The sequence below is a fragment of the Diospyros lotus genome, chromosome 5 (assembly GCF_014633365.1).
Source record: "Diospyros lotus cultivar Yz01 chromosome 5, ASM1463336v1, whole genome shotgun sequence".
In the NCBI taxonomy this organism is placed as follows: domain Eukaryota; kingdom Viridiplantae; phylum Streptophyta; class Magnoliopsida; order Ericales; family Ebenaceae; genus Diospyros; species Diospyros lotus.
The window spans coordinates 32,437,204-32,581,382 of record NC_068342.1 but is presented as its reverse complement, the minus strand read 5'-3'; the positions used below and the strand labels follow the sequence as shown (position 1 = coordinate 32,581,382).

The 144,179-nt window shown below is 37.0% G+C and overlaps 1 protein-coding gene and 12 non-coding genes across 13 annotated transcripts; 5 read left to right on the top strand and 8 right to left on the bottom strand.

Annotated features, from left to right (window-relative positions):
- The first annotated feature begins 10,875 nt into the window (after positions 1 to 10,875).
- On the top strand, positions 10,876 to 11,035 carry LOC127802944 (U1 spliceosomal RNA). The gene has a single exon (XR_008023393.1). It is a non-coding gene; the product is annotated as a U1 spliceosomal RNA (small nuclear RNA).
- A 948-nt stretch (positions 11,036 to 11,983) lies between these two features.
- LOC127802958 (U5 spliceosomal RNA) lies at positions 11,984 to 12,100 on the bottom strand. Its single transcript, XR_008023405.1, has one exon. It is a non-coding gene; the product is annotated as a U5 spliceosomal RNA (small nuclear RNA).
- Positions 12,101 to 18,478: 6,378 nt separating this feature from the next.
- Positions 18,479 to 18,638, top strand: LOC127802943 (U1 spliceosomal RNA). Its single transcript, XR_008023392.1, has one exon. It is a non-coding gene; the product is annotated as a U1 spliceosomal RNA (small nuclear RNA).
- A 1,222-nt stretch (positions 18,639 to 19,860) lies between these two features.
- On the bottom strand, positions 19,861 to 19,977 carry LOC127802957 (U5 spliceosomal RNA). Its single transcript, XR_008023404.1, has one exon. It is a non-coding gene; the product is annotated as a U5 spliceosomal RNA (small nuclear RNA).
- A 15,544-nt stretch (positions 19,978 to 35,521) lies between these two features.
- On the bottom strand, positions 35,522 to 35,680 carry LOC127802949 (U4 spliceosomal RNA). Its single transcript, XR_008023398.1, has one exon. It is a non-coding gene; the product is annotated as a U4 spliceosomal RNA (small nuclear RNA).
- A 517-nt stretch (positions 35,681 to 36,197) lies between these two features.
- Positions 36,198 to 36,313, bottom strand: LOC127802954 (U5 spliceosomal RNA). Its single transcript, XR_008023401.1, has one exon. It is a non-coding gene; the product is annotated as a U5 spliceosomal RNA (small nuclear RNA).
- A 7,843-nt stretch (positions 36,314 to 44,156) lies between these two features.
- On the bottom strand, positions 44,157 to 117,206 carry LOC127801298 (transcriptional elongation regulator MINIYO-like). The gene is made up of 3 exons (XM_052336271.1): positions 116,822 to 117,206; positions 45,322 to 46,284; positions 44,157 to 44,498 (listed from the first exon to the last, which is right to left on the bottom strand). The coding sequence occupies exons 2-3, from the start codon at positions 45,673 to 45,675 to the stop codon at positions 44,295 to 44,297; spliced, it is 558 nt and encodes a 185-aa protein (XP_052192231.1). The 5' UTR covers positions 45,676 to 46,284; positions 116,822 to 117,206; the 3' UTR covers positions 44,157 to 44,294.
- Positions 47,704 to 47,864, top strand: LOC127802933 (U1 spliceosomal RNA). Its single transcript, XR_008023383.1, has one exon. It is a non-coding gene; the product is annotated as a U1 spliceosomal RNA (small nuclear RNA).
- Positions 116,814 to 116,974, top strand: LOC127802936 (U1 spliceosomal RNA). The gene has a single exon (XR_008023386.1). It is a non-coding gene; the product is annotated as a U1 spliceosomal RNA (small nuclear RNA).
- Positions 117,207 to 137,430: 20,224 nt separating the features above from the next.
- LOC127802935 (U1 spliceosomal RNA) lies at positions 137,431 to 137,591 on the top strand. The gene has a single exon (XR_008023385.1). It is a non-coding gene; the product is annotated as a U1 spliceosomal RNA (small nuclear RNA).
- A 3,297-nt stretch (positions 137,592 to 140,888) lies between these two features.
- LOC127802948 (U4 spliceosomal RNA) lies at positions 140,889 to 141,047 on the bottom strand. Its single transcript, XR_008023397.1, has one exon. It is a non-coding gene; the product is annotated as a U4 spliceosomal RNA (small nuclear RNA).
- A 139-nt stretch (positions 141,048 to 141,186) lies between these two features.
- On the bottom strand, positions 141,187 to 141,343 carry LOC127802946 (U4 spliceosomal RNA). Its single transcript, XR_008023395.1, has one exon. It is a non-coding gene; the product is annotated as a U4 spliceosomal RNA (small nuclear RNA).
- Positions 141,344 to 143,213: 1,870 nt separating this feature from the next.
- Positions 143,214 to 143,329, bottom strand: LOC127802956 (U5 spliceosomal RNA). The gene has a single exon (XR_008023403.1). It is a non-coding gene; the product is annotated as a U5 spliceosomal RNA (small nuclear RNA).
- Between the last annotated feature and the right edge of the window lie 850 nt (positions 143,330 to 144,179).

The following is a 144,179-nucleotide window of genomic DNA, read 5'->3' as shown; positions in this document are numbered from 1 at the left end:
AACTATCAAAAGCTATGTTGACAGGTTGTTAAGCATTGTAAACAAGATATGACTTCTTGGTAAGGATTTTCCAGATGAAAGAATAGTGTAAAAAATGCTAGTCACTATACTTGAAAAATATGATATAAGATATCATCATTAGAGAAGTCAAAAGACCTGTCAAGTATGTCATTGGGAGAATTAGTAAATGCTTTATAGGCACAAGAGCATAACAGAATGATGAGATAAGAGGAGGCTGTATGTAATACCCCATGTTCGTATAAGGATGCCACGTAATTTTGATGAGTTTAGAATACCAAAAAATTGGCTTGATAGCAATTATAAGTACCGAATCGACTGTAGGGAATGCCTCAGAATGAAATTGTCTAAGGAAAATTATATAGTTTTGATGAGCATTTCGAGATAGAATTTATGGTATCAAAAGAAATCGGATCGGGAACAGTTTTTGGTACAGCAAAAATACAACTGCCATTTAGGTTGTAAAATCGAATTGTCGTGGGGGACTCCCGAAAAATGAACGAAAACCTAGGGGGGCTCTGGTTTTGCGTAACGAGCAACCCTTCAGTGGTTTCGAAATGAAATAATAGCCCGGTGAGGACATTGGGGTGAAATCGATATTATCGAGTAACTTTAAAATTATTAATTTTGCGTTTTCTGTATCGAAATGCAAATTAATTCAGTGTTGAAGGGTATAATTGAAATTAAGGAGTTGCCCAAGTGATATTAGAAGAAAATTGGAGCTTATGTGTAATTTCCTTTAGTCTAAATATTAATGTAATATATACTTATATATATAATTATGTATGCGTATGGGCGCCTCTGCAAATTCAATCAGCCATGCCCTGCAATTTCCATATCCTGCAATCTGATGGCTAGCGGAAGGATTGATTTGCACACAATGAGGTATGGCCTCAGTGAGGTGAGGAAGCAATCGAGCGCCTATAAATAGAGAGGATGGTTGAGAAGCAAAGGGCAAGCCAATGGCTGAGTGAAGCTTGGAGCAAGGAGTAATGGCAGAATCGGCTGAGGCAACGAGCAACCAACCAGAGGTCGAGGGAGAGCCGGGAAGTGAGCAAGAGGTGGCCGGAAACGGCCGAAGCTAGTCGAAGGGGCAGGAAGCAACCATGGCCGCAAGTCGCGGCCATGGCAGTTCGAGCGCGAGCTCTAGTAGTTGGGCGACGCGAGCAGGGAAGGGCCGAGGAGGCGAGGGGTGGCTTGCTGATGGTGGCGTGGCAGTCGGAGGAGGCTGCGAAGGCTTGAGAGGCAGTCGGAGGGAGCTGGTGTGGCCATGGCAGCCATGGCCGCAGGCAGCCGCGCCGAACCAGTAACCAGCTGCGGCCGCAAGCGGCGGCCAGCGGTAGGGGTGTGCGGCGCCGAGGTCCGATGAGTTTGAGGCGGCCGGCGGAGGGCCGGGTGGAGGCCGATGAAGGGCCATGTGGCGGTTGGAGCAAGGTGCAGGTGCGCAGGAGTTGCAGGCACGGGAGGAAAAAGAAGAGGAAGAAAGAAGAAAGGAAAAGAAAAGAAAAGAAAAGAAAAAGAAAAAAAAAAGGAAAATAGAGAAAAATCTCAAAAAAATCTCAAAAATTAGGATTTTAATATTTACTAATATTCCAGAGATTTTGAGCAAGGAAAATGGCTCGGGTATGCGTTTCAAAGAGGTGACACGCATATCGAGGAAGCCGAAGAAGCTAAGTTAACGTGAGTAAAATTTCTTAGAAAATTCCAAAAATTTAGGAATATTATTTTATGAATTTTCGTAGTGAAATATTTGAGAAAATATTTTAGAAATATTTAGTTTGGATTTATTGAGGAAAAAATAGGAAGAAATAGAGAGAAAATTAAAGAAAATGCAAGAAATTATGGAAAATAGGTTTTAATGTTTATTTAAATAAATGTGGTGATTAGGATACTTTGAGGCTTAAAGTTGAAGTGACTAGTGCGAATTTTAAGATTGACATGCAAATCGAGGCGATGTAGAGGTAAGGCATGGATATCGAGGTAGCCTGATAAGTTTGAGAAGTAAGTAGTACTTCCCAATTAAAGTTAGTTTTATGGAAAATGCTTTCATCATATTGACATACTCTAATATGTACCCATCATGTATACTGTATACATGACATGACTATGAAATGCATAAATACACGTTGATATCATTGATCACTCGCATTGAGGCTATAGGGAGTACAAACTGGCATCGCTGCTTTACCAAGGGTACACCCATACACCCCGGCTTCGAAAGAGGTGGCCGCAAAAATGATAGGCAGCATGAGGGGTGCAGTTGACACCTACGAGGTAAGACATTGCATACACACATGATATAACATTATGTACCCTTACTTAGATGGTTTATCATCTAATTTGGGTTTTTGCCCCTGGAATATTCAAACGTTCCAGATGAAGGTTGTAGCAGATTCGAGGATAAATGAGGCATGATAAGGCACTTAGCAGAGTGCATGAAGAATGAAATGTATGTTATGTAGCCCATGTATTTAAGATTTGCTACTTTAAATTCTGAACGTTTTGAGGAATGTTGAAGATGTAAGAATTTATTTATGATTAATGTTAAGATATCAGGTTTCGATATTTGCTTTCGCATTTGATGTGTATAATGATTCTCTTTCGAGATTAATGTATGAGAATTTTGGGACGGATTCGAGGAATGATATGGTTTAGCTTTAGTCTTTGAAAGAAAAAAAATTATTATCCTGGAATTATCCCAATTTATAACGCGCTCGGGAAAGCGGGGCGTTACACTGTACAAGGTGCTTTACACATAAAAGCACAAAACGCAGGATGAGGCAAAGATAAGAAGAACAAGAAAAGAAGGCAGTACAAGAAACTCGAAGGCTCCAACAAGCAGTATGATGAGATTTTTTCGCCCTGTCCACACTGCAAAAAAACAAATCACCCCCAAATAAAATGTTAGTGGAGGCCTGATATCAAGTGCAGGAAGTGTGGCAACATGGGGTATGTGGAGCGGATATGCAAATCTCAACAGCCTAAAGATGCAAAGGTGTCCACAGAGCAACATCAAGAGAAGCAACTCTTTGTTGCAATGTGCTTTGTTACAAGCAACAACTACAGTGATTCTTGGTTGATCGACAACAGCTACACAAATCACATGACCAATGACCAAAATCTTTTTAAAGAGCTTGACAAGACCATTGTTTCCAAAGTAAAAATTGGAAATGGTGATTTCATACCAGTAAAGGGAAAAGGAACAGTGGCTATAGAAAGTTTGACAGGTTTGAAGCATATCACAAATGTTTTATATGTACCTAATATTGACGAAAATCTGCTTAGTGTTGCGTAGTTGGTTGAAAAAGGTTTTAAAGTCATATTTGAAGACAAATGGTGCTTGATCAAAGATACGAAAGACAAAGATGCATTTAAGGTAAAAATGAGAGCTAAAAGCTATGCTCTAAATCTAATGGAGAAGGAGCAAATGGTTTTTTCAAGCACTGTAAGCAATGATGAAGTATGGCACAAAAGGCTCAGCCACTTCCATCAAGTAGACTTCTATACATGCAAAAACATGCTTTGGTAAGAGGTGTGACATTGTTGGAAGACAAGCTAACTCATTGCGTGGCTTGTCAATATGGCAAGCAAGTTAGAAGACCATTCCCTCAAACAGCATAGAGAGCAACACACAAGTTGCAGCTGGTACACACGGATGTTGGAAGACCTCAGAAAACATCATCTTTAAATGATAATAAATACTATATTACATTTATTGATGATTGTACCAGGTTTTGCTGGATTTATTTCTTCAAATCCAAATCTGAGGTTGCTAATATATTTTGGAAATATAAAGCATTGGTGGAGAATCAAAGTGGTTGTAGGTTACATACAATAAGATCAGATAATGGGAAAGAATACACAAATGACATTTTTGACAGATTTTGTGAAGAAGTTGGCATTGAGCACCAACTTACTGCACCTTATACCCCACAACAGATTGGCGTAAGTAAGAGAAAAAATCGAAGTGTTATGGAAATGACAAGGTGCATGCTTCATGAAAAAGAGATGCCAAAGAAGTAGTGGGTAGAGGCTGCAAACATTGCAATATTCTTGCTAAATAGGCTGTCAACCAGAGCTTAACAGAAAAAAAACTCCATTTTAAGCTTGGTTTGGTCACAAACCAGATTTACAAAATCTAAAGGTTTTTGGCTATGTTTGTTTTTCTCGTGTGCCACAGGTTAAGAGAGACAAACTTGATAAAAAGGAAGAACTAAGAATTTTCATTAGATATAGTAGCACTTCCAAAGCTTATAGAATTTTCCAACCACAAAATGGAAAAATTCTTGTAAGTAGAGATATCAAGTTCATGGAGGACAAACAATGGAGCTAGGAGGAGTCAATAAAGAGGTAGTTGCCAGAGATTCCACAACACGCTGATGATGACATAGATTATGTTCAAGTCAGAGGTACAAGACCTTTATCTGAAATTTATGAAAGAAGCAATGTAGCTATCTTAGAACCTGCATAATTTAAAGAAGTTGAGAATGATGACAAGTGAATTGAAGCAATGAAAGAAGAGCTCAAAATGATAAAAAAGAAAAATGACACGTGGGAGTTGGTGGACAGACCATAACAAAAACAGCCCATAGGAGTCAAATGGGTTTATAAAACCAAACTTAATGCATATGGTTTTGTAAACAAATACAAAGCCAGATTGGTGGTGAAGGGATATGCTGAGGTGTTTGGAGTAGATTTATTAGAAATGTTTGCTCTAGTTGCACACCTTGATACAATCAGAATGTTGCTTGCATTATTTGCGCATAAGGGATGGAAAGTTTACCATTTAGATGTAAAGTCTGTTTTCTTAAATGGTTATTTGTAGGAGGAGATTTTTGTAGAGCAACTTGAGGGGTTTCAAGTCAAGGGACAGGAGGAAAAAATTTACAAGTTAAAAAAGGCCTTGTATGGACTTAAACAGGCCCCTAGGGCCTGGTAAAGTAGGATTGATGATCAACTTCAAAACCTTGGATTCATCAAAAGTCCAAGTGAAGCTACATTATATGTGATGCAGACAGATACTAAATTAATCATAGTTTTTGTCCATGTTTGATGATTTGCCTGTAACGGGAAATGATGAAAAGTTTGTAAAGGAGTTTAAAGCTAAAATGCTCCAAGTATTTGAGATGACAGACCTCGGCTTGATGACCTTTTTTTCTAGGAATGGAAGTGAAGCAAGATCTTGATGGAGTCTTCATATGCCAAAATAAGTATGCAAGGGAAATTCTAAAAGAATTTCGCATGGAGGATTGTAAAAGCACTACTACTCCAATGAACTAGAAGGAGAAATTTAGCAAAGATGATGGAGCTGATAAAGTTGAGGAACATCATTATAGAAGCCTAATTGGTTGCTTAATGTATATTACTACAACTAGACCTGATACTATGTTTGCAATAAGCATGCTTTCAAGATTCTTGCACTGTACTAGTGAAGTGCATCTTCAAGTTGCTAAACAGATTGTGAGATATGTTAAGGGCATCGTAGATTATGGTATTAAGTACTCTCACTCTCAGATTTTTAAATTTCATGGATATTCTGATAGTGATTGGGGAGGTTCAGTTGATGATATGAGAAGCAGTACAGGTTATTGTTTCAGCTTTGGATCATGAGTGTTTTCGTGGTGTTCAAAGAAGTAAGATGTTCTGGCTCAAAGCATTGCTAAGGCTGAATATGTGGCAGCCACTGCTGTTGTAAATCAAGCGATTTGGCTCAGAAACATACTTATAGATTTACATATGGAGCAAAATGAGCCAACATAGATTTTTGTTGACAATCAAATTGCAATTTCAATCTCAAACAATCCTGTTTTTCATAGTAGGACTAAGCATTTTAAGATCAAATTGTTTTTCTTAAGAGAAGTACAGAGAGAAGGTGAAGTCAGTCTACTCTATTGTAGGACTGAAGATCAAAGTGGAGATGTTTTAACAAAGGCCCTTCCAAAAGCCAGATTTGAAGTCTTGAGAATCAAACTGGGTGTCAGCAGCAATTAAGACAAGGAGGAGTGTTGAAACGTGTCTAAATAGCTACAACTTGGAATGGATGACTTAGTCTTTAGGAGTTTGTTATGACCTAATCTTTAGGATGTTGTTAGTCATGCCTAAGAATAAGGAATGTATTTGATTTTCTGTTAGACTCTAACTCTATTTATGGAGCCTTGCAATGAAGCTTTAAATTATCCTCCGCATAACACTTTGGATCTCCTTTTCTCTAGCCTTTTGCTGTTAAAAAATAACTACAAACTGAACGAGAGTTGTGCATCACCTTTGCTCGAGACTAGCTAAAACTGAGGTCTGACAAAAGATTCTTATGGTTGTTTATTGGTGGACTAACTTGGGCCCCCACGCTTGTGGGGGTGGCTTGGTGAGCCAAGTTACAAACCGGAGTTTGAAGTATGGCCGAAGCATTCGGGCTAGAAGCATAATAGAAGCATCAACTAGCAGTAACATCCTCAGAGGAGGTAACAATTACTATTTTGTATTTCCATTTGATGTTTTTGCGCATGCATATGACTGTATTCATTCATGTTTAGCGAGAATTGATCTGTTTCCGTTGCATTTTGTTTTTGGTTTTTGAAAATGTTTTGAAAATTGATTTATGTTCTTGTTTATACTGGTAAGTGTTACTGTATTCTTTCAAGGTCCACCCAATATCGTTTTGGCAATGGTGTGAAAGACCATCCATTGGTAATAAAAGTGTAAAAAGTATTAAATAATCAACAAGATTTAGTGGCCAAAAGAAAAGAATTTCCATTATTGATTTCTCGTAGAGAAAAGCTTCCATCGTTGGATATGATGACAATTGTAGGTAGATTGAAGAACAATTTATTTGTTTGGTTGAAGTGAAACCCGATCAGTGAGTTAAGAGATTTATGAAGTTTTTGATCAGTGAGTTAGAGGTTCAAAAAAATACTATGTCATTTTGCCTAGTCTTTTAACACCACATGTCCTATAGACTAATAGATGGACCATTTCAGCGAATTCAAGAAAAGGTAGAGGTAAATGAAAAACACATACACACACAAAAGGGTATGCAGTCAATTTATCAGAAAGTAAATTGGTAGTGGTTGGTTGTTGGTCACCACCAATGATTGAAAACATTGTTGTTAAAATTGCAATCCTACGTGTATGATTTTATGTGTCAAAAACCTCTAAACGATTCAATGTGGTTGTAAAGTCAAAATTGAGGTAATATTGGCGTGAATCACGATTTAAATTGTTAAAATCGTTGAAATCACGATTTCAATGATAACTCGCGATTTCAATGATTTTGTTTTTTGCTCGTTGGAAGCTTAGAGACAGAAATCGATTCCATTTCTAAGCTTCATATAGATTCCCATCTGCAAAGTCCTCTGCTAACCCTAACTCCCTCATGTTAAATCGCCTTCTATCGCCATTCTCCCTTGTCGCACAGTCGCTCGGTGCTCAATGCCACCATTGATTAATTTGATTCACCTTTCGCTGTCGTCAATTGACTTTATTCACTTTCCACTGTCGTTGATTGATTCAATTCACACATGAATCAATGTCGTGTCACTATGAGTCCAAGACGTCGTGTCGCCATCGGTCCTCAGTATCGCCGTTCCCTGCCATTCCTTTCAACGGTGTCGTTGTTATTGTAAGTTGGTAATAACTCCAAATTTCTAATTACTTGGTGTCGTAGGTTCTGCTGTCAAAATTAATAATAAAGAATATTAATAATAAGGAATATTAATAACTAATAAGGTTATTAAATGATATTAATTTATTTTTAAAAAAATTATATTATTATAAACATATATTTACATAAATTAAAAAGTATTTTTAATTATTTCTAAAATCTTACGATTTTATGAACCCTCGTTCAATCCCACTTAAAATCTCAATTTTAATCACCTTAGCTAAAAATGAAATCTTAGCAATGTTGGAGTTCAATTTGATGTACGCTAGAAATGTTGGGATTCAACAATTTCAATCAAATAAGAGAGTATGGTTGATGGTCAATAAGTTATATCTAACCATTCCTATGTTTTTAAAAATAACACCACTTCCATTGTCAATAATTAACCAATCAAAATGATTATTTTTTTTTATATTTAAGATTTTTTTTTCTCTCAATTCTACCATTTATTTGTCTCTACTCTCATTTTCTCTCTATATCCTTACTTTCTCAACTATTTCTCACATTGTTGATGGTAAATAATGGTTAACAATCGACAATCATCTCTTTTATTTTCTCATCTTCTCCCTTTCACATTGTCAGTAGTTAATGTAATTTGGGTTTGATCGAGACTCAATATCTTAGTTCGTCTTCAAAAAATTCTAAGGACAATATAGGTTCATCTTTGTCTTTGATCAAAGATTCTAGGTTTGTCTTTGAATGAACCCATATTCAAATCAAAAAATTCATGGCAGTGATAAGTGAAGACAAGAAAGTGTTGTGGTGTTGGAGACGAGATGGTAGTAGAGACAACACCGCAATAGCAGAAGTGTTGTCTCCATTATAAATGTTTGTCTTTCTTTCTCTCTCTTTAAAACTTTAAATCTAGATGTCTAGGTTTGAAGGCTTTTTTTGAAGCCTATTTAAAATTCAGGTTAAAAGAAATGTTTTGAACATACCAGATATGGCTTTTTGGAACCTAAAGCTAGGTTTTAAGGCCTTAAACCTAGAAATTTGGGTTTATTAATTTAGATCTTCTAGGTTTGAAGATTTCTTGTTGCCAATGATCCATCGTCAGGATGTTGTCGTTCGCAATAAATTATCAAGATATTGTCACAAGCCAATTGTGTATTTTATTTATTTATTTTTTCAAAATTACATTGGAGAAAGGAGCATTTTTATAATTAAGAAAAAATTAACCATTGTTTTTAGCAAGGGTAATATGTTTATAAAACTAAAATGAGGCGTGTCACATTTTTGAAAATATAAGAGTGGTTGATGCAATTTAGACAAACCTTAAGGTGTTGTTGTGAAATTTACCCAATATATAATATGTGAGTCGATTTGAAAGGAAAAAATCAAATAAAAATATGAAATAACAAGTAAAAAAAATATTGAATTGTTATATTATATTTTAAAATATTCAAGAAAAAATGGGTGTCTTTGTAATTTCAAAAAATGCAACAAAATTAAAACTACCTCAACTTCTACCAGAGGACATTATTGACTTACTGTTGTAGTGAAAATAGTTGGGAATGAGATGCATGAATATGGGTTGTTGAGGAGCAAACTTGTGCAGGCATGAAGGTCTACCAAGAATCCAACATGAGGCATCATTTTTCAACATACTTGTCATTTTGTAAAGACAAGGTTTGCTCATATTATCTATCTCTAATCCCTATCTCATCTCTTATCCCACTTCATCTCTTGGTTAAAAATAAATCCCAAATCCACTATACCTCCAAATTCATCTCAGTAATAATAAAATTCATTCAAATTAATGATGGGTGATCCTTATTAATATTACTTTATTACACTTGATCTAACAATAGACAATAAAATATAAAATCTAATAAAATATGAAATGGCGGCCAACTATTTCTTCTTTGTTTTGGCTTGTCTTTTCTTTTTGGGATTATAGTCCTTACGGTATTCTCCGTCGTTCGTGCTCTCGATTTTGATAAATGAGATAAATCGCAAGTGGAGACTTTATCTAGTAAGACAAGGAATCAAACACATGATCTACTGGTGCGAATTCCACACTTATCGTGGTTCAATTACTTGATCTGTGCCCTAAGAACAACTTTTCTTTTCTTCTTCTTCTTCTTCTATATGATATACGAACTACAAATATGCAACTATTACGTCTACGGCTGTCTTTGTCCTTGTCCAAACATGAGAAAACTCCTCCATCCTTCCTCTTTACGACAAACCCATTACTATCATGGGTGCTTTGAATCAAGCCCTTCTTCTCTCTATGTGAATGAAATCAGGCCTTTGTTTCTGGGATTTCGGTTTCGCACAGTTTTGCAGCTTACAACCTTTAGTTTGGTCTTGAATAGTGGCGTTTTTGAGACGTCCATCTACTTGGAACTGTGAGTTGGAATCTTTCAATGAAATATCCAATGCAAAGCACACCAGCTCAACGTAACATTAATGTACATACCAAAGAAAACCATAACATCAACGCCCAGTTTTCTATTGTAATTTATATGCCAGGGTAGGGCCTGTTTGGCATTGGCACTCAAACAACACATCGCCCTGTACTCTCAAGAGCACCGATAGTACCAATTTTTTGAGAAATTATTACTGGTAATAAGTTATTTTAAAGAGAACTAACCAAATACAAATCTTTAGAAGAAAAGCCCTGTCTCGCTTAACTAACATTCTCCTACCTTAAGAAAATCCCTCTTGAACTGCACCCTTTTACCTTTAAACGATTTTCTCATATCCTAAAATGTTTGAACTGAAGACTTGTAGGGCTTTAACCCTGGATTAGTTCAGAACACTTTAAAAACAGGGAGATCTATGAATAAATCTTACTTGAGTGCCTCAAAGGTAAAACACAGACCTTCCACCACACAGAATTCAAGAATTCAAAAAATAGTGTCACATTCAGGCCAAAGTGTCAAAGACAAAGCATAGCCTTGAAAACGCAGCAACGTATTTTGAACCTCCTCTGATTTAACGCATCGCAGCCAAACATAATCTTTGGTTTTCATCTCTACTTGTAATTATATAAACGATTTTTGGCTTTTATCTACTCGTAATTATTTGTTAAGATTAGTTCAGTTCAAAAGGTTAATGTAGTTTCTGTTCTACTCCGAAGGGGAGATGGAATTCACAGACACTGTTAGTTGAGTTCATCCCACATCGGAATCATAGGGAGAAGTGGCTGGTGTGGAACGTCAATATAAGACAAGGAAACCCAATGGTACAACATACTTACCTGGACGGGGTCGATGGGCGATCCATTAGGTCCATGGCCTAGGTTGACGACCTCCATTGCACTGAGGAGGGGCGTCCGCCTAAGGTCGGCCCAAGTGGTCGAGCCTACGTCATAATTTGTGATAGAGGGGGCCTGCGTTCGCGCGGCCCCTGCCCAATCCAATTATAAAGGTTTTCATGAAGCCCAAGAGAACTTGGTTTCCACGGCCCCGCCCCTCCCCACCCCTACCCGTTAGTTGTGAGAATCTGCTTCTAGTTTAGGTCACTAGCCTTCATGTAGTGCCGGGGCCCATGTTTAATTTGATCTGAGCCGTTGATTCGCAAGATAAACTATAGCTGTTTTTTTTATAATTATAATTTGCTGAATGCTGGTGTGGTGGCTGAAATTCCGCTTTCCTTTTGTTCTAAGGCTCTGCGAGGGTGAGATACGGTGAGAATTGCTGCGTCCAATTTCAGTTTGAATTCAAGTTTGTATCATTTTGATGACATGCCAATGAATTATTTAGTGCGGTCGTTATTTTCAATTTTAATTTTCAAATTTTAAAAATACATTTTATATTTTATGTTGTGTGAAGGGTTTGATTATGGTGTTTTCATTTCATTTTATATATTTTTATATTATATTTACTAGAGAGGTGACTTGTGTAACTTATGGGATGTATTGTCATTGTTTAATTTTTTTTTTTAAAAAAATATTTTAGAAGAAATTGAATGATTTTAACACCCTCAGATAATACAATCAACGACATGGTTATTTTAATAAGTAAAAAGGTTACGAAAAACAAACCTGTGCTTCCGTCTTCTTGGAACTGTCTAGAAACCTTTCCATAAAATACCAAATGGAAGCACAGCGGGTGATCGGTTTTATATTTCCTCTAAACGGAACATTAGTTGGTCAGTTCTGTGTAATTTCTATCTAGGGACGCCTATTTAGCAATTGGCATCCTTTTAACAAAATAGACTCTTGATCTCTCAATAAAACAAGGACGAAATACTCTTTTCTTCAAACAAACGCACGAGTAACCACTCTGGCGAACGCAACCATAGTTAAATAAAAACTAACAGATTATGGAAAGTTAAAACTGAGATTGTTGGGAGCTTAGCCCAGAAATGGGAAAGCTCCTACAAAAATAAGCGTATGCCGCAATATGCAGCGAACGCACGGTATTCTTTAGTAAAAGGCGAAAGAATAGTTCGCTCTGCGCTCTCTGCACGGCTGCGTGATACTCTACTTCTCGTTTGGTTTGTTTTCTAACGGCACTTAGTGATTGCTTGTTTCAAAATTATGCGATGTGGGACAAAACTAAATATGTTAGACTGGCCTACATGCTTGCAGAACAACCTCTGTTCTGTGGGTTGCCTTTTGTTTTTTCCGTGTTTGCGTGAGGTAACAAGGAAATGCAAAGCTTATTTGAGCCCAGCTTATGCCTAATTTGAAAGAAATTAAAAAATATTATGCTTTTTTATGCGTTTGATTTGATTAGATTACTCTCATTCCTTGCTAAGACCATGTCAGAGTTAATATAACTATACAAATATATGCATTTTTAATTAACTGGCTAAAAAAATTAATGACACTTATTGTGTGATAATTGTGATCCAAAATTCAAATTCTTTTGAAATTGGGATTGCTAATATGATCGTAATTAAGACTTTAAATTTGAATTTGATTAGCATGTCAAATTCGATTGTGATTAAGATTTATCTCATTTAAAAACTTATCTTCTCGACTCATTTTATGATCAGAATAAAAAGTTTTATATACATATACATATGAGTTTTAGATTTATAAATGTGTCTAATATCTTAAAATTATTGTAACAAAATATTACTTTTGTTATACTAATATCTTCATGTGATATTTTGTTCTTTTTACTTGTAAATTTTTCAAATTTAAGTTTTTCACATTAAATTCTATATTCATTTATGTGGTTGATTATTTATTTACAGTTTATTTTCTATCCAAAATCATAAGCCCTCACGTAGCATCAAAAGGTGATTGACTGCAAGGAAAAATAAAATAAAACATTCTCAATTCTTCTATGTTTTCGAGCCGAATATGAAAGAGTATAAAGCTTGGGCCTTGGGTCCACCATTGTTGGGTTTTTTGGGTCCCTTCTCACGTGGAGAAGCCCAAAACTTATTTGGCCCATAAGCATGAAGCTCAAGGCCCTTAGGGGTTTCAAATTTTTCAATATAAAAGGAGAAGGTGTGTGTGTGGGCAGTTATTTTTAACGAGAGAAGAGATGAGAGTTGGGGAAGATGTGTGAAAGAGTGTGTAGGTTTTATCAAGTGATCGATTAAAGCATCATCTGTGGTTTGATCTTCCTGATTTTTGGTTAGTTTGTAGAAGACATCTAGTTTTTCATTCTAAACTGTCAAATTAATGTTTTGAGATTTTCAGCTCCGATCATTGATCTCTAAAGAGAGGTTTGGTGTCTAGATTTTATAGGTTGAAGAGCAACAGATAATCTTTGATCATTTGTAGATTGGAGAGCATCCACAGTCCATTTCTGACTGATTTTTGGTCAATAAATAGAGGACATCTAGCACTTTAATTTGGATGGTCAGATCGTTTATTTGAGCTCTACAACTCTAGTTTTGTACTCTATAATAACAACTTAAATTTTGATGATGTCTCTCTAGCCTCTCCTTTGTATTATGCTTTGAAATTGTTCATAACAACTAAATGATTTAAGTTTGTGTACCTGTTATGTTAGTTCCTTCCTTTCACCTCCCTTTTGTTGTAGATTATGCGAACGCGTGAGATTCATTTATTTGGGTAGCCATGATCTCTTTTAAAAGTGACTAAAAATGTTGCAAATTTTAGTTAAATTGTGTATGAATAGATAGATTTTATGTCAATGTCATTTTAAATTATGGAATTTGAAATAATGTCTTATTTCAATTTTTTAGTCCAAATTTAAGATGAAATTGAAATTAAATTTTAATGCTTCAAATAATTATAATTAATTAATAATTTTAAATTCCATAATTTTTTTTTTTTATAATCCGACGAGGGAATCTTATTGAGGGAGAAATTATTCTATTGTTCTTATGGCCCATCAATCACCATGTGCCATGTATATTCAAAACTCATTAAGTGTTTGTATCAAAGAATGTCTAAATGCCTCTTAGATTTTCAAAACTTGTCTTAGGAGAGACCCATGATCCTATTTGACTTGGATCTGTAGTCGACATGGAAGATCTAGGTTGACTTAGTTTGCTCTTGTAGATTCAATCAATTGAGAATCTCTTTAATATTTTAAAAATATCAACTATTCGAGAATATCGACCCAGTGATCAAACTATAGTTTGCGTGCCACTCCACATAATCTATAAATAAGAATAAACTTCTAAAAGTATAAAACATTAATAGAAGCTTGCTTTATATTAGCCTATCTCCTCATTGATTTAGGTAATGTTTGTTAAAATAAATAAAATAAGATTCTATTAGGATAATTTATCTGTAAAGTTTAAGATAAATTATCCGAATGGGGGGTGTAACGCCCCGCTCTTCTAGGCGCGTTATATCTTGGGACAATTTCGGAACAATAAATTTTTTCTTTCAAGCATTAAATCTAAATCACATCATTCCTCGAATCCGTTTCAGAATTCCCATACATTAATCTCGAAAGACAATCACTTACACATCAAATACGGAAGCAATGATCGAAACTTGATATCTTAACATTAATCATAAATATATTCTTACATCTTCAACATTCCTCAAAACGTTCAAAATTTAAAGTAGCAGAACTTAAATACAGGGGCTACGTTATATACATTTCATTTCTCATACACTCTGCTAAGTGCCATTTCATGCCTTATTTATCCTCGTATCTGCTACAATCTCCACCTGGAATGTTTGAATATTCCAGGAGCAAAGCCCAAATTAGATGATGAATCATCTAAGTAAGGGTACAAAAAACATATTTCGTGTATGAATGTAATGTCTTTCATCGTAGGTGTCAGCTGCACCCCTAATGCTATTTACCATTTTTGCGGCCCTCTCTTTCGAAACCGAGGTGTATGGGTGCACCCTTGGTAAAGCAGCGGTGCCAGTTCGTACTCTCTATGGCCTCAAATGCGAGTGATCAATGATATCAACGTGTATTTATGCATTTCATGGTCATGTCATGTATGCAGTTTACGTGATGGATTCATAGCAGAACATATCAATATGATGAAAACATTTTCAAGGAACATAAACCACTTACTAACGAAGCATTTTTCATAAAACTAACTTTAATCGGGGAGTATCACTTACCTTCTCAAGCTTATCGGCCTATCTCGATATCCGTGCCTTGCCTCGTGCATTGCCTCGATTTGCGTACCAACCTCAAAATTTGCACCAGTCACTTCAACTTAAACCTCAAAGCATCCTAATCACCATAGGTATTTAAATAAATATTAAAACCTATTTTTTCATAATTTCTGACATTTTCTTTAATTTTCTTTCTATTTCTTCCTAATTTTCCTCAATAAATCCAAACTAAATATTTCTCAAATATTTCACTAAGAAAATTCATGAAATAATATTCTTGAATTTCTGAAATTTTCTAGAAGTTTTTACTTTAACTTAATAACTCCGACTTCCTCGGTATGTGTGCCATATTCCTGAAACGCGGACCCGGGCAATTTTTCTTGCCAAAATCTCCGGAATATTATCGAAACATAATTTCCTATTTTTCAAAATTTTTTCCATCATTTTCCTATTTTCTTTTCCTTTCTTTCTTTTTCTTTTCTTTTTTTTTTCTTTTTCTTTCTTTTCTCTTTTTCTTTCTCTTCTTCCTCCCTCTTCCTTCTTCTTCCCTCCCCGCGAACGTTTGCAACTCACCAGCTACTGCCGCCGCCACGAGCCGCTGCCAGCGTTGTCGCCGCCTGCGCCATGCCTTCTGCCCGTGCGACCATCGCCATCGCGGCCAGCCGCAGCCGCTGCCCACGGCCATAGCCGCACCTACTTTGCGACCGGCAGCTTTGCGTCGGCCATGGCTGACTGGTGTTGCTTCTTGCCTCAGCCCTCGCCGGACGCCGCACCCATAGTTGCTGCCTCGACCTGCTACCAGTGCGTCCGATCGCTCCAGCTGCCTCGCTCGAGCTTGCTTCGCAAACAACCATGGCCGACTTCGGCCCATCTCCCTTCTAGCTCGCTCTCTCTCTCTCTCGGATCGCCCAGCCCGAGCTCGATCCCTCCATCTCTCTCGCATTACTCGGCCCTCCTCTATCTGAAGCTCTTGGCCGAAGCTCCCGTGCTTTTTCTTCTCCAATTGCTCCCTATTTATAGGCCAATGCCACAGCCTCGCGTCTGCCTCAACCATCCCTCTTGGCGTGTAAATCACATCATTTCTTCAGCAATCAAATTTGCAGGGCATGGCTTGGATATTTGCAGAAGCGTTGCAGGGCATAGCAAGTTGCAGGGGACGGCTGCCATACACGCACACACACACGCAATTTATATATATATATATAACTACATTAATATATATAGAAAATTACATAATTAATTTAAAAATTATACATTAAACCCTAAATTTCATCCTTATTACATTAGTGCATATTTCTAATTGAAGCTACGGTCTTAAATCTCAAATTAATTTGCGTTATAATACTGAAAATTCACAATTAATAATCCAAATCTTAGCTGAAAATGACGATTTCGCCCCAGTGTCCTCACCGGGCTATCGGTTAATCCCAAAACCACTGAAGGGTTGCTTATTACACAAAACCGGAGCCCCCTAGAGTTCCGTTGATTTTTCGGGAGTCTTCTATGATGATTCGGTTTTACAGCCTAATTAGTAGCTATATTTTAGCTGTATCGAAGATTATTCCCGATTCGATTTCTTTCGATACCATAAATCTTATCTCGGAACGCTCGTCAAGACTATATAATTTTTCTTAGATAATTTTTACCTCGAGGCATTCCTTGGAGTCGATTCGATATTTATAACTGCTATCAAACCAATTTTTCGGTATTCTAAACTCATCGAAATTGCGTGGCATTCTTATACGAACATGGGGTATTACAGGAGGAATGACTAAATTTATCTTTAAAGTTCAAGATAGGAAGTCATGTATATTTTTGTTCAGAATATTTTTCATATCTCACATTTTTTGATTTATATCTTAATTAACAAACGTTACCTTAAGCGTAAAAATTCTTCTGAGGGGAAAAAATCCTTACAATCTCCTCATTATGATCGGTTCAGCATCATCATAGACTAAATCTCATAGATCATATTTCATATAATAAATAAAAAATGACGATATTAAATTCCGAGCAAAGAAAGGAGAAACGACTAAATGAGTCTTCTATCTAAACGTAACTATATACTGATTTTGTGTCGAGATTTAAAGCATCTTGAAAGTAAGATTTTACAAATATTTTTTATTTATTTGTATGATATGCATTATTTGTGAATTATTATACATAATATATATATATATATATATATAAACCAGTGAGCAAGGAGAAGTGAGATGCATGAAGATGGGTGGCTGAGGAGCAAAGTTGTGCTGATATACACATTGAAGAAGTGATATGTAACGCAATTTTCCGATCCTTTGTAATTAAGAGTTGTAAGTGTCCCCTTGGGAATAGCTGCCTCCAATTCCATCCCATTTTGACACCACACGACCATGAATTATTTAGGGTGGCTTGATTTTGTGTTTAATTTTTATATTAAAACAAAAAAAAAATTGAAAAAGCCTTTGATTTTAATTGTCTAAATTCGAGATGAATCTCTAATCTAATTGACATATTTTTTAATAAATATTTGTATCTTTTTATTTTTCAATAAAAATATGTCAATTAAATTGAATATGTATCTTCAGTCTAGATAAATAATATTACTTTATAATATTATAGTAGTAATGGGCACAATCATTTTCTTATATAACTATTATTTAGATAAATTTATTTATATTTTAGTTTAATGTGTTTTAATTTTACAATAACGTAATAAAGTTAAAAGTTAGTGAGAATAAATTTTCAATTTGTTTACAACTATTAATTTCATATGAAAGCTTTGAATGTTTAGTTTCATATGAAATAAGAATCAATTGATTTAGAATTTTGTCTGAAGGTGAAAGGGCTGTTACAATTGATCGGAGAAGGCGCAAAAAAGGCTTGTAGGGCTTTAACCCTGGATTAGTTCAGAACACTTTAAAAACAGGGAGATCTATGAATAAATCTTACTTGAGTGCCTCAAAGGTAAAACACAGACCTTCCACCACACAGAATTCAAGAATTCAAAAAATAGTGTCACATTCAGGCCAAAGTGTCAAAGACAAAGCATAGCCTTGAAAACGCAGCAACGTATTTTGAACCTCCTCTGATTTAACGCAACGCAGCCAAACATAATCTTTGGTTTTCATCTCTACCTGTAATTATATAAACGATTTTTGGCTTTTATCTACTCGTAATTATTTGTTAAGATTAGTTCAGTTCAAAAGGTTAATGTAGTTTCTGTTCTACTCCGAAGGGGAGATGGAATTCACAGACACTGTTAGTTGAGTTCATCCCACATCGGAATCATAGGGAGCAGTGGCTGGTGTGGAATGTCAATATAACACAAGGAAACCCGATGGTACAACATACTTACCTGGACGGGGTCGATGGGCGATCCATTAGGTCCATGGCCTAGGTTGACGACCTCCATTGCACTGAGGAGGGGCGTCCGCCTAAGGTCGGCCCAAGTGGTCGAGCCTACGTCATAATTTGTGATAGAGGGGGCCTGCGTTCGCGCGGCCCCTGCCCAATTCAATTCTAAAGGTTTTCATGAAGCCAAGGGAAACTTGGTTTCAACGCCCCCCGCCCCGGCCCCCACCCCTACCCGTTAGTTGTGAGAATCTGCTAACCAGTTTAGGTCACTAGCCTTCATCTTGTGCCGGGGCCCATGTTAATTTGATCTGAGCCGTTGCTTCGCAAGATAAACTAGAGCTGTTTTTTTTATATTTACTTTTTGCTGAATGCTGGTGTGGTGGCTGAAATTCCGCTTTTTTTTTGTTCTAAGGCTCTGCGAGGGTGAGATACGGTGAGATTCCGTTGTTTTAGAAGAGGGCAAAACAAATTGGGAACCTGTTATAATGATTTTTTATGTCTGGGTTCAGACTTTGGAAGTAAGTAACACAAACTTTTGCATAATTTGTGAAAAATATTGTTTGAGCATATCGGTTGTAATGTTGAGTAGCAAAGCTTGTACGGATGTGAAACGGATGAAAGGCCAGAGTCGCACGGCCGTTTAACCAAAATAACTTATGCATTTTTCCTCGTACTTATCGAATTGTCCCACTCGAGAATTGCTGCGTCCAATTTCAGTTTGAATTCAAGTTTGTATCATTTTGATGACATGCCAATGAATTATTTAGTGCGGTTTGATTGTGTTCATTTTGTTATTTTCAATTTTGATTTTCAAATTTTAAAAATACATTTTATATTTTATGTTGTGTGAAGGGTTTGATTATGGTGTTTTCATTTCATTTTATATATTTTTATATTATATTTACTAGAGAGGTGACTTGTGTAACTTATGGGATGTATTGTCATTGATTATTTTTTTTAAAAAAAAAATATTTTATAAGAAATTGCATGATTTTAACACCCTCAGATAATACAATCAACGACATGGTTATTTTAGTAAGTAAAAAGGTTACAAAAAACAAACCTGTGCTTCCGTCTTCTTGGAACTGTCTAGAAACCTTCCCATAAAATACCTAATGGAAGCACAGCAGGTGATCGGTTTTATATTCCTCCAAACGGAACATTAGTTGGTCAGTTCTGTGTAATTTCTTTCTAGGGGCCTATTTAGCAACTGGCATATCCTTTTAACAAAATAGACTCTTGATCTCTCAATAAAACAAGGACGTAATACTCTTTCTTCAAACAAACGCACGAGTAACCACTCTAGCGAATGAAACCATAATTAAATAAAAACTAACAGATTATGGAAAGTTGAAACTGAGATAGTTGGGAGCTTAGCCCAAAAATGGGAAAGCTCCTCCAAAAATAAGCGTATGCCGCAATATGCAGCGAACGCACGGTATTCTTTAGTAAAAGGCGAAAGAATAGTTCGCTCTGCGCTCTCTGCACGGCTGCGTGATTCCCTACATCTCGTTTGGTTTGTTTTCTAACAGCACTGAGTGATTGCTTGTTTCAAAATTATGCGATGTGGGACAAAACTAAATATATTAGACTGGCCTACAAGCTTGCAGAACCACCTCTGTTCTGTGGGTTGCCTTCTGTTTTTTCTGTGTTTGCGTGAGGAAACAAGGAAATGCAAAGCTTATTTGAGCCCAGCTTATGCCTAATTTGAAAGAAATTAAAAAATATTATGCTTTTTTATGCGTTTGATTTGATTAGATTACTCTCATTCCTTGCTAAGACCATGTCAGAGTTAATATAACTATACAAATATATGCATTTTTAATTAACTGGCTAAAAAAATTAATGACACTTATTGTGTGATAATTGTGATCCAAAATTCAAATTCTTTTGAAATTGGGATTGCTAATATGATCGTAATTAAGACTTTAAATTTGAATTTGATTAGCATGTCAAATTCGATTGTGATTAAGATTTATCTCATTTAAAAACTTATCTTCTCGACTCATTTTATGATCAGAATAAAAAGTTTTATATACATATACATATGAGTTTTAGATTTATAAATGTGTCTAATATCTTAAAATTATTGTAACAAAATATTACTTTTGTTATACTAATATCTTCATGTGATATTTTGTTCTTTTTACTTGTGAATTTTTTAAATTTAAGTTTTTCACATTAAATTCTATATTCATTTATGTGGTTGATTATTTATTTATAGTTTATTTTCTATCCAAAATCATAACCCCTCACATAGCATCAAAAGGTGATTGACTGTAAGGAAAAATAAAATAAACCATTCTCAATTCTTCTATGTATTCGAGCCAAATATGAAAGAGTATAAAGCTTGGGCCTTGAGTTCACCATTGTTGGGTTTTGGATCCCTTCCCATGTGGAGAAGCCCAAAACTTATTTGGCCCATGAGCATGAAACTCAAGGCCTTTAAGGGTTTCAAATTTTTCAATATAAAAGGAGAAGGTGTGTGTGTAGGCAATTATTTTTAACGAGAGAAGAGATGAGAGTTGGAGAAGGTGTGTGAAAGAGTGTGTAGGTTTTATAAAATGATCGATTAAGGCATCATCTGTGGAGCGATCTTCCTGATTTTTGGCTAGTTTGTAGAAGACATCTAGTTTTTCATTCTGAACAATCAGATTAATGTTTTGAGGTTTTCAGCTCCGATCATTGGTCTCTAAACAGAGGGTTTGCTGTTTGAATTTTATAGGTTGAAGAGCAACGGACAATTTTTGATCATCTGCAGATTGGAGAGCATCCATGGTCCAATTATGATTGATTTTTGGTCCATAAATAGAGGACATCCAGCACTTTAATTTGGATGGTCAGATCATTTATTTGAGCTCTACAACTCCAGTTTTGTACTCTATAATAATAGTCTAATTTTGGTGATATTTCTCTAGCATCTCTTTTGTATTATGTTTTGGAGTTGTTCATAATAACTAACTCACTTGATTTTGTGTACCTGCTATGTTAGTTCCTTCCTTTCACCTCCCTTTTGTTGTAGATTATGTGAAGGTGTGAGATTCATTTATTTGGGTAGCCATGATCTCTTTTAAACGTGACTACAAATGTTGCAAATTTTAGTTAAATTGTGTATGAATAGATAGATTTTATGTCAATGTCATTTTAAATTATGGTATTTGAAATAATGTCTTATTTCAATTTTTTAGTCCAAATTTAAGATGAAATTGAAATTAAATTTTAATGCTTCAAATAATTATAATTAAATAATAATTTTAAATTCCATAATTTCCTTTTTATAATCCGACGAGGGAATTTCATTGAGGGAGAAATTATTCTATTGCTCCTATGGCCCATCAATCACCATGTGCCATGTATATTCCGAACTCATTAAGTGTTTGTATCAAAAAATGTCTAAACGCCTCTTAGATTTTCAAAATTCGTCTTAGGAGAGACCCCCTGATCCTATTTGACGTGGATACGTAGTCGACATGGAAGATCTAGGTTGACTTAGTTTGCTCTCGTAGATTCAATCAATTAAGAATCTCTTTAATATTTTAAAAATATAATCAACTATTCAAGAATATCGATCCAAAGATCAAATTACAGTTTGTGTACCACTCTACATTATCTATAAATAAGAATAAACTTATAAAAATATAAACACATTAATAGAAGCTTGCTTTATATTAGCCTATCTCCTCCTCATTGATTTAGGTAATGTTTGTTAAAATGAGTAAAATAAAATTCTATTAAGATAATTTATCTGTAAAGTTTAAGATATATTTTTTATATTTCATATTTTTTGATTTATATCTTAATTAACAAACGTTACCTTAAGCGTAAAAATTCTTTTGAAGGACAAAAATCCTTCCAATCTCCTCCTTATGATCGCTTCAGCATCATCATGGACTAAATCTCATAGTTCATATTTCATATAATAAATAAAAAATGATGATATTAAATTTCGAGCAAAGAAAGGAGAAACGACTAAATGAGTCTTCTATCTAAACGTAACTATATACTGATTTTGTGTCAAGATTTAAAGCATCTTGAAAGTAAGATTTTACAAATATTTTTATTTATTTGTGTGATATGCATTATTTGTGAATTGTTATATATATATATATATATATATATAAACCAGTGAGCAAGGAGAAGTGAGATGCATGAAGATGGGTGGCTGAGGAGCAAAGTTGTGCTGATATACGCATTGAAGGAGAAGTGATATGTAACGCAATTTTCCGATCCTTGTAATTAAGAGTTGTAAGTGTCCCCTTGGGAATAGCTGCCTCCAATTCCATCCCATTTTGACACCACACGACCATGAATTATTTAGGGTGGCTTGATTTTGTGTTTAATTTTTATATTAAAACAATTTTTTTTTTGAAAAAGCCTTTGATTTTAATTGTCTAAATTCGAGATGAATCTCTAATCTAATTGACATATTTTTTAATAAATATTTGTATCTTTTTATTTTTCAATAAAAATATGTCAATTAAATTGAATATTTATCTCTAGTCTAGATAAATAATATTACTTTATATTATAGTAGTCATGGGCACAATCATTTTCTTATATAACTATTATTTAGATAAATTTATTTATATTTTAGTTTAATGTGTTTTAATTTTACAATAACGTAATAAAGTTAAAAGTTAGTGAGAATAAATTTTCAATTTGTTTACAACTATTAATTTCATATGAAAGCTTTGAATGTTTAGTTTCATATAAAATAAGAATCAATTGATTTAGAATTTTGTCTGAAGGTGAAAGGGCTGTCACAATTGATCGGAGAAGGCGCAAAAAAGGCAATCGACCAATCGCCTCTGCTGATGCAGTTGATAGCGATTGCGAGGAAGCTAACGGAGGTCAATGGCGATAGTAACCAAGTGGTCGACGGTACATCCGCAAAAAATCCTAGGTGAGAAGATGAAAAGTTGTAGATCTAATGACTAAGATTGAAAGTTGCTAATAATTTGATCCAATGACATTAATACTAGTTTGTGAGAATTTAAGATAAAAAATTTCTCACAATCAAAGTATAAACACACAAAAGAAAACAAAAAAATTGTGAAAAACTCAAATTAAGAGAAATCACGAGCAAAGAGAAAAAATATCATTATGATGAAATTAATAAAATAATTTTATAATTTTCGATATTTATGTATAGACACAACACTCATTTATAGATATATATATAAATATTAATATTAATTTATATATATCTATATTTTGACGAAGAAATGAGTCACAAAGATTTATCTTTAATTATAAATTAGTTTCAACTATAATTAAATTTAAATTTAGTCACAATTACCATTAGATAAGACAACCTAGTGTTATTTTTAGTTTGGTATGGTGTACGAATGCCTCTCGTCGATGATAAGCATTATAAGGTGCAGATACCCACCCTATAGGACCGATATGTTGTCCAACGCGGGGCACCACTGAATTGCCCCACCCCCAAATTATCCCCACACACACATATATATATATATGAAAATAATTTTATATTTTTAAATATTACTATAAATTATTATTTAAATACATTATTAGTTTTTGTCTGTTCAATTAGAATTATAGTTATAATTATAATTATTTTAATAATTATAACTATAATCATAATTAATAATTTATTTTTTTAATTATAATAAAATTTATACTCATTTAATATTTTTTTAATTGTGTTTGTCAAATAAGAGTGTAATTAAATTGATCAAATTACTTGTAGGGGCTGGCATGATTTAATTGGGGAGGGGTGAAATAAAGGGTTTAATGGGAGGGGTTTTTTAAATATGTTAATAAAAACGATTGGATGTAACCCAATTAATCAAATTATTCAAATTGAATAGACTAAATTTTTTTAAAACCGAACCAACTCGATCAAATAGATGCTTAAATTAAATAGATTAAAAAGTTAAAAAGAATTAAAATTATCAAACTGTTTATGTTGCCCAACATTGACATAACTCAGACAATAACATATTTTAAATCCCTTCCAATTAAACCCCTCATCCCCCCCCTCCCCCCCCAAATTAAATTACGCTAATCTCTTTTGAGTAATTTGATCGATTCAGTTATACTCCTATCTAATAAACACGATTAAAAATATATAAAATGAGTATACATTCTATTATGATTAAAAAAATAATAATTATTATTATTATAATTATAATTGTAAGGACCTGTTCTCGAAAGTTCTGTAAACACAGGAGTTTCAAGAGAAAGCCCTCACGAAAATGGATTCAGATATAAAAATCACTCAAAATTCCCCCCAAAAATTTCTTTCATTAACATACACAACAGAAGCAAAAGTCATATAGTACACAATATACAATGACAACATTAGGGCCCATATGCTCGTATATCCCACAAGAAACACCATGCCTAGCATAGCAAGAAAATATTCTCCTTGGACTCAAAATAAGACCAAAACGCCCAAGAATCTTCCAGTTAGGGTGCCTCTGTACATGACTTCTATCATAAGGAAAACTAAGGTCGATTGAACCCCACTCTCGACTGCCTCTCCATGCTTACCTGTAATGATGTAAAGTAAGAGTGAGTCACAAGACTCAACAAGTATATATAAAAGAAAAAGAATAACATCGCTAATAGCTGACTTGCCCGTCAACATCCCCACACATGAATGTGTATCGCATATCAAGTCATGCCATGTACCGTGATGCCAAGTCATAATTGAAAATGCATAAATGCACATATATGGTCCTTGGAGCCCACATAAAATGTAGACATTGACGTCTAAGAATCGGTATACAAACTTGCTAGTAGCCATAACAGGCTACTGAACAGAATTATGAATACCATTACGTCAAAGATCTCAGGCTGCTGCAGTCTTACGCATCACAATCACAAGCCAAGCTCCTTCCGGGCAGTACTAGGGATGACAATTGCAACCGAAACCGTGGGGAACCGAACCGAAATCGAACCAGTCAACGCGGTTAAAAACTGTTTGACTAGGTAACGGTTTGGTTCGAAGAAAAACCGAACACTGTTTCAATGGGTATGGTTTGGTTATGGTTTTCACTAAAACTAAACCAAAACCCGAACCGAATGGTGGGTAACCGAACCGAACCGAATATATATAAAATATATTATATATAATATAATATGTATATATAATATATATTATATATTATATACAACCCCGCCCATCCCAGCCTAGCCCACCCCAGCCTAATTGCCTTGCTTGCAAACCCTTCTCCCCTTATTCCTCTCTCGACCTCGTTCTCACTCTCTCTCACCCTCGCTACCTCTCGCTCGTCCGCGCGCCCTCGCCCTTGCTCTCTACATCTCTCTTGCTCTCGCTCGCCCTCGCTGGATCTCTCTTGCTCTCGCTAGGGCTTGGCCCCTGCTCTCGCTTGCCCTTGATCTCTCTCACCCTTTCTGCCTCATTTCTCTTACTCCTCTACGCGAGCTCGCCAGTCGCCCTCGCTCTCTGCATCTCTCTTGCTTTCGCTAGATCTCTCTTGCTCTCGCTAGATCTCTCTTGCTCTCGATAGGGCTTGGCCCCTCTTGCTCTCGCTCGCCCTTGATCTTTCTCACCCTCACTGCCCCTCGCTCTCTGCCTCATCTCTCTTCATATTAATTTATTTTTTATATTTATAATTTTGTTAGATGGAGTTGGCTCATTCATTTCAGATGGATATGCATCAATTTACGAAGAATATATTAATGTTGTTGATGAATGTATTAACTTTCATAGCTAATTTTTTTAGCTTAAATTATAATTTAATTATGCACATATTAATTTATTGATCTTAACAATTGTAGGTTTGGAAATGTGATTTTATATCCAATAAGTTTTGTAACTTTATGCAAGAATAAGATAACTTTATTAGAATTTATCTTTATTTGTTATGAAATTATCAAAAATTTTTATGAATGCTATTTGTCTTTGTTTGTTGATATGGATTAAACTAAAAAAATCATGGTTAAATCGAAATCGAACCGAAACTGAATGGTTTGGTTATGGTTTTAAATTTTTAAAACCAAATGGGTAATGGTTTGGTTTTGGTTTTAGTAATTTAAGTTTGGTTTGGTTATGGTTTTGGCAAAAACCGAAACCAAACCGAACCATTGCCAACCCTAGGCAGTACTCTCGACATCGGGGATAGTAAAACTCATGAGCCAATGCTCCATTGGAATAGTCCTCTCGTATTCGAAATAGATGTATATCTCACGAATAAAACTAGTGCGAGCAAAGGGACCATGCCATGCAACATATAAAGAAATGTAATGGCTCTTACAACATAAACGTGATGTTAAGGCCCCCCATAAACAAAGCATCAGGCCATGCTACGCCCACGTAAGAATTCACACACACTAATGCTCTAAATGCATATGTTCACTTAGTATACCTAATTTGGCTCTTAGGCCAACCGGGTCATGCCAATGTGCATATATCCCCACACAAACAAAGCATATTTTCCCTAATGAATACAACCCATGACCCAACAATACAATGCAATGTAATGTGGCAAGTAAATTGAAATACAGTAACCACCCAACATCGACCTTCTCGAACCTATCCCACAAGGGCAAAACATCATTCCACAAAGAAATGTAGGGAGGAACAAGCCCTACTTGGCTAGTGAGTAAAAATGCAACAAGAAAATGCTCAGACTCCCTTAATTCTCTAAGGAATTTGCTAACAAAAGAAGAAAGATATAGCCTATTAATGGATCTCAACAATACTCAAATCATAACCCAAAGTATCTATTTATTTCCCCAAAATTGAAGAAAGGCGGACTACCCGATACAGGAAAATTTCAGATTTTGGGCAAGGATTGGCAGGGTTACTATGGCTCGAAACATACCCAAATGATCCAAGAATTATTCCCAAACAAATATTAAGGAGTCTAGTTTATGGAGCTCAAAACAAATTTCAATTTGGATACATCTACAGAAAGTTATGATCCAAAAACTGAGACATGGTCGAATTACAAAGAAACAAAGATTTCCAAATACAAGCGTGAACTTCATAGGGCTCCTATAAGTTCAAAAATTGTCCAAATTATCCACATTATATATCAAAACCAAGCTTATCGAGTTAGGGTCTCAACAAAAAAAAAAAAAAAAAAATAAATCTTAATTCCGATATCAGGATAAAAAGTTATGATTAAAAGAGTACAACATGCGCAATATTGAAAGAAAGGGAATAGTCAACTAATGGGAGGAATATTCGATTAATGGAAGAAATAGTCGACTATTGGAAGGAATAGTCAACTAAAGCTTAGTTGATTGAGCAAATTGATTAGTTGACTGGGCCGAGGGCTAGCATAAAAATTTGAGAAAACAGATCTTTACTGAGTCGACTAAACCCCAAGATTAGTAAACTTGACGCACACAGAAAGTACAAAATGAATCCAAAACACCCCAAAACAACCACCACTAGCTTCCTAACCCACCAAAGTCATTCCTTAAAGTAAAAATGTGGTAAACAAACCCAACGAAACACCAACAAGACCCAACTTCAAGCCTACAAAAATGCCCACTAAGATACAACAATGAAAACAATCGGACATTTTCATGAAAAAATTATAATATTTATAATGGAAGCTTTTTGGAATGAAATGGAGAAGGAAGGAAAATACTTGCACAACCCATTAAAAGAAAGTGTAAGAGAACTTGCCCTGGTGATGGAATCTCAAAGAAGAAGCAACTTGCTAGAAGCTGAACCCTTACCTCTTGGAGCTCCAAATCAAGAAGATGATGGAAGAAGAAGAATAAGAAAAAAAGACTTCTTGTGAAGGAAGGAAAGAAAGAGAGAAGGGAGACATTGCAAAAAGAAGAGGAATGGGGGAAGAGTGGTCTGCCACCCACTCTCTAACAACCCCCTTACATTTTTACCATTCTACCCCTCACTAATACACACACCACAATCTCATTAAACCCATTTGAGACATTAGCCATTTTTTAATTTTTCACTTCTCATTTCTTTATTCCACCCAATTTTGAAATTCCCTCTTTATCCCTACCTTTTTCACACACAATAACAAACCACAAGCCCTTATTAGACATTTCATAACCATTTTTACTTTTATTAAATCACATACACCATTCTATGCACATGGGCCCAAAGCCCATTTCACTAGCCCAACTCAAATGGCCCAATGGGGTTTACCACCTCAGTTCAACTGAAATATACAAAATCTCATCTTTTCATTGCCTTTGACTTTTCAACATATAGAGAATTTTCATTTTTTTTTTAATTCTCAACCTCCACTTTTATTGGGCCTTTCAACACTTGGCTTAGCCCATTTGTTTCCATTTCCACACATTAGAAACTTTAACCTTTCAACTCTAATTTACACACTATATACTAATTTAAATAAATGGTCTAGACCCACTAACAAGTCATTATAATAATTATAATTGTAACTATAATTCTAACCGAATAGACAATAACTAATAATGTATTTAAATAATAATTTGTAATTATATTTAAAAATATTTAAAATTATTTTATACGTGGAGGGCATACTGGGGAGGAGGGAGCACTACCCAGGGGGGGAGGGTTCGGGTCGAGCAACATAACATATCAATTCTCCCCACCCTATCACCCAAAATTTGGTAAAAAATGGTTTAATAATTAATCGTGAAAATAAACGAATTAAAATTGATAGCAAAATCAAATGGGTTTAATTCCATATTCAATTTTATGTGTTTGTTCTATTTTTTATTTTGTTCTTTTTTTAATTTGATAAAAAATAATGTATTCTATCACATTAAATATATAAGAGAAGTGTAAATTACTAAAAAGTATGGCATTGGCAATGATACGACATTTAATTTTAAAAGATTAAAATGACAAGGAAAAAAAGTTGAGTGTTACTATAAGTTAAGGGTTAGTAAAATGGAAAACAATAAGCCAAGTCAAGTTTTACTCATTTTATCCTATGACTTAGATACTTTTATCTCTTATCTTACTAAAATAAATTTTAAATCTCATTGCTACCTCAACTAATGATCAGGGCTGGCTCAAGAATTGATGGGGTCCTAGGTAATTCGATGGTCAACGTCTGCATCGGGCAGCGGCATAGGCGACCCTCTCTCTCTCTCATCAGTTGCGACCTTGGGTCTGCGTGAACCCTGATTGTAATGAAACTAGGACACGAAAAAAAAAAAAAAAGAATTGCGAGAGAGAAACTTTCAATTATTGAAATGAATCAAAGCATACACATGACAACATTGCTTGAGTTTATATAGCAAGTTGAAAAATATATTAACAGCTTAAAAAAATAACAATATAACAACCTAGACAAAATATAACTCATCAACAATTAAAAAGAGATCAACCACTTATTCGGTATATGCTTCAATATTCCCCTTCAATCAGACTCTTTGGAATGAGCTATTTCCGAAATGTTGACAGTGGACTTAAGACTGTTCTATGTAGAAGATAAAACCAAACCAAGCTTCTTACAAAGGAATAGAAACCAATCTCTTGACAATCCCTTGGTAAGAATATCATCAACTTGATGAGTAGTAGGCACGTATCGAATCTCGATTTCACCACTTTCAAACTTCTTTCTCACAAAATGAACATCAATATTGATGTGTTTGGTTCGAGAATGAAAAATAGGGTTCTCTGCCATGCTTTTAGCAACCAAATTATCACTCCACATAATGGATGTGGATGAACATGCATAACCCAATTCAAAAAGTAAAGATCCAAGCCACAAAAGTTCAGTAACACCTAGAGCCACAACTCAATATCCAACATCTCCAACTAATCGAGCTACTACAGATTGCTTCTTAGAACCCCACACAACTAAATTTGTACCCAAATATACACAGAAACCACTGATAGTCCTCCTTTTGATCTTGCAACCAGCATGATCTGCATATGTGTAAAGAGCTAGAGACATATCCTTAGAAAATGAGGAGAAAAACAATCCTAGACCAATGGTTCCTTTAAGATACCTCAATAATCTTTTACAAACTTACTAGTGTTGCAGTCTAGGAGCAGACAAAAATTGGCTCAGTTTATTAATCGTGAATGCTATGTTCGGTCATGTATAAGTCAAGTATTGCAACGAGTCAATCATAGTACGATATAAAGAAGGATTAGCAAACAAATCACCCTCATCAGTTAAGGAAACACTTGAAGCAATAGGTGTAGAGCAGGGTTTACAGATGAGGGTGATTTGTTTGCTAATCTTTCTTTGTATCGTACTATGATTGGCTTTTTGCAATACTTGACTTATACAAGATTGGACATAGTCTTTACAGTTAAAAAACTGAGACAATTTTTGTCTGCTCATAGATTGCAACACTGGTAAGCTTGTAAGAGATTATTGAGGTATCTTAAGGGCATTGTTAGTCTAGGATTGTTGTTCTCCTCATCTTTTAAAGATATGTATCTATCCGTTTACACAGATGCAGATCATGCTAGGGCTCTAGGTGTGACTGAACTTTTATGGCTTTGGTATTTACTTTTTGAATTGGGTTATGCTTGTTCAAACACATCTATAGTGTGGAGTGATAATTTGGCTGCTAAAAGCATGGCAAAGAATCTTATTTTTCATTCTCAAACAAAACATATAGAGATTGATGTTTATTTTGTGAGAGAGAAGGTTGAAAGTGGTGAAATTGAGATTCGATATGTGCGTACTAGTCATCATGTTGCTGATATTCTCACTAAGGTGTCAAGAGATCTGTTTCTATTTCTTTGTACGGAGTTTGTTCTGGTTTTATCTCCTACACAACACAGTCCTAAGTTCACTGTCAATATTTCTGAAATAGCTTACTCCAAGGAGTTTGATTTGAGGAGGAATGTTGAAGCATATAGCAAATAAGTGGTTGTCTTTCTTTAATTGTTGATGAGTTATATTTTTTGTGTAGACTGTTTTATTGTTATGTTTTTGTGCGGTGCATATATATTTCAGCTTGTTGTATAAACTTAAGCAAGGCTGTCATTTGTATGTTTTGATTCATTCTCAATAATTGAAAGTTTCTCTCTCTCTCTTGCACTTTATTTCTTTTGTATTAAAGTTTCATTACATTTAGCAACAAGTCTGGCCTTACTCTACTGTCATCCACGATTGTGCGACCATTGCTGTAATACCCGAGAAATTCTTGAGGATATAAATGGTATTTTATGAGGGGTATATAAGGAATTTTCAAAATAATGAGGCTTTAGGGTACACTATCGCAGTCTTAAGCGACCGAATCGATCGAAGGGAGTACCTCAAACCCTAGATGATTAAGAAAAATGTAAAGGTATTGATGAGTAATACGAGTTATGATTTTAGGCATAAAAAGAAATGGGATCGAGAACAATTTTTGGTACAGCTGTCGATCGAGCTGAGAAAATCGAATCGACGTAAGGAACATCTAAAAAGTCAACGGAGTGTCTTGAGGACTTAGGTTTTGTATATGAAACAACACTTGAGCGATTTCGGGTTGAAACGAATGGATTTAAGGTCAAATCGACTAATCGAGCCTAAGTGTAATTTTCTAAATTTGCCCGAGAAAGGTCAAAACGATAGATTTTTGAGGATGAAATGAATAGTACTAAACTTGTGGGCCTTAGTGGTATAGTTGGATAGATCAGGGGTATCATGCAAAGGGCATAAATGACATTGAAGAATCTAGGGGGTGAATGTGCAATAAAGCAAAACTTCAAGTGTGAACACAAAGGAGAAATCGGCCGCCGCAAATCCACCGCATGTGAAGGCTATTTTCGGCGATGGGACGACCGAGGAAGACTTGGGGAAGGTCGTATACGACGTGGGTTGGCTTGGGGGCCAAGCCTTAGCCGTTGATTGTTTAGAATTTGGCCGAAAATCGCCTATAAATAAATAGGTTTTGGCCAAGAATTTACACTCAAATTGCTCATGATTGAGGATGAATTGAAGAGAGTGGTTAAGGGGCTTTTGATCTTGAGGCATCAAGGATCAATTCTAGAGTTTTTGGGAGGTTTTTCATTACGTTTAAAGGTTGTTCGAAGGCTGGCTGAAAAAGCGAGGTGGTCCACCATGCCGCACCTGCAACTGCCGATTTGGGGCACTTTCGGTGTCCTTTCGGCCTGAAACCAGTGCCATTGAGATCCATTCATCAAGGGCTTCAAGCGGGGTGTTGTTGTTTTGGCCATCGAGTCGTTGTCGGTGACTGGGAAATTGAGGAAGAAGGTGGCGCGTGCGCACGTGGCTGCACGCGCCACACTCCACACATAACCACGCGCTGAGCGCGTGAGCAAGGGTGTTTCAGTAATTTTTCTTGATTTATTTTAGGATTTATCATGTGAAAAAATTTGGAAAAATGTTTGAGGAGATAATTATTTTGGAATTATCGTGCTGAAAATTGAGAAAAAAAATAAAGAAAATTATGAAAAACTTGAGGAAAACTAGATTTTGATGCTCTTTAATTAAATATGGTGTTTAGGGAGTATCGTAGCTCGAGGTTGAGTATAAGTACAAGTGTTTGTGATTTGACACACAAATGGAGGCAGTGCACGAGGATCAAGTTGATCCGAATACGTTCGAGGTGAGTATTCGCCCCAAAAGTTGACTTATTGTGAGTGTTCTACCTAGAAACTTGGTTTTAAGTTGTGAGTTGTTGATTACCAAACTTGACTTGTTCATGCAAATGGTTTTGTGGCATGCAAACGGTAACTGGTGATGGTTGGTTTTATGAGGGAGATTCATCCCTAAATATTTCGAGCTTATGCATTGCATTTTATAAATTTGTTGTTTATATGACGCTTTGAATTCTGAAATATGGCATTGTCTTGTGTTTTGTTGTTGATATAGAATGTCAGCCTAGGATGTTGTCTGCATAGTGTAGCCATAATTCTCCAGGAGCGTGGCGGAATAATAGGGGTATCTTATGCTGATGTGCATGCTGAGATAGCCGCCTTGGTTTCCATGCCGGGCCGTTTGGTTAGGGAAGTTGCATTAGAATGGCTAGGTGGTCCATATTGTTTTTTTCATGTGGGATGTTAGTCTAGGATGTTGTCTGGATAGTGTAGCCATAATTCTCCAAGGGCATGACGGAATAATAGGGGCATCTTTTGCTGATGTGCATGCCGAGATAGCTGTCTTGGTTTCCGTGTCAGGCCGTTTGGTCAGGAAAGTTGCATTAGGATGACTAGGTGGTCTATATTGTGTTGTTCATGTGGGATGTAAGCCTAGGATGTTCTATGGATAGTGCATTCATAATACTCCAAGGGCGTGACGGAATAATATGGGTATTTTGTGCTGGTGAGTATGTTGGGATAGCCGCCTTGGTTTTTGTGCCAGGCCGTTTGGTCAAGGAAGTTGCACTAGGATGACTAGATGGTCTATGTGAAATTTTGGAGTTTGGATTGTGTGGTGATTCTTGGATGTTTAGAGTGAGAATGTAATCTTCGACGTGAATGTGGTGAGACTAATTCCTGCATTGATGTGACCCTCCTAGGCTGGGAGTTGGTAACGATTGTTCCCGAGATGTTGGAGAGATGCATTGACTTGCCCCTCTTAAGTTAGAATCGCATCGTGTCGATGTGTCAGTATGGTGGCATAGCTTTTAGAGAAATTGCTCTTTTCCCGTGGTAGGGTTAAGTGCTTGGGATTCTCTTAGGCTAGGACTTACCAGGTTGTATTTGTTTATTTCATATCTTGCATTCATTCATGAAAAATGTGTTTTTGAACTCTTACTTAGATGATTCATCATCTAATATGGACTATGTCCCTGAAATATTCAAATGTTCCAGGTGAAGGCAGTGGTGAGAAAGGCAAAGGGATCGCCAAGGAGTGACAACGATTAGTTGATAGTTTACTTTATGTCATTTTCAATTATGTTATTAATTTTGATGACGTCATGTAAACATTGGTTCGATTTTATATTATGAATAAAGTGGTTTCGATTGTGTCTATTGAGGTTTCGATCTAGCTTCCGCATTTGAGATGATGTACTTGTCTTAATTTTTTGATGGTTCATTGTTGATATATTGAGAAGGTATAACGGGATTTTTAGGGAATGATTGTGTTGAATTTTCGTTGATTGGAAAAAATATATATTCCCGGAATCTTATGTTACCTAACGTCCTAGGAAGGCGGGGTGTTACAATTGTCGTTTGCGTCTGCCATCTCTTCTAGTCTTTGTTGGCTAAAGACATCGTTAATTATCGGTGATCACACATCCATTGTCGTCTCTTTTCTCTCGTAGTGACTGCATCCCTTCAGCATCTGCCATCTCCTCCAGTCTCTGTCGATTGATTGACCACCTCTTGAAGCAGTGAAGCTTCTGACTCAACCTTGACCGTTTCTCTCCTTCAAATAAATAGATAAACCCTTCCCAAAACCATAGCACAATCAATTCGAAGCCACCTTAAGTTTTGGGCCACCCCGAGCTTTCTTAGACCACTTATCATCTCCCGAAGAATTTGTACCGAACTCCGATTGAAAGGAGTTTTGATTTGGGTTTTTGATGGGACAACACATGAGCGATCGATGATTTTTAGAGGGCCGAAGGGAAAAATGGGATGATAAGGGTTTGAGTTTTGGCCAGCAATGCCCCTTCCCCCCCCCCCCGCTTTCCTTATTTTAGGGGCCTCAGGCATAGATCTAGCCTATACCTTAAGTCGGCTTTGTTAGTGAGGAATACAAGAATCTATTTTCCCATGTATATAAAAAATATAAAAATTTATAAAATAAAAGCAAGATTAAAATAAAACTATTCAAATTAGTTCAAACAAAAATTATTCAAAATTTATAACAAATAATCTAAAATACACATTCCCAATATCTTATTTCCCAATATCTTATAACAACTCGAATCAATTACATAAAATATTATAAACACCAAAAGGAGTAATTTTTGAAAAATTATTACTGTGATCAATTTTTTAAAGACAAAACTAACCAAATACAATTCTTTCAAACTTTTATACAAAAATAGAAAAATAGAAACGATGAAGAAGACAGAAGGGCAACCCAGAAAAAGGAAGGCCCACTTTTTACTTTACAACCGGCTGAACAATGTTCCCCTGAACAATAGCAGCTGAACTATTTCTTATATCCTAAGAACGTTTTAAATGGGGATTGTAGGGCTTTAACCCTGGGTTAGAGGGTGCCCTTCCAGAAATTCTCGACGGCCGGGGATGTGAACCCAGGCCGAAGAGGGGGTTTGGAAATAGTTTTCAACCAGCAATTGACGCGCCTCGGTTAGTACCTCACAAGCTGCGTCATTGCCCCAAGCGCAAAGATGATTTGTCATACCCCTCTTCCATTTTTTTATACGAAACGCTAGCCATGGAAACTCCGTCTGTGAGATCGATGTGGGATCACTTAGATGATATTAAGCTGGTCTTTCCGTGGATCTCCCGGTGTTCTGCAGCGTTTCAGCCAGGAGGGCATTGACGTTAATAATGTCTACTAAATAAAGCTCACCGGCTGCGAGCGCATTGGGTTTTATTCCTCTCAAGTCTCATCATAAAATAAATTAATGCCCAGTTTTGTATTGTGAAAAGGCTGTATAGGGCCTGTTTTAGCGTCCAGCACTTTTAAACAGTGAAAACGCTTCTATAATTTCAGTAGCCACTTAGAAGTTAGCCCAGTAACCATCACTTAACGCAACCAGGACCTATTTCCGTTTATTGCCCCACCCAATTAATCGCTTTGCTGAAAAAGAACTCCGTTTAACCTATGAACGGAAACACACATATGCTGCATGGAGGAAAAGCGAATCAGAACTAAGTAAATTAAAACTGGTATTGACGGGACCAAACCCCAAAAGGGAAAGCCCTTAAAAAATTGGCGTATGCCGCTATGTGCGGCGAGCACACGGTATTCTTTAGTAAAAGGCGAAAGAATAGTTCGCTTTGTGCTCTCCGCGCGGCTGCTTGCTTGACTGTCTCTCTTCAGAATTGTTTTATAGTAACACTGATTGCTTGTGTGTTCCACAATTACCCAATGTGGGACAAAACATATATATATATATATATATAAGATAGAGAAAAAAAATAAAAAAGATGCGCACGCATAACATGAAATAGGGACCTGAATGACGTCCCTTGAGCTAATATTTTTGTCTATATATAAAAAATTATTCTCTTAAGTTTATAAAAAAATTAATTAATTAATTAAATTAAGGCCTTAGTCAAGCTCTTGTGACGAGGAGGGGCTAGCAGCCCATAAAAAAGGAACCATTAAAAATAGTGTTTAGTCGACTAATGCCCTAGTTTGATCAACCAAAGATGTCCAGAATACTGCTCCTTGAAATGATGATTGATTTGGTTGACCACATTCAAATATTAATCGACCAAAGGTAAGTAGTAAGCTATTTTTGTTTGGAAACAATTTAAGTTTAGTCGACCAAATTCCTCCAAAATATTTTAAGCACCCTTTTAAAAACTAATCTAGTTGACCAAATATTTCAAGAATCAAAATCACTAATTTTTCTCTTTGTATTAAGTTAACAAAATAAATGGTGTTAGTCGACCAAAATGAGACAAGATACATGTCATATTTTTAGACATCTAATCTAGTTGATCAAACGCAGGCCATGGTTGACCAAATGATTCTTGTGTACCTTAGGACTCACTGACAAAGCCAGACTAGATGACCTGAAGCACTCTTTAATCGACCAAATTATCACAAAATGATTTTTTATTTTCTCAAGGAGTTTAATTAACCAAACTTGAGATTTGATCGACCAAGTGTTGTCTATCTAAATGGTCTTCTTCTAAAAACTTTAGCTATTTTTAATATGTTACTTATTAGTGTTCTCAATCACCTTACTAATCTAAGGTATTTCTACCCAATTTTTTTTAAGGTCAAACATATTTCCCCTTTTGTAACACAAAATAAAATTTGATTTTTCTCTCCATCATTAATGCTTTTCAGTAAATAATGATGAGGCAATCCTTTTTCTTTTTCCAAATTGTTGTTTATTTTTAGAATTGCTCCTTCACATTCTAATGTTTCTTTGTGGTACTATCTTTTATCATGTAGCATTATTTCTTTTATATCCTACTCTGCTATTATAAAGTGATGTTTATATGTTGAACAATTCATTTTTTTTTTCTTATAGATCTACTTTTTTTTATTACTAATCTTGCCTATTTAATATAGCAGGATCGTTTCTTATTTTAACTAATCCTTTTTTAGTTATGTTTCTAATAAAAAAAAAAAAAAACAGATATTCTATCGCAGTTTGATACAACCTAGGAAGTTTTTCATAATTCAATCCAATAAGCCATGTTCTCCAATGGTTAGAACTAAAAAGAAAAGACTTTAAAAGTAGCTCGCCACCAACATATGGACTCACTTATTAACCTTTTTCTGACTTTAAAGTTGAAGGTATTCATGTGTAAAAGATCTGTGACAGCAAAATGCTTCATCTTTGTTTCAAATTAAAAGGGTTATAAGTCAGTTATTTGTATTTTACTCACCTACATGTGAGGTGCTCTCACTTTAATTATGAGGGATTTAACTTGCTATAAGTGTGATCTTATTATAAGGATTATTTTATAATCAAGGTTTTAGATCTTAGACAAAAGCTAAAGTTATTTTTTTTTTCAAATTAGTATGTAGAACCTTCAAATTCTTAAACTTGAAGAGAGAGTCTCATAAAATTAAACCTCTATAAAAATATTGTATGTGTTGATTGTGCTTAATTGTTGAGATTATTGTAGCTATCTATTTATCACCAAATCAAACACTATAACTTGTTTTGCAACCTAATAACATGGTAAAAATCATTTTAAACTTAATTAAAAACCCAATTCACTGCCGATTCCCCCCTCCCATCTTGTGTTATTTTTCTAGGCAACATATGTAACTGTTTTGATGCATTTGAAGTTGTTGAATATGCAATACATGTCAAAATATTTATGCATTGCTTGATAAATGTATAACTTACCCCAAATATATTTCTCTTCTATAAAATGTATATGTATGTTGATGTGGGAGTGGATATTCCGATGACAAAAAGTGACAACTTCAGTCGACCAAAATCACGACGAGGGTTACGAACAAACACAAATGTGATAGAATTAAAATGCTATAATACACACCAAGAGGGGGTGAATTGGTATAATATATATTTTTTTTTTTGTAGAAATAGAGATGTTGTCTGTTAAGACCACATATTCATTAAATTTCAAGACCTTAAAATGACACGATGAAGTATCAACCGTGTAAAGACAATCTCGTTTTAAGAGAAATGAATAAGAAATTTTATGGATGAAAGAGCAAATTAAGTAGGGATAAAAATGCTAACAAGAACAAACAAAACAAAAAGCACAGGAGATAATGATTTATAGTGGTTCGGCTTTCCGCACCTAGTCCACTACCTTAGCTACCCACTAAGGATTTTAAAGTAAATCCACTATCAACCCCTTACTCAAAACCCGAGTAGGTTCTCTAGTCCATGACTAGAAAATGTACAAACCTCCCAATCTAATAGGCCCTCTAGCTTACGCTAGGATAAATACAATAATCGTGAGAATGAGAGTCTAAGAGTACAACTCTTAGTTATAAGCTCTCTAAAAAAAAAATAAAAAAAAATGAGGCTTACAATGAATGTAACAATATAGATACAAAGCCTCAAAAATATAAATACAAAGAGAGAAGAATTTAACGCTCGATGTAAAATGAAAGCTCGGTAGTTGAAGATATTAAATGTTTTCCAATAGCCTTCAATCGATTCTCCTAACCCATATTTATAGTTGATGGTAGATAAATACAAAAATTCGACCGTTGTGGTGGTTGAGCGAGCATTAAATGTGCCAAAAACTAGCCGTTACAAATTTATGAGAAACAAACTGTCGACAGACAAAAGAGGTTAATCGACCATATTTTCAAATAAAACTAAGGTATAGTCAACAGACAAGAAAACATAGTCGACAATTGTCCAACCAAAAGTACTGATAGTCGACAAACACTTTCACATAGTCGACACATCCAAAATATGAAGAAAATTTATAACATTATACACATACATAGTTGATAGAAGAAATTTCATAGTCGACAGAACCTGCACAATAGTCAACAGAACAAAACATAGTCGACAAAAACTTGGGCATAGTCGATAGAAGCTTAGCACATAGTCGACTATTCACAGGTATAGTCGGAAGAACATAGACACATAATTGACTATTTACAGGCATAGTCGACAGAGCATATACACATAGTTAACTATCCATTTGGAAAAACTAAACTCATAACATTTCCTAGCTTTGTTTCTTTTGAAAGTAAGTTGAGATTATCAAAAAAATATTAATTTTGAATTTAACCACTCAACCTTACTCCTATAGAATTCAAGATTGATTTTTATAACTTTGGTTCAAACTCATTCATATAGATTTAAAGATTGATTTTCATATAGTCATTATCAAAACTATTTTATCTTCCAAGAGTAAAATATCAAAATGCAGAACAAAAGAACACATAAGATACACCTAACCCCATAGGTGGTTTCGTAACCCACAAATGCCATTCCTTGAAAGGAAACATGGGGTGAACAAACCCCATAGAGACTATTAATGAGACTTCACAACATTTTAAGAGAAAACTCATAAATTTTGAAAGAGATAGAATAAAATCATTACTGCAAAAATGGTCCTCAAGACCACCACAAGGATAAAAACCATGATCATTTATACAAAAGAAACATCTCAGCTACCATTTAGAAGAAATAAATATTGGATGCTTTCTTGAAAGAAGAAGAAGAGCAGGAACTTGCCTTAGGTTGGTTGGTGCCCAAAGAGAACCAATTGCCACCTCTACTACTTGGGCTCCTAGCAAGAAGAAGAAAAAGAAGAAGTTGTCGGAAAAGAGGGCAGAGATGAAGTGAAAAAGAAGAAAAACAAGACAAGAAGAGGGAGGGGGTATGGCCTTCACGTCAGCCCCTATCTGCTCCCATCACCCCTTTTTCCCATTCCATATTTGCCCCTCATTTGCGCGCGTGCACACACACACATATAAGCCCAAGCCCATTTTGGTCTTTTACCATTTCATTTCCTTTGTTTAAATCTCCACTTATATTACACATGGACCAAGCCCAAATGTATTAGCCCAACACATTTATTAAGCCCAATGGCTAACTCTTCAACTTGGTTCCAACACATTTCATTTAACTTAATTAAAATACAACACAATTTGCACTTAGGTCTTAACCTAATTTCAGCAGTCTAATCCATTAGAGATGGGTTTATTTTAAATCTTCCAACAATCCATCCCATTTAGGCCTTTCAATCATTAGGCCAACCCATATGTTGACATAATCAACCCTATTTATACTTCATTTTAATTTTTTCCACTTACATTTCATTTTCCCATGAATTAACATTTCTATTAATTTGCGTTTTTATAAACACATAAAATATTTTGATGCATTTAATTTGAATCGTGCCCAACGTACATCACACATAATAAAATCATATTTCCCATAAAATTCTAAGCTCATTAACAAGTTGTTACAGAAGTAATAGCCAAACCTCATGTTGCTGTACTTACGGGTGAAACTTGGCAAGCTTATTAGGAAAGGATAAACTTTAACTAGTGGAATTATGAAAAAAGAAATATGTCACAATTCGGAAATTTCCTTCAAATCTTAATTGCAAATCACTAATATCCCAAATACATGGGCGGGGTTCTGCCCCAAAATAATACAACATCGGAAGAAAATAAACATAGAACAATCACTTAGGGGCATAATCATACATATCAACATCACAACTAGACAAATCAGACAAACCACAATATCTGAGCCCCTGATTGCATCTCACACTTCACGGATCTTTTAGTCGGGATTGCCTTGTACACATAGCTAACTATAACTGATATGCCCAATGGATTAACCACGGCATCAGCTTCCACACCTGGAATGATGGTAAGAACAAAATGAGCCACAAGGCTCAACAAGCATAATAAAGGAATGGAGGTAAGGCTAAGCACAAATCTCCCACATTGGAACACATCCCACTAATTAATGCAGGTAAGACTAACCAAAACCTAAAATAACCATACCCGACATGTACCTCGCTAGACAAAAATAAATCAGAAATAAACCACAATCGAAATACACCTCGCAACATAACAATGACAATGTTGGGAATACATCCCTCACCTAGAATACTCCCGCATAAAGTTTAATGCAACATATGAACATGCCATGCCATACCGTGTAACAGAGAATCCAGTACTCCGCATAAATATAACAATGTACATAACAGTCCTTGGGGCCACATAAGAAATGCACATCCTGACACCCAAGTCCCGGCATACAAACCTGCCACAACCATGAACTGGTTAGCATAAAGTCCATGAGCTCGAGGCTCCCACAACACGATCCATACGAGCCCGAGGCTCCCATTATAATCAAATGTCGGAGTTCCCAAATCATAGCTATCTGGAGCCCAACTCACAATCATAGCTATCAAGGGTCAACTCCATACCACAATCCACAACCACATACCAAATCAAACGGTAACCGTGTAATGCAACAGATAATACATGCAATGGCTCTTGTAGCATTAACGCGATGACAAAGCCCCCATAAGCCAAGCATCAAGCCATGCTACGCCCACATAGGAACCCATACAGGCAACACGCTCTAAATGCACGTGATCACCTATCATACCTACGTTGGTACTCAATAGGCCAACCGGGTTATGCCAATGTACACACTTCCCCATACATACAAAACATGACCCCCAATAAATGTAAGCCCAATCCCATGCACTATAATGTTATGCAAAATGCCACGTAATGGCAGAGCTGGTCGGCAGTGACTAAGTTCCAGTTGATAATTTGTGACTAGGAACAACCAGTCAACAGCCGCCTCTGGCTTGATGACGGTTCATCCTAGTGTCATCAAACAGCCAACACGTTACCTCATCGAAGGACAGCTCACGCCGCCTATAATTACCACCCACACCCACAAAATAAAACCATAACCATATCACGACAGGCACACACCAAGGGTGAGTGTTGGGCGGTACCAGCTTGCCTAACCTGTCTATAGTCTATCGCAACAGCTGATAACTGGCGCCCATACATCCAGTCATCAACTGTCACGACCCAAGGATCGACGGTCAGTAGCTGTATATCCCACACCCTACGACTCACATAAGCAAATCCTGGAACTTTCGGTTACAACAACTTACCCGAGAGGGTATCCACAACGGCCACTGACTCACTAAGAACCTAACCCTAACCAGGTTCGGCATGATTCCCAAGGAAGTGGGGGCGATACAATACCCCGTAAGTATTTACAGAACCTTGGAAGTCTCCTATTTAATTTAATTTAGTAAAATCCAGATAATGATTAACTATAACGTACACAATTAATTTCTATAACCAAATCGGGTTGAGGGAGGACATAGAATTCATAAATCGAATGAGAATCATGAAGGGAGTGAAGAGCTTGCTTTTAATTCGCTCATTTAGGTATTTTTTTTGGTCACACACCGCTAAATTAATACGCGCTACAAATTAGTTTAATTCAATCAAAAATTAATAAAATTGCACCCCAAATAAAATTATGACCGTACAAATTAATTAATACATGTTTCCCTACTTATCTGACTAATTAATTTGTGATTAAACTAGATTTATTCACAAAATTTTTCCCATCTTCATCACTGTGTGCCGTCTTCTTCCTCTCCTTATTTTCTTACTGTTTGCTGCTCAATTTTATGGCCGAATGCACACCGAACTCGGTAATTAAAAGGCAAAAAGGTTGGGCAACTCAATATGCGCCATGTGGCAGCTAGCTGTTGCCCGAAGTCTCCATCGCCTCTTTCTTTTCCACCATCCGTTAACTTAGGGTGTGTTTGATAACATGGAATTTCCATGAAAAATATCATATCCAAGAAATTTAATTCCATCCTTGTTGTTTGACACACAATATTTTTCATGGAATTTAATTTTATGGTACAACCATTTAAAACATATTTTAACCTAATTTATATGAAAAATTGATTTAAGGGGGTGGTGATTTTTATTTTTCATGAAAGATGAAAAATATTTTTCTTTTCTAAGTAAATACAATCAAACACATTCTTACTGCATAATAACACACATATATATATATATATATATATTGCAACTTAATATATAGCAATACAACAAATAATATAATATACATATATGCGTGTGTGTATATAACCATTGCACGTAGTAGAAATTAATCCTCCAATTTCTTCCAATTCCATCTTCTCCTTACGTGACAGCACTGGAAGCTTCCACCTGTCTCCTCCAGCCCCTCAATTTTTTGACGATATATATATATATATTAATATAATATTATCATATATTAATTACTATTTTATATGCTGAAATAATGTGCATATTACTTACTTCTTAATTTATAGGTATGTTGGAACCTAATGTAGCCCCCCAATTCTTTGATATTAATATAATATTTAATGTGTTATCATTATAATTTATCATATACACATGCACAGAGTTATGCACGACCACCCCAGTCCAAATCCCTTCCTTACTTTATTTTTTTATATTTGTCATTATTATTATTATTATTATTATTATTATTATTATTATTATTTATTATATCACATATTACACGTTAACTAATATATCAATATTTCTTTTCCAATAATTATAAATACTTAACGACAATCTAATTCCCTTTAAAAAAAATGTAATATCTTTCACTAAATTTCTCAAATTCATAAAACTTTAACAAATCACTTTGAATACAATAATTAACGATTATTAACTGTTCCCGAATTATCAAGATGCTACAAAATACGTGAGATAGGCCCCAAGGGTAGAGTCTAGCGGTCCAGGACAGGCATGAAAGATTTTTCGTCCTCACGTTCGCAGTGTGTCTGTGTTTGACTCTTGACCACTACAAACTCCCTGATTTACCTCTTCTATCATCCTTTGAGGCTGGACAATAGAAGCACTCGCAAGGTGGAGTCATCCCAAGAAATATGTGAGATGGATGGTACACAACTAGCATAAAAGTCGCTGATCTCTGAGCTGCAGCTGATCTGTTGAGAGCACCGGAAAACCATGACTTAACATAAGTCTCCGACATCCTTCCTTTGTCCTGCAAAATTACCGAAATCTCAGATGTCATGCTTCGATACAGTGAGATGTATTGCCTTAGATGTCCAACTAACAAGGACCCATAATTTGCTTTCACACCTTGTACTTTGAAACAAAAGGGAAAGACAATTAGAAATTGATTACATGTTTTGCTTTTTTATGTAGGTGCATTTTTTATGCATTTCAATAATAAAACAAGAGATTGAAACTTTCTCATGGTTTGACAAGAGAAATGACTTAATTGCACTCAGGAGCCATTGGATCTTGAAAATAAGTCCAATGAACTCCACCACAGGAGTCATTTGCATATTGCAAAGGCAGTGTATTCCAATTGAGAGTTAACATTTGGTCTTTGTAGTCTATTAAGATACTGCCTGACAATTTAATTTTACTTATAGGTACTGAGATCCAAGGTAATAACAAATAAAAAAATAAACCAATCAAGGAAATAGAAAAGAGGGTAATAGCTGATTTTTTTTTAATTTTGAACCAAACTGGGAATGCACTGCTATATCGTCAATCTTTGAAAAGGAAGTGAAGCTATTGGGATTTGAACCCACGCTTGGTGTGGTAAAGGCATTGGCACTGCTGCTCATTTCTTACATATTTTCATTGCTATAAAATGAATTACTCTGTTGAATGAATAAATTATATTTATTTCATAATGGCATTTAATTGATGAACCTCGAATTGGTACCTTCTCTACACCTGATAACTATATATGATGTTGAAAAATACTGTGGACAGGTGACAGGAGCAAATTACCAAACAGCCATCAGGAAATTCTTTTGAATTGTAATAGCAAGAAAAGTTTGTAGCATTACCTGAACAGGTTCAAGGTACCCTTCATAGTTGGCAAAACAATTTGCTAAAGGCGGCAAAAGTTGAAGAACACTGGCATTAGATAACGCATTCCAAGCTGCAAGTCGGGCAGTAGATAAATTGCAACTTGTCTGCCATGAACCAAATCGCCATAAGACAGCTAAACTCTCGTATATCTCTGATCGAAACCTCAGGAAATCAATGCTGTATTTTTCTCCAGTTTCTGCTGAGAATTTCTCATTGCCATCTAAAATGAGTTCTTTGCTTTTACTTAACCATAATTCATCAAGAAGCTTCCCATAAACCTCCTTGCAAAGTCTCATACATATCCCTACTCTTCTCCTCTTCAAGCACATCCATACCAACAAGTAAGTTTACAGATTAAAAATGCAATTTCCAAGTTAATCTGTTGTACACTCCAAGTAGGGATTGGATCCAAGTCAAAACAGATGAAGTCGTTACTTCAATACCTAATAGATCGAAAAGCCTATCTTTAACAACCATAAGAAGATCTGTGATGTCAAGACCCATGATTTATTATGTCAGAAGCACTTAAAATTAGCATGTTTGCATGCATTGATGGTTGAGATTGGAGTGAGAAAGCAATGCATGGGAAAGGGCAGTCTCTGCTGGCGTGCCCATTCTACTGCCAAATAAGTGCACTAATCCGTGACAGCGAAAACCAGAAACCATTGATGTTTCATGTTCGCCTTGCTCTCTCAAATCATACAGATACTCAAACAAAAGATCCAGCTTGTGTAGGCTCATTTCCATGTTCTGTAGCATTTTCCCTTTAAGAAGCTTAAAAATCCATTCATAACAATTTCAAGGCCAATCTTAGGGACAAACTTTGGCAGCCAAGGCACATGCCCACCTCTCCCGTGGCAGAATAATGGGCAAAGTTTATTTTGACAAGTTTCCAAAAAAATATAACTGTACTGGAATGTATCTGTCTTCATGTTTGCCTGAAACTTCAAATGATTTCCACTAGATTGAATAAAAAATGAAATCCCCATGCGACAAAATTTTTATCAACAAAGCTGCTACTTCAGCTACAACGTATCATGTACTGCATGTCTAACAAACAAATGTCAAGTAGAATACGATTACCAAATGCACAGATTTGTATGCACCACATCTACAAACTGTAGAAAGACTAGCTCAATTAAAAAGGTAGTAATGTAGTAAACATCATCAAGTTCAAGTTGATCACAGTTCTCAAAAGACTAGCTCTTCTTGTCGGGGAAGTACTAGCTTTCACCTTGATCCTTTTCCTTCTTACCTTTACCCCATTGTACACGTTGACCATATAAAAAAATCCCAAAGAACCCTGACATCTAACATTCTAATGTAGATAATCTGGAAGTTAGGGCACAATACAGTTTCATATATGAGTTTGACATTATCCCTCTTCGGAGGACTATTTCCCCCCTAAAGGATAGAGTCATATACGAGTTTGACTCTTGCAAGTGGTAGCTAAAGAAGTAACTGTAGTTCTCAATGGCTAACAGATTCCAGTCACTGCAGTGACATGGTAGTCCTAATCAGATCAGCTTAGGGAGAAGTCATAGGCGCCATCTTCAGGTGACTCAAAGTAAATGAAAAATAGATAGTTAAAAAAAATCTGATTGACTCCCCCAGACTTCTAAATTATTAAGAAAGATGTTATAAAAGTTAGCTATTACTTGAGAAAGTTTGAAATGCATAAGCATGCAATAAGACGTGTTTGGTATGCCAATGCTCATTCAAGATTTCAGTCCAGACGTGTTTGGTAAGCCTTAAGTGTTCCTAGGGGTAAGGCCTATGTTTACTAAATGCTTATCTCAGTTCTCACTAATAAATATCAACTTGTCTCCAAAATTCAAGCATCTGGAAGACTACATTTTTTCACAATGTACGTAAACACCCAAAATTAATAAAATTGATTATTTAAAAAAAGAAAGGGAAAAAGAGAAACTAAGAACAGAAAGTAGTTGGTTTGTTGTTTTCAACCCAAAGTTGAAAATAGTATAGTTTGAGCTTTTAGGGCTCTATTTAATCCTTATTTTTAACAAATAGTTGGTTTGTTATCACTTGCAACAGGGTCTCACCACCTACTGAAATCAAACCTTATTCAATTTTGAGAATAGTGTCCCACGCAACAGATACTGCTACATTCATAAAGACAAATTATCGAAGAGAACCCTCGAAAACACAGCAACTCATTTTGAAATCGAACTTCCTCTGACACGAAAGCACGAAATACTATAGTAATTTCCCTTCACCACAAAAGAAGAAGATTATAGACAAGGAGAGAGTTAGTTGAGTTCGTCCCACATCGGTATAGTAGGGAGCTTGGGTGGGATGGAACATGTATATAAACCAAGGAAGCCCCAATGAACAACATACTTACCTGGACGGGGTCGATTGGCGATCAAGAAGGCCCATGGCCTAGGTTGACGACCTCCATTGCACTGAGGAGGGGCGTCCGCCTAAGGTCGGCCCAAGTGGTCGAGCCTACGTCATAATTTGTGGTAGTGGGGGCCTGCGTTCGCGCGGCCCCCGGCTAATTCTCAGTCGTAACAATTTCGCTGAGGATCACAGGATTAGGGATTACCTCGGATTCATTGAAGTTCGCAGAAATTTGATTCCTTGTTTCTCACCAAATCGCGGAAGGATTAAATTTTTGTGCTGCTAAATGGCGCGTTTGTGGAGTCGAGGAGAGGATTCTGCCACCATTCGGGAGATTTTAATGGGTTGAGGTTTCAGATATTATGAAAATGGGCGAATGTAGGGTGCATACATAGTGGCGTTTCAGCAATCTTGATCTTTCTGTGACCATTAATTTGATCTGCAACTGCGATTTGTCCTGCCTACCCCCTTAAAAAAAAAAAAAAAACTGACTCTGAAGGTGTGAGATTCATTTGGTAAATCCCCACTGCAAATTTCAGTTAAATTGTGTATGGATCGACATATTTTACGTCAATGTCATTTTAAATTATGGTATTTGAAATAATGTCTTATTTCAATTTTTTTAGTCCAAATTTAAGATGAAATTGAAATTAAATTTTAAAGTTTCAAATAATTATAATTAAGTAATACTTTTAAATTTCATAGTTTTCTTTTTATGATCCAATGAGAGATTATGTAAGGAGAAATGATTCTATTGTTCTTAAGGGCCCACCAATTATCATGTGCCATGTGTATTTTTAGAAGCCAGACATAACTTATTGTTTGTACTAGATATTAGATTTTCAAAACCTATCTTTGGAGAGACTACTGATCCTATTTGACTTGGATCTATTGCTGACCTGGAGGATCTAGGTTGACTTAGTTTGTTCCCGTGGACCCAATCAATCAATAATCTCTCTAATATTTTAGAAATCTCACCAACAACTTGAGGATATCAGCCCAGTGATCAAACTACACTTCAAATGTCACTCTACACAATCTATAAGAATAAACTCTTAATGGTATGAGCACATTAACAAAAGCTTGCTTTATATTAGCCTATCTTTTCCTTATTGATTTAAGTGTCTGTTATGCCTAAATAAATGAGCCTGAGTATGACAAAGCGGGCTCGTAACACATTGGGTCAACCCATCTCAAGATTAATTGGAAATAGGTTAAGGCTAAGAAGGGTTGCGAAAGGTTAAGGACATGTGTCTGAGAGAACTCACGAGGACAATAGTTGTTTGAGAGAAGACTTTGTAGTTGTCTTGGAAAAGATAGTTCAAGAGAGTCTTTGTTGTTCAGGATACTTGATGTGTTCTCGAGAGAAGTTTCTGCTAGACAAAAGGCATTCAAAAGGCATGTGGGGATTTGTCCCACACATGCCATTTGATGGTTAAGTTAGAAGAGGTCATGATGTGGTGAGGATGCTAGGAAATACATGCGTGAAAATCCTGTTGAGTTTTCTGAGAGAAAGGTAGTTCTCCAAGAAAACTAGAGTTATGAGGATGCTAGAATGCGAAAGTTCAGAAAAAAGGTCTTAGAATATGAAGGGTCGAGGGGTATTTATACCCTTTGATCCATGACAAGGTCATGTGGCACATGTAACATCTCGTTCCACCCGAGCGTGACGTTAACCCAAAATTTCAGGAATATTTTGATTTTTCCCATACAGTTAATCAATTCTCAACAATCCCATTTTACCTTCTTAGCATATCAAACTTAAAAAGGAATAAGATAAGATAAGTAATATCATCATAAATGTAGAAGCAAGATTGAAACCTCAAATAGTACATAACCACAAACGCTTCATTCATAACATAGAAACTGTATCATTGTTTAACATCACATCTTCAAAACAAAATACATAGACTCATCTCTCAATAGTAACAACTAAATACCTCAAACATTGTTAAAAGATATGCTAAAGATCACTTATGTAAACAATGACTACATCTCAATATTCTTTTTTCCTTTGGCGCTACTACTTTCACCTGAAACATTTGAATATTCACATAGTTCAAATTAGATGCTTAATAATCTAAGTGAAGGTTCAAAAATATTTTCATGAATATATGCAAGACCGTGAATAAACTAACATATCCTATTCCAAGAGAATCCCATACAACGCTTAACTCATATCATGAGAAAAGAGCAATATCTCTAAAGGTAATGTAACCACATTAACACATTAGCATAGCACATCACAACCTAACCCTCCACAAGAAGATCACATCGGCACTAACCCTAAGAATGCAACATTTTCCTCGAAAACAATGCTATTGCTTAAAGGAATCCGGGGTGCTGTCCACTCTCAGCCCTGCCACTTGAGCCAGATCCGGAGTGGTGTCCACTTTTAGCCCAGCCACAAGTGGGCATTAATCCTTGGAACACATCCTGAATTCTATCTCAAGGACCACACCCTAGGTTGACATCCCACATGGAACTTACATAAACATGCCAATGCCACTAACACATACCATGATTAGATGCATCATATAAATCAACATTTCAATGCACATAATTTAATGCACAAAATTCAATGCATATGAATTAATAAAATAGTTTTGGGATGAACCACCCCTATGAAACTAACCGTTCACAAGTTAAACCATTCATATGAAGCTAAATCAAGTTTTCAAGATAACTGCTCACCTTAAAAGTAATTCAGAATACTTTGATTCTTGTGCCCATCCTCAATTCTTGTGCTAGGTCTCAAATAATTGTACTATTACTCAATTTTGAGCTTCAATGTTCTCTGGCCATCATATTTATTCAAAGAAGTATCAATATCTATTTTTTCATAATTTTATCATAATTTTCTCTTATTTTTTCGTATTTTACCATTAATAATTCCAAAATAAATATTTCTCAAGCATTTTTTCAAATTTTTCTCCACCATAATTCATAAAATATTTTTCTTAAAATAATAAAATTAATTTCAAAAAATATCTAAGTCTCACGCGCTCGCACGTGTAGTGCGTGTGAAGATTGTTGCGTGCACTTCACGTGTCGGTCGTCTTTTCCGACTCCGACCACCGGCAATTGCTCCAATGCCCGATTTTCTTTCACCACCTTAGCCTATGGACTATTCCGATCACGATGGTAACCTCCTTGTCTTGAAAACATCACCGGAAGGCTTCTAATTAGCCGGCTAAAGCTTCGATTTCTGGTGAACTCAACTTTTCGGCCAAGCCTCGAAACACCCTTAAACTTGCATCAAAACCTTCCAAATTCTCCAAAAATGATGCCCAGCACTCCAAGAACAAAAGCCCTTTATTGTTTTTCCTCGAATCACTCTCAAATGTGAGCAATTTGCCTGTTAACCTTTGGCCAAAACCCTCGTTATTTATAGGCAAAAAACGACCATCCCTCGGCCAATTAGCAGCCAAGACTTGGTTGCCAAGCATCCTAGGTCCGGTTATGATGGACCTACCTCTAGCAAGATTTCGTCCATCCTATCGTTGGATTTTTCTCCACGTGCGGTAGCCACTTGCTACTATGCTCACACTATAGTTTTGGAAATTACACCTCTACCCCTAAGCTTCTTTCAAATGACATTTTGTCCCTCATTTCAAGTCCTTAAGCTTTGATATTCCACCATTTGAACCCCTAAGTTCCATGCTTCTCAATTGGCCCAACAATTTGGAGAAATATCATTTTCACCCTTTTTTTTTAACTAGAATTGAAAATTACACTTAGGCCCAAAATTCATGAAATATCCGAAAACATTTTCGAATGAATTTCCAATTTTTTGGGGTGTTACAGCACTCGTGCACGAGGGATGTTGGCCACAGGGTGCGATGTTGTCCTGGGGTTAAGCTCAGAAAGGGTCTTCGTGGGAAATACTTCTGGAGGAATGATCCCTCGGACGAAGGAAAGTCTATTTCGAGCGAACTACGTTTTCTAGGAAAAGGTTCTCTCGTGTTCTTCCCCTAGAGAATTGCTTGATCAAGTGGATTGTGTCATGCAGTATGACTTTCCAAGAAAACTCTGTGTTGTTCTAGGAGGACTTTTGTATTAACTTCTCCGAGAGAACTTTTTTTCATAGGGGATGTTCTTTCTCTGGGAGAACTTATTCTCCTAGATAAATGTCTTTTTTGAGAGAACTCTTTTCGAAGGATAGGCTACAACAAGAGCTCATCGCTCTTATCTTTGACTAAAAGTCAAAGGGAAAAATACCCTTAAAGTAGTAGAGTAGTCTTGAAGAAGTCAAAACTTACTCTGGTTGTGTGTATTAGTTGTTTAGGAGAAGAGCCTGAGATAGTCATTTGAGAGAAGTGCGAGCTATCAGTTTGGGAGAGACTTGCATTGGGTTGTTTGAGAGAGACGCATATGTAATGATTACACACTAGTTGGTTTCCTGCTGAAGTGTTTATAAATAGAGTATTGAGCCAACTTACTCCATTTAATCTCTAATTAAGTTTTGATGATTAACAAAAAATGATATTATAAATAATATTTAAATTGTAGCTCCTAATTATTTTTAATTAATTTATAAAATATTTTTTCATAATATATGTGTTATTAAAAGTGACATTTTCCATTAAAATTATTTGTCAAGTAAATATAAAATTCATAAAAATGATTTTCTAAAATATGTATCAAAAGTTGACTCCTGATTGGAGAAGTTAGCTAGAGTTGACTTGGCCGAGAACATATTATGTAGAGTCGAATTGACCAAGAGCTAATTCTTGGAAAGTTGACTCCCATTCAAACGGAAGTCGACTCCTTTAGGAAAGTCAACTTTCCGAGCCCAACAGTCATTTTTTATACTATTATGTAGGTCGTCCATAAGTGTCTATAAGTACTTAGGGCTTGAATTGAAAAATTTTTGCTATCCTGAATATCTAAAGCACCCACAAGTTCTCTAAAAGCTCTAAACTATTCACCAAGCAATCCAAAAAGGCTGTTAAGCTCCATTGCACATCCATCAAAGAGCCACAAGGTAAGTGGAGAAAAAAAGATCACAAAACCTAATTCAATCCTCTCCATTCAATTGAGGTTTATTACTTATATTGTTTCATTGCCTTGTATATTTGTTCTTATTTGTTGATTCATTTGTGTCCAAGTGTGGACAAATATTTGATTCGTTTAAACTTGTGGATTGTGTTGGTTACCTAGGACCCTTGAAATCTAGGTATGCGTTTAGTTTCTAAGGTGAGCTAAGGTGAAAATGTTAATGTGTGATTGGATTTAATGGAACCCCAAGGGTGGCTAGACCTTAGGAGAGTGGAGTAGGTATTTGTGGAAACATCGAACCACTATATATTGTCTTTTGCCTCGTTTTATTTATTCTTGCTATATCTTGTGGCTTGCATCTATTTCCAATCTCAAACACCATCTATACCTATTTACCAAATATACTTTCTATAAAATCATTAATCAAGAATCTTCATTAAAATTGCTAAAAATTTTAATTACTCAATTCACCCCCTGTTGACTGGCCATTCCCAAAGGGACCAACAAATGGTATCAAAGAAGAATGGACCAAAGAAGAATTGTTTTCAATAGATTATCAATTGTGGAAAATAGTTAGAGATGATTATACCATATCTTCAACCAAAGAAGAAGAATGGATCGAAAAAGATATTAAAAACATCAAATGGATCGATAATGCTTGGGTTTACCAACCCATACCCCGCCTCTTTACCACTGATCCTAACGACGAGGCTGTCGAGGACGACCCTTCTCGTACTCCCGTCGACCATCCCTAGCTTTCAGACATGGTTGGATCTTCCTCTACCCCACCTCATCCGCCTTCATACACTTTACAGGTAATCGGCGCTCGCTTGGACCAAGTTTCTACTAATATAGCTGAGCTGCGGACTGAGATGCAGGATCTTCGTGGCATGTTGCTTGACATTTTTTGCGTCATAGATGACCGTCTTCCATGACATCCAGATCAACCCGACGATACACCTGCATGGGCTTTATCATTATCACCTAGGGATGCTTAGGTTACCTTTTGTATCTTGTATTGTTTTGATACTCTATTTTGTATATTCTGATGTGCAATTTATGATATAACTCATGATGCTTCTATGTACTGCTTTATGCTTCATGATGATGTTGTATATTAAGGACTTTATTTTGTTTATTATTCATTATGATCTTGTTTATTTTGTTATTATGCTTGGTTAATCTCTCATGGTTGATTTCATTTCCCATGTTTATTCTCTCCAGTAACCATATCTCTTTTGATTATGACAAAAAGGGGAGAAGTACAAGATATTTTATGTATGAGAATTAGGCAATCAGGTTTTTGGTCCTTCAAATTTTTATCAAAAATATTTTTACACATTATTTATTATGCTATTAGTATTTTTGAAAGAAGGAGCTTATAGTATATAATTAAGGTGGAGCTCAAAATATTAAAAAAAATTAATCATTTCAAAATTCATGTTTTTGTCATCATAAAAAATAGGGAGAATGTTGAGTCAACTTACTCCATTTAACCTCTAATTAAGTTTTGATGATTAACAAAAAATGATATTTTAAATAATATATAAATTGTAGCTCCTAATTATTTTTAATTAATTTATAAAATATTTTTTTCCATAGTACATGTGTTATCAAAAGTGGTAGTTTCTATTAAAATTATTTTTCAAGTAAATATAAAATTCATAAAAATGATTTTTTCAAAATTTGGACCAAAAGTTGACTCTTGTTTAGAGAAGTTGACTCCTGACATGCCAAAGTCAACTTTAGCAAAACTAGAGTTGACCTAGCCAAGAGCATGTTATGTAGAGTTGATCTAGTTGAGAGCTAATTCTTGGAAAGTCGACTCTTGCTTGAAGGAAGTTGACTCCCAGATCTAGAAGTCGACTCCCATTCAAATGAAAGTTGACTCCTCCTTTAGGAAAGTTGACTTCCTAAGTCCAACGGTCAATTTTTAAACAGTTATGCAGGTTGTCCATAAATGTTTATAAATAGTTGGGGCTCAAATTGAAGATGAAGTTATGCTATATATCCTGAATATCTAAAGCACCCACAAGCTCTCTAAAAGCTCTCAACCATTCATCAAGCAATGAAAAGAGGCTCCCAAGCTCTATTGCACATCCATCAAAGAGACACAAGGCAAGTGGAGAAAAAGAGATTGCAAAGCCAAATCCGATCCTTTCCATTCAACTGAGGTTTATTACTGTAAGGGCCATTCCCGAATAGTCTCGTTAGCATAGGATATTCGAAAGGAGGTCATCATAGTGATGATATAGAACAAGACCATATTAAAACAAACCACTCACTTTATTACTAGCAGCGGAATGTAATTAGAGTTCCAATACATTTCCAATACTTCATAAGTTTAGGCGTGAAGGCCATACATATAATTAAAAGCCTCTAGAGAGTTAACAAAATAATAAAAAAAAAAAATTATCTCATTACAAGCCTCAACGAAATACCACTAAGGATTTTCAAGTTAGGACGCGTCTCCGTACACCACTATCCCTAAACCTTAGTCCCACTGGATTCGCCCCCAATAACAAGCTTTCCTTCACCTGGAAGGGATCAGCCGGCCAGCAGTATATGTTTTACTTTGGAGTGGAGACTAGAGAGGCCCTTGAATTAGATTCTTTCTTGTCCACACACATACACCTAGAGAGAGAGAGAGAGAGAATATAAAGACACCTAGAATCAAGGGGATGCATGATGTTTGGTGTAAAACTTTTAATATTAAGATAATTAATAATATTTTATATAAAATCTTAAGATCATTTAATATTTAAATTAAATAGCAATGATATAAAATAATGATGAAATTAGATAATGTTGGTCTATACTTGGTAAAAAAAGTATAATTTAAAGTTATATCAATCTTTTATTTGATATGTCAAATTGTAAAAGAATATGTCAATCCTTTGAGTTAATTGTTAAAAGACCAATTTGTCCGTTTATCTAAATAGATTATAATTATAATTTTCAAAAATAAAAATATTTTTAAATTACATAAAATATATTTTAATTGCAAAAATATATATATCAAAATTTTAAAAATAAAAAAATAAATTTGAGAAGAAAGAAAATAGTTAGATTTGTTTATATAATTAGGGACAAAAAAATGTTCATATAATTGAAATGTTTAATTTCACTAATTAATGTGTTTAATTAAAATCAATACTCCCTAACCTTCTATATAATAAAGCAGAAAAGTTTTTGAAAATATGTAAAATATATGAGAGAGACATTTTAATGGTTGAGATTGGTTGAGATGAATGATATTCCCGCCCACTCACTGCCTCTCTCTCTCTCCCTATGTCTTTCTCTCTCTCACAGATCCACCCACCCACCCCTCATTCATTGCCTCTCCCTCTACCTCTCTCTTTCTCTCTCTCACAGACCCACCCACCCACGCCATCAGCGGGTACAATGGCAGTGGGGGGAAATGAGGGTCGACAGTGGGTGGGGGGGTTGGTGGGTGCAATGACAATGAGAGGAAGTGAGAGGGACGATGGCGGGTGTGGGGGCCAGCAAGTGCAACGGCTACTCACTCTCTCACTCACTACCCCTCTTTCTCTCATTCTGTTGCACCCTCTCTCCTACTTCCTCACTTACTGTTTCTCTCTATTTCTCTCTCTCACAGACCCACCCACCCACGCCATTGGCGGGTGCGACAACGGTATGAGGGGAAGGAAAGGATGACGGTGGGTGGGGGGGGGGGGGTTGGCGGGTGAAGTTAGTGTTTCTGAATGGATTTATTGAAAAAGAGGTGTACGTACAACAACTTGAAGGTTTTGTTGTTTCAAGGCAAGAGGACTGATAAGCTCATAATTTTATAATTTTATTCTCCTAATATTTAGTTTATGTAGCATGTTTTAGGTCTTATAGTGCTTGTTTATAATAATATTTTATATATAAGACATTAGTGGCAAAGTTTAATAAATTATGTTTAAAAAAAATAAAAAATAAAAAAATAGAAAAATAAAAATAAAAATAAAAATAAATCTCACACATTTATTATTATTTTCTTACATGTGTTTATATGAGTTTTATTTATTAATTTTGTAGGAAAAATAATAAAGAATCGGAACAAAAGTGAAGCAGTGAGCCATGCATGGAATTAGAGTTGGAATTGGAGACTAAATATTATACTTTAATCAAGGGCCACATGTGCAATTGAAGTTAAAATTGAAGCCCATGAAGCTGTGACGTTGAAGCTGCAATTGAAAGCAAGAATATTATAATAAATTGAGAGTCCAAGTCCAATTGAATTGAAAGCCTAGTAAATCACGTGCAATTGGAAGGAAGAAATTGAAGTGGGCCATGAAAATTGAGGGCTTGGTACGTTGCACTTGATATATATATATATATATAATATATTACGGAGGCAGTAAGGACGAAATTGAGGGGAAGATGCACAGTGCCGAATTGGAGAAGATAGTCGCGCGCAGAGAAGATTAAACAGAACAGGGGCGCTCGTTCTCTTGTCCCTCGTATGTCTTTCCTTTTTAGGTGTTTTCTTTTACTTTTGATGGGTTGTTAAACTCTTATTCTAGTACAAGAATAATCGAAGTTTTGATTCTGTGAGAATTATGAGATCGAATTAATTTTCATTATTATCTTATTCTTTCTCTATTTATATATCTTCTATGTTTGTTAAAATTATTGTTTTGATTAATTATTACAAAAGGCCCGTTGTATAATTGTCAGAACAATATATTGCCAATTAGAAATCTGAATCCATAATTATTTAGATGTACTAATATTGGTGGCAATTAACATAATTGATTACAGATAGGTTTTCAATTTATGTTAAGGAGATATATAATCTAGCTTAAATGAATCGAGCTTGTGTATTCATTGGTTAGAATTGGTCGTCTTTCTAGTAATTAAAGCTGTTGATAAATTAAACCTTAAGAGCTTGTTTAGAGTTGTTTATTAACAAGAGAAATAATCAATGAGTTTGTCTTGATTATCATCAAAGTAAGGAGGGATAGGTTATTAGAGCTTGTTAATAGCCATAACCAATTTAGTGAAAGAATGGAGGATTTTATTTTTGCATCAATGATCAATTCCTCGAATCAATTCTAAGATTATACCTTAAACCGGATACTTGCTTAACTGATTTTTCGTTAATTCATATCCCTGCATTTGTTTTATTTTAAATTGTTTAAATTCCAAAATTCAAACCCCCGAATCGTTCCTTCTATTTATTTTAATTTTTCAAAGGAATAGATCTAACCAATCTCTGTGGATACGACCTTGTTCATCACTATCACAATTTACATTTTTAAGAGCAAGAATTTATTATTTGTTGGATTTGACACCCACCAAGGACAAAGTCTATCTTTTGAAGAGAGCATTGTACAGGTTAAAACAGGCGCCAAGAGCATGGAATGCAAGGTTGGATAGTTATCTTCTGTCTAATGGTTTTGAAAAGTGCCCATATGAGCATTTTGTGCATATCAAGGAAGAAGGTGACAATGAGTTTGTGATCTTATGTGTGTATGTTGATGACCTACTATTTACAGAGAATAGTGAAAGGCTATTTACACAATTTAAACAAGATATGTTCTAGGAGTTTGACATGACAGACAATGGTCTAATGACCTATTTTTTGGGCATTCAAGTGCAACAGAATTAAAATGGAATATCTTTATCACAAGAAAAGTATAGCGGCAGCTTTTTTGAAAAGTTTGGGATGAGAAATTGTGGTGTGGTTAATACTCCAATGGTGCCTAATCATCAGTTATTAATAGAAGAAGATAGAGCAGAAGTTGATGCAACACAATACAAAAGGCTGATTGGAAGTTTGAGATATCTCACAATGACGAGGCTAGACATTGAATATGGAATTAGTCTCTTGAGTCGATATATGGAGGCACCAAAGGAGTCTCATTGGCAAGCAGCCAAAAGAATTCTAAGGTATGTGAAAGGAACTCTGACCATGGGATTACACTATGTCTATGGTTAGAAATTTGAATTAAATGGATACTCAGATAATGACTGGGGTAGAGATCCATTAGAGAGGAAGAGTACTACCAGATATGTATTTTTTAGTGGATCAACAGCCTTCTCTTGGACTTCAAAGAAACAAAGTATTATAGCCTTATCCTCATATGAGGCAGAATACGTGGCTTTACCATCTATAGCTTGTGAAGCCATTTGGCTGAAAAACTTGCTCATTGCCCTCAAACATCCACAGGAATCAACAGTTATCCATGTGGATAGTATGTCTGCAATAAAATTGGCTAAGAACCTAGTTCAACATGGGAAAAACAAGCATATTGATACTAGATTTCACTTCATTAGAGAGCATGTTAAGCAAGGAACAGTTACATTGGAGCATTGTCATACACTTGAGCAAGTAGCTGATATATTCACCAAGCCTTTGTCCTTCAAGAGTTTTTCTAAGCTACGGGGTATGCTGGGGGTACGAAATGTTCATAAGCTAAGTGGAGAAAGCAGAACTAGATTGAAGGAGGGTGTTGGAGAAAACAAACTAGTTGCTGAGTCAGATGGTGTTTGAAGGAGTCCATGGCCTGTACTAGAAATGAGCTAGTCACTTGCGATTTTCTAGGAGATTAGTTAAGTAACTAAATGTGTTTGTTGATTTCCCTATTAATAAGCATATAATCCCTTATATAAAGTAGTGCGTTAAGTCAAGTTGAATAAGAGAAAAGGTCATCACTTGCAGTGTGAATGATCTGTTTAGTACCTCTTTGAGTCTTTGTTATTCTCCTTCTTCTATAGTCAACTTGAATCCAACATGCCCTCTTCCTCTATTTTTCTGTATAAAATATATAATATATATTTATATAATTGTGTGTGCATATATATATATATATCTGTGTTTGTGTGTACATATGTATTTGGGTGAGTCTGTGAGAGAGAGAAAGAGAGAAAGGCAGTTATTGTTGGGCGAGAAGAAGAACAGAGAGAAAGTGGGGAAATAAGAACAGAGAGGATGTGGGTGAGTCTGAGAGAGAGAGAGAGAGGCGGTGAGTGTTGGGCGAGAACTTAAATGTATCTCAGCTATTCATAGATGTTCAAAATTAATCTCAACCATTGATATAAAATATGTCTCTAATACATTTGATATATTTTCAAAAATCATTTTGCCTTATTTTATAGATTTTTGAGTCAATTTAATTTTTATAGTTAGATATGTAAAAAAAAAAACGTAAGATGATCAATTTAATTCTTTTTTAAATATCCAAATTCATAATTTACATTGTTTTGCCCATTAAATTAATAGAAATGTCATTTGAACATTTTATTTTGATATTTATGATAACATCTTATATTAATGTTTTATATTTTATGTTATATCAATATAAATACAAAATATCTCGATGTTAAATGTCACCACATAGTTTTAAAGATTTTAAGTGATTTCAACTATAACAATTAGTAATAATTAATAAGAAGAACATGAAATCTATTAATGATTAGGGATAAGCATTCAATCAGTTTTGTTGTTAAACTGATCAAATTTCTCAAATCGAATATATTGAATTTTTTCCAAAAATGAAATCAAATCGATTGAATAGTTGTTCAAATAGAAAAATTGAAAAAATTAAAAAAATAAAATAAAAATAAAAAATAACAAAGTGCAAGCAAATATAATTAATTTGAAAAATAAGTATTACTTAAATAAGAATAAGTGTTACTTGAATAAAAAGAATATTATTTAATTAAGTATAATTTTTATTCTATTAACCTCAATTAAGTACAAATTTTATTTTATTAACTCTTGTGAGTAGATTTTAGTTTGTTTAATTATTTTAGTTATTTTTGATAAGTAAATTGAAACGAATTGAAATAACTAAAAAGTTTAAATTTAAAAATTAAAATCGAAGTGAATCGAGGTTTCTGTTTCAATTATTTCAATTCGATTATTTTAATTTAACTGAAATTTTATAATAACAATATTATTTATTTTCGATTTGAGAGTGATTTTTCTTATTTAAAAAAATTTATCTCAAGCCATTCAGTCAAAAATTATGAATTTATTATTTTAATTATCTTTTAAAGGCTTGATTTTTTCTTCAAGCCGCTCGCTAGCTCACACGATGATTGGATAAGAGCCAATTTGTTAAAGTTAATCTTAGCTGTGATTTATTTTTGGGTTTTCTGAAGCTATCTAATGGTTGATGATGCTTATCTAGTCAACGTTGTATTAGCTCAACGAAGTAAACTTTCTGGCGCTGACTGTAATTAGTGTAGGTTTATCCTTTTTTCTTTTGTGATTGATCCTAATGGAGTCCTGATTTCATGCAAGGGCCGAATGGGAAACATCAAACGAACTATATTTTATCCAACAACTTGCCTCTCGATTTATAAACCCCTCGCCGTCTCTCTCTTCTGTACAGTCTGCGATTCGTTGAAGAAGAAGAAAACAGAGAGAGAGAGAGAGAGAGAGAGAGAGAGAGAGAGAAGCAAGTTTTTGCAGCAATGGCGGGCGGGGGATTCTCGGTGGATTAATCGGACAGAAAGAACAAAGGAAGGAAGGAGACGGAACAGTGAGGCGCTGGAAAATCAGGAACACGCAGAGTTACAGAGACGAGAGAGAGAGAACCCCCTTTTGATCCAACACAACAAGATGATGACAGATCCATTGTCGTCGTCTTCTTCTTGTTCTTCTTCACTGCTATCTCTTGGTGTTGTATTCAAACCAACGGAGAGAGAAATTTTGCAGGAATTCTTGACAAGAAAGCTTCACAATCTTCCACTACCCAACAATGCCATCGTGAAGATGGATATCTACGATCACCAACCCTGATTGTGTGCAAGTATGTCTCCAATCCTTTGCTTTCTTTCTTGATTATCTGTGTATATATATTGTGAACATATATCATATTTATGGCTGCTCTTTCGTACAATAGGTGGTCATAATTATGGAATGGATCAGTATGAGACGTACTATTTTGTGAGACGGGAGAAAAAGTCTAAATCTAAATCTGAAACCGCGAAGAACCCCAAACGGCACCTTAAAAGCGAAGGAAATTCCAGCCGTGGGGGATGGTGGAATGCCATCACTGGTGATAAGCCAATCCGTAATAAGAGAGGTCGTATAATTGGCTTTAAGAAGACTCTAAAGTTTTGTACCTACAAGGACCAAAAGTATGACCGTAGGGAGTGCGTCAAAACGGATTGGATAATGCATGAATACAAGTTGCCGCATCCAACAGTAAGTCTCGCACTTGAACAATTAAGTTATCTGTATTTGAAACTTAGATTAGAAACATTTTATATAAGAGGCCTGGTCTATTCATGGAAAGGAAAACAGGGATCGTTATGCCCTCAGATGTCATTATTTTTATGCTTTAGAAGCAGTCTGCCCTTAATTTTTAGCATTTATTATCTGTTCATTTTAGTTATGAGCACGTATTTTATGTATATGACTTTACTTCTTGACTGACAGTTTATATGTTTTTTTGCACAGTTCCAAGAATGGGTAGTATGCGGCATGCGGTACAATGGGGGAAAAAGGTCTGGGCAAGAATATGCATTGGGATACCATTCGATGTTAGACCATGCATCGGGACATCGGCAAGAACGTGAGGAGGATCAGCAGTCTCAAACACAACAGGATTCACCATACGATAAAGTCTGTAATGTTTCTTCTCAACTGAACATTGGATCCGATGGGCAATGCTGTTGGGCAAATGCGCAAGAATATTTTGGGTTAAATGAGCAAGAATATGCATCGGGATGCCATTCGACGTTGGACAATCAACAAGCCCAAGATAGCATCAGATCTCTCGAATTTATTGATGATCCGAGTTGGAATGAGTTTGAGGACACGGAGGGATCCCAAGTTCAGTTTCCTCAGATTTCATTCACAGAGACAGAGCTCGAAGATGGGGGACTTTATTTTGATTTGTGGACTTAATCTCCTAAGATGAACAGAGGAGGTTCAGTTGTTAGTAATTGAATGTACTATTTTCTTCCTTTGCATAGAATTTAATGTAATCTTTTCTTCTTTTGCATAGAATTGAATGTACTCTTTTCTTGTTTTCTTCTTTTCTACTTTTGATTGGAAAGCGAAAACATTCATTGATGTAAGTTGTTATCTTTGATCTGAATAAAACAGAGCACAAGATGCCTCCATTTATCTAGTCTTTCATTGATTATCACACATCTACATCTACTACATAATCTCGTATGCTATCTGCTTAAGCACTTGTTTGGAGCATCAAAATGTTTCTTTACCGTGAATATGATGGCATCCATCTACTGGAACACAGCCTCCTTGAGATACATTTATCTCTGCATTCTATTATATGTCTTTGCAATTTGATTTGATGTTAGTTCCCATTCCTAAATGTACTACACATTTTCAGGTTTGCTGCCAGAGCATAGTTACGCTGAAACTAGTATTGCTTCATTGGCCACTCCCAAAGGTAAAATGGTCATTAATGTAGGATAAAAAAAAATTAAAAAATGGGAAATGACTCCAAAATGCTTAATATTGAGTGCCAAACCTATAAAATTCTAAAAGTCTGATAATGGGTTAAAGCGGCTAACAGAGCAGAATTTTTTGCTAAACCTGGTTATGCTCCAGCAGCACTTCTAGGGGTTTCTTGGTCAGTTCACTCTCATTGGAAAAACCTTGGAAAATAGATTGGTGTGCCAAGGTCTAGAAAAACTAAAAAAGTTTGTATGGGAAAGAAGGGGAGCAAAGAGGATACAAAGGGATTATAAAATGCTGCTACATGGAAAATTCAGGCAGCACACTCTTAAGGGCATTTTGGTCCTTTTAGGTGCTTATGCAAATCACAGAGAAATAGTACACACCCTCTAAATGACATTTTGAGGTTGGAGGACATGTTTCAACGATCTCAAGGGTCATTAGAAGCCCAAACTTTGTGGCCAGTCGAAAGAGAAAATTATCTCAAACTTTGAAATAAGTACTAATATGTTTTAATCATTATTTTTCTAATATCATGCACCTATAGGAAAAAATATTTAAATCATGTATTATCATTCAAAATATAGCTATCTTATGGAACTCAAAGCCTCGGAGAAGCTTCAAGTATAGCTATCTTGATTTACTATGCGATTTTATCTTTTTAGTAACAAATTCATGATTAATATGCTTGATTCTTGTGGGAAAAAACATTTGCAAGTGCAGAAATCATGTACTATCATTCAAAATCATGCAGTGTTATAAAATAATAATTATTCTATTATTGCTTTCATTATCTTTTGTTTTCTTACTTGTTTAGAAGATTGAACATAATCTTGAAGTAACATGTATAATACTTTTTTCTTTTTCAAAGAGAATAGGCATATAATTTGAAACTAGCATTAGTTACACTAGAATAGAACATTCGGGTTTTCTTTTTTCACTTTCATGTTGACTAGAGTTAATTGAACAGAGTTGTGTACGAGTTAATGGCTCTCTTGTAGTACTTTTGCAACAAAACATAGCAAACTTCTTCCTGTTAACCACCTCGCATGTCCCAAGACTTTCTTGAACTAGTTTCACATTTTCTATGTTGTCCCTTCAAAAGATTAATAAATCAATTACAATATCGAATGATTAATAGGACAATAGTCCCTCAATAGCTTAACACCTTCAATGTGCCCTTTTTCTTCTCTTCTAACTAGAATCCTTGATAAAGCTTCATTGCCATTAATGAATAAAAATGGTAAAAGGGTTTTTTTTTTTTTTTTTCCTATCAATCCTTTTTAGGGTCAAATCTTGCCAAGAGGTCTACTGTTTATGAGAATTAAATTAGGAGGTAGTTTTTAAGCACTGATTAATCTAGAGATTAAATTTATCTAGGAATCCAACTATTGTTGACAAAATACAACAATTGAGATGTGTGATGCAGGAATACTGTAGCGCAGCGGAGCGAGGTTGTAAGCCCTGGAGTTTAGATACCTTCAAAAAAGTGTACGAGATTGACAAGTATCATGAGGCATGATTTTTAGTGTCGAAAGAAATTGAATCAGAGACAGTTTTCGGTATAACTATAATTCAGGTTGAAAAATCGAATTGACACAAGGGATTTTCAGAAAGTTAACGGAATCCATAAAGGAGTCAAATTTTGCACAAGAAACAACCTTTAAGAGGTTTCAGGTTTAAAATAAAAAGATTTTCGGTCAAATCGTTTATTGGGCCAAAGTGTAATTTCTTAAAATTACACAAGAGAGGTCAAAACGACAAAATTTCTAGATTTTCGGGGTAGAAATAAAAATTTTAAAAATTGAGTACCTCAATAAAATTTTGGGAAAGTTAGTGGCTAAGTGAAAGGGTAGAAAAAAAGGAATTTCAAAGTGTGAGAGGGGAAAAGTCAAAATTTCTGAAAAAGTTGGCAGTGTGAACATTGCCAACTGCCGGCTGACTCTCCCATCGCCGATGGTGGCTGGTGAAGGGTTCGAGAGGGTTGCCAGAGGGGGAAAGGCTAGGCCTAGTTTCCTTGGGGGTCGTCTGTCGAGAATCGGCCACGTCGGTGGACAATGTGATTGAAATTCCAGCCTTGTCTTGGCTAAAAAATCGAGGGCTTGAGAGGACGTCTTAGGGGCTTTAATGAGGGATTTAGGTCGATCTGAGAGAGGTAAAGGCCATTAAAGGCTTGGATTAGACAGGATTGGACGTGTTAGGGCTCAATTTTGGCTATAAATAGGGTTCAAAGTGGCTGAGAGTTTTTGTAAGTTTGAGGCTTAAATTGAAGGCGTTAGAGGGAAAATCGAGGCAAGAGATAAGGGGCTTTTGTTCCTTGAAGGCTATAGAGTGTTTCTGGAAAAATTGGAAAGCAATCGTATAGGTTTGAGGGAGATTTGAAGCCTCGCCGGAAACCTAGGCGGTCGAGTTGGCCAGGACTTCAATTGGTCTATTAGATCTCTTCCGATGTTCCTTTCAGGCCAATCGTGGTGCCATTTTGATCTACTGAAGGAGAAGCGCAAGCCTGGAGTGAGAACCAATATCACCGGTGTCCCGGAGTTGGAGAAGAGGATCGAAGTGTGAAGAAATCTGATCAATGTTTAATGTGTCAGAATGGAAGGGGATTATCTGGAGCAGTTTTGGTTGGCTTATTGGAATAACCGATGGGCAGATAGCGAGCCAGTGGTGGAAGATGTCTTTGGCCCCCTAGATATCCTCGAGGGAATCTTAAGGGATGTACTTCCAAGCAATTATGTATGGCTGAACCTGACACATACCCAAGTGGATTTCCCAGTCAACCACTTGGAAGAGGATTGGAGAACCCTAGCTGAATGGGTTCGTCATCAAGGAAACTACGTGTCCTTATATTTTTTCTGTCAACAATTTTGCGATCATGCCGCTAACATCTACGAATGAGACCTAGAAGATTTAGATAGAGACTGGGAAGCAGGCTAAGCTAATGGGATGGATGTCGACTACTTTAGCTCTTATGATGAGAAAAAGGGGGCAACTGTACACAATAACCCTGATGGTCCAAAGGTCGAGTCTGTGGACAACACGACAGGCAACGATGCTTGGGTCAGGAAGTCAAACAGTCCCTAAAAGGATCCTCGGATAACTTTACTTTTTGTTTAGTAGTGTGTCAGTTATGATATTTGTTTGCTTTCCTTAAGCAATACTATATGTTATACTTTGGCTTAGTAATGAAATGGGATCCCTTTTTGGAAAGAATTTCTCGCAGATTAAGATATTATCCTTATTTCCCTTTCAGATGGTGACTACAAGGCAACAAAGAAACAAGACTCCCATCACAAACCAGAGAATCGAGAATGTTGAAGATGTTGAGAGTTGCCACTACAATCGTAGTGACAGTGGTAGCATCAGGAGTAGGGCTCGAGAAAAGGAGTCTACGATCCTAGAAGGATGATTAGACCGTATGGAGAGGGTCATGGAGAACCTCTTGACCTATGCAACTAGAGGAGAACCGACTAAACACGCGGATAATGTGATGGAATAGTATTGGCGATAGCGGTCGCCGGCGTTTAAAGGAAAATCCAGCGACGACCTTAGTATGGCCGAATATTGGTTGGAGCAAACATAGAAGTTGCTTCAACACTTGCAATGCGATGATCAAGATAAGGTGAACTATGCTACCCTTACGCTGGAAGAAGAAGCCAGAAGATGGTGGCAGACGACGGAGCGAGCTATGCAATGATCCCACTCATAATAAGAGTCAGAATCCAGCGAGGCTTCAGCATCAGCCTGGGAGGCATTCAAGAAAGCCTTCAACGCCAAGTATTTTCCCCTAAGCTGGAGGCAAGAAAAGAATTGGGAGTTCATGAACCTAAAACAAACTAGGGAGATGTTGGTAACCCAATACGACATAAAATTCACCTAGCTGATCAAATACGAATCGATGTACGAATCAGATGAGTGGCAAAAGGTACAAAAGTTCTTGTTCGGACTCTGAGTAGAACTATAGTAGGCCTTAAGCACTTGGTTTGTTGACTCGTATGAGGAGGCCCTGAGCAAGGCCCTAACAACGGAGAGAAATCTCCTACGAGTTAATGTAAAGCCCCGTTATTATGGTACGATTATGTTATTATTTTGGGGCATTTCTTCTTATTTGAAATAACACTAATTTGGGAATTTAATTTGGTAGGTTGAAGTGAAGGTGTTGACTAGTCAAAGGACATTGAAAGAAGTTCAAAGTCAAGGGAGAAGAAAGCAAGTCAACTTAAGGGTAAGTTTGGAATGTTAAAAGTGAGTTAATAGGGCCACTAATTTAAGGGGAATTAAGGGATTAAAGAGAGGATTAAGGGGCCTTAAGTGGGCTGGAAATTTAGTAATTAAATAAAAGAGAAGTATTGGAGCGTATAAATAAAGGGAAGATTGAAGAGGGAGAGAGACGTGAGGCGGTGGAGAGTACGAGAGACACTTTTCAGCTCAAGGGTTCTTTCTTCTCCACTCTCCTCTTCTTCTTGGAGCAGCTAAGGAGTTTAAGAGGGTGTTTCAAGGTAGGAAATCTATCTATTACCCCTTCTTTAGCTTAGAATCTAGCTTGTCCCCTGTTTTGTAGCTAAGGGAAGCTGGAAATTCTTACATATGGCAGGTTATGTGAGGTGTTAAGGGTCAAGAAAGGCTAGAAAGTGTGAGACAAGGAATCTAAGGCAAGTTCTAACTCTTGTTTATGGTTTAAAACCTGGAATTTTAGTTCTTAAATAGGATTTCTACCAAAACCCTTTGTTTTTGGAGTGAATTCCTACGTATTTGTAACATACTTGCCTTTCTTTGTTTAATCTCTTCCTTAACACTTCCAAGGGGATTTGTTCTCCCCAACTTTGCTTGAGAATGATGTATTTTTTGTTGGGTTGAAGATTAGGTAAGAGTTTGAGCCATCTTGCCTAGGTTTTGTGTGTAAGAAGCAAGGGTGTCGGGCATTTTTGGGATTTGTCTCTCAACAGATGCCAAGGCATCTATCAACTATCAGCCCCTGTTTTGGCTTAAAAGCCTCTTGCAAGCTTTGATTCCCTTTTTATTTCTTCTGGCTCTGGTTTCCTTGTTTGTAAACACATCCCATACATATTATACATGATTAAATGAGTGAGCTAGCTTCATGTATCATGTGTATGTTGTTTATCCTATTGAGCATGGTTATGAGCATAAAGCATGTTATGTGTGTGTAAATGTCCCCTACGGTGCTACACCGTCAAGCTCGGGTGGCTTGAGTGCCGGACTCGTGTAAGCTCGAGTGGGCCGTAAGGCCGGACTCGTGTGGGACCCAGATTTCCTTGTTATACTTGTTATATGTGTTGTGATGGTAATATATATAAAAGCATGCATCTTGCCTCTGTATATGTTATGATGGCTGGAACTTGCATGTACATGGTTCCCTCCTTATTTCATGCATAAGTGGGATATTTATGGTCCTCTTTGGGTGGTTCTCCTCACTCTTCTTGCCTTTTATTTTACGTTACTTGCTAAGGTTTGTAGCTCATTTGTTTTTGCATCATTCCAAGTAAGGGCAAGACTGTGGCTGATGGGGAGCCTAACTAGGCGGGGTTTGGTGTCTAGGGTGTACAGAGCCATCCATAACCAAAAGATCTCCGGGGTTTTTGGCGTGTGCTTGGACTGTAGATATATAGTTTTGTGGGTCTTATTTTATCTTTTGATGTGCTATTTCGGATGTATGACCCATTGTACATGGCAGAATGTTGCCTTGCTATTTATAAAGTCGTGTTATCTTTTCCAGTCTTATGTGCATATGTTCCCTGTAACCCCAACAGGTACTATTTCTTTTTGACACCTTTCCCTTGGTGCCTCGACTGGGATGTCCAAGGGCGGGGTTGCCATAAGTTTGGTATTAGAGCAGGGGTTGTGGGATAAGGCTCTGTACACATAGGTGTGTCGGGTAGGGTTAGGAAGGAAGAGTCCTATGGCTAAATAAGAGATAGTTGTGGAATTATATTTACCTTTTGGAATGTTGGTTGTGCAGGAAGGATGAGCTGTCGTAGAGGGCATCTGTCGACCCATGGTCGAGGGCGAGGCCGAGCTGAGTCCACTCATGACATCCTTGAGGGGCCCAGTGCTGATTGACGCCAAGAGATGGCGAAGGTTCGGCGGACTTTGGCAGGGATGATAAGGATGATGGAGACGCTCGTAGCTAATTAGGCGTGATCGGATCAGGGACGACAGGAGGCTGAGGTGAATCCCCCTGTTGGTGAAGAGGGGCAGACCCCAGGACCTGTACTATCGGATGCGAGCAGCAATACTGGGGGCCAGTTACTCAAGAATTTTGTGGGGGTCAAACCATCAGAGTTTTATGGGGGCGTGGACGTGGCGGCTGCGAAGACTTGGATGTCATCGATAGAGAAATATCTCCAGGCCGTAGATTGTATCGACTGGTAGAAGGTACAGCTAGCTACCTTTCTTTTTCGAGGCGATGCTGAGCGTTGGTGGGAGATGGTGTGACGTTGATTCGGGAATTGGGAGCCAGAGTGGGCAGAGTTTTAGGTGGCTATTAATGAGCACTTTCTTCCCAATTGGGTACGTGAACCGAAGACATATGATTTCATTGAGTTGGTGTAGGGTAGCAGCACGATGGCTCAGTATGAGGCCGAATTTACTTCCTTGGCTCGGTTTGCTCCTGACCTGATCTCTGCAGAGGTAAAGAAAGCGGCTAAGTTTCAAAGAGGTCTTCGAGCTAAGATTTGTCATGCCTTGGTGGGAGCGAGGATTTTGGACTTTTCCACTATAGTACAGCGAGCTTATGCGACAGAGAGGGATTTAAATGAAGCTAAGGGAAGATAGGAAGCACAGAGAGGAGCAGGGTCATCACAGGGGTCTAGTGGGAACAAGAAAAGAAGATGGGATGCACAACCAGCATAGGGTGTGGCAGGGCTACCATCATGCAGTATTTGTGGGAAGCGGCATGGAGGAGTTGGCCGATTTGGGGGTGGTGTATGTTATGTGTGTGGACAGTCAGGACATAATCGCAGGGATTGCCCACAGTGCCAGGGGTTAGTGAATGTGTCTAGGGATGCAAATGTGACCTGTTTTCGATGCGGCCAGAAAGGGCATTGTGCTGACAGCTGCCCATGAGCATTCCAGCCTCAGTTTGGGGGACATCGATTTGGTGGGCAGGGACCTAGACCTAATCAAAGACCACCTGCACCGAGAGGAGCAACTTCGCATATGACATTGCCGCTGGTGTAGCCTCCACTAGTTTCTGATAGACCTCAGATGCCGGGATGAGTATTTTCCCTCATTGCAGCCGATGCTGAGAAGGGTAATGAGACGGTGCAAGGTATTCTTTCTCTGTGCGGTATGGATGTGCGCATGTTATTTGATACAAGATCCACCCATTCATTTGTTGCTCCACTTGTTGTGTGTCATGTTCCCATTCCTAAGACTTCTTTACCATACCACCTAGCAGTGGTTACTCTGGGAGGTTTGGTTCTATTGGGTAGGGAAGTCCTTAGGAACTGTGAGATTATGGTAGATGATAGGGTGTGCCTGGGAGATTTGATAGTGTTGGATATCCGAGATTTTGATCTTATCCTGGGTATGGATTGGCTCTTTTGGCACTACGCCAAGGTCGATTGCCGACAAAAGATTATCTATTTTGAATTATCGCAACAACCTATTATTATGTATTGGGGGATTAAGCCCGTTAGTTTCACTCCTATGATTTCGATTATGAAGGCTGAAAAGTTGGTACGATATGGCTGCGAAGCGTACTTGGCTTTTGTGGTGACAAGTGAGGATCATAAGGTGGGGATTATAGAGATACCTATCGTGTACAAGTTTCCTGATGTCTTTCCAGAGGACTTGCCAGGGTTACCTCCCCAACGGGAGATTGACTTCTTGATCGACTTGGTACTTGGGACTCAACCTATTTCTAAAGCTCTATATAGTGGCTCCGAATGAGTTGAAGGAATTGAAGATGCAAATACAAGAGTTAATAGATAAGGGGTTCATTCGACCTAGCATTTCACTCTGGGGTGCACCAGTCTTATTCGTGCAGAAGAAAGATGGGTCACTAAGGTTATGTATTGATTATCGACAATTGAATCAGGTAACTCTAAAGAATAAGTATCCTCTCCCTCGTGTGGATGATTTATTGGGCCAGCTACAAGGAGGATCGATCTGCTCGAAGATTGACTTGAGGTCGGGCTATCATTAGATTCGGGTAAGAGATGAGGATATTTTGAAGACTGCTTTTCGTACGTGGTATGGACACTTCGAATTTGTTGTGATGTCGTTTGGGCTGACCAATGCCCCAGCTATCTTTATGGATCTCATGCATCCAGTGTTTCAAGAATATTTGGATTGTTTTGTGATTGTGTTCATTGACAATATTCTGGTATACTCTCCTGGTTATGAGGAACATGAAGGCTATCTTAGACTGGTATTGCAGAGGCTACGGGAGAAGTAATTGTACGCGAAGCTCAGTAAATGTGATTTTTGGCAGACACAGGTTGGATTTCTAGGACATATCATTTCTGGTGAAGGTATTGCTGTGGATCCGGAGAAGATAAGAGCGATGGTTGAGTGGTTGAGGCCTAAGACTGTAACTGAGATTTGGAGTTTCCTTGGACTTGCTGGTTACTACCGAAGGTTCATTGAAGGGTTTACTCGCTTGGCCTTACCTATGACTAAGCTAACCAGGTAAGGGGAGACATTTGAGTGGAATGAAGCCTTTGAAAAATGTTTTCAAGAGTTGAAGCAACGATTGACTACCCCATCGATCTTGACCATCCCTAGGAGCGGAATAGGGTTTACTGTATATAGTGATGCCTCTTACTTAGTGTTGGGTTGTGTTTTGATGCAGGAGGGGCACGTGAATGCTTCTAGGCAATTAAAGAAGCATGAGATGAATTATCCTACCCATGACCTGGAGTTGGTTACAGTGGTCTTTGCTTTGAAGATCTGGAGGCACTATCTCTATGGGGAGAAAGTGGAGATCTACACTGATCATAAAAGCCTTAAGTATTTTTTTTCTCAAAAAGAATTAAATATGAGACAACGGCGTTGGGTAAAGTTGCATAAGGATTATGATTGTGAAATCTTATACCACCCTAGCAAGGCTAATGTGGTGGCAGATGCTTTGAGCCGTCGTGGGGCATTTACAGCGACAATGATGGTGTGTGAATGGGAACTCTTGGGGCATATGAGTGAGTTGACTATCACCCCTACATACGAGAAGCTTCTAGTATATTGTGCTTACATGAAGGTGCAACTAGAATTGACTGATCGGATTCGGGTAGGTCAAGAAGGTGACAGACTATTAGCTAGATCATGGGGGATATGGAGAGATTCACTCCTTTGGGTTACAGCCAACTTGAGGATGGGCTATTGTTATATAGAAATTGGATATGTGTGCCTGATGATGAGGATTTGAGACGAGGAATTCTTACTGAGGCTCATGGAGCGCGGTACACTGTCCACCTAGGGATGACCAAGATGTATCAGACCTTATGGTGCCAATTTTGGTGGGATGGCATAAAGAGAAATGTGGTCAAGTTTGTATCTCGTGTCTTACGTGTCAACAAGTGAAAGTAGAACATTAGAGACCAGTAGGTACATTACAGTCCCTACCCACACCAAAGTGGAAATGGGATGATGTGGCCATGGATTTTGTTACTGGCTTGCCTCGGACGGTGAAAGGATACGATGCCATATGGGTGATTATTGATAAACTGACGAAGACATCACAGTTCTTTCTAGTGAAAAAGACTTATTCCCTGAGTTAGTTGGCGAAATTGTACCTTAAGGAGATTGTAAGGTTGCACAGAATACCATATGCGATTGTGTCTGATCGTGACTCACGCTTCACCTCTCATTTTTGGAAGGCTTTGCAGGATGCATTGGGGACTCAATTGCAATTTAGCACGACATTTCATCCACAAACAGACGGGCAGTCAGAATGGACCATACATACATTAGAGGATATGTTGCGAGCTTGTGTGATAGACTTTCGAGGCAGCTGGTACACTCATCTACCTTTGGTAGAATTTTCTTATAATAATAGCTATCACTCTAGCATTGAAATGACGCCATATGAAGCTTTGTATGGTCGACCGTGTAGATCACCCTTATGTTGGGAGGAACCAGGAGACAAGGCAGCATTAGGACCAGAAATAGTGGAGCAAACAATAGAGAAAATTTGAATGATTTTGGATAGTATGAAGGCTGCCCAGGACAGACGGAAGAGTTATGTAGATAAGCGGCAGCGAGAATTAGAATTTACTACCGATGATTACGTGATGTTGAAGGTTATGCCTTCAAGGGGCGTACAGAGGTTTGGAATAACCCGAAAACTCAGTCCCCAGTACATTGGGCCTTTTGAGATATTAGAGCGAGTGGGATCTGTGGCCTATCGCCTAGCGTTATCCCCACGGTTGTCACATCTGCATAATGTGTTCCATGTATCCATGCTACTTAAATATGTGTCTGATCCTGAGCATATCGTTGACTACCAAACTCTTGAGGTATGGGAGAATGCATCTTATGAAGAAGTTCCTATTTGCATCCTGGATAGTAAAGAAAAAGTGTTGAGGACTCGAAGTATTCCCTATGTAAAGGTGCAGTGGCAACACCATAGTCTAGAAGAGGCTACATGGGAGTTGGAGGACAAAATGAGACAAGCCCACCCTCAGTTATTTGAATGACCAGGTAAGAATTTGGGGGACCAAATTCTAATAAAGGGGGAGAACTTGTAACGCCCCGTTATTATGGTACGATTATGTTATTATTATGGGGTATTTCTTCTTATTTGAAATAACACTAATTTGGGAATTTAATTTGGTAGGTTGAAGTAAAGGTGTTGACTAGTCAAAGGAGATTGAAAGAAATTCAAAGTTAAGGGAGAAGAAAGCAAGTCAACTTAAGGGTAAGTTTGGAATGTTTAAAGTGAGTTAATAGGGCCACTAATTTAAGAGGAATTAAGGGATTAAAGAGAGGATTAATGGGCCTTAAGTGGGATAGAAATTTAGTAATTAAATAAAAGAGAAGTATTGGAGAGTACAAAAGAGGGAAGATTAAAGAGGGAGAGAGACGTGAGGTGGTGGAGAGTATGGGAGACACTTTTTAGCTCAAGGGGTCTTTCTTCTCCATTCTCCTTTTCTTCTTGGAGCAGCTAAGGAGTTTAAGAGGGTGTTTCAAGGTAGGAAATCTATCTATTAGCCCTTCTTTAGCTTAGAATCCAGCTTATCCCTTGTTTTGTAGCTAAGGGAAGCTGGAAATTCTTACATATGGCAGGTTACGTGAGGTGTTAAAGGTCAAGAAAGGCTAGAAAGTGTGAGACAAGGAATCTAAGGCAAGTTCTAACTCTTGTTTATGGTTTAAAACTTGGAATTTCAGTTGTTAAAAAGGATTTATACCAAAACCCTCTGTTTTTGGAGTAAATTCCTATGTATTTGTAACATACTTGATTTTCTTCGTTTAATCTCTTCCTTAACGCTTCCAAGGGGATTTGTTCTCCCCAACTTTGCTTTGGAATGATGTATTTTTTGTTGGGTTGAAGATTAGGTAAGAGTTTGAGCCACCTTACCTAGGTTTTGTGTGTAAGAAGCAAGGGTGTCGGGCATTTTTGGGATTTATCTCTCAACAGATGCCAAGACATCTATCAACTATCAGTCCCCTATTTTGGCTTAAAAGCCTCTTGCAAGCTTTGATTCCCTTTTTCTTTCTTTTGGCTCTGGTTTCCTTGTTTGTAAACACATCCCATACATATTGTACATGATTAAATGAGTGAGCTAGCTTCATGTATCATGTGTATGTTGTTTATCCTATTAAGCATGGTTATGAGCATAAAGCATGTTATATGTGTGTAAATGTCCCCTACGGTGCTACACCGTCAAGCTCGGGTGGCTTGAGTGCTGGACTCGTGTAAGCTCAAGTGGGCCGTAAGGCCGGACTCGTGTGGGACCCAGATTTCCTTGTTATACTTGTTATATGTGTTGTGATGGTAATATATATAAAAGCATGCATCTTGCCTCTGTATATGTTATGATGGCTGGAACTTGCATGTACATTGTTCCCTCTTTATTTCATGCATAAGTGGGATATTTATGGTCTTCTTTGGGTGGTTCTCCTCACTCTTCTTGCCTTTTATTTTACGTTACTTGCTAAGGTTTGAAGCTTATTTGTTTTTGCATCATTCCAAGTAAGGGCAAGAGTGTGGCTGACGGGGAGCCTAGCCAGGTGGGGTTCGGCGTCTAGGGTGTACAGAGCCGTCCATGACCAAAAGATCTCCGGGGTTTTTGGCATGTGCTTGGACTATAGATATATAGTTTTGTGGGTCTTATTTTGTCTTTTGAAGTGTTATTTCAAATGTATGACCCATTGTACATGGCAGAATGTTGCCTTGCTATTTATAAAGTGTGTTATCTTTTCTAGTCTTGTGTGCATATGTTCCCTATAACCCCAACAGGTACCATTTAATTTTGACACCTTTCCCTTGGTGCCTCGGTCGAGGTGTCCAAGGGCGGGGTTGTCATAGTTAAGTTGATAAAGTCTAAAGAGACAAAGGGGAACACAGAGCAGAAGTCTGGAAGTAAGAATCCCAAGAGCAGTAAGCATTGCCCCAAATGCAAAAAGAGCCATCAAGGGAGAAAATGCTTAGCTGGGATGTCTAGTTGTTATTCATGTGGAGAGAAGGGGCACATAAAGAGAAAAAAACCCCAAGAAAAGAGACACATCTCCAATGAAGGGCCCGAGGAAGGGTGTGTGTTATCATTGTGAACAGTTGGGACACTTTGTGAAAAACTGTCCAAAAATGCTGAAGATTGAACAAGCAGACAGGCCAGCTGAGAAGATAGGAGAGGTTCGTGGGACTTGTCAGGGACGCGTCTACAACCTAAACAAAGAAGATGTGGGGATAGACCCAACTATCGTCCAAGGTATGCTCTTTATTTCGAAAATCCTTGTCCATGTATTAATAGACCCTGGGTCAATGCATTCATTTATGTCAAATGCATTGGCGGGAAGTTTGGGTGTAGAAACCAAACTAATGGGGCTTTCGATGATAATTTCGACACCCATGGGTAAAAGCATGAGGTCCTGATTTTGTTGGAAGTATATGACTTCGACGTTATCTAAGGGATGGATTTTTTGTCCAATTATGATGCTAATATAGATTGTCAAAAGAAAATAATGACCATAAGAAAACCCGAAGGAGGATGGGTCAAATTTTGGGGGCAAGATGACCCCAAGATTAGAAAGATGATTTCAGCAATGGAAACAATGAAGATGCTGAGTCAAGGAGCCCATGGGTACATGGCCTATGCTCAAATAGAAAAGAAAAAGGAACCAAGGCTCAACGAAGTACGAGTGGTACAGGAATATGAAGATGTATTTCCAGAAGAATTGTCTGGACTACTTTCATCTCGGGAGATTGAGTTCTTGATTGAGCTAGTACTAAGAACCTAACCAATATCAATTCCACCGTACCGGATGGCTCCGACAGAGATGAAGGAATTGAAAAGTCAGTTACAGGAGTTGAACGATAAGGGGTTTATTAGGCCAAGTACATCGCCGTGGGGCACACCATTACTATTTGTAAAGAAGAAAGATGGTAGTATGAGGATGTGCATTGACTATCGTCAGCTAAATAAGGCCATAGTGAAAAATAAGTATCTGCTCCCAAGAATTGATGAGCTTTTTGTCCAACTACAGGAAGCAATATTCTCAAAGATTGGTTTGAGATCCGTGTATTATCAAATGAGGATTAAGCCAGATGACGTTCCAAAAATGACATTTCGATTGAGGAACGTCCATTTTGAGTATTTTGTAATGCCATTTGGATTAACAAACGCTTTAGCAGCATTTATGGATCTTATAAATAAGGTATTCAGACCCTACTTGGATCGATTCGTAATCGTATTTATAGACGACATATTGGTGTATTCCTCAAATGAGAGTGAGCACGAAGAGCACTTGAGAATGGTGCTGGGAACTCTCAAGAAACAAGAATTGTATGCCAAGTTCTCGAAGTGCGATTTTTTGCTGTCCCAAGTTGCGGTCTTGGGTCATGTGATATTAGCCGAAGGGATCTCTGTAGATCCAACCAAGATCGAAGTTGTTCAAAGATGGAAGCAAGCCGACTAATATGTCAGAGATACAAGGTTTTCTAGGATTAACAAGCTACTATTGAAGGTTATGGAGGGATTTTCAAAGTTAGCCACACGCCTAACAAAACTTTTGCAGAAGAAAGTCACTTATGAATGGACGATAAGATGCGAGGAAAGTTTTCAAGCACTTAAAGCTAGGCTGACTTTGACACCAGTCTTAGCCACACCGGATGGGCTGGGAGGATTTACTGTATATATAGATGCCTAAAAAATAGGCTTGGGTTGCGTGTTGATGCAACATGGCCGAGTGATCACGTATTAGTAACGACAATTGAAAATGCATGAGGTAAACTACCCAACGCATGATTTGGAATTGGCAGCTGTGATATATGCTCTGAAACTGTAGAGGCACTACCTGTATGGTGAAACCTTTGAGGTGTTCACGAACACAAGAGCCTGAAGCATGTGTTCTCATAAAGGGAGCTGAACCCTAGGCAGCGACGGTGGATGAAGTTTCTTAAGGACTATGACTTCACCATTCAATATCACCCGGGGTGTGCCAAAGTGGTGGCCGACGCCTTGAGTAGGAATGTGCCTATTTCTATGGCTAGGTTGATGGCCCATGAGTGGCATATGCTGGAGGCTTTTAGCTAATTGATGGTGAGTGTAGTGCCAAAGGAATCATCTGTCCTTACTACTGGCATGGTAGTTTTGCTGGATTTGGTGAACAAAATACGAGAGGCGTACGTGGATGATAAGCAAATACATTTGTGAGTAGATGAGCATGGCCAACCTAAGAAATCCGATTTTGAGATACATGATAGTATACTCAGATTTCGGGGAAGAAAATACGTGCCAAACCAAAAGGACTTGATGCAAAAAATTTTGAATGAAGCTCATAGAATTCAATATATAGTACACCTAGGAGCTATGAAGATGTACAGAGACCTCCAGGAAGTTTACTAGTGGTCGGGGATGAAAATAAGTGTGGCAAGAAAGGTAGCTCAGTGCAACACATGCTAGAGGGTAAAGATCGAGCACCAAAAACCAACAAGGCTAAGCCAGTTTGAAAGTTTACGGAGTAGTATATCAGAGAGATAATCAAACTTCATGGGACACTGGTGAGCACAGTCTCTGATCGGGACCCGATGTTTACCTCGAGATTTTGGGAAAGCTTACTGAAGTGCATAGGAATGCAGTTGAATCTTAGTACGACTTACCATCCGCAAACCGATGGGCAGTCTGAAATGACCATTCAAACATTGGAAGATATGTTAAGGTCAAGTGCCTTAGACTTCGAGGGAAGTTGGGAAGAACACCTGTCGTTGGTAGAGTTCACTTACAATAGCAGTTACCACAACAGTATAGGAATGATACCTTATGAGGACGAGTTGGACCATTGGCTTATCGTCTAAAACTTCCTTCTAGCCTGTCCAACATCCACGATGTTTTTCATGTGTCTAAACTTCAAAGGCATATACCAGACCCAACCCAAAAAATTTGGGTATAAATGATCGAGCTAAGAGACAATTTGGCTTATGCAGAATCGCCCGAACGGATCTTGGATCATTGCAACCAGACCTTAAGGAATAAAGTTATTCTGCTAGTGAAGATTCAGTGGAGAAATCACATTAAGGAAGAAGCTACATGGGAGCTTGAGGATACGATTATAAAGAAATATCCCCAACTGTTCGAAGAAATGGAAATAGAATAGAAAATTTTTGTAGAATGTTACCAAGAAATTTGTGAAATAAAGAGTTGGTTGTGAATAATGTATCTATTTTTGCAACAATTTAAACTATTCTTGGCAAATGTGACTGTTGGTAAGGAGCTACAACGGAAAATTCTGTGAAAAGCACAGCATGCCTAAAAGAAACTGCTTATATAGTGATACGAATTTAGATGATTGCTAAGAAGATCAATGATAATGTTGGTTGAGTTATTAAGGCCATTGAAATTGCAAGTTGGTTGCCAAATATTGGAAATTGGTTGGGCAAAAGCAAAAGTTTTGAGGAAAAAATTTCTTAAGGGGGAGAGAATGTAATGCGCAAGAACTTTAGGTTATCTTTGAAATAAGTTTTGGGAATAAAATGCAAAGTTTCATGGGAATTGGTATCATAATAGCCCAATAAAATAATCGAATCAACTGAAGGGAGTGCCTTGGAGTTTAGATACCTTCAAAAAGGGTACGAGATTGATAATCATCATGAGGCATGATTTTTAGTGTTGAAAGAAATTGAATTAGAGACAGTTTTTGGTATAGCTATAATTCGAGCTAAAAAATTGAATTGACACAAGAGATTTTCATAAAGTTAACAGAATCCATAAAGGAGTCAAATTTTGCACAAGGAACAACCCTTCAAAGGTTTCAGGTTGAAAATAAAAGGATTTTTGGAAAAATCGTTTAACCTGTAATTTCTTAAAATTACCCAAAGGAGGTTAAAACGATGAAATTTCTAGATTTTTTGGGGTAGAAATGAAAATTTTAAAACTTGAGGGCCTCAATGGAAATTTTGGGAAAATCAGGGGCTAAGTGAAAGGGCAAAAAAAAGGAATTTCTAAGTTTGAGAGAGGCAAAGTTGAAATTTCCAAAAAAGCTGGCAGTGTGAAGGTGAGGGGTTCGAGAGGGTCTCTAGAAGGGGCAGGGCTAGGCCTAGCTGCCTTGGGGGTCGTCCACGGTTGAGAATTGGCCACGTTGGTGGCCAATGTGATTAAAATTCTAATCGTGTTTTGGTCAAAAAGTTGAGGCCTTGAGGGGATGTCTTCAGGGCTTTAATGAGGGCTTTAGGTAAAGTCCATTAAAGGCTTGGATTTGACAGGATTGGATGTGTTGTGGCTCAATTTTAGCTATAAATAGGGTTCAAAGTGGCAGAGAGTGTTTGCAAGTTTAAGGCTTAAATTAAAGGCATTAGAGGGAAAATCGAGAGCAAGGGATAAGGGACTTTTCTTCCTTGAAGGCTATAGAGTGTTTTTGGAAAATTTGGAGAGCAATCGTACAGGTTTGAGGGAGATTTGAAGCATCACCAGAAACCTTGGGAGTCGAGTTGGCTGAGACTTCAATCGGTCAGTTGGACCTTTTCTGGTGTTCCTTTCAGGCCAATCTTGGTGCCATCTTGATCGATTGAAGGAGAAGAGCAAGCCTGGAGTGAGAACCAGCATAACCGGTGTGCCGGAGCTAGAGAAGATGATCGAAGTGTGAAGCTCACACATCTTCTCTCACTCTCAAACCACGCGCTAGGCGTGTGAGGGTGTGTCGCCAACAGGTTTATTCCAATTTTCTTTTAGAAATGTTGAGAAAATTATTTTAGGATTTATTGTGTAGAAATATTTGGAAAAATGTTGGTATAGGTATTTATTTTAGATTTTTCATGGTGAAAAATAGAAAGAAATTAAGGAAAAATGTGAAGAAAATATGGAAACAATTGGTGATTGTATTTATTAAATGAATATGGGGTTTAGAGTGTCTTTAGGCAAAAAAGTTGAGTGTTGGTACGACTTTCAAGACTTGGCACACAAATTGAGGCAGTGCGCGCTTTTCAAGGTGATCTAAATATTGAAGAAATGTGAGTGGTTTTACTCTAAAGAGCCAATACATGATGTGATTGCTTAAATTATGGATGATATTCACTAGATTATTAGTCATCTTTGTCATATTTGTTCATGTACTATTGCATCGATAATCGTGATATTCACATGGCATAATGTTAGTGGCATATTATTGCTTTTGCATGGGATTGGGATATCACCCTAATAGTGTAGCCTGATGTTTTACTCTTGTGTTTATCTTGTGTTTGGTTTTGATGATGAAAAACAAAATTGATAATATGATTTAGAAACAAAAATCAATGTCAAGTACCTTTGTGAAAATGAAAACCAAAGGATCTATAATTTTCTATAGATGAAGATTTGCACAAACAAGCTTTAAGATCTAAAAGAATCTCCTAAATGATTTCATCAAATTGATTTTGAATAATTGGATGGTGGGTGTTTTTACCTCTAATATAATTTTTCTAAGTCTAAAAGATTAGTGCATTATAAGGAGATATATAAGAAAATATTTTCATTTTGAAAAACTATCTTCGGGTATTTTGATAGCAAATATTCATTGTTGTAAAAATAATTTTTAATGAATTTTTCAAGAAATAGAAGGTATGTATTTAGGGGTGATAAAATTGCTAAATCCCGAGTTTGTATTAAAACCAAAATTCTATTTTCTTATTATTATAGATTTAGATTTTTTAAATATTTTTATTGAATCCAAATAGGGGATATTTTTTTATTTACATTTATGTATTAAAGTAAATGTCCTCATTTTTTTTTAATTTATATTTTACCTTCTATTTACTTAAACTAAATAAATGTAAATATGTTGTAATGTGGACATTTATGTATCAAAGTTTTAGCTCTTAAATCTGTCGACTAAATGCTCTTCATATGTCAACTAATACTTCACTTAGTAGACTAAGCTATAGGCTCTGTTGACCAACAACATGCATGTTTTTGACTTGGTTGACTAAGCTATAAGCTTTGTCAACTAACAGTGCTTATGTGCTAACTTGGTCGACTAACTCCTTAAGTCTGTCGACAGAAGAATAGCCTTGGTCGACTAAGTGTCATGCTTATTTATGTCTTAGCCGACTAAGTGTTCTATTGTTTTTATGACTTGGTTGACTAATTTATTTTGTCTGTCGACCAAGCTTGTTATTTTTCCTAATTTTGTCAACTAACCATTTTTATCTGTCGACTAACTCCTTTCGTAGAAAGCATAATGGCTAGTTTTTTTAAATCCCAATGGTCACAAACGGCTAGTTTTGGGCAAGTCTCTATCCCTGTTAAGGACAGCAGGATCCAGTGAGTACGTAAATTGGACAAGACGTGAGTAAGTATTTGGTTATTTGGAAAATCTTGGGAAGGACTAATTAAATTATTGAAGGAAGATAGAACCCTTTATATGAGAGTTTATTTGAGGTCTATTAGGTGCTAAGGAGATCATTTGATCATTTTGGGAGATGAGAAATTTTTATTAACAAATATTTTGCGAAAACCTGGTGGACCTAGGTCTTGAGGATTTCAAGAGGTTATTTTGTAAGACAAATTATTTATGAGAATTCTTGAAACTTGAAAAGCGTATGGAGTCAAGGTCATAAAGACACTATGTCAATTTGAGGATTTTGGGGTTTCTTTGGAAGATTATTTTATTTTCTACATAAAGTTTGGGATTCAAGAGATACACTTGATGGTACTAACTTTAGGGTTCCTTGGTGACATGATAGATTATATGGTTGTTTTGAGGATCCTAGAAGGTAAAATAGTAAGATGAGATGTTTTAATTGATGTTACTAAATATTTGGGGCTTTGGTGACAGGACGGGTTACATGGGATTTGATGTTGTTTCAATGACTATGATAAAGTCCAACGAGTAAGTACTTTGATTTGAGGATTGTTAGAATTTCTTATCAACAACTGTTTGTAGGAAATTGACGGATTTGAGGTCTCGAGAAACTAATTGTATTTGGAAGTATTCCCATATATGGTTCATTAGAGTCTCGTACTAATAGTTAGTTTGCAGGAGTTGATAAATTTGGAATCTCGAGGATTCTAGGCAATAATCATTTGGGAGATGCCTAATTGTTTTACAGGACGAGACTTGGTACGGGTAAGTAATCTAGTCACTTGATGAAATTAAACCCCTGCCAAAAATCTTGAATGACATGCGTGACTTTGCGAGACATCTTCCTTACTTGAAGATTACTTGGGGATATTTTAGATGAAACTTATTTGAATCACAGGGATTTGATAAACTTGGAGTTTTGAGAGTATTAAGTAATCGTTTGGGAGACTACTTATTTTGCAGGAAATTGGTGGATCCAAAGTCCAGAGGAATTTTGAAGCTACATGCTTGGGAGACCATTTTGCTATATGGTTATTTTGTAGGTGTTCGATGGATTTAAGATCCTGAGGATTTTAGATAATAAATGCTTGAGAGACTATTCTATTGTCTAAATTGTTTATAAAAATTTGGAATATGGGAATGATATACTCATTGAGAATTAAAGAAGAGGATATAGTAAGGTTGCCTTAGATTTTGTTACAGATTATTATGGGTATCTGATGATAGCAATTGGGATATCCAGTAGCCTTTATGGATTCGATACCTTGGATGTTGAAAACCAAAGTAGGATTGGTTTATGATTGTATTGGTTGAGTATATTTTGATTTACTTAGCCTGTAGGGAAATCGAGCAATACTCGAGGATTGTCTTATAAGGCGCTGCAGGTAATTTTTCTGAGTTATGAGAAATAGGTTAGCCGTGAGTCCTTCAAGGATAGAGGCAATGCAAGATTGAAAGCGGCAACCAAGTGAAAAGGAAAAGATCATTTGTTCCACTTTATGCTTTTGATAAAGCAGGCTATTGGTGGAAAGCAATGATAAGAATTTTATCGGATCGCAAAAGGCAAGGTACGATGAATATAGAGTGGGTATGATTTAAAGAACATTTAAAAGTTAAGTATTTTCCTTTGTGAGAGAAAATGAAAGAAAGCTTGGGATCATGGGTCTAAGTCATTGATCTGAGGGAAAAGACCTAGGTACCAAGAGAGTGACTACTACATGATATGTTGTGTGGGCTTAGAGATTCAAAAGTTTGTGCGTGAGGAGGGTGATGAAATTGTGGTTGCATACGTGGGTCGGGGTAGGTCATAACTGTGAGTGGTATGTTTCCCCGATGTAGGTATGTGGTGTGTTGTGAGCTTTCTTAGGAAATGTGTTTTCCCGTAATAGCAAGCAATGGGATTGTGGTTCCCATACTTGACCTTTGGGGAAGGGAAATTTTACTCTAGTTACCGACCTGACCTTCGGTTTAGTATGCAGACAGTTGTACATCCCAATAGTTATGAGCAACTGGCTCTAGTTTGATTATCTTGAATCTTGCCCTGTTGAAATATTGGATGATGCGGTAGTAGATACACTTTGGTACACTTGGGAGTATGGGTTCCGGTAGAAGGGAAATTGTGAGTAGTGTTGTGTTACTCATGATTTGCAGATTTGGGCTGGTACTGAAAGAAGTATTAGAAGTGACAGGAGCTGGGTCAATTACAACTCTCGGAGACGGGGTAGGAGGCTCTAGCCTAACAATAGCACCATGGGTGTGTGGCGTGTAACAGCGGATCTGAGCCTAAGGGCCAAGGTAGAAGACTAGTGATGGGCTCGTGACTGATTACCGATGCGGCTTGTGGGCTGGCTCGCGGTAAGGGTGTGAGACCCATGAGTCAGAGCTACTTAGTGGACTGTGGAGACGGTCATATGCCAAAGTTTGGGCAGCACCGTGGCTGTTATGTTGGGACTAGAATCCAAGTCCCAAAGGACCGGTGCTCTGTGATTTGATCCCTAAATGTCTGTAGATGGTTGAAAGCTTTTTAGATTGACAATCTATTCGGAAAGGGATTCCCAAGAATAGTAGTGTTCGTGATAAGACTTATGAAGGGAGCCAATTGGGAATGGGTTAAAAATACTGACGCCGTTTTTTTTTATGAAATACTTTGATTTCTAAGTTGAATTCAGGAGCCTAAGGCCTGAAATTGGGGTAACCATGTTGGATAAGTTACACCAAATTGAGTGCATTGTCCATCCTAATGTGAGTCTTGAGGAGTGAGATGATATCTCTTGAGGAAGGTGTTCTGGGGACACCATAATCTTGAAGAATGAGGTGGAATTTCGAGGACGAAATTTATTTGTAAGGGGGGAGGATATAACACCCCAGATTTTCAAACTCAAATATGATGTAATACCTGAGGTTATTAGGTTCTAATACTTAGGGAAATAGGTCTTTTCAAGGGATTATAGAAGCCTCGAGGCAAAGGTTCAATTTCTGAATTAGTGACAAAATCGTAAATACTGAAGTTCGGGTAAAATCATAATTTACCTAAAATCTTGGGGTGCTAAGTGTAATTTATCCATTTTTCAGGGACCAAAAAGTGCAATTAAAAATGGCCCGGGGACCAAGTTGCAAGGGCCTAAGTGTAAATTACCCGAAAAGTTTGGGCCAAGGTGTAGTTCTTAAAATTTTAAAAATATCTCTTCAAGGTATCATGGATTTCAAATTCAAATCAAATGGAGTTTTGGATTCCAAACTCTATTAAATTCAATTAAGAGACGAGTGGTGCATTTGGGTTGGATGCACATGGGAGAAATGATGAAGTCTTATCTTCAATGACACATGACAATCAACCATTGGTCACTTGGAAGATAAGGTCACATGATGGCTCATAATGACCATTTGAGGTGGCATTGCGTGATTGGCTAAGGAAAAACTTAGCTTCCAAGTTTGCAAGAGTCTCTAATCCTTATCCCTAAGGACATGTGGCAAGCATTCATTGGCCACTCGGAGATAGGATTTGAAGTGTAATGATGAGAAATGTAGAAAATGCAATTAACAGTGTGGGATGTAGTTGTAATGATGGGAAATGTAGAAAATGTAATTTACCATGTGGGATGTAATAATGGGGAATCTTGAAAATCTAATTAAACATGTGGAGGCACAAATCACTAGGGACACATGGAATATTTTAATTGGATGCTCATGGATGGAATGATGACGCGACACGTGGCGCCATTTGGTTCGTTGAAGTTTCCTATAAATAAGGGCTTTGGGTTATTCATTTTGGGCACCAAGAAAGGAGGAAAATAAAGGGAGTTTGAGAGAGCAAACGCTGTCGAAAAGAAGGGAGAAAGTCGAGGGAGAATGTGCCTTGACAAAATTTTTGGGTCTTTCTCAAGTTCATGCCAAGCAGTAAGAAAGACTGGAAGAAAACCCATCCCGCTCGTTGTAAATCGTGCTTCCTAAGGTAATCGATCAAGGTGAGTGATTCTTGCATGTTTTGTGACACTTTGATCATTTGTTGCTTCACTTGTGTGTGGATGATGGATTGCATATCATGCCTTCGTGGCTTACATGTTATATTTTCCCTTGGCTATGCATATTCCTTCTGCTTTATCATATATCATGTTTGTGTTGGTGACTGTGGCTAGTTGTTGGGCCATCATTGAAGAACTCATGGTCTTACGGTGAGCCATGGGTGACTATGATGACCGCGGGGGTGATTGCAACACCTTGGCATTGCTACCACAAGGGTGGATTTCATAATGGCATTATTGTATTTGCACGCATGTACTCTCATTTCTTGAGTTACTCACTTAGATGTTATTATCTAACTCGGGTGTTTTATACCCCTGGGACATTCAACGTCACAGGTTTCTCAGAAGTGCCAGGTGTTCCTGGTTCTAGTTCGAGCAAGGGCAAAAGGGTGGTGCTTAGCTAGCTTTGGGCTTTACAGCTAGCTTGGGGTTTTATTTCATTATGTAATTCAAGTGATGTATTGTAATAACAGCTATGATGATCAAGCTTGTATTAAATGTGTGGGTGTCCTTCAGTTGTACTAAGGGTTGTGTGGGTGTAATATCTAAATTGGTGCATTTTAAATGTTGTATGGGGAAGTTGCTATGATGAGAGTTTATTCGCTAGCTTAGGCATGTGTTGTAGTTATAACTACAAGTAGTGAGCTGTGTCTTTTGGGTTTATTGAAAACTGTATGCATTTCTTGTTCATATAAAGGAATCTAGTGGAAACCCCTTTATTTAGCTTTCGTTAAGTTTTCAAGTTCGATCCAAATGCTTCCGTTGGTAAGGGTTTCCATAACGCCCATAGGTGATGTCTGCTAATATTTCACGTTGTTGTGTATTTGGAAAAGTGGGGCATTACACCATGAGAATCCATTTTGGTTATATGTTGATGGTATTCTCATACGAGATGGGTGTAACTAATCCTTGGACTTGAGATTGTCATGGTCATCTCATAAGAAGACTGGTATGCTCTGACATCGTTTCGATGTGCCTAAACAAAAGTTGCACATAGGCAATCGTTGGGCATATCGTGAGGCTTATGGAGATGAGTGCATAACCAAGATGAGACTCATCTATCCCTTGATAGAGGATGATGTATCTAAGGCCCATTAAGTGGATATTCACTTTAAATCCATGGCCATAGTGAAAGAGATCAATAAGGAGTTATTGATTCACTTTCTATTAAGTGAAGATATCCGGATGACTAAAGAAAACTCATGTGATCGTAATCAAGCAACACATCGCCAGACTTGAGATCACATAAGATATATTGATGAGATGATCGAATTACACGGTAACCATGCTCGTGAAAGATTATTTATGGATTATGAATCATTCTAAATAATTGGGTAGGCATGACGCCTTGCTAGAGGCCAATCTTATCTTATGTGTTTGTACCGATACATTGCTAACATATTCGAAAGTTTAATGAGTCATACGCAAAAGGTATGGTCCCTGGCTTAAACAAGTAGAGCGGGCGTATGGTTAAGTGGGACACTTTGGCAAAAAGTTGTGCCATCGTAGGTTCTCACAAAAAAGAACAAATAGACATAATGACGTCGATATGATGAGGGGTCGTCATAAAAGAAAAAGTTTCCTATTAAATTAGAAAGGAGTTTCTAATTTAATAATTTGGGGTTAAATTAATATTTGGGCTAAATAAAGTATTTAGGTCAAATGTTAAATTAAATTAATATTTGGACTAAACTGGATTTAGGAAAAATATTAAATTAAATATTATATTTGGGTTTGAATTAGATTTGGGCCAAATATTTTTATTTGGGCTATTTAATTAAACTTCTAGTTGGATTAGACTAAATCCATTTAATTAAGTTCTTAGTTGAACTAGGATAAATGGGCTGGCCCAATCCATTAGGGTTTAAGAAACTCTAGGAGGCTTCTCTATAAATACCCCTTTAAGGGTTGCCCAAATTAAGCTTTTATTTTATGGGTTTCAAGAGTTGAAAAATCATTCTTTTTTGTCCATACACAAGCCGCAAAAGGAGAAGGAGCTAGCACTCCCATTCCGCTCTCCTCGCCAATGGACGCGTGCCACATATCACGAGTTAGAGGCCGGACGCTTGGACGGCTTGAATCCATTAATGACTCAAAAATTTAAAGGTCAGATCAATTTTATTATGTATATGATTGTTCAATTTTGACGTTGATCCAATCGCCAGGATCGGTGTAAGGTTCAAAATTTTTTAACTACGCTGCTTGCCCCATAGCGATCTTGCTAAACTTTCAGCGACACCCCACCCTATCATGTCCAACACAAATGACACAAATACGACATGAAACAATATCTTGCTCAATGAAAAATCACATTTATTAAGGAAATATAAATGATTATGCACATGAATGACAAGATGCATATAAACCACAATTCTTGGCAAATCCTTGCCACCTCATGCTTACTTAACTAAGTAATAACATAGAGAAAATTCTTGGGGAGAACCACTCACCTTGTTCAAGTTTATCAGGCTATCTCAATATATATGCCTTGCTTTGAAATGCATGCTCAGGTATATTTCCTAGCCAAAATTTTTGGAATATCAATAAAACAAGATTTCCTAATTTTCTCAAATTTTCTAGAATTTTTTCTCTATTTTTCCTTTTTTTCCCTTTCCTTTCTTTCTTCCTTACCTCACTCGTGGCCCAGCGTGTGTGTTGCACGCGTCTTCTCCAACTATGCCCTTCATCACTAGCAACTTGGTTTGCTTAGTTTTGTAATACCCCGTATTACATGGTATTAGAAAATAAATAATTTTCAGTGATTTTGAAAGAACTTCGGGTGGTCCGGGAAGTATGAAAGTCGGTTTCAAGGAATTAATTAATTAAATTTTTCGAATCGATGGCAGGGAGTGCCCCGAGATGTAGATGTCCAGGAGAGAGGGCATGAGATTGGTGAGCGTCTCGAGGTGAGGCTAATGATGCTGGAAGCAGTCCAACCGGGAATAATTTTCGGAATAAATTCTGTATAAGCCCGAATGGGTGCCAATACCGAATGATTGTAAGGGACCTCCAAGAAGCGGAGGGGACCATAGGGGTGGTTCGATTTTTCTAGTGAGGTAATCCTAAAGTGTTTTCGGGTGGAATAGAGGTCCCATTAAGGCGTAGGAACGAAATCAATATTCTTAAGTAAAGTCGAATATTAATTTTTGGATAAATCAAAATTTCGGGTGGCTTGATGGTATTAATTCAAGCCTTGGAGGGTCCAAGTGTGATTAAATGAAATTCTCAAGTGGCATTATAAAGAGAATATGGGGGATTTAATACGTAATTATATGAATATATATACATGTATATATGTATCAGTGTGGATTGGGGGCTAAGCCATCTACAGTGACCATTTCTTTGAAAATCAAAACATAGAGAGAGAAAGGAGTCTGGCTGAGGCATCGCGAGAGACAGAGAGAGAAATGGTGAGAGAGAGAGAGAGAGAGAGACGTTGGCAACCATGGCAGTTGCAGCAATGGGCAAAGCTGGAGCAGCCACGAGGGAGGCCAGCGATGGAAGAACAGTGGCAGCAGGAGTAGCTGGAGGCGGCTGTCGGCAGCGGAGGAGGAAGGTGGGTTGGTGGCTCCAAGTGGAAGCAGCTGTGGCTAGATGCAGCGATTACAGGAGTGGTGGTGGTTGGTTGCACGCAAGGGGTGCTCGGGGAATTTTGTGGCTAAGATGGCAGTGCGGCAGCTGGAGGTGGTTGGAGAAGGAGAATAAGAAGGAGGGAGAAGAAATAAAGAAAATAAAAATATGGCCATATGGAGGACTAGTGTTGGGGGAAGGGTTGGTTGATGCCTTAACCTATGGAGGTTATGAGGGCATGGAAGACTACCCATTTTGCATTGCATTTTTCATTACATGCTCTCTCATGCTTCATTTACTTATGCATTGCACCCTTACTAAGTCTTTATGACTCATGAGGTTTTAGCTCATGTTGTAGATGATGCAAGCAGGGATGGTGCGGGGAGGCTGTTGTGGGGACTAGAGGTGTTTCCCGAGTTGGATGTTATGCATTTATGATATATATATATTTTCTTGTGTGTGAATGTATGTGTTAGTGAGCGTCAGATATATCTAGTTGTTGTAATCATCATAGTGTGATCGATGATTGTGAAATTGCTTTGTACATATGGCTTTAGTGGTCGAGCCGAGTCCCGGATCATATAAGAATCGAAAAGGTATGTTCCCATAAATCCCCAGTACTCAGTGGATGTTGATGTGCTAGCTTTGTGCCTAGGTCACCTTTGGCTTGTTGTGAGGTGAGTTGAAGAAAGGTGAAGCTCACTCGGGTTTTCGGGTCTCGTTCCGCTATGTTTCTTTGTCTGAGTTTGGGATCGATTCCTTGAGTGGAGCGAAAGGAAAAATGAAGCCTAGTGCTTACTTAGGGCATTTTCCATTAAAACATAGTCTAACCCTTCAGTTGTTAGTTTGTCATGTGTGTAATCCGGCCGATTATTCACCAATAGCACTTGTAAGTGGGAGCGGGTCGTTACAGTTGGTATCAGAGCCTGGCTAGCAATATGAGTGGGGAAGCTAGTGTGTTGGTGGGTGTTACGTATGGTCAGTAGTGATTAATGTGAGCGATTGCCATAATTTTGAGTTAAGGATATCTGGCCTAAATAGGATGTAAGTTGGAATATCCTTGCTGTTGCGTCAGGATCGGGAACAGTTGGTTTGAAATTTTGACATTTCAATGTGAGGTTGATTTGATGGCCTTGAATGCAGGACATATGGCCCGAGGACCCTAGGGATTGGGTCAAGGTGGTGAGGTCGGTGACGATTTGAATGTATGCTCAAATATTCCTGCTCTAGGAATGATAAAATACCATGCGTTTAGATGATATGCCTGTAAGTGGTATATAGGTCGAGTAAAGAGGAATCGGGAACCCAAGTGTGGGTGTCGGTGTCAAGAGGAACCCGAATGTGGGGAATTCGAGGAGTATGAAGTGTTTGAAGGATGAGAGTTCCTTGTGATTGAAGTGTTAAGGCTTATGTGGGGACACGAAGCTAAGTCATGACAAGAGTTATGAAGGGGATTCGGGAGGGGATTGGTCAGGCATGATTGAGGGAATAAAGCTTTTCCCTTAGGAGTGGTGTGATAAGCTTCAGTGCTTGACATAAAGTGAGCTAAAGTGGAAGTTAGCTCGAGGCTTAAGGAAAAGAGTCGCCAACGGGCTATGTGGCGAGCTCCAGGTAAGGAGTAAGATTGCTTGCAGTGAGGCTCTGAGTGGAGCATGCATGTAATGCATTTGCATGTCATGACCAGTGTAGGTATAACGTAAGTAGCCTTCGAAAGGACTCCAAGGGGAGTCATGTGGGCATTGTATGCATATTATATATATATGATGCGATATGAGTGTATCGTTATGATGATCCCAGAGGGGATGTACCCAGGGTATGAGTGGACCCTAGCTGATTTCGGGATGAATCGAGGTTTATCGTAAGGAAGGTTAGGTGTGTGGCAGATGGAAAGTCCCTAGCAGGTCGAGTTGGGATTTAAGGGAATTCAGATTGGGAATGTTAGAGTTGGGCATGTGTTGATATGCATGTGAGAGCCGTTAGATTAGAAGTCCATATCGTGAAGGGCTAAGAAAACCATTCATGTGTTGATAGATGAGGGGCGAAGCAAATCCTCATTGTGACGCTTGGGGTTTAGGGGACGCCTAAGGTCGTGGGAGATGAGGAATGAATAGACCCTCATTGTGATGCTTGGGGTCGGGAATGACGCCTAAGGTCACGAGATCCTTGTTGGGGTGACGAGGAGGTTACCCAATGACGGGTGTGAATGGGTTGTGTGGTCCAAGTGCAGTGATGGTGAGTTATGGCAACGAGACATCCACGGGCTATACGCACACAGGAAATGCCAACGGTGGATGCCAAGTGTGCAGGGGCATAGCGAGTGATGTAGAGGCCTTAGGTTGTGATTCCAAAGTCTGGGGAGCCCGAGCAAGGCGTGTTGGAAGGCCGAGTTGGGTGTAGTGACTGAATGGTTATGGGGGTATGTAAGGGAGACGCTAGGTCTCGACTCACCAAGAGGGTGACAATATGTGCTCTAGACGGTGGGTACCGGAACCTAAGGGAGTCAAGCTTTGAGATGAGCTTGGTGGCAAGGTGATTTAAGATGGATTTGGATCCATTGTTGTGGAAAGATAGATCTTTCAGATGTTGGTTGAAAAGTCCTGAGGTATGATCTCATGGGGTAAGATCATGAGACCTCAAGAGTTGGATTGGTTTGTGATGCTCTTAGGTTGCAAGAGATATGAAATCTTGAGGAATGAGGCTCGTGGGGTGAGCCTGAAGTTATCAAGGCAAGGATAACCTAATGAGGATGGCTTTCGTTAGATGGTGGTGGAACCATCGTACTTCGCAGAGGCTTCAACGTAGCATTAATGCTACGGGTGCAAGGCTCACAGTGACAGATCTGCTGCTATGGACCATGTGGCAGAGGACTACCGAGTTAGCTCGTGGTTAGGGCAGGTGGTCCAATGACTGGAGCAACATAGTGAATTGCAGGTGATGGTCAGATGCTAAAGAGCTAGAGCGACACCATTGGAATTGTGTTGGATAACGGTCTAGGTTTTATAGGATTGATAATCTTCAGTGAAGGTCAAGGTGACTGAGGGACTAGAGTAGCACGATTAGCAATAATGTTTCGTATATCGTGATGATTAGCTACTTAGTGTCGAAAGGCGAGCTCAATTAAGTAGCTGAGAATTGCGAGCTGGGTAAGTGCAAGGGGGGCTAAGTTAGGTGAAGTGTACAAAGGCCCAAGTGGGGGTTAAGTCCTTTGTGGCAGTGAAGCGGTGATGAAATGGTTCACCGCATGTTGAGATCATGTGGTGTCTCGAGATGTCTAAGAAGAAAGGAACCTAGGAACGAGCAATGGCTCTAGCATGGAATAATGCTACAGGTGATGCCTACTAGTGACGGGTCTAATGCTAGGGATTACTGATGCAGATGTAGATGGCAAGTGGCCATTGGGTTAGCTCATGACGAGGGACCGCGACCCTCTGTGGAGAGTAACCAGTTTGCAGTGGAGACAATTATGTTCGGGCTAAGCCTAAGTTCCATGTTGAGTGAGGACTTATGGGATCATGGCAAGTTGTGTGATGATACTCCTTGTTAAAAGATCTTAGCTCATTGTGGCTAGAGTTGGTCGTGGTTGATCTGGTAAACTGGGGTGATGGACCCAATGTGACCTTATGCGATGCGGGAATATAAGGTAGACTGGAAGAGTTGGCAAATGACCTCGGGAGGTCATGTGAAGTAAGTGTCGTGGAGGGCAAGACTTACAAGATGAAAGCTAATTATGAGATGGGAATACTGAAACGTGTTGGGGTTTTAGGTATATGTGTAACACCCCGTTTCGCTAGGCATGTCACTATAAGGGTATTTTCGGGATTTTTTTTTCCAAGTTCATCACGCGCGGTGATTTCAAGAACAATCTTCACATGCAGATAACGAATCCCGAGAACCCCAGTCTTGCCCGTTTAACTAACAAGATCAATAATCTTAACAACTAAACGAGACATTTTATAACGCAGCGGATACATTAACATCAAAATACTGTGGCCTACCACGAGTTCATACAAGGTATTTCTACACCGAAACACTTATTACAAAACTACCAAATGATAATCAACATTATCATACTACTGTTCATACATTACCAAAATACATACTAAAGCTTCCAAAATGATACAATAACTAGCAAACTAAACACCGTTGGTCTCAACTGGCCACGTCCTTGCCCTTGCAACAGTCCCTGGCTGGAACGTTTGAATGTTCCAGGGACATAACCCAGATGAGATGATAAAACATCTAAGTGATGGCATGAAACAACTTACATAATGCATGCAAGACATACGGGCATGGCATATATAAACAAACGACAACATGCAAACACGTCTAACTTGAGAAATCTCCCTAACATACTCAACCTCCCGTGGAAAATCCATTCCACACACCGTTGGGGTTGGACTTGCCGTGACATACTTAATCTCTCGAGTGCCCTACCGTGTCACTCATTCACTTAGATTAACCTTGTCCCATTCTCAAGAAGACCCCATCCCGTCCCATATGGACCCAACAACGACACGAAAAATCAATACCCCAACAATATGAAAATCATATGCCATGCAGCGACTCTTTTATAAGTAAAAAACAGTTGATGCAATATACCACATGATCAATATGCAAATGATGCCACAAGTACATAAGTAAAACGCATATGCATAACATCCCAAGTTCCGGAGGGTAAAACCGCTCACTAGAACTGGTCCAATTGCATGTAACCTAAGTTCGGGAGGGTAAAACCGCTCAACTGAACCCACTATGCATACTCTAACACATTTTCAAAACAAGGTAAGACTAGAATCAAACCACTCACCTGAACATATTCGGATTGCCTCGATCCTCGTGCATAACCTTGATTTGCGTGCCAAATCGCAAATACTTGTACTTATATTCAACCTCGAGCCACAATATTCCCTAAAACACCATATTTAATTAAGGAAGCATTAAAATCTATTTTCCTCAATTTTTTCATAATTTCTTCTATTTTCTCCCAATTTTCACTTTGATAATTCCAAAATAATATTCAACCATTTTTCCAAATATTCCAACACAATAAATCCTAAAATAATTAAATAAAAATACTGGAAGAAAAATACTAATTTGCCCCTATCACACGCGCCTTTACGCGTCTGGCGCATGGGTGCGAGTAAAGGTTGGCGCGTGTAGCCACGCGCCACTGTCTTCCTCAATGATCCAATTGCCGCCGACAGCTTCGATGGCCACAAAAGTGGTACCCCTTTGAAGCCAACTCAATGTCAATCATGATGCCACCAGTTTGAGGCCGAAAGACCACCAGAAAATGGCCCAAACGGCCGGTTGCAGGTCGTGGAAGGCGGTCTGATTCGAGCTTTCTGGCCAAGCTCAAATAGCCACCAAAACTACTCCAAATGATCCCAAATGCTCCAGAATCCTTCTTATTGCTTCAAGGATCAAAATCCCTTTAACCATTCTCTCAAAATCTCACCAAAATGAGGTCGATTTGCTTGCTAATTTTCAAAACCCTCAGCCCCCATTTTATAGTAATTTTTTGTTGTCTCTCGGCCAATCACAGGCCAAGATTTGGCCCCCAAGCTAGCTTAAGCCGTATAGCACCTCCCCCAACTCTCCCTAAGCCGTCCCATCACCGAAAATGGCGGCCACGTGAGGTGGCAGTACGACGACCAATTTTTTTCACTGTGTTCACATTACAATTTTATCTTTATTGCACTTTCACCCCCATGGCTTCTTCAACTCTCATTTCAGCCCCTTCCATGATACCCCTGATCTTTCCAATACCACCATTAAGGCCCATAAGTCTTGTATTATTCATTTCATCCTCGAAATTTCCAAAAATCTATCGTGTTGACCTCCCTCGGGTAAAATTAAAAAATTATACTTAGGTCCGATTGACCGTTTTGACCCTAAATCCATTTGTTTTAACCCGAAATTGCTTAAGGGTTGTTCCACACATAAAATATTGGTCCTTAACAGTTGTACCAAAAACTATTCCCGATCCCACTTCTTTCATCACCAAAAATCATAACTTGAATCACTTGTTGATACTATGCCATTTTCCTTATTTATCTAGGGTCCGGGGTACTCTCTCCAACTGATTCGGTCATCTAAAGCTATGTTTGTGTACCCTATAACCTCATTTTTCTAAAAATTTCACTTATACCCTTCATCAAATACCATTTATACCCTTAATAATTTCCCGGGTATTATAATATGGATCTCTAAACCTGTGTCGTGAGTTGTTTTAAGCTAAACATGTGGCTAAGGCATGGTTGTGGGATCTATAAAGGGCTACAATTTCTCAATCGAGTGTTAATCCTAAATGTGTCAATGCGATGATGAGGAGGCATCCTCATGTAGCACTAGATGGGTTTCCAATTGATGACATAAGATTGATTGCCAGGTGATGGCACCTGTAATGGCAATGATGGGAGCGTGAGGCTCGATGACTATGAACGTAAGGCCTTGTTGATTGTCGTGTATGCTACTTAATTGAGGGTTCAACGAGGTCTGGTGGTTAGATCGGTTGGTTTGAGAAAAGATCCAGGGTCTATAAGGTGGTTGGTTAGATCAGGGATGAACTCGATTGAGTGTTGCTCCATAGCAAGCAGCCGAGCTGGTGAAAGGCCGAGTTATTAAGCTGGTGGGAGGCTAACTTACCGAGTTAGCAGAGGGCTGAGCTGCCGAGCTGGTGGAAGGCTGAGCTGCCAAGTTGGTGGAGGCCGAGTTGCCAAGCTGGTGGAGGGCCGAGCTACCGGGTTGGTGGGAGGCCGTGTTGCCAAGCTAGCGGAGGGCCCACCTGTCGGGCTGGTGGGAAGCCGAGCTATAGAACTAGCCAAGCTGCTGAACTCGAGAGGGTTTCTACAGCTAGAATAGTGCCTAGAGGAATGTTGTGTGGGTCGCGAGCCTAGTAACTTAACTAAATCTAATGGAGTGGATTAGATGGATGTTGAGGGCGAATTAGAGATTTCGCCAATGGGTAAAAAGAGCTGGAATGAGTAGTTTATGAATGGGATTGGTTCTCATGAATGAGGTTTTGGTGCTAATGAGATCACCGATAGCTGTGAGTTATATAGCTAGGGGGATGCCCTGGTGGGTTGGCAATTATTGAAAATTTAACCTAGTAATTAGGGTTAATGGCTATGAAAGAAAGCAGCTAGTGGAGTCGATCAGTGATAGCGGCAACTGTGAGTAGCAACCCGTTATGGTTTTGCGGTGTCACAAGAATGGTCAGTTAGTGGTGCTGGTGGCTCTAGAGCCGCTGTGGCGGTTGGATATGGCGACGAACGAGGGCGGGAGGTCATCTTGGCAGACAATAGTTGCATTAGAGCCAATGTGGCTGCTAACCAAATGGTGTGAGCTTGCTGGAAATGAAAGGTACAAGAGGAATCCAGGAGAAGCCGGAGTTTCTTGAGGATTAGTAAGCTATTTAATGAATGGCAAGGTAATGAGGAAAAGGTTAATCCAAGATTGAGGTTGTGGTGGTTGAGATGACCTGTGAAATTTAAGATGCAACAACCTTGGGAAGAGACTCGTTGTGGTCACGGTGATGACATTGTCGAGGAGGATAAAGAGTATCATTGTACATGATAGAGTTGCAAGATCAGATGTTAGTTGCGAATTGAGAAGTAAGTTGTTAGGGGATGGCCATGAAGGCTCATGCCCTATGAAGGTGAGGCTGTGGCAAGGTATTGAGGAATTTATAAATGTCCCAATGGAACTGAGCCCAAGCTAGTAACTGTTAGAAACGGGCCAACCGTGTAGCTTTGATTCTGCCTTCTTTGATCCGTAGAGTTGCAAGCGCAAACTCTTCCAAGTCGGTCCACATGATCGACCCTTTCCACGATGCCTCGAGTAGTGCTAGCAAACCCTAGGCGCCTCTAATGAGAGATCCAATTTTTTCCTCTATTTTTTAACTTCATAAGTGGCATATTTATAGAGTTAAAAAACCCTAGTTGTGCCTTGGAAATCCCTAAACAATTTAGGCTCGGCCCTTAATCATATTGAGCCGAATCTCTCTTTTAAATTGTGGAACGGGCTCGACCTAAGTGTGTGACCCCTTAGGTCCACCATTGGGCTAGATGTCGGGCCAATTCTATTAGGCTATATGAAGGCCCAACTGAATAGAATAATTAAACTCTTTAATTAAACTTATGGGCTTCATAATTAACTCATCTCATGGGCTTCTTAATTAAACTTTTTAATTAATAGTTTTAGAATTAATCAAATTAATTCTAAAACCCTACATATCATGGTTAGCGTCTAGCAACATGCCATGAATACCTAGCCAACGATGGAAAAACACAGACCTTTTCAATTGCAAATACCGTGCAGTAAAATCCTTTCATCAATCTATGTCTCGATTGAATTTAAGGTATGGTTTTATGACGAAACCCTAATCATTCAATAACTATGTATCCATTCCAGATTTATGACTTAATAGGTGAAATCAAAACACGTTTTGATTTCCACCTCACCTTGGCCAAGGATTTCCTCAGTCATGAAATCATTGGAATACATAGGACATCTTCTCATCTTATCGATAAGTGATGAATCCTATTTCGACATTCATAAGCCTTCATATGTGATAAGGTTACGCCCAGTGATAATTTGTTAATCACTCCATTGGAATCCAAAAAAGAACCAAACCGTAACTAGTCAAATATAAGACTACCATGATGTCTCAAGTCTAAGGATCAATCTACACTATTGCAACACAGAAATTCCAATTCGACATTAAAATAACCATTAGAAATTCTGTAATGGGTCAGTTTAGTGTACTTATTCTTATAATAAGCACCCACATATATGCATTAGTGTCCCCACACCAATGTCCATGAAATGAGACATTCTGCTAATTGAGCATGCATCATATGTGCTAGTCTATCCAAGTTATTAGTGTCTAATCCAATAACTCTATGATTAGAAACATTTAAGATCAAGGCTTGTAAGGAATATGTTTCATAATCGTCATCTCAATGCATAACCAAATTCCCTGAGCCTATTTGATCTATGGACTTTGTCAAGAATGGATTACAATAAATAATGACAACCATCAATGATAAATAAAAACATAAATGCCTTGCAATAATAATTGATTGTTCCTAAAGAATCAAAATGTAAAGTACGATGAATTGCATGTAAATATAATTGGCTTGTGGGGTATAATGCTAACAGTAACTTGGCTAGAAAACCGTTACATGGGTGGTGGCATAACCATGATGGCTTGAGGTAGTGGAGGTGGGACCCAAAAGCTCGAAGTCATACTACGGGTTCAATGCAATCAATGACAGACCTGGGTCATGCTGTTGGAGATTGGTGTTGGGCCCTGATGTGCCTGTATAGGAGCAACATGGTCGTGACAACTGGGTGTTGGCTCGCTTAATGCACAGGGTAACATAGTGATTATGCTGCTAGGCAAGGGCCAAAGATCTGTGGCAAGCACGGTAAGGATGACAAGGGCCGGGGTTAAAGTTCCACAACCTTAAAGTGAAATGGTAGGATCACTCACTTGTTGTAGGGTTTGACAGCCAGAGTAAGGCCTAGTATGGGTCATGATGGCAGAAATATGAGGTATGGGTGCAGACCATCTAAGAGGGGTTACCGATGAAAGTTCCCAGATGTGGGTAAGTGACCCCCAGTTGGAGAGTGGTATTAGTCAATAAGAAAAGCCTCAGTATCTTTGTTGAGCATGGAGGGAATCCCTAGTTGGGAAAGTGGTATGGCGCGTGCTTCATTAAGCTCGAGGTGTGGACTCAGGTAGTACACGTTATTGGCTGAAGTATGAATTTACCTGCTATGAGGTTTGGGTATGTGGGTTATGCTCAAGTCAGCGATAAGTTAAGGTCGGCTGGTCAAGGTAGTAGACTATATGAGGAATGGTTGATTATGGCTAGAAGAGCTAGGTGGTTGCTTCCCATATAGTGCGAGCATGGTTATAGTCGATCAATAATGAGATGTGGTTATAAGGATCGACCCGAGCTAAGGATGTTTATGGTTGATGACGAAATGCCATGGATGCATGGGTGTTAGCGTGCTTGTTGGGCATTAGAAATGACATTGTTGCGGTTAATCAATGCTAAGATGTTGCTGTGTTGGATTAGCGTAAAATTGTGGCCATGTGTGATTGGCAAGGGAAACGTTGTCGTATGTGATCGGCGTAAAATCATTGTGAACTAATCTGTAATGCAATGTTATCGAATTTGATTGGCATTGTCGTGATTGGTTTGGTTTGATGTGAAAAAATGGGAAGTTGACTACAAAGTGATGCTTATAAGCAGTTGAAATCCATCAAGGGGAAGGATATCGTTATGGTAACCATGTGTTATGACCAGCGACTAGTTGCGGGATTTAGCAAAGGTCAAAGTGGCATCAGTAGATGAATATCCTCAAGAGTGAGAGGATTAGCAGCCTAAGCGAAACCTCGAGGTGGGGATAGCCCGAGAAAAGGTAAACAATGGCTGGGCTATGAGATTCCCGAGTACGGGAGTTTGGTGAATAACTTGAGAATGTGATTATCTTGGGTAAAGAGTAAGGTAAAGTGAATTTTGAGGACGAAATTCTTTGAGGGGGGTGGAATGTAATACTCCCGTATTACATGGTACTGGAAAATAAATAATTTTCAATAATTTTGAAAGAACCTCGGGTGGTCTGGGAAGCCCGAAAGTCGGTTTTAAGAAATTAATTAATTAAATTTTCTGAATTGATGGTAGGGAGTGCCCCAGGATGTAGATGTCTAGGAGAGAAGGCATGAGATTAGTGAGTATCTCAAGGTGAGGCAAATGATGCTAGAAGCAGTCCGATTGAAAATAATTTTTGAAATAAATTCTATATAAGCCCAAATGGGTGCCAGTACCGAATGATTGTAGGGGACTTCCGTGAAGTGGAGGGGACCCTAGGGGTGGTCCGATTTTGCCAGTGAGGCAACCCTGAAGTGTTTTCGGGTGGAATAGAGGTCCTATACAGGTGCAGGAACGAAATTGATATTCTCAAGTAAAGTCGGATATTAATTTTTGGATAAATCAAAATTTTGGGTGGCTTGATGGTATTAATTTAAGGCTTGGAGGGTCCAAGTGTGATTAAATGAAATCTGTTAGGAAACCCAGTGACCGTGTAGCCTTCGTTTCTGCCTTGATTCAATTCGTAAAGTCGCAAGCGCGAACTCCTCCAAGTCGGTCCACACGATCGACCCTTTCCACGAACGCCTCGAGTAGTGCTAGCAACCCTAGGCACCTCTTGAGAGATCCAAAATTTTCTTCTATTTTCCAGCTTCTTAAGCGGCATATTTATAGAGTTAAAAACCCTGATCGTGCCTTGAAAAACACCTAAACAATTTAGGCCTGACCCTTAATCACATTGGGCTGACTCTCTCTTTTAAATTGTGGAATGGGCTCGGCCTAAGTGTGTGACCCCTTAGGTCCACCATTGGGCTAGATGTAGGGCCAATTCTATTGGGTTATATCAAGGCCCAACTTATTAGATTAATTAAACTCTTTAATTAAACTTATGTGCTTCTTAATTAACTATTTTAGAATTAATCAAATTAATTCTAAAACCCTATATATCATGGTTAACATCTAGCAATATGCCATGAATACCTAGTCAATGATGAAAAACACGAACTTTTTCAATTGCAAATACCGTGCAGTAAAATCCTTTCATCAATCTATGTCCCGATTGAATTTAGGGTATGGTTTTATGACGAAACCCTAATCATTCAATAACTATATATCCATTCAAGATTTATGAGTTGATAGGTGAAATCAAAATAATTTTTGATTTCCACCTTACCTTGGCCAAGGATTTCCTCAGTCATGAAATCATTAGAATACATAGGAAATCTTCTCATCTTATCGATAAGTGATGAATCCTATTTCGACATTCACAAGCCTTCATATGTGATAAGGTTACCCCCAATAATAGTTTGTTAATGACTCCATTAGAATTCAAAAAAGAACTAAAGCGTAACCAGTCAAATATAATACTACTATGATGTCTCAAGTCTAAGGATCAATCTACACTATTGCGACACAGGAATTCCAATTCGACATTAAATAATAACCATTAGGAATTCTATAGCGGGTTAATTCAATGTACTTATTCTTTTAATAAGCACTCACATATATGCACTAGTGTCCACACATACCAATGTCCATGAAATAAGACATTCTCCTAATTGAGCATGCATCATATGTGCTAGTCTATCCGAGTTATTAGTGTCTAATCCTAATAACTCTATAACTATGAACATTTAAGATCAAGGCTTGTAAGGAATATGTTTCATGATCGTCATCTCTATGCACGACCATATTCCATGAGCCTATTTGATCTATAGACTTTGTCAAGTATGGATTGTAATAAATAATAACGACAAACAATAATGACAAATAAAAACACAATGCCTTGCAATAACAATTGATTGAAGATAAAGAATCACAATGTAAAGTAAGATCAATTACATGTAAATATAATTGGCTTGTGAGGCAAAACTCTAACAAAATTCTCAAGTGGCATTATAAAGAGAATATGGGGGGTTTAATACGTAATTATATCAATATATATACATGTATATATGTATCAGCGTGGATTGGGGACCAAGACATCTACAATGACCATTTCTCTGAAAATCAAAATAAAGAGAGAAAGAGAAGGAGCTTGGCTGAGGCATCGCGAGAGAGAGAGAGAGAGAGAGCTCGAGGCGTTAGTAACCATGGCGGTTGCAGCATTGGGCAAAGCTGGAGCAGCCACAAGGGAGTCCAGCAACAGAAGAACAGTAGCAGCAGGAGCAGTTGGAGGCGGTTGTCAACAGCGGAGGATGAAGGTGGGCTGGTGGCTTGCGGTGGAAACAGTCGTGGCTGGTTGCAGTGATTGTAGGAGTGACGGTGGCTGGTTGAGCGAAAGGGGTGCTCGAGGCTTCTCGTGGCTGAGATGGCAATGCGGTGGCTAGAGGTGGCCGGCCAATGGCTGGAGGTGAGGGTAGCGCGAGCAGCGGCGGTGGCTGGCCGGGTGGGTGTGCGCGCTGGAGGTTGAAGAAAAAGGAACAGTGGTTGGACGCGGGAGAGAAGGAGAAGAAATAAAGAAAAAAAATAAAGAAAATTGGAAAAATAGAAAAAATGAGAGAAAATTCTAAAAATTATTTTGGAGCTCGAGGAGCGTGCTAGAGGCTCAAAAATGGGATTTAGGCACAAGGGGCAGCTCAGGAGGCAGTGCTAGTATGGGTGTTTTTTAGATTTCTCCTCCAGATGGCAGAGGTAAAATTAAATCAAATTCTATTCCAGTTATTTTCATTATGAGAGATAATGAAATGTGTGAAGTGTTAGTTGGTTTATGCCCGTGGTTGGGGTTGTTTGGTTAAGTTGTTGTTGGGTGGTTTTCTAGAGTACAGCAAAATCGAAGCCCTGGTTTAATTTCTGAATTGTGGGGTTTTTGTGTGAATGGTATCTAGGTTCGACAGGGGAGGCGGTGATTCTAGAAAAACTCATAATTCGGGCTGGTGTTCTCATCGAGGCAGAGATGAGGCTTTGAGCCAGGTTAAAGGATGACCCCAAGTGCTGGGGGGTCTTGCTTGCATCTATAAGTGTTTATTTATGAGTTCCATGTAGTGGTTAACATCTACATGATATGTGTTCTAGTGCACCTATTGCCATATGGAGGACTAGTGTTGGGGGAATGGTTGGTTGATGCCTTAAACCTATGGAGGTTATAAGGGCATGGAAGACTACTCATTTTGCATTGCATTTTGCATTACATGCTCTTTCATGCTTCATTTACTTATGCATTGCACCCTTACTGAGTCTTTATGACTCATGAGGTTTTACCTCATGTTATAGATGATGCAAGTCCAGATGCAAAAAGGGATGGTGCCAGGAGGCTATTGTGGCGACTAGAGGTGTTGCCCAGGTTGGATGTTATACATTTATGGTATATATATATTTTCTTATGTGTGAATGTATCTGTTGTTGAGCGTCAGATGTATCTAGTTGTTGTAATCATCATAGTGTGATCGATGATTGTGAAATTGCTTGGTGCATATGGCTTTAATGGTGGAGCTGAGTCTCGAATCATATAAGGATCGAAAAGGTATGTTCCCATTAATCCCCAGTACTTTGTGGGTGTTGATGTGCTAGCTTTGTGCCTGGGTCACCTTTGGCTTGTTGTGGGACGAGCTGAAGAAAGGTGAAGCTCACTCAAGTTTCGGGTCCCGTTCTGCTATGTTTCTTTGTCTAGATTTGGGACTGATTCCTTAAGTAGAGCAAAGGGAAAGACGAAGACTAGTGCCCACCTAGGACGTTTCCCATTAAAACATAGTCCAACCCTTCAGTTGTTGGTTTGTCGTGTGAATAATCCAGCTGATTATTCACCGGTGGCGCCCGTAAGTGGGAGCTGGTTGTTACAGGTTTCTTCTTGATTCCTCCTCCTTTCTTGGCCTATTCAACCCCCTGAACACAATGGAAGCACCCTTGGAATGAGTTATCAAGGGCTTTTTTCTTTGGAATAAATCGCCGAGGGGGGTTGCTCATGGGAGGGAGGCACACACAAGAGTACTTTGAGGTGAGTGTAGGTGAGAGTAGACTAAGCGAAAGAACACAATGCCATGTGGCTCCCTAGTGTTTTATGAGCTTGGTCTCTTGTCCGCTTTCCATGTGATGCTTCCTTGTTGCAAAATAGAGTAGGCAAGAAGAGAATGAATACATATATATATATATATAAATATATAATGGAAAGCGAAAAATGTTAGTAACACATATCACATGCACACACCACCGACCACTGTTTTTCTTGTTATACATGTGTTTTTGTTTGTGCAGTTTGGTGCATCTCACCTACACCTGCGATGAAAGTACAAGAGTTTTGTTTATGCAATTTGGGCTTACCTAAATCCGTGACGAAAGTATAAGAGTATTAGAGCACCTTTGTTTTTATGTGGTTTGGTTCCCCAAGCCTATATCCATGAGAATACAACAAGGGATAGTTTTGTATATGATGATGACGACGATGATGATGATTTTTTGCTTAAATCTTTTTGCTAACGTGATTTGTTATATTTCGCCTACGTCTGTAAAAATACAATTGTTACATAAGTATTTTGTTTACACAATTCAACGTGTCTCACCTATGTCCACGATGAAAGTCCAAGAGTTTTGTTTGTGCGGTTCGGTGTATCTCGCCTACATTTGCAAAGGTATCATGACATGTTCACTATTTTTCTTTTTACGCACATGTTTTGTTTACACAATTCAGTACATTTCACTTACGTCTATGAGAGTACATGGGTACATTTAGGAAAATATCTAGAGCTTGTAAAATACTCTTTTTCTTCTGTGATCATTACCTTCGATTTGCTTCACTTGATTACTGTAGTTGAAGGTGGGGGCTTGTTCTTGCTAACCCATTCTTAGCCTCTTTGTTTGGGCTTAAGATTGTCTTGGATGGTCAAGGACAAACTGATCAAGCTTGTCCCTATGAACCAAATATTCCAACTAGTTCTTTAGGCATGACATTTATCAATCTAGTGAGCCGAGCATTTATGGAATTTGCATAAAGCATTCAATGTCTTTCCTCAGGTTTTCTTGGAGGGAGGAGGAAAATGAATTAACCTTATGGGCCCCACAACAAAGAGTATTTCAGTGAAGGAGTTTGAGAGAGGTGTAAAGGTTTGAAACTTCATTTTGGTGTTCCTGTCAGTCTTCTGAGCTTTCACCTTGAGTGGGCCAAGACTCACACTAGCAAATCTCTCTCTTTTACTTCTTTCTCTCTCGCTTGAGGTACTAAACCTATCAAGTATCTTTGCTTTCAATGCGAATTTTTTGGCACATAATAGAAGGTCAACCAATGATGTAGGCTAATCAAATGCAAAAGATTCCCTAAACAGGGTAAAGGTTATCCCCTGTAAAAGTGTTATGATCGCCATGCTAACTTATACTTCATGAACTTCTAGGATTGCATTTCTAAAGCTATTAATGTATTGCTTTAGTGTCTCATTCGGCTCTTGGAAAATGTTGAACAGATAAGTGGAATCTTTTTTCGTTGGGGCATCTACGAAAAAGGCCATTAGAAACTCTCGTCGCAATTGATCATATGAAAAAATAAACCCCTCAGGAAGTTCGTAGAACCGATTGTGAGCATGGTCTACTCGGGTCAGGGGGAATACACAACATATTGTGGCATCATCCCATCCATGGAGGAACGCAAAGGATTCAAATTGCTGTGCATGTTGAATGGGATTCCTCTTGCCAAAATAGACAGGCAACTATGGGAAATCAAATCTTTAAGGGAGTTGTTGCCTCAACAAATTAGCTATGAAAGACATTTTTCTTTGATAGGCATTTTGTGAGAAGAAGCAAACTTCTCCCATTTGAGAATTTCTTTTGATGATCTTCCTTACATGTGACCTCAATGGGCTTTATGGTGCAACCTTAATGGGTGCTTCATCATGGGTTATACCCTTCTCAGTTTGCCTTCTCCTTTTGATGTATTCCTTTTCAAAGGCGGATGTGTGAAAGTATAGCCCTTAAGGTATTTGAGGTGGTATATCTAATTGTCTTGATGGAGAGCGAGGCTTGTCCCCTCTTGAAGCAAATGCCTTACCAATAAAGGCAGTTTGATAGTGGGAAAAATGTCTTGTAGGAAACTTGAAATATCTTTGAGTGCCTTAGAGTTCTCTTTGTGTCTTTTCTTGAGCTCATTATAACCTCTTTTGAGTTCTTGGTATTCCACAAGAGAGACAGTTTGTGGTATTGTCCCGAAGGTCTCGAGACTCCCAACGGGACTTGTAGATTACTCCCATGGATTGTAATACACCTGGAGAAACTTGTATTGTAGGACCCAACAAAGTGAAAAGTTATCTGGGAGAGCATTGTTGTTAACTAGATGCAAGAGGGGACTTATCTAGGGAAGATCATTCTTTGGGCTAGCTATTCGAGAGAACCTACAGACTAGCCTTCGGCTCCCCAAGTCCTTATTTGGGAGGACTTGATGCAGGCTTGGATGAAAGTTGTCTCAAAGTGGCAAGAAGAAGAGATTCTTTGGGATATGTTCTATGTCATCCGAAAAGACTTGTTCTAGGTCCTATGACTTCTCTTTGTTATTGTTATCTTGTACGGCCCATTACTATTTCTTGACTCAATCAATGATGTGCTACATTAAGTTTGGACGGGGGTTCCTATTGGGAGAGTATGTAGACTCTCTTGCTTGAGCATACCTTGTTCTTGTCATATTAGCTTGAATTTTTGTTAATTCCCTATAGACGATGCCAAATTGTTGTTGGTTGAATACAACAACTAAAATTTGTTTGTCCAAGAAAGCTCAAGAAGTCTGTAGGGCCTTGTGGAGAACAAGGTTATCGGGAGAGTCTGGAGAGTTGTCCAGGGGAAGTTTAATCCGCTATCTAGGAGAACTCGCACATTATTTAGGAAAATAGTAGTTGTGTGGGAGAAGACTTTGTAGTTGTTTGGAGAAGATGGTCTAGCAGAGTCTCTGTTGTCTGGGAGAGTTGATGTGTTCCCAAGAGAAGCTTCTGCAAGATAGAAGGTAGTTAAAAGGTACATGGGGATTTGTCTCATGCGGGCCTTCCGATACTTAAGTTAAAAAAGGTGATGGTGTGGTGAGGATTCTAGGAAATATATGCATGAGAATGTTGTTGTGAGTTGTCCAAGAGAAATATACTTCTCCAAGAAAACTAGAGTTGTGAAAGTGCTGGAATGCGTAAGGTTGGAAAAAAGGTCTTGGAATATGAAGGGTAAAGGGGTATTTATACCTTTGGGTCCGTGATAGGGACACATGGCACCCTTGCACGGGGGATGCACTATGGACCCCCTACCAAAGGAGTTACTTATGGCCATAACAAAAATCATCTAAGTTCCTTTGGCAATGTTGGGAGTTGATACGAAGGGAGGAGCATGTACCTAGTCTTACAGTTAGGTTTTTAGATGATTCAAACATTTGGAGAACGAACAAGCACAATTCTAACCTTAGGGTTCCCTTCTTTGTAGGTGATGTGGCAGTAAAAGTCAGCATATATGGGGCCACTAAAATCCTTCAACATTAGGGGACTCCCATTTAGTCCAATGAAATTGGTCTAAAGGAAGTACAAAAGTCATTAAGAATGTCTTCTACATGGTAGTGCCCACCATATCTTCAATCATGACAGATTGTGGTTCAAAAATGGACTTGCACATTTCCCATAACGAATTTACCTACATTTTTGCAAGTAGTTACACTTGCGCTTGTTAGCTCATGAAAGGTCATGTGTTGTAATAATGCACATCTTTCAAGTAAACACCCTAGCATTCAACCGTTAGCTTATATTACTACTTTCATATCACAACTCTGAGTCTTCTTCTATAACCTCTTCTTTAACGCTACGCTTTTCAATTTTTGCTCTTTGATTCTCATTTCTCTTTTCTCCACCAATGGACCTTATCACTAACTAGAATGTTCCAGAGGGGGTAGTCAACATTGATTCCCTTTCTTAAAAAGATCATCCTACCCTCTCCATCCCATCAAAAGCTATAAAAGGTGGCAAATAATTATAGTTTTGTTCGGAGTTTAGTATTCCTAAAGGTTGGATTGAAAAAGCTAATCCTTGCAACCATGCCTGCAAACCTATAGGTTGGAAGATGTGTGAGTACGAGCATATGCTTAAACATGGCTTTCATTTTCCCTCTCGACATCGCATGATGAACGTTTTTAGTAATTTCCACATTGTGTCTTTGTAGCTCACCATATTTGCTTGGCATTATTTGATGACATTTATGCTCCTCCTCCATGATGTCGTTGTTAAACCCACCATCAAGCCTTTCTACCATTTTTTCGGTGTTACTAATTAAAACTATCTAGCAAAGGGTAGGTGACATTTCTCTAAAGATAAAAGTACAAATTTTGATGTCGTTGGCAAGTGCCAAATTCTCTAATAATGGGTAAGATTGATTATTATTTTATTGTTTGATGCCTATTCCATAAAGTACAGCTTAGGTCATGTGAAATTTGTGGAGGGAACAAGTGTCACACCCTCTGCCTTGTAACAATCCATAACTAGCAAAAAAAAAAATTGATGGTCCCTAACAGCTCATTGGGAATAATTTGTTTTCGGAATCTTGCCTTATTATAAGCAGGGCCGAGCAACCTTGATGATAAGTTTGTTTTTCTTAGGCTTGGTTTGTAGTACTTGCCTTAACATACAGTTGTCATGTAACTCTGTCTTTGTGCGAGTAGTTCTCATCAGATTCGTGCTCATTCTTAAGTAGTGGAAGATATATTAGTTGACTTTGTGTTTGTGCAAGTAATTCTTATCTGAGTTGTGCTTATTTCCTAGTAGAAAAAGTTATATTGTTTAGCTTTGTGTTTGTGAGCACTATATTGTCTGAGTTGTGCTCATTCCCAAGCAATGGACTATTAGCATGAAACTTAAAATGAGTGTTGCACTACAAAAAAAATTGGCATTTAGCGGCGGTTTTTTTTGTATTTAGCGGCAGTTCCGCTAAGTAATTTAGCGTCACTAAGTCAGCCGTCGCAGAGCGTTTAGCGGCGATTTTCAGCAACCGCTAGAATAACCGTCGCTAATTTTAAATTTTGCGGCAGTTTTAGAAATAGTCGCTAAATAAGTGATTTAGTGGCGGTTTCTATAATATTTAGCAGCGGTTTTTGAAATCGTCGCTAAAAATTTTTAAAAATTAAATTTTTAATTTTAGCCGCGATTTCGAAACTGTGGCGAAAATTAATAAAAAAAATAAAATTTTAATTTTGGCAGCGGTTTCAAAACCGCCGCTAAAATTAAAAATTTAATTTGTTTATTGCCATCGCAGGCCAGCCCGGCCTGCGCTCGACCTACCTAGCTCGCACCCGGTCGCCCTGCCCGCCCAACCCTTGCGTGCCACGTGGCTGCTTGTGCGCGCGCCATGTGGCGATGCTGGAAATTAAATCCCAGCGCGCTTTCCCCTCCCCAAGTTTCGAACCCAGGACCCCTTGTGCGCGTGCACAAGCGAACCGCCTAATCTACGAAAAATCCCTTAACATATATGCACATATATATATATTATATACTTATCTAACCACTAATTTTCAGAATTATATTTTATATTTTTTAATATATATTAAAAACATTTATTAATTGATTATTTTTTAAAGAATAATAAAATAAATTAAAAATAAATTAATTCAGTTAAATTAAATAAATTAATTGATTAAAAATAAAAAAAGAAGACTTTATATATTTTTTAAAAATTATTAAAATTTTATATATTAAAATTTTGTTAAATTTACTTTTATTTTTTTTAAATTAGATGTTTAATGAATTTTTCTATTAATTTAAATGCAATTTTAAATTTATTTTTCAGATTTTATATTTATTTTTATTAATTTAATTCTTAATTATTTTCTTAAGCAAAATTTAATTTTTTTAATGAAAATAATGAATTTTAATATTTAAGATTTTTGTTTAATTTTAATTTATTTTTTTTGGAATTTAGCAGCGGTTTTCAAAAATCGCAACTAAATTTAATTTTTTAATGAATTTTGCGACGATTTTTGAAAACCATCGCAAATATTATTTTATTTTTAATTTTGAATTATTTAATTTTTTGAATTTAGCGGCGGTTTTTCAAAAACCGTCACTAAATTTAATTTTTTAATGAATTTTGCAATAATTTTGAAAACCACTGCAAATGTTAATTTAATTTTAATTTTGAATTATTTAATTTTTTTAAATTTAGAGGCGGTTTTTAAAAAATTGTCGCTAAATTTAATTTATTTTTTTTATTTTGCAGCGGTATTTGAAAACTGCCGCAAATGTTAATTTAATTTTAATTTTAATTTTTTTAATTTAGCGTTGGTTTCTCAAAAATCACCGCGAAACAGAATTTAATTTTTTTATTATTTAATTATTTTTTTAATTTAGTGACGATTTTTTGAAAATTGCTGCAAAAAAACATGTTTTACTAAATTTTGCGGCAATTTTATGAAACTGCCGCAAAATTTTAAAAAAACCGCCGCAAAAATCATATTTTGCGACAAGTTCGAAACTGCCGCAAAATACCATGTTTTGCGACGATTTTTAAAACCACCGCAAAAAATCAATTTTTTTGTAGTATTGGTTGAGAATACACAAAAGAATTGTTGTTGGACCAAGAATCCCCAATGTTGCATGGCTTTCATGAGGTTGGAGATTTTATTGAATAGTGAGAAATTAAACTTTTGAAGTAGCAACAATAATAAAAACAATATAATATTGGTAATACTTGTTTAGATTGACTAAGGACCATTTGTGAGGTAGAAAGTATTGTATTAATTTTCATGATGTTTTGATGATGATTATTGTTTTCAAAAAACTTTAATAAAAAGACTTGAAACATTCATTTTAAAGTCAAATGTCAAAATTGCCTGTCAAAACTGTCAGTCATATGTTTAAGTCTATCTGTTGGGTCTTACATTTTCACTGTTATACAATTTTCAGAGTATGTCGACTTGTTTTTACAAACTATTAACTGGTTCTTACAAACTGTCGACCGACCATTTTGAATGCTCTTAGTCATTTGTTTTTGGTAACTATTACATCATTTCTAGTCAAAAGTTTTAAGAATTGTCGACTAGCTTTTATAAACTATCAACTAACCCATTTAGAGTTTTGAAAATCAGTCGACAAATTATTCAAGTCAGTTGTTCTGTTTTGTCACAGAAATTCCAACAACTAACTATACTTGATTTCTATAGGTGGGATTTCTCAATCCTTTGGCTCTAATGGCTATATTCATTGAGAGGGCCATGAAGATTACAAATAGGAGTCCATGTGAAGTTCAAGAGAGTTGATGAAATTGGTCTTTCAAATTTTCAATATTATATACTCTCAAACTTATTGTGCTTCATTATTTTTCACTCTCTTTTTTCTATCAAGGTTATTTTTCATAATTGTAAACATTTCTTCAAGCCTTGTTCTAGATAAATTTTAGAGAGAGTGGTGTGAGATTTGATTCTCTTTTTATTTCTCTTGTGTTATATTTTTCGTAGAGAGTATTGCTAAAAGAATTAACAAGGGTTGCTAGTCGGTTAATATAGTGAATTTCAAAATCTTTAGTGGGGAGCTAGAGTAGTAGATGTGGGCTAGTTTGAGCCGAATCATTATAAATTCTTGTGTTGATTGCATATTTTGTTTTCCATCTTCTTTTTGTAGCTCATTGCGTTCGATTTTTTTTCTTGAAAATTTTTAAAAGTTTTTTTTATCTTTTAAACACCCATTCACCCCTCTTATTGGGTGTGTGGCACCATTATATTACACAAACATAACAATTGGTATCAGAGCTTGGTCTCTTTTTTTATTAGATTTAATCACCTAAGGAGGATCCTAAGATGACACAATTAATTGGATCTCAACATTTTGGAAGCCAAATCACATTAAGGCCACCATCCTTTGATGGATCCAACTATGAAAATTAGAAGAAGAGGATTTCATGTTACTTGATGCAAGATTTCAATGTCTATGACACTATTATGAATGGAATCACACTTCCTTCAATGGAAAAAGGAAAAAATGAGGGAGCGGACCGAAAAAGAAAAGAGGATCGTGGAGACAAAGAAATTTAGGACAAGTTGGAAATCACTCATGAATGTACCAATCAAGTTAAGGAAATAATGGTAAACTTACTTATTCATAAGTATGAGTTTTTTGCAATGAAATTTTGGGAATCTATCAAGGATATGTTTACAAGATTTATTGATATTGTTACGAGTTTGGAAACTCTTAGAAAGTCTTACGCAAATAAGGAGAATGTTAGAAAAATACTAAGGAGTCTACACAAGGAGTGGGATCCTATGGTGACAGCCATTCAAAAGGCTAAAGATTTAAATGTTTTATCTTTTTATGAGTTGATTGGGTCTTTCATGACTCATGAGATTATGATTTAGACTTACCATTTAGATGTTTTATCTTTCAAGGCTAAAGATTTAGACTTATAAGCTTGCTCCTTTTACTATATTCTGACGTCATCCCAGCTTCGTCTGCTTTACTCCAATGTTGTCTTTTCATTTTCTCTATTCTAACACCATCGCTATTTCGCCTGCTTCGACGCCACTATCTCTATAGGTCGTTGATGCTTGTTTGGTCTCCTACTTTTACTCCCATCATCAAACCTTTCCTCGTTAATCTAGTCTTCGCAATTGTCGTCATCGTCGTCGTCCCCATCATGGTCAAAACTCTCTATAGTCATCGATTGTTGCAGTTGTCTTTCGTCGTTGCTTTACTCTAGGTGTGAATTTATCACCATTTTTGAATTTTCTTCTATGATTTTTCTAATTTGAATTGATGTGTGCTTTGGGTTTTGGGCTGTGATTTTGGTTTTTGCTTATGCTAATTTTTTGCTTAGTTGGGCTCTTCTAATTGTTGTTGAAATTGTAAAAATCTTCATGTTTTGATTTTAGCAATGACAACTTTGAAATATGATATTTCATTGTTAGATAGGGGTACTAAGTTTTCATTATGTCAAGTTAAGATGTGGGCAGTTCTTGCACAAATGGATCTAGATGATGCACTATTAGGATATAGTAAAATGCCTTAGTTATGAAGTGACGAAGAAAAACAATGTAAGGATCGTAAAACTTTGTCTCATATTTATTTTCATTTATCAAATCAATTTTTGTATGATGTTTTGAAGGAGAAAACTAATGTTGTGTTATGGCAAACTAGCAGAGTGCATCTAAAGCAACATTTGTATTCTCATCGTATGGAAAAAGTGCGTCTATCAATGAACATCTAATAGCTTTTAAGAAAATTGTTGTTGATTTAAAGAGTATGGAGGTTAAGTATGATGAAGAGGATTTAGGTTTAATTCTGTTGTGTTCTCTGCCCGCTCAGTATGAGACTTTTTGTGATATGTTTACCTTAAATGAAGTTTATGATGGATTGATCTCAAAGGAGGAAATTGATTAGAAACTAATAGGTTGTTTAAGGGCTCAAGCAAAAGGTCTTATTAGAGGGAAGACACAAGATAGAAAGTTTAGTGGCAAAGGTAAAGGTAAGTCAAAGTTTAGAAATAAAGATAAAAGCTATAACTATTGTAAGAAGAAAGGACACATCAAAAGTGAGTGTTTTAAGCTATAGAACAAGAATAAAAGACATGAAACTTACTATAAGGGAAAACAACCAAACACTTTAGGTGAAGCTAGTGTTATTTAAGATACTCATAGTGATAGGGAACTTTTAGTTGTGATTGATGAAATTTCCAAACCCAGCAAATAGTAGATTCTTGATTCAGCGTGTATGTTTCGCATGTCTCTTAATCGAGACTAATTTTCAACATATAAGACTTTGTCTACAGGTGATGCACTGATGAAAAATAATATTGATTGTAAAATAGTCGGGATTGGAACAATTAAGATTAAAATGTGTGATGGTATTGTCACAACATTAGTTGATGTTAGACATGTGCCCAATCTAAAGAGAAACTTGATTTCATTGAGTACCCTTGACTCAAATTGGTTCAATACATTGGTGAAGGTTGAGTTGTTAAGATTACTAAAGGTGCTATTCTTATGGTAAAAGGTAAGAAATAGTCTAGAAAACTATATGTATTCCAAGGTTCTACGGTTACAGGTGATGCTATTGTTACTACTTCTTATTTGTCAAATAGTGATATGTTTAAATTATGGCATATGCATCTTGGCCATATGAGTGACAAAGACATAGTTGAATTAAGCAAATGAGGAGTCTTTGAAGGGTAGCGTACTGCGAAACTTGAGTTTTGTGAATATTGAGTTTTTGAGAAACAAAATGAGTCAGTTTTAGTAAGGGCATTCACAAACCGAAGAAAACACTAGATTATGTTCATTCTAATCTTTAGAGTCATTCAATATGCGTTCTAAGGGTGGCGTTAGACATATGCTAACTTTAATTGATGACTTTATTTTTTGGAAAGTTTGGGTGTTTTTCTTAAAACAAAAGAGTGACCTTTTTTCCACATTAAAACAATGGAAGATTTTGATAAAAAAAAATAGACAAAGACGCAGATAAAGCATCTACCTGTTGACAATGGCTTAGAGTTTTGTTCTCATGAATTCAATGATTTCTGCAATAATAATAATAATAATAAATTCTGAAACATTTAACAGTTCTGGGTATCCCACAGTAGAATAGTGTAGCTGAGCAAATGAACAAAATATTGATGGAGAAAATACATTTTGGGCTGAAGCTACCAATAATGCATGTTTTTTAGTCAATCATTTTCTTTCTACTGCTATTGACAAGAAGACTGCAAAATAGGTATGGTTTGGTATTCCAACAAATTATTCAGATTTAAGAATTTTTATGAATCCTACACATGCACATGCCGATGATGGAAAATTGGAATCAAAATCTAGAAAATGTGTTTTCCTTTGTTATAAATCTAGTGTGAAGGTTATAAGTTATGGGATCCAAAAGCATCTAATTAAAGTCATAGTCAGTAGAAATGTTATATTTGATTAAATTGTTATGCTTCATGATTTGTCTCGCAAAGGTCCTAGTGACATAGACCAACACAAATCAAACTTTCAGGTGGAGCTTGAGATTGGGGCATGACCTACGTCAAAGCCTTCATCACAGTCTAATTCAAGTTCTAATTTGAGCTCAAAATTGGGTGTTGTTTCTTCATAGTATTCTATTACAAAAGATAGACTCATAGAAACATTAGATATCCTTAAAAGTATGGCAAACCATATTGCTTATGCTCTAAGTGTGGCCGAAGGTATTGATTACGATGATGAACCATCTTCTTATTCAGAAGCAGTTCATTGTGTTGATTATGGGAAATCGATGATTGTCAACCCCATAAGATGTGTGATGTCAACCCCCACGATTTATTATGTCAGAAGCACTTAAAATTAGCATGTTTGCTTGCATTGATAGTTGAGATTGGAGTGAGAAAGCAATGCATGGGAAAGGGCAGTCTCTGCTGGCGAGCCCATTCTACTGCCAAATAAGTGCACTAATCCATGACAGCAAAAACCAGAAGCCATCGATGTTTCATGTTTGCCTTGCTCTCTCAAAACATACAGGCACTCAACAAAAGAGCCACCTTGTGTAGGATCATTTCCACGTTCTGTATCATTTGCCCTTGAGAAGCTTAAAAATCCATTCACAACAATTTCAAGGCCAATCTTAGGGACAAACTCTGGCAGCCAAGGCTCATACCCACCTCCCAAGTGGCAGGATAATCTGTGGGAAAAGTCTTTTTGGACAAGTTTCTAAAAAAATATAACTATACTGGAATGTATGTTTTCATGTTTGCCTGCAAATTCAAATGATTTCCACCAGATTGAATCAAGAATGAATTCCCCATGCAATAAATTTTTTATCAACAAAGCTGCTACTTCAGCAACAATGTATCATGTACTGCATGTCTAATAAACAAATGCCAGGCAGAATAGGATTACCAAATGCAAATTCAGTCCCCAAAAGGATCTCGAGACAATAAAAGCTCACAAAATAAAACTGTAATTTATAGGATCAAGTGTCCAAAAGAAAAACATAAAAAAGGTAGTAAAGTAGTAAACATCATCAAGTTCAAGTTGATCACAGTTCTCATGTCTTAATCCCTTTCTTTCTTACCTGTACCCCATTGTACAGGTAAGAAAGAAAAGAAAAAATACCATCCATAGCATTCAGTCAATCAAAAGAGAATTTGGCTTCCATTCTCACTAATAGCTTTTGTCTTGATCCTTTTGAAATGTTAAACATTTACTTTGATGGAAAGATCCTGATTATGGAAATTTTTATTCAAAATTTAATCTAGGTATTGAGTAAAGACCTAGCCAGTTCACAATTGGTCTCGTTTTTAAAGAAATGTGATAACATGATTAATAAGTGACTCCCTGGAACATAAAACGAGAACCCTCAAAAAACAAATAGAATATGACAATTACCCACGCTGTTTTTTTGTTTATCTCTTTTTAGGAATTCTCGTATTTCTTAATCTCAGTGTTCTGTTCAAATGAAAATTCTTCTTCAATGTTACTCTGCGTGATTACTCTATTGCCTGTGTGACATACTCTGTTATGTAAAGTATGCTATTCAACTTGCAGGCATTGCACATCAACATTTGAAGGGCGGAAGAATTCACGGACAGGGAGAGAATTAGTTGAGTTCGTCCCACATCGGTATAGTAGGGAGCTTGGGTGGGACGGAATATGTATATAAACTGAGGAAACCCAAAGGAGTAACATACTTACCTGGACGGGGTCGATGGGCGATCCAGAAGGTCCATGGCCTAGGTTGACGACCTCCATTGCACTGAGGAGGGGCGTCCGCCTAAGGTCGGCCCAAGTGGTCGAGCCTACGTCATAATTTGTGGTAGTGGGGGCCTGCGTTCGCGCGGCCCCTGCCTATTTCACAGTCTTTACAATTTCGTTGAAGCTCGCAGGATTTGGAAGATGAAGGGGCAGAATTTTGTGCTGCGGATGCCGTGACCATTGAAAGAGACGTCGCTCTTTGTCTCTGTGTTTGCGTCTATGAATTAGTGTTATTTTGTGGGAAGATAGGGAGACGCTGGTGCAGGGTAAGGATAGGGTGGGAATATAGGTAGACACACCGTCCTTAGTTCAAGCCGACGAAATCTGGGAGATGGCTGAATTTTCTTTTTCATTTTGTTTTTGCTGAATTTTCTTTTTCATTTTGTTTTTGCTGAAATTTCAGTTTCTCTTTCTTGACTTTGAGGCTGTTTGGCTTAGCCTTTTTTTAAATAGTTTTTAATTCAAGAGTTATATAGTGTTTAAGTTGATAATGTGTTTAGATATATGTATTTTTAAGCTGTCAATTATTAGTTATTTGTTTGGTTTGTGAAAGCTGACAAAAAAACTAAAATAAACATGATGCTAAATAATATAATTAAAAAGTATAAAAATACTATTTTTGATCAAATAAATAATAAATTAATTTATAATTAATAGAATACTTACAATTATAAAAGAAACACAAAAGAAACTTGACAAAAAATATTAATACAATACGTTAGGTTTATAAATTTTGGTTTAGTGCATAAAAATATTAAATATATATATATTGATACATTATAAAATACTTATACATAATTATCTTTTGACATACAAAAAATATATACATATAAAACTGATGAAAAATATATACATATAAAACTTGACATACAAAAAATACATAGCATATATATAAAAATAAGTTGTATATATAAAATATATATATAGAAATACAGGAAAAGGAAAACAAAATACACAACATATATATATATATATATAAATTGATGAATTGATGAAGAAGAGGCGGCGATGGCGCGACAAGGAGACCCACCAGCGACGACGCCTGATTTGGAGAGGAAGTCCGGCGGATCTGGAGAAGAAGGAGGCGGCAGGTGATGGCGCGACTCAAAACCAAAGGCGGCAGGTGATGGCGCGACCCAAAACTGAAGGCGGCTTGCGGCGACGAATCTGGAAGAAGGACCGATGATGGCGCGACCTAGATCTAGAACGAGGCTGCCGCGGCGACCCATCTGGACGACGATGATGGCAGTATGGAGGAGGGGCGACGGTGCAACGACGATAATGGTAGAGTAGAGCAGAGGTTATGGAGAAGATGATGGAAGGGTACGTGTATAAATATGAAAAATATTTGAGGGTATTTTTATATTTTTTTTTGTCAACTCACCAGCGTTTTGTGGCAAAGTTGGGGGCACCAGCTTTTACTAAACGGTGCTATAGCAGCTTTTCAGTGGCAAAGCGTTTAAGTTAAAATGCTAAGCCAAACACTTAAGCACAAACACAGCGCAACGGATCTGCTACATAAATGTCTTATACGTGGTCAAATCGTTAAGCCAAACAATCTCTTTGAGATTCTTTTGATTAGCAGTGATCACTTTTAGAAGTTAGAAAAAAGGACAATTCAACAGTGTCTTCCCAAGTCCACTGCAAGGCACGCCAATGCATCCCCTAAGCTATTCTCAATTTGAGAGACTTGTTGCATGTCAAATATGTTAAACTTGGTGGTTGCCTTCATTGCCGATTATAGAATCCTTGCAATGGGAGTTGTTGCTCGGGGTTGAGCGAAACTGTAATACCCCAAAATTTTAGAAATATTGAGATATTAAGAAAATTAACTTTTTATGAAAATATGTATAAATTCGGAATAAATAAATAAAATGGGAGAAATTGTGAGTTCCTTGAATTTTTAGCATTTTTGGAAAAAAATTGTCAAGGAAAATATATAGGTGAGCATATTTTGGGAAATAAATTAATATGTGTAAATATATATATTTTAGGGAATGAAATGAAAATATAGAAAAAAAACATATATATGTACACACATGTATAAGAAATATGACCTCTGGCGGGTGGATTAAGCTCAAATTTGTCTATAGATTGAGATATTTTTTATAGGTGTTTTTACATTAAGTATGTACTGTAAGAGATTCATTAGGGTTTTTGAAAATATTTTTTAAAAACATACAACTCAGAGGAAATGAAAAAAAAAAATCTCTTGCAAACTTAGATATTTCAGCCACTTGTATGTTTTCATTCACAATGAAAGCTAAATTGTAACAGTTATCTCATAGAGAAGATATTATTGGAGGTTGCATTTTTTTTTTTTTTTTACATGGTTTTAAACTTTTTGGGGTTCCTTCCTGAACAACTTCGTGTCTCTTTCACGATTCGTGTCTATTTTATCCTTGGTTAACCAGGTCTCCTTCACAAGCATAGAGAACCAAGTTGGTCCATAGCAAGCAAGTTGGTCAAAACCCTTTACCGATCACTTGCGCTGGACAAGACCAAGACAAAGGTGACATCAAGCCAGTCTTTGGGCTTTCAAAAGGATTTGCTCATCTCATAAGCAAGGGTCAAACAGGAAGAAGGAAATTGTAAAAGAGAGAAGAAGGTGCTGAAGCAAAGAGAAAAAGTAGGGAAACAGAGAGAGTGCTCTCCTGAGAGAAGAAATACAAACTTGGAGATGCAATCCTGGAGAATAATTCTCTTTTTCCTTATTTTCTTCTCCTTTTTCCTTTTCTTTTCATTAATTGCAATTTTCAATGCATTAAATGAAGTTATCAAAGCATTAAATACTCTCATGATAGAAAAGACGAAAAACTGTCCTCATTTCAAAAAACTTGGTTGAACAAAACTAGTAACTATTTCTAAGGACTAGCCTATAGTTTTTTCAAAGACATTTGACCGGTTGATTTGCTTGAAGAAGCAAATCGACAATTTAGTGTTGCCCACTAAAACTTCTGTCTAATTTCATTTAAACTCATTATTAACTCTTAACAATACTTCCATTAACTCTTAATGGAACAAAGACCCCATTAACTCTTAATGGCACTTTGGCCATTTGTTAACTCTTAACAACACTTTAAACCTTTGTTAACTCTTAACAATGTTTAACCTCATTAACTCTTAATGATAGCTAAGAACACAATGCCAACTCAACAACACTAATTCAATGCTTTGCTTTTAGGTGTATGACTTTTTAGGTTCACCGTCAAATAGCAAGGAAGAAATATCAAACCCCTTTGACGTAGATCAAACTCTTTGATCTATTTTAAAAATCTCTCAATCTTCTCAAAATACCTTGAAAAGGTCCTTAATGATATCTAACAATATACCAAGATGATCTTATAAGGCAATGAAGTCATACTCCATGTGAGCCTATTTCTATTGATAATTGCTATGTAATACAATCATTCTATTAACTAACATCTCGATCGAGGAAGAGCCATAGACTAATTAAGCTCACTGGACTCAGTAACTATACTAAGATCTAATTTTGTGTGATCAAAATGGCATATCAAAAACTTATTTCCTATCATTCATACCTTAGCTAGGGGTTTCACCAATCAACCACCAAGAAACAATTGCACAGGATGTTTGCCTCACATCGAAGGTTAATAGATCCTATCTAGTAATCGTATGTTTCCGTACATCAGTAGAAGAAAGACCACACAATGAACATTCCCACCTCACAATCGGATGGTTCGACTTACTAGCAAATTCCTGACACCAGCATACAAGACAACTATGTTGTTAGGTTTGAAATACTATGGCACACACCAAGAGGGGGGTGAATTGGTATATAAAAATTATTTTTCATTAAAAATTCTTTTGATAAAAATGAGATGTCGTCTATGAAGATCACGGCTTCGTTAAACCTCAAGGCCTTGAAATGGCATGATGAGGTATCTACCGTATAAAGAGAATCTCGTCTTAACAATGGATAACACAAGATATTTTTCAATGAAAGGTTAAATATATGAATCAAGTGAAGAATATAGAAATGCTTGAAAAGATAAATAAACAAATAACACAAGCATAAGAGAATACAGATTTATAGTAGTTTGACTTAGCCCAAGCCTAATCCACTACCTTACCTCCTCACTAAGGATTTTTTTGCAAATAATCTACTGAAACTCCTCCTATCACTCTGGATAGGCCCTCTAGTAACAAGTTAAGAAGTATACAAATCTCCTACTTAGACAAGTAAGCCCTCTAGCTACCAAAGCTAGGAAGATAAGAATGATACAAGTGAAAGAGAGAAGCTAAGAGTTAAAACTCTTAGTTATAATTTTTCTCAAAATAAAAACGAAGCTTAATAATAAATTTACAACGATAGAATGAAGCCTTGGAGAGAAAAATACAACAATGAAAGCACAATCTCTTGTAAGATCGAATAAAATGATTTGTAATCTTTAGATCAACTCGTTCCCATCCATTAGCCTCTTCTTAATCATCCTTGAGTTGTATTTATAGACATCCCAAAAGATCTAAGAGAAAACTAGCCATTTGTGACCTTTGGGATTTGAAAAACTAGCCATTATGATTTTTGTGAAAGAGACTTGGTCGACAGATAAAAATGGTTAGTCGATAGAATCAGACAAAAATAATAAGTTTGGTCGACAGATAAAATAAGTTGGTCAACCAAGTCATAAAAACAACATAACACTTAGTCGACCAAGACAAAAATAAGCATGGCACTTAGTTGACCAAGGCTTTCCTTCTGTCAACAGACTTAAGGAGTTAGTTGACCAAGTCAGCACATAAGCACTGTTGATCGACAAAGCTTATAGCTTAGTCAACCAAGACAGAATCATGCATACTATTGGTCGACAGAGCCTATAACTTAGTCGACCAAGTCAAGCTTTAAAATTAATTTTACAATATTGAGCATACTGTTAGTCGACCAACTTGCATAATATTCTTGAAACCTTGTCGACTTGTTTTGCTTTAGGTTTGAAACATTTTGAGATATTTCAAAAACAACTTAAACCAATTTAATTTGAGTTTTTGACTCAAATAAACCCTTTGGATTTAAAATAACCCAACTTCATTTCTTTTTGAGATGCTTCATGAAATTGATTTTTGAAAGCATAGTATACATTTAATACATGAATTCCATATTTAATGAAAATTACATTATTTGTCATTATCAAAACTATTTTGATTACAAGAGTAAAATATCATATTCCACCTCAAGTCTGAGGATCGGTTACACAATTGCAACTAATAACAGATCATTAATTCTTTTGACCATGTGATATGTTATTCATGTTATGTTCAATAAATAATCAGCCAACAACCACCCATATGTTTACAATCTTTATCTCATGAAATATGGCATATGATTTACCATCATTTATCATTATCATCTCATACTAATCAAAGGTAATAAACCATGTGCTAGTTCATAATCAATTAATCAATTTGAGAAATCGAAGGATAAAGAACATTTTAAGGAGTCTTATATTAAAGAAGCTTGTCACAATATTCTTAACAACTTAAAATAAGTCATTTAGCAAGAAATCTAGGGACTCATTCACATAAAACTGGAGAGGTATGAATGAAGATATGACCATTTTATTTAAAAGAACAAATCATAATGCCTGATAGATGCCACATTTAGATCTAGTATTAAAGCATATCACTGATAGTTTCGCCAAGGTTTAAGGACATAATTGAGTTTCTGAGGCTCAAATTAGTGAGGTAGGTGGAGTTTTTGAGAGTTTTGTTATGGGGATTTTGTTCCTTGGTTCATGGGGGTTCTTTTGGGGTAAGTTTGAGGGAGTTTTGGTCTTGGTTGGAAAGTCAATACTTTGCCAAAATTTTGATTGATTTCTAGGTGTATTTTGGGTCAATTTAGGGTTATTTAAGGGTATATTCGAGTAGAGAAGGTCAAAATGATGCTAAAGGTGGTTTGGGGGGAGATTTTGGTACAAAAATGAGAGAGTTCAAGTTGAATTTTTGGTTGTTGGAAAATCAATCACTTGCTGGAATAACTAGTATGCTAAGGTTAGCGATTTTGAGCTTCTTTTGGGTGGAAAATGAGAAGGAAGGAAAGAAGAGAAGGTAAGGACAGGAAAGGATGAAAAAAGAAGAGGAAAAGGAGAAGGAAAAAAAAAAAGGAGAACGGAGGTTGTTGGCAATAAAGGAACGCTTGACAAGACAATTGGAAGAGACGTCCAACACATGTGAAACATGTGCTAAGTCAAGCATGAGTGGAGGCATGTGTCTCTCCTGCGCTAGACAACAAAATAAAGAGAAGAAAAGAAAATTAAGAAGAACATAGAAAAAATAGAAAATTTGCATGCATACAAATTTTGGAAAATTCCAAAAAACAAATATCTTGTAACTTGGGGAAACAGTAAAACAAATTCAAGGTCTGAGGGACATTTAGGTACTTAAAATGATACATAACATGTATATCGAGGCACCAAATTGAACAAGAATCAATGTGAATGGTTATCCCTTTCCTTATTTTCATGTTGAGCATAATGACATATGCATCGTCATAATGTGATGATTTCATAACATATTTCTCATTTATAATGCAACTTCAATCATTATTTATCATTAATTACATTTAGTGATAAATTCACGCATGGGAACCATCTACTAATTGGTGACAACTTTTGGGAAAAGGGGTTCGATTATGAATAGTCTATAAGGTGGAACTCCCAACACATTGCCTATATGGCGATACTTATGTGGTGGAACCCTTATGTCACATGGTGATAATTAGTAGCATGAAAAGCTATCATATTTCCTTGTATATTTGCATATGAATGTACTTGAATCTTACAACAATATATTCAACCATGCCAAATAGTCAAGCTATAGTAATAAAAGGTGAATAGGTAGGGGAATTTTAGTATTGTGCTTGTTATTGCCTAATTTTCACTATTTATTTCCAATTTTAGGAAATTGTGTGCCATGACACATATAAACAAGTTATGAATTTGTCATAGCCCTTCAAGTTGTAAAATTTTTATTTGAAGTTGAAATTGTTTTATTTGGGTAAATAATTAACTCTATTTAAAATATTTATTCCCTAACTTTAGGTTCGATCTCTACACCACTTTTTGTGCTAAAACTCTAAATACCTACCTTAGCTTTATTATTTTATTTTTTTGATGTCACTATGTTAAAGGGGTAAAATGTGAATTTTGGAAAGCCTTTGGTAAAACTATGGTTATTGAAAGAAAAAAAAAAATCTGAATTCCCAAATTATAACGCCCTTAGAGAAGCAAGGTGATATAGGTAGGCACCACCTTCAGATGTGAGTTGGAGGCTTGTGATCAAAGCCTTATGCTTTGTTGCATTAAACTCAAATTGTAGGTAGTAGTTATTCTCTTGATCCTCCAGTCTTATTAAAATTATTCATACTCTTCTACCTTGAGCGTTCAAAGCTCATTTTACATATAACTTCCACTTTTTCTACTCTTGACGGGCATCGACCTCTTCCCTCAACTCTATACCTTTGGGCCTTTTAAAATCTTATATGCAGTCAACCAAGATTTGGTCCTTTACAGTTAGTTAGGCTTAAATTGAATGTTAAATTCCCCCAGCTTGATGGGCTAACTAAGAAGGTGACTTTGTAATTTGGCTTTTGCAAGATATTATTTGGAGAAAGGGGCAAATGGTCACTACCATGACAATATGCTCTTGGAAATAATGTCGTAATTTCCTTATAGTAATGATTAAGTTAATGCTAACTTATCCAAGATCATGTATTGGGTTTTCGCATCTTTATTTATTCCTTTGTCTTTTCTTTTACCAGTATGATGCACATGTGGGCTAATCACAAAGTATAGCATAAGAATGTCATTTGTTGTAGTTTAGTTGGTGTTTTATTCCTTTGTCTCTTCTTTTACTAGTATGACACTAGCCGCATGTGGGTTAATCACCAAGTATAGTGTAAAACATTGTTAGCTTAAGATGGGGTGAATTAAACTTTTTCACCCATTTAAAAAAATAGGAACTTAAAACAACAAGTAAAAATAAATTGAAAAAACGCAACACATAGGATATATAGTGGTTTGGTTATGCCTACTCCACTACTTTGGTTCCCCATCAAGAATTTTATCCAACCAACTTACTTGGGTAACTTTTAAAACAAACTTAATTACAAACCTTTACAAATAATGGATTTTTCAAACAAGATCAACCACAACCAATGCCTTTTACTAGTATCAAGCTTAACCTTTATAAAATCACAATAAAATGTGAATGGGTGATACAAAATAAGGTATATGTTGTACAAGATTTACAGACACTTCTCTTGGTTTTACAAAGAGATAGAAAGATTGAAAGATATAAGCTTGATCTCTCTCTCTCTCTCTCTCTCTCTCTCTCTCTCTTTCTTTTGGATGTTAAAGGTAGAGCACTTGTTGAAGGCTTTTTGAATGCTTGAGATATCATAATTTCAGCAACACTGTTCTTTTTCTTCAAGCTTTAGCTCCATTTTATAGTGTTATGTTCTTTAATGCTTCTGATGAGCTATCCATCAAGGAGAGAATGTTTTTTCTATCTTAACTATCAGTTTTTGTCTCTACAACATCTCAAATTTTAGTTAGAATATAAAAATCTATGTGCAATTTGTCTAAGTAGCATTTAATGTTCTAAAAATTAAAGACAATTTACATTTAATGCTCTGCAACTTGATTACAAACTGCCTTTCACTCGATTAATTTTTTTTTACAAAAAATTTCAGTACATACTCGATTAGAAAACCATATTTACTCAAGTACACTAAGATCTTTACTCAATTAAGAATTTTAGTACTTGATTAAATTAATGGTCCAGAGACTTGGCATATCTCTAATAAACATCTACTCAATTATTAAGATAAATCACTCGAGTATACATGAATCATTACTCAATTAAAAAAACTAAATATTGGATAAACTTTGCATCACAAAAAACTTGAACTATCTACTCGAATATAAAAGCCTATTAGTCAAGTACATTTGATCCTTACTCAAATACACTAAGATTTGTAATCAATTATCTATTACACAACTTATGCTTGTTCGATTACAAACACGATACACTCGATTAAAATATCATATCTTAATTAAAATTAATGCAAGGCTTATCTAGTAAGAGCATTACTCGAGTAACTTAGATTTTTATTCGAATATAGGAATTTGATCACTAAATTACTCAATTACATAAAACATTTTACTCGATTAAAAGAAACAACATTCTAACCTAATTAGAGATATTACTTTATTACCAATTAACATAGAATGATATTTGATTGAAAACTTGACTTACTTGATTAATATATATTTCTTACTTGATTATTTTTACAACCATTCTTTAACCTTAACACACTATTTTGGTCATCATCACTTAAAAGAATTTTCCTATTTCCTCATCAAATCAAAACTTTAATAACTTAATAGATTACTCAACATATAGCATAAGAAAGTCATTTGCTATAGTTTAGTTAGTGTTGCATCCAACAAAATGGGCCCAAGCCCAAAAGGATGAAGCCTGAAGGGTCCCTAGGAGGCTTTCCTAAGAAGGTAGTCTCTAGGAGACCTTCCTAGGGTATCTTAGGTGACTCAGGGTAACCTTCCAAGGGCCTTTTTTCTATTGGCCCCAAGTGTTGTTCCTCTGAAGATCTCATTCAGCTCACCCTAAGGAAATCTCTTGAAAGCCCCAGTGACCCTTCTCGAAAGCCTTTATCGATACCATCAAGAAACCATTATGGGAGCTTTCCTTAGGTCACTTGGTCTTGAAATCCATTATTGGTAGAAAGAGACCCTTTCGGGAACCTTTTTAGGACCCTCAAACATGGTCTTTAGCGGACTATTCAATTCAAGAAACTACAAGAATGTGTCAAACTTACTGTTAGTATTGTGTGCCTTAATGCTAAATTTGGATGACGTTTAGTGGGCTTGTAACTAAACACTTTATTGTGTCTTTGTATGTATTAATAAAAAAGTAGGTTTTTAACATTTGTGAGCTCTCCAGTTTACCACATGAATGAGTTCCTAGATATTCTGTTTGAGAATCTTATTCTCAAGGTATTGAAACTGTGACAAGATTCTCTGGTAATAGGATGTCTTAAACTATTCCTAGTCCTTAGATCTTTGGATGATGGCTATGATTAGTCGAGTATGGACTAGCACAGGGTTACTACCTCATTCAATATAAGTTACTGATGGGAGGGTGGTGTGTCACATGTCATATGACATGGGTATATCGCTAGTAGACCTGTGGATTCTTATTAGGGAACAACCAATCAAATATGACGCAATTATTGACCACATGGCATGGTGAATAATGGTTAGGTCGTCAGGTTGCGATGGTGTGTTAATCCTTGGACTTGAACCAGCATGGTTGTTTTGCGTGTCGGTGTGTGAGATTTGCTAGTGAGTTGAACCATCTAATTGAGAGGTGAGAACGTTCATCTATATGGTTCTATATTACTAGTATATGGAGATAGGTGTTGAGGATAAGATCCATCACCCTCGTCAATATTTAATGGGGTGAACGTCTTATGTGAACTTTTGTTAGTGTGACAGGACAATCTCTGGCTGAGGCATATTGAATATTAGGAAAGGTGTTTCCTGAGGTGTCATCTCATCACATTGATGAGGTCAGACACCTAGTTACTAAGTTTGTGAGTTTATCACTCTTTAGATCTCACTCAGTAGGGATGTTAAGTGATGGAAGGATTATAGCACACGATAATCATCAGTAGTAATAGGTTCACTTGAAGTGAGACTTCATTACCACCTATATTATTTTAAGTCACAGCTAGGCTCTTCACAAGAACCCTCAAATTGTCATCAGGATATGGAGAGATTCTGGTGATGGGTTAAGGCGTTGGCTGATATAGAAATGAGTTTTGGTACTAGCTGATTGCTAGCAGGTAGTGAACCTAAAAAGTCACACACCATATAATGTTGCATTTAGTATCTACATCGTGCACCCGATGTGTCTCGGACATGATTAATAGTTAAGGATGGATTAGATGTGTCATTAAGTGTTAATGACAACAGCTTGTTAATAGTTAATGAGTCGGTAGTCCACGGATTTGATTGTTTGTTCAGGTTGTTGGCTATTGTGGGAGTTGACTTCCTATAACTGAAAGTCGACTCTCTTAAATCTGTAGTCGACCTGAACGTCAACTCTCATAAAGCTATAGTTGACCTAAAAGTTAACTTCCCTGAAGCGAAAGTCGACTCTCGCACTGCCTCATCTAATTTTAAGTGTAGGACACGTGGCACGAAATCGGGGCGCTGGTTAGGTTGACCGGGAAAAATGTTGAAGACATGAAATTGAAGAAGAAGTAGAGGAAATTTTCACTACTTGTTCTGCCTCTGTTATTTTCTACTTTTGTCTTCTTTTGTTTCTGCTTCTGATTAATTTCAGGTGTATGATTGTCACGCGGAGAAATTCAGACACCGGGTGCTTGTGATATAGGAAACCTTTGTGACTAACAAGGAAAGAGATGACTAGAACTGTATCGAACAACGTACTAGGTGTGGACAGACTAAGACCACTACAGTCTCTGCTGGATACGATCTCAGTACAGAAACTGGTTTTGTATCTCATCCCTACATCAGATTACAGGTATGTGCTTATTTATATTCATGTGATGAATATGCGCGTTGCTTAAATACCTCAAGCTGCGTATGATTTGTGTATGATTAATTTCGCTGTGTGTATCTGTTACATTTAAATTTTTAAATTTTACCCATACCACCATACGAGATTTCCTTCACTTACCTCCAATGTCTTTTCTTGGAAATCTAAAAGAGATGATTCTAAGAGATGTGGGTGCTCTTCGACCTGCCTATTTCACCCTTTATAAATAGGAAGTAATCCTTCCAATCAATTTATGATTAATTAGAACTATCCATCTACTATTCTTGCATTTATACTCAGTGAGACTAACTTAAGCAATTAAGGGTCGGTACGAGAGATGTGGGTGCTCTTAATTGTTTTTGTTTTGCAAATCTCCCGAAGACTAGAAGCTCAAGATGGATACTTTGCTCAATTATAAAATTATTGTTGTATCTAGGAAATAATAATTAGAGGCAACAATAATTGGCATCATTTGTGGCAAAAGATTGAAAAGTCAAAATAGAAATAATGGCTCGAATAAGAAATTTTAATAGCCAACAAAAACAAGAGGGAAAAAAAAGTCCAATTTTGGCCCCTCAAATAGATTGAGACCCTGAGAGACCCTCACAATTGGTCTCCTAAGGACATTATTTCTCGGGGCCTATCAAAGGCATTGGAGATTCTCACAACTAGTCTCCCATGGACCTTTGGGGCAACTCCTTCAATGGTGCCCGTTATTGATTATGAGGCCTTATGCAAACAACACAAGGAGAGCTTGCAATCTCTTCGAGAGATGGCTAGACTATTGTAGACTATCATACCTCACATCGTTATACCTTAACCTTTGAAGAACTTTGTCCCATCCCCTATAGCTCTCTCGGGGGTAAGGAAGGAAACATTCCTTTAAGAGGTCGGATATTTAGAAAAACATCATGAGACTTTCCCACGCACATGATCGGCTCACCCATAAGAGTCAAAAGAACATCAGGAGACTTTCCTATGGACACGATCGACTCACTCGCAAGAGTTCGAGGAACATCAGGAGACTCTCTCGCAACCAACTTGCCCATGGGAGACTCTCCTAGAGACAATCCTACCTCAGGAGAAAGGTGAACCCCCTTGAAAATTACAAGCTAACAAAGAATAATTTTGAAAGGAAAAATATCTAGAAATCATTGAAAGTGCAACTATTGATGGAGGTCAACTCCATCCAAGAATTCCGCTAATAAGGGTACAAGAAATTAATAACGTCTTAACATTTAGTGTAAGAGAAACAACTAATATGAAGAGGATGACAAAAGAGATTCTAGGTCAAAAAAGGTTAATGCTTGTATAGGAAGACTAGCTAAAAAGAAGAATTCCTTTTTCTTTGGAAATAATGGAGAAATCACTACTTAAGAAATTTAAGAAGCCTGAATTAACCACATCTTTAGAAAGGAGACCATACAATCACATTCAAAGTTATAAATCACTAATGTTGCGACATGGATGGGAGAATGCAATCATGTGTTGAGTCTTTCCTTCGACTTTAATAGATCATGCTCATGCTTGGTTCAATGCCCTTGCTAAAGGATCCGTCTCCTTCTTTGATCAATTAAGAGTCAAGTTCATCAAGGCCTTTATCTTCAACTATCAAAGGAAAAAGGATGCCACTTATCTCCTAAGTATTAGAAAAAGCAATAAGGAGATACTTTGGCAATATATGGATCGATTTTGAAATGTAACCCTAGAGATGCGTGAAATGAAAGTATGAATGGAAGTTCCTGCTATGTTGCAATGTATGCATTTAATCCCTCTACAAGAGTCACATTCCTTTTATCAACTAATGATGCTAGCAAACTTATTCCTACTAGCTAAACTAATGCGAATGGTTAGAGGAAATGAAGAAATAGAAAAGAAAATGAGAGAAAATAAGTCGAATAAAGAGATCGACTGAAGGCATGAGAAGCTCAAAAAACCAAATGGCGCCAAACATCTGATAGGGAAAATTCTAGTGGAGAGTGGCAGTTCAGTTAACCTCATATATTGGAATTGCTTTGAACAAATGAATATCTCCCATGAATGACTGAAGAAAGTGTCTTCTCCATTACATAGTTTTATGGGGAGGTAGTGCTAATGGCTAGAGCAATATAAATTTCCTATTACTTTAGGGACAGATCCCCAAAGCGTGACTCCCCAAGCCAACTTCGTGGGGGTAAGAACTTCTTCAACTGCCTACAACATTACAATACCAACCACTCTTGAATGACATGAGGGTGGTTGTTTCTTCATGTTATCTCTTGATAAAGTTCCCACACCATATGAAGTAGGACAAGTTTGTGGAGATAGAAAGAAGGCAAGAAATTGTTATATTTCCTCTACTAAGGGGGAAGAGGAAGGAAGAAACGTTAACCATCATTGAGCAAGCCATACATAAGCCTCAACTTGTGGAGAAGTTAGAGGCTATCCAGCTAAAAGAAGATGATTCGAAAAAGCTTGTCTATGTGGGAACCCAACTCCTAGAAAGGACTAAGAAAGAAATTGTAGAATGTCTTAAAGCCAATATAGATATATTCACATAGACATCAGCTGATATGCTAGGAATCGTCCTAGATGTGATTTCCCACCACTTGAATGTGGGCCCACGAATAAACTATTAAGCAAAAAATAAGGTATATAGCTCTTGAAAGGCAGCGGGTGCTAGAAGAGAAAATTAATAAATTGCTTGAAGTTGGCTTTATTAGAGAAGTATGTTACCCCGAGTGGTTAAGAAATGTAGTGATGATTAAGAAAGCCAACGATAAATGGAAAGTCTGTGTACATTTCATCAATCTTAATAAAGTATACCCGAAATATTCAGATCCTCTTCCTCTTATCAATAGGCTAATGGATGAAACATCAAGATTTGATCTTATGAGCTTTCTAGACACATTCTTGGGGTACCATCAAATTATGATGCATCCACCTGACTAAGAATAAACATCCTTTATCATAGAAAAAGGGTCGCATTGCTATCAAATCATGCCATTTGGACTTAAGAAAGTAGGGGTAACATATCAACGGATGGTAAATAAATTTTTTAAAGACTTGCTTGGCAATATAATAGAGGGCTATGTAGATATGATTGTCAAGACTTAAAAAACTAAGTATAATATTAATAAGCTTACTCAAGTATTCAAGGTACTTAGACAGTATAACATGAGATTATCCCTCAAAATGTTTGTTTGGAGTACAATCTTGGAAATTTCTGAGATTTATCATAACTCAAGGGAAATTGAGGCTAATCCGAAAAGAATTCATGCTATACTAGATATGGCACCCCTAACCACAGTAAACAAAGTTCAACAATTGACATGAAGAATAACAACCTTGAGTGTTTTTCTGTTAAAGTCAGCAAAATGAAGCCTTCCATTCCTCCAAACTTTAAAGGTAGGTAAGGGTTTCAATTGAACTGATCAATTCCAAAAAGCCTTTGATGCATTGAAAGAGTATTTAAAAAAGGTTCCACTCTTGACTAGGCTTAAGACTGGGGAGCCTTTGTTCTTATGCTTGGGAGTGAGTGACAAGGCTATAAGTGTTGTTCTATTAAGAAAGGAAGGCCATATAGATCAACATCTATACATCAAAAAAGTCCTACAAGGAGTGGAGAGCCAATATCTCCATGCGGATAAGGTTGCCTTAACATTAGTAACAACCTCCAACAAATTGAATCCTTACTTCCAAGCGCACTCCATCACAATCTTGACTGATCAACCACTTTGACAAATATTGCAAAAGTTTAAAGTTTAGGGCGGCTTACCAAGTAGGTGATAGAGCTTGGAAAAAATGATGTTCAGTTCCAGCCTAGGTGGGCGATTAAGGGACAAGCATTATCATTCTTCATTGTGGAGTGTACACATAGTAATGAATCATTAGAGGTGGAAAAACCAAGGTGGACACTATTTGTTGATGGGGCCTCAAGTTCACAAGTGAATAGGGTTGGGGTAGTCCTAATCTCTTCCAAAGGAGAGGTCATAGAATATTCTCTATGGTTTGCCTTCCTAAGTTCGAATAACATTGTTGAGTATAAGGCACTTATTGTTGGAATGAACTTGGCTTTGAAAATTGAAGCAACTCGACTAATGGCCCATAGTGATTCACAATTAGTGGTTCAACAGTTCCACTGACAATATCAAGCTAGGGAGCCAATCATGTGCAAGTATTTACAAAAGGTATGAGCATTGACCCGATTGTTTCAGGACTTTCAATTGTTATAAATCAATAGGTTATTAAATAACCATGCAAACGATTTATCCAAGTAAGCATCAACAAAAGAAACAAGAGTTGCAATTTAGCATCGATCAATGCCTAATCAGAGCCAAAATAACTACAACTTCAAACCAAAGTTGGACTTAAACTAACTACTGCATGTTGCTTGTACTGATGGCAAATTATGATGCATGGTGACCGCCTGCATGTTGTTAGGGCCTAATTAAGCCCCTAACAAGTGTCTTAACAATTTTTAATCTTAAGTTGTCTGCCTTAATAAATTTTTCATTTTCAAGCTTGACAGCTCATATTGTACAAAGGATAATAAATTTCATTAATTCCTTGAAAGACGACAACCCTAGATCATTTGGTTACCAAATCTACACATCCATTTCTCTTAGAATCCCCTTTTGTGTATTCAATTTCTTTATAAACAAAGCACACCAAAAGAAGATTTTAAAACAAGAGTATATGTCAAAAATAACATCATACACACAAGACAAAGGATTTTACGTGGTTCCCCCAAATATGCCTATGTCCATAGTCTCGCTACGGGTCTTTTTTTTATTATTTGCAAGTGTTATAATTACACAAAGGCATTCTCATATGTCTAGAGGGAAATACAATTTCAAATTATTTGTGTTCTAGGTTTTGCTAATATCATTGCCTTGAAGCGTTTGTAAGATACATGTATTTAGCTTGATCATTTCTCGAATGCGATATTAACCTTCCTAATTCGCTCATAATTTTCCTTCATCATGGAAGGCATTTGCAATAGCTATTTTTTTGAGCACTAGATCTCCATTTTAAATGGCCTATTTTTTAACCAAGAATGGTAATAGCTAGCAATCCTTTTATGAGAAGCATCTAATTGGGTGACTACTTTATCTCTTTGTTCCTAAATAAGATCCAGGTTCATCCATACTCAAAATTGGCATCACCAACAAAGGTATTCACCTGAGGAGACCCACTCCAATTTCCACAAGTATTAAAGCTTCCTTTCTATAAACCAAATTAAGTGGAGCTTCACCATTCAACACTCCACTTGTTGTCCGATAGGCCCATAGAATAAATGACAATTCATCTGTCTAATCTATTTTTTCATTTTCCAAATGAGTTTTCAATCCATGTAACATCATTAAATCACTAATCTCTACTTGCCCATTTGCTCAAGGATATGCTATTGAGGTTATTTCAACTATAGCCCCAAATTATCACAAAAATTTCGACAGGCTTCGTAGTCAAACTATTTGTCGTGATTGGTATTAATGATCTTGGAAACTCTAAATCTGCATACAATATCCTTCCAGATTATGCATTCCACTTTTTTCTCAATGATTATAGCTAAGGCTTCTTCGACTTTTACCCATTTTGTGAAATAATCTATCACCACCAAGAGTAATTCTCTTTGGCCACTAGCTTCTGAAAAATGTCCCAGGATATCCATTCCCCATTGGGCAAAATGAATAGGTTGAATGATGATTTGAAGTTTTGATCTCTGACATTTATTGCATTTTTGAACTTTCATTAGGTCATCACGTTGTAAAATTGGCTACAAGAATCCCGCTCTTAACACCATAGCTGCTAGGGCCCTTGACCTTAGGTGTTCACCACAAAGTCCACCTTATATCAATTATGATGCATGAAAGGGAAATTCATCCACTTTCTTATGTGACTAGATATACTATAAAAATTGGAAGACTTCTTCAAAGTGTTAGGAAAAGTACGGCACATGATTGGGTCGGTTCCCCCGCTTAACAACATCAAAGAATTGAACATTGTTAAGTGCTCCTGGAGATTGGTGGTTCCATCATTCAGCTCCAATGTGCCGGGAAGGCAAAATCCTTCTAGTAGGGGCACGGACATGATGAACTCCGAGAAAGGGTGGCTTGTAGCTATTGATGATGGTTAACTTCTACATCATCGTCAACCCACTCATTGCGTTGGTCGCGCTGTTGGTTGTAGGTTAACTCGGCAACTCAGTCTGAAAGCTTTCGAATGGTTTAGAAGAGGGCCTCCATAGTTGTTGAATTCTTTGGTTGATGATTGTTGGTGGTGTTTGGGGTTTCCTAGTTAGGAGGCATGCTATTGTGGCTTCTAGTTCTGGCCATGGATGGTTTGTAAAGGAGATTGTAGGGATTTGACATGTAAGGTAGGTAAGTTTTATTGGGCCCCAGGGTGGATGCCAAATGTTCCTTTCGGCCCAACGGGGTTGATCGAATTGGTTGAAATGGCAATGGGGCGTTGTGATCTGGTGATCTGAGCTGTGGGAGGTGGTTGACACCTGCAAGCACTCCGATGCTCGAATCAGTATGTATTCAAAATACTAGAGTATTGGTAAGATTTGGAAAGAACATACCTTGGCCTGCGATCAGGCTAGTTTATATAGAGATGAAGGTACCTTGCGTGTTGCCGACTGTCGTGAGAGGATAAAGGGCCAAGATGTATGGTAATGATAGGGATCATCCTCGAGGATATTGGATCTGATGAGGATCAATGCGCGAGTTATCCGAGGTTGATGGAATCCATTATTGGAGCAAGAATCTCAACTTAGATGGGAACATTATCTAAGCTCTTGGGCTAAAATCTAGCCTGGGGCAGGCTAGGTGCCAAGTTGTGGGCCTCCTGTCTCGCCCAATGGATCAGTACGATCCACTACTCTTCTCCTCTTCAAGCATATCCATACAAACAAGCAAGTTTACAGAAAAAAAAAAAAAAAAAAAAAAAAAGCAATTTCCATGTTAAAATGTTGTACACTCCAAATAGGGATTGGATCCAAGTCAAAACAGATGAAGTCATTACTTCAATACCTAAAAGAACGAAAAGCCCATCTTTAACAACCATAAGATCTGTGACGTCAAGCCCCGTGATTTATTATGTCAGAAGCACTTGAAATTAGCATGTCTGCTTGCATTGAGAGTTGAGATTGGAGTGAGAAAGCAATGGATGGGAAGGGCCAGTCTCTGCTGGCGAGCCCATTCTACTGCCAAATAAGTGCACTAATCCATGACAGCGAAAACCAGAAGCCATTAATGTTTCATGTTTTCCTTGCTTTCTGAAAACATACAGGCACTCAACAAAAGAGCCACCTTGTGTAGGATCATTTCCACGTTCTGTATCATTTTCCCTTGAGAAGCTTAAAAATCCATTCATAACAATTTCAAGGCCAATCTTAGGGACAAACTCTGGCAGCCAAGGCACATACCCACCTCCCCAGTGGCAGGATAATCTGTGGGAAAAGTCTTTTTGGACAAGTTTCTAACAAAATATAACTATACTGGAATGTATTTTTTCATGTTTGCCTGCAAATTCAAATGATTTCCACCAGACTGAATGAAGAATGAATTTCCCATGCAATAAAATTTTTATCAACAAAGCTGCTACTTCAGCAACAATGTATCATGTACTGCATGTCTAATAAACAAATGCCAGGCAGAATTGGATTACCAAATGCAAATTCAGTCCCCAAAAGGATCTCGAGACAATAAAAGCTCACAAAATAAACCTGTAATTTATAGGATCAAGTGTCCAAAAGAAAAACATAAAAAAGGTAGTAAAGTAGTAAACATCATCAAGTTCAAGTTGATCACAGTTCTCATGTCTTAATCCTTTTCTTTCTTACCTGTACCCCATTGTACAGGTAAGAAAGAAAAGAAAAAATACCATCCGTAGCATTCAGTCAATGAAAAGAGAATTTGGCTTCCATTCTCACTAATAGCTTTACTTTGACGGAAATGTTAAACATTAACTTTGATTGAAAGATCCTGATTATGGAATTTTTATTCAAAATTTAATCTAGGTATTGAGTAAAGACTTTACGTGTTATTTAAGGTAAGACCTAGCCAGTTCACAATTGGTCTCGTTTTTAAAGAAATGTGATAACATGATCAATAAGTGACTCCCTGGAACATAAAACGAGAACCCTCAAAAAAAAAAATAGAATATAACAATTACCCACGCTGTTTTTTTGTTTATCTCTTTTTAGGAATCCTCCTATTTCTTAATCTCAATGTTCTGTTCAAATGAAAATTCTACTCTGCGTGATTACTCTATTGCCTGTGTGACATACTCTGTTATGTAAAGTATGCTATTCAACTTGCAAGCATTGCACATCAACATTTGAAATGCAAAAATATTTTATCTAGACTTCAGAATACAAGGCAATAAAGTATTTTGAGTTTGAAAGGTCTGAAGCACGAAATGCTATACTAATTTCCCTTCACCACAAAAGAAGAAGATTATTGTATCAAAACATAGAAAGACAACATTCTCTGAATAGCAGTAGTTCAGAACACTTATAGAACCAGGCAGATAAAAGAGACAATTTTTTTACTTGAGTGCCTGAAGGTACAAACTTTCAACCAAACACAAGATTCAACAGACACTGCTACATTCTTAAGGACAAATTATGAAAGACAAGGTTATATACCCTTGAAAATACAGCAAAGCAACGAATTTTGAAATCGAACCTCCTCTGACTCGACTCGGCACAGCAACTCTGCGGTGATCTGTGGCTTTCATCTCTACTGGTTGGTGGCGCTTTACCTCCGCATATAAACAATTTGACGATATAAGCATGGACGAATTCAAAAGGGTCCGTTCTACTACAATTGAAGGGCGATGGATGGAAGAATTCACGGACAGGGAGAGAGTTAGTTGAGTTCGTCCCACATCGGTATAGTAGGGAGCTTGGGTGGGACGGAACATGTATATAAACCGAGGAAACCCTAAGGAGCAACATACTTACCTGGACGGGGTCGATGGGCGATCAACAAGGTCCATGGCCTAGGTTGACGACCTCCATTGCACTGAGGAGGGGCGTCCGCCTAAGGTCGGCCCAAGTGGTCGAGCCTACGTCATAATTTGTGGTAGTGGGGGCCTGCGTTCGCGCGGCCCCTGCCTATTTCACAGTCGTAACAATTTCGTTGAAGCTCGCAGAATTTGGAAGATGGAGCAAAATTTTGTGCTGCGGATGCAGTGACCATTGAATGGGACGTCGGTCTCTTTGTTTCTCAATTTGCGACTACGTTTGGTGTTATTTTGTGGGAAGATAGGGTGACGCTGCTGCAGGGGGTGCACGGATAGTTTGACGACGAAATCAATTGAGATATTTTTGATAGGTGCTTTTACATTAAGTATACTGCAAGAGATTCATTAGGGTTTTTGAAAATCATTTTTTAGAAACATAAAACTCAGAAGAAATGGATAAGAAATCTCTTGCAAACTTAGATATTTTCATTCACAATGAAAACTAAATGGTAACAATTACCTCTGACAGGGAAGATATTATTGCCAGTTGCATTTTTTTTTTTACATGGTTCCAAACTTTTTGAGGTTCCTTCACGAACAGCTTTGTGTCTCTTTCACGATCAGCTTCGTGTTTGTTTTATCCTTGGTTAACGAAGCATAGAGAACCAAGTTGGTTAAAACCCTTTACCGATCACTTGTGTTAAACGATACCAAGACAAAGGTGACATCAAGGCAATCTTTGGGCTTTCAAAAGGATTTGCTCATCTCATGAGCATGGGTCAAACATGAAAGAAGAAGGAAATTGTAAGAAGGAGAAGTAAGGAAATAGAGAGTGCTCAGCAGAAAGAAGAAATACAAACTTGGAGATGCAATCTTGGAGAATAATTCTCCTTTCCCTCATTTTCTTCTCCTTTTTCCTTCTCTTTCATTAATTGTACTCAATGCATTAAATGAAGTTATCAAAGCATTAAATACTCTCATGATAGAAAAGACCAAAGACTGTCCTCGATTCCAAAAACTCAATTGAACAAAACTAGTAACTATGTCTAAGGACTAGCCGATAGTTTTCTCAAAGACATCTAATCAGTTGATTGGCTTGAAGAACCAAATCAACAGTTTAGTGTCATCCATTGAAACTTCTGTCTAATTTCATCTAAGCCCATTTTTAACTCTTAACAACTCTTCCATTAACTCTTAATGGAACAAAGATCCCGTTAACTCATAATGGCACTTTGACCCTTTGTTAACTCTTAACAACACTTTGAACCTTTGTTAACTCTTAATCATGGCTAAGAATACAATGTCAGCTCAACATCATTAATTCAATGATTTACTTTTAGGGGTATGATTTTCTAGGTTCACTGTCAAATAACAATCAAGAAATATCAAACCCCTTTGACATAGATTAAACTCTTTTTATCTATTTTTAAAATCTCTCCATCTTCTCAAAATACTCTGAGAAAGTTTTTAGTGACATCTGTATCCCTTAATAAATTTTTCATTTTCAAGCTTGACAACTCATACTGTACATAGGATAATAAATTTCATTAATTCCTTGAGAGATGACAACCCTAGATCATTTGGTTACCAAATCTATACATCCATTTCTCTTAGAATCCCCTTTTGTGTATTCAATTTCTTTATAAACAAAGCACACCAAAAGAAGATTCTAAAACAAGAGTATATGTCAAAAATAACATCATACACACAAGACAAAGGATTTTATGTGGTTCCCCCAAATATGCCTATGTCCATAGTCTCGCTAGGGGGCTCTTTTTTATTATTTGCAAGTGCTATAATTACACAAAGGCATTCTCATATGTCTAGAGGGAAATACAATTTCAAATTATTTGTTTTCTAGATTTTGCAAATATCATTGCCTTGGAAGTGTTTGTAAGATACATGTATTTAGCTTGATCATTTCTCGAATGCGATATGGACCTTCCTAATTTGCTCATAATTTTCCTTCATCTTGGATGGCATTTGTAATAGCTGTTTTCTTGAAAACCAAATCCCTATTTTTAAATGGCCTATTTTTTAGCTGGGAATGGTAGTAGCTAGCAATCCTTCTATGAGAAACAGCTAATTGGGTGACTACTTTATCTCTTTGTTCCTGAATAAGATCCAGGTTCATCCATAGGGACTCGAAATTGGCATTGTCAACAAAGGTATTCACCCAAGGAGACCCACTCCAACTTCCACAAGTATCAACGCTTCCTTTCTATAAACCAAACTAAGTGGAGTTTTACCATTCAACACTTTACTTGTTGTCCAATAGGCCCATAGAATAAATGACAATTCATCTGTCTAATCTACTTTTTTATTTTCCAAATGAGTTTTCAATCGATATAAAATTGTCAAATCACTAATCTTTATTTGCTCATTTGTATGAGGATATGCTATTGAGGTTATTTGTTACTGTAGCCCCAAATTATCACAAAAATTTCCAGAGGCTTTACAATCAAACTACTTGTCATGATTGGTATTAATGATCTTGAAAACTCTAAATTTGCATACAATATTCTTCTAGACCATGGATTCCACTTTTTTTCTCGATTATTGTAGCTAAGGCTTTCGCTTTTACCCACTTTGTAAAATAATCTATAGCCATCAGGAGTAATTTTCTTTAGCCACCAACTTGTGAAAACGGTCCCAAGATATCCAATCCCCATTGGGCAAAATGAATAGATTGAATGATGATTTGAAGTTTTGATCTTTGACATTTATTGCATTTTCAGACTTTCATTAGGGCATCATGTTGTAAAATTGGCTAGAGGAATCCTGCTCGTAACACCATAGCTACTAAAGCCCTTGACCTTAGGTGTTCAACACAAATTCAGCTTATATCAATTATGATGCATGAAAAGGAAATTCATCCACCTGCTTATGTGACCAAATATACTGTTAAAGGTTTAATGGTTCTCAAATCTCAAGTAACAGCCATACACAACCATACCTCATGTTGTTGTTGTTTAAGGAAGACTTAGCTAGCTTATTAGAAAAGGATAAACTTTAACAGATGGAATTGTGAAAAAAGAAATATGTGAAGATGGTACATTAATCTTCGAGCTGTAACTCTGTCAAGAACACCAGAAAACCATAACTTATATCTCCAACATTATTTTGTTGTCCTACATGTGTATATCAAAATTCTAAAATTTTATATAAAATAAAAACTATATTAAAATTTAAACAAACTACTGAAATTAGTTCAAACAAGAATTATTGAAGTAGTAATTTTTTAAAATAATTATTAATGGTAATCGATTTTTTAAAGACATAACTAACCAAATACAATTCTTACACACTTTTATAGAAAAATTAAAAAGAAACAAATAAAAACGATGTAGAAGCCAGTCTTTCGGTTAATAACCACCTGACCACCAATCTGCAGCCTCTGTAACACTATTTTCTCGTGTCCTAAAATGTTTAGCCTGAGGATTTGTAGGGCTTTAACCCTGGGTTAGAGGGGGCCCTTCCAGAAATTCTCGACGGCCAGGGATGTGAACCCAGGCCGAAGAGGGGGTTTGGAAATAGTTTTCAACCAGCAATTGACGCGCCTCGGTTAGTACCTCACAAGCTGCGTCATTGCCCCAAGCGCAAAGATACCTACCCATTTGCTTCTTCCGTATTTTTATACAAAACGCTAGCCATGGAAAATGCGTCTGAGAGATCGATGTGGGATCACTGAAATTGCTTCTTCCGTATTTCTTATATCCTAAGAACGTTTTAAATGGGGATTGTAGGGCTTTAACCCTGGGTTAGAGGGGGCCCTTCCAGAAATTCTCGACGGCCAGGGATGAACCCAGGCCGAAGAGGGGGTTTGGAAATAGTTTTCAACCAGCAATTGACGCGCCTCGGTTAGTACCTCACAAGCTGCGTCATTGCCCCAAGCGCAAAGATGATTTGCAATCTGCCTCTTCCGTTTTTTTATACAAAACGCTAGCCATGGAAACTCCGTCTGAGAGATTGATGTGGGATCACTGAGATGATATTAAGCTGGTTTTTCCATGGATCTTCGGGAGCTTAATTACACCAATAATAATTAAACTTTACATTATATTATTGTTTGGTCACTAAACTTTAAAATGTTACTTATTAGTCACTAATATTTCAAAACGGTTATTGTTTAGTCACTGAACTTTGAAATGTTACCTGTTAGTCATTGATATTTCAAAATTGTTACTACTTAATCACCAAACTTTAAAATATTACCTATTAGTCACTAATATTTCAAAACTGTTACTGTTTAGTCACTGAACTTTAAAATATTACCTGCTAGTCATTGATATTTTAAAATCGTTTTTCACCCTTCACTCGATAGTCACTGAACTTTAAGTTCATGAGTGACGAATGAGAAACAGTTTTGAAATATTAGTGACTAACATGTAATATTTTAAAGTTCAGTTTAACAGTTTTGAAATATCAGTGACTAACAGGTAACATTTCAAAATTCAGTAACTAAGCAGTAATCGTTTTGAAATATCAGTAACTAACATGTAATATTTCAAAGTTCAGTGACCAAATAATAATAAAATGTAAAGTTAGATTATTATTAGTATAATTAACCCGATATTCGAGTGTTCTGCAACGTTTCAGCGAGGGATTACAACGAGGGATTGCCGTTAATAATGTCTAAATAGAGCTCACCAATTGGGAGCACATTGGGTTTATTCCTCTCACAATGTGGTAATTGAAAGAAAATGATAGAATAATTGAGGAAAGAGAAAATAAGAATAAAATATAATAGAATAATGGAGGAAAGATAAAATAAGAATAAAATATTTATTAGACAAGATGTTTTTAAGAAACTATTTTTAGAATAGTAAATTTTCTAATTAGATGCAAATGGTTGATAGAAATTCTACCAATAAAATATAATGCTTAACTTTAAGAAATCAAAATTATATTTTTTAATTTCTTTTACAATTAATAATTTAACCTAACAATGAGAGAATAGAGTAAATAGAGAATAGTAAATGAATAAAGAAGAATAGATGCTTGAAGTATGTCTTTGCACCCCAAATGTCCACACTATTTATAGATATTGAAGGGATACATTTTAAAGATCATGTCTATTAAAAATAGACTTATCCATTGAAGAAATCACATCCCTCTAATTTAAATACATATCCATTGAATTAAAAGACATATTGATTTATTTTTTGGCCGTTGAAATTCCAACGTTCGAATTGAAAGTTGACAATCTACAACAAAAGTCGACTTCTTGGGAGCAGAAATCGACTTTCAGGAGGTAGAACTCGACTTTCAGTGGCCAAAAGTCGACTTTTGCATGTCTTTAGCCAATCCAACCAGTAACTATTCTTGCAACATTTACAACAGTCAACTTTCACTACTTGAAAATCGATTTTCACTATAAATACTTTAAAATATATAAAAATAATACTTTAAAATATATAAAATATAAATACTTCAAAATACATCTCAAAATCTCATCATAAAATAAATTAATGCCCAGTTCTGTATTGTGAAAAGGCTGTATAGGGCCTCTTTGGCATCCAGCACTTTTAAAAAGTGAAAACGCTTCTGTAATTTCAGTGGCACGTAGAAGTTAGCCCAGTGCCCGTCACTTAACGCAACCAGGACCTACTTCCGTTTATTGCTCCACCCAATTAAAAGCTTTGCTGAAAAAGAACTCCGTTTAACCTATGAACGGAAACACACATGATGCATGGAAACAACAACAGGAAAAGCGAATCAGATCTAAGTAATAAGGACCATATAGTAAATTAAAACTAGCATTGCCAGGACCAAACCCCAAAAGGGAAAGCCCTTAAAAAATTGGCGTATGCCGCTATGTGCGGCGAGAACACGGTATTCTTTAGTAAAAGGCGAAAGAATAGTTCGCTCTGTGCTCACCGCGCGGCTGCATGATTGACTGCTTCTCTTCAGGATTCTTTTATATTAACACTGATTGCTTGTGTGTTCCAAAATAATCCAATGCGGGACAAAACTAAATATATTACATTGCCCCATCTGTTAGGACAGCTGAGTAGGAAGACCACCTCTGTGTTCACCCTGCGGCCTTTGTTTTTTCTTTTTTGCTGATAATTTGAGGCCAACTAGCTTATTGCAGAATTTGGAGGAATTGAAAATTATTGTATTTTAATTTTAAATGTATTTGATTAGCTTCTTACCTTGTGAGGTCCTCAGTTGATAGAGATTATTGTACCATTAGCTAAATCATTAGATTTAAACATAACAATCAATTACACTACTACCAAAACCCTAACATATATAGCATGAACTTAGCTGCACCACAAAACGAAGGGAAAAATGTTTTCAATACTTTTAAGGTTTAATGTAATTACAAATAATAATTTTAATATTTGAGAAAATACAACAAATAAATATATATTTTACTACCATATTGCAATTTCTCCTACCATCAATTAACCATAATTAAATATTTAAAATAATTAAAATGCCTCATAATTCAAAATGTAACATTTCTTCCTTTCTTATATATATATTGTTCTTCTCAAACCTTATATCTCACCGCTAAGAAAAAGATTAACTCTTCCTTCTCCATTCTAAGATGAATGGCTTAGCACCCCATTACTAAAGTGCTCTCATAATTTAGGATTTTAAAGTACTAATTTTTTGGGAGAAAAATGGTTAAATGAATAACCTATTGGTTTATTTAGAAATTCGGATGCTAGTGTAATTACCAAATTTTGTAAAACATTTGATGAACTAATTTTCAAAAAAAAATCCT

Bases quoted from the DNA above. Each gene is read 5' to 3' on its own strand.
- LOC127801298 (XM_052336271.1), bottom strand. From the start codon at position 45,675: ATGTGCTTGAAGAGGAGAAGAGTAGGGATATGTATGAGACTTTGCAAG. The intron at 44,499-45,321 runs GTAATGCTACAA...GTAATTTTGCAG, and splicing joins GGTACCTTGAACCTGTTCAG to GACAAAGGAAGGATGTCGGA.